This window comes from Capra hircus, assembly GCF_001704415.2.
Source record: "Capra hircus breed San Clemente chromosome X unlocalized genomic scaffold, ASM170441v1, whole genome shotgun sequence".
Lineage (NCBI taxonomy): Eukaryota > Metazoa > Chordata > Mammalia > Artiodactyla > Bovidae > Capra > Capra hircus.
In genome coordinates, this window is record NW_017189516.1 from 20,031,060 (window position 1) to 20,173,145 (window position 142,086).

The following is a 142,086-nucleotide window of genomic DNA, read 5'->3' on the forward strand; positions in this document are numbered from 1 at the left end:
GCTTCTTGGTCCACAGGATTTCCCAGGAAAGAGTATTGGAATGGGTAGCCTTTCCCTTCTCCAGGGGATCTTCCCCACCCAGGGATCGAACCCAAGTCTCCTGCATTGCAGGTGAATTCTTTAGTCTGAGACACCAGGGAAGCCATCCCCTTTTATATACACAAATGACTAAATATAATACATATGTCAAGAATGATATAGCAAAGACTACATGTTGGTCATTTATGCAGAAATAATGAAAATTTATTTGGAGCATATTTATCTGAAATCTAATTTACAAAGGTTTTACAAATTGAATAAAAATTTATTGAATAACTGTGAGGTAAACCTACAGATATTAAACTCTTTTTTTCACCCTTGATGGGCCTGTGGATCAGCGTACATGCGTTTGGAATAAATATGCTAACCTTGAGAATTTTTTTACCAAATGCATTTTTGATCAAAACCAAAAGCAGACATTTCAGGACCACTTCTTTTTGGGAAATTGCTTTTTGTTTGTTTAATTAATTGATTAAAATAAAAAAATAATTGCTGACAACATTGAATTGCAGTCCCTACGGAGGGAGCTACCAGGGAGGGTCAGAGGTGTGTGTCACTGTTTTTGGCATCTCAAAGATGGCTCCACTGATCAGTTTGTAGATTTATATTGATCCCTTTGCTCAACTATTAAGTATTTTCATATTTGAGTTTTGCTTTATTTCTGAGAAATAAACATACCCACCAAAGGATTTCCTTATCAGAGTAAACTTAAATTACAAGGCTGTTATTTGGTTTATTTTTTAACCCAGCTTTATTGAGAAATAATTTATCTTTTAAAAAACTCATTTGATCCTTGCATTTGGAAATTGGAAATATATAAAACTGCACGTTTGATTTCACAAAAACACAGAAGTATATATATATATAATATAAAGAACTTAAAAAAAATTAAGAATCCTGTCTGTTGGTTTAATAGTGTGGTTTCCATCAATTTGGTTCACAGAGATAGCAAATTAAAATTACCACCCATTGCATTTTGTAGGACATTGTAATAAGGAATATTAATGTTACAAGTAGCATTTCGGTTCACTTGTAAATTTCCCACACCTCTGACCCCAAGGTTGTACATTAAAAAAATCTCTTCAAGGAATGTTCAGAAGTGGAAATTTCCATACTCTGCTGTAGATGGAACAACTACAATTGCATTGGCACTCATTTAAAAGCAACATTAAATTGCTGGTTAGTAGCAAGTCTCAGTCCAGCACCACCTCCCATTGGCTGGGACCGCCCCAAGCCCACCTCTTATGCCTAACTACTGGTCTGTCAGTGGCTTCTAGGTCTGGATGGCCTCTCTCTTTTCACTCCTAAACGCTGGCGGTGAGGTAGGGCCTATCAATGGCCCGCGGCATCCCAAAGCCCGCCCTCCACTCCATTGCAATTAGTTGATCTCGCTGCCTGTCGGAGGCCTGGGGCTCAAAGTGACTCCCTTCAGAAGAGCCAACAGTTGAGGGCGCTGAGTCAGGGCTTTGGGACACCTAGCAAATTTTGAATTGTCGCTCAGCAAAATGTATACGCAGTCACATGTGAGGTACATGACTGAAGTCGTGTTAGTTTGGGATGGGTTTTCAGTGAGCCTACGACTCTTTGGAGAGAAAGGATTACCCTTGAATGAGCCTCCCCCCCTCCTCCTCCCTACACAGCACCTGTGCAGTGAGCTTACCCTGGAATTTTGCTCATCTTTTTGTAAACATTGAGCAATGGAGTCAGAAATCTGTGTTCAAATACTGCTTAGAAATTAAAGTTTTTAAACAAAGTAAATAATATTTAGATGAAATGAAATTTAAAGTACACTCTCCCCATCCATGAAATTATTCTTTCTCTTGGTAAGCATTTTGGAGCCCTTCACTGAGCTCCAACTGAAGTTGTTCCTGACCCTATGTGGTGCTGAGGTTGCCACCAGGGCTCCTGCACTGGGAAATGGGGTGCCTGGTCCAGGGATTTAATTTCATAATAATTTTTTTTTAATCCTCTAACCAATTAGAATTTATAAGAAATCAAACGTTTAGAATTACGTTTGAAGCCTTTTTTTTTTTTTTGCTGTGAATTTTCTAAAATCAAGGTACATTTTACATACAATAAATATGCCCATTTTCAGGGAATTCCCTGGTGGTCCAGTGGTTAAGAATCCCTCTTTCAATGCAGGAGATGTGGGTTCTATCCCTGGTCAGGGAACTAAGACGCCACATGTGAGGGTCAACGAAGCCCGCAGGGCCACAACTACTGAGCCTGCAAGCCACAACTAGGGACTCTTGTGTGTCTCAACTACTGAGCCTGCATGCCCCAACAAAGTTCCCATGTGCAGCAACTAAGACCTGATGAAGCCAAAAATAAAACTAAAATATAATACATAAACATGCCCATTTCCAGTACAGATTTCAATGAGTTTTGACAAATGCATACTGAACAGCCCAATCACCTCCAAAAGCTCCTTCATGCTCATTCCAATCATTCTTCCCCAAGACAACGAGTTCGATTTCCTTCACTACAGATTACTTTTCCTGGCTTAGAATTTCATACACACGGAATAATAACAGCATTTCTCTTTTGTCTGTGGCTTCTTTCACTCAACCTTATGTTTATGAGCTTCATAGACATATGAAGTAGTTTGTCTCTTTCATTTGGTAAATAGTATTCTATGATCCCCTTGTTGTGTTTGTCAGTTCTTAAGTTGTTGGACTTCTGAGATGTTTCCAGTTTTTTGCTATCATGAAGAAAGCTAATGTGGGATTTCCCTGATGGTCCAGTGGCAAAGACTACGCTTCCAATGCAGGGGGCCCGGGTTCCATCCCTGGTTGGGGAATTAGATCCCACATGCTGCAACTGAGAGTTCAAATGCTACAACTAAAGATCTCGCCTGCCACAACGAAGATAGAAGAAATCACGTGCTGCAACTAAGGCCTGGCACAATCAAATTAATGTACAAAAATTTTTTTTTTAAAAGAAAGCCAACATGAACATTTGAGCACAAGCTTTTTTGTGTGTGTGAACATATTGCAGTAGTATGCTGTGGCTGGCTCACCACAGTCAATTTTGCCAATCTCTTCTCAACTCTGGTTCTGTGATGTTATATTAGTACACAGCTTGAAATAAGCCAAGATAGGAGTATTTATACCATAGTTGGCAATCACTACAAATTAGAGCTTTATTCCCCTGGAGAGCTGGTTGGTAAACATTTACCAGCACACCATCAGACATATTTGTTTTCACTGTTTTTTCCTTTTTTTAGAGTAAATACCTAGGAGTGAAATTGCTGGACTGCATGATGTATCTATGTTTGACTTTATATGAAGCTGCCAAACTGCTTTCAAAGTGGTGTAACATTTTACACTCCCAAAAGCAACGTATGAAAGTTCCAGTTGCTCCACATTCTCATCAGTGCATGGTATTGTCAGTCTTAATCTTAGCCATTGAATGAAGATCTGAATAGAAGAGGGGTGATGGGAAATGGGGGTTATATGGCAGCCCAGTAAGCCATACATTTGTTTTCTCTTCTTACAGATGGAGAAAGCCCTCAAATAAATACAAGTAGAAGCATGTTGAGATCCCCTCACATAATACCCTTTTTCTGATGTTCCCATTTCACTGCAGAGGAATGTTGATGCTACCAAGGGGAGAAGGTGGTCACTTCAAACATAACAGGCCATGTTCATGATGTCGGGGAATAATTAAAAATAAAATCTCGTGCCAACTCAATGAATTCTCTCCACAAAGGTAGAAAAGAATGAACTGGTTTTATTATCGAGTAAGCATTAAAACAGACAGTGAAGTATATCACAAACAACTCACTAAACTGATTTAGGAGAAAGTAACCTCATCCTTTTATATAGCCAGGCAGATACAACCCATTTCATACATGTTCTTAAGACATGATAACTTGCCTTCAAGAGAACTGGACAGCACTATTTGCTACACAGTTCATCTCAAATTTACCTGGTTATTGGTGTAGCCATCTGCCTTTAGGCAAAGGAAAAACAAAACACATATCTCTCTGACAAACAGCGACTTGGAGCCAGCCGGCTAGGTCAAATTCCTAGGGACCAGAAGATAGGGCGCTATCTCCGCTGACATTTACATTTCAAAGAGATGGCTCCCAGGGCCTCGAGAACGACATTCCTGAGTTGTAAAACTGGCAGGAGGCCTATTTAGCTTTTATTAAAAGGAGTTACATACATCTTGAAGGGAGGGAGAAAAAATTTACAATTGAAAGTTTTCTAAAGGAACTACAGCAAGAAAAGGGAAGACGGAAAGTCTCATTTGTGACACCAGAGACAATTTGACTTTTAAAAACTTTGTGTTTACCCTGCAATACCTCCACATGCTTCCCAGCGTTATGCACCATTCCAGGTCCACAATTCCCCTACACGTCTAGGATTAGTCTTTCAAAATCCTTATCAACTCCATTCCTAAAGGAAGGAAGCCTCCTCAAACAGCAGACCACCGCTCTTAGGGTAAGACCTCCAGCCCCGGCCACACTAGAGACTCGCTGTTATCAAAAGCTTATGACTACAGTCTCTCAATTGGAAAACGTTGCAGATGTTTGGTGTGATTCCAACCCATTTCAAAGATGGTAAAACTGAGACCAGGAATGGTACTTAGGGCGCTGGGTCACTGGAGCAAAAAGAGCGCTTAAGGATCCCCCACCCATTTTCGGGAACCCCTAAAGTCAGCCCCAAGTGACCAAAAAAATAAGAGCCCTGCCTTATTCCATTACGGCAAGATTGGGGTTAAAACCCTTGGCACGCAGGTCTTTTCCCGACTGCGCCTGCGCGAATCCGGACGAGCGAATTTGCCCTAGACCCTGACGTTTCAGGCAGCCTCTCCTAATCCGGAACACGACCCACATTCCGCCAGCCCTGCCTTGACAGGCGTGTACCTAATCCAATAAGGATGGAGGGCTGAATCCTCCGGAGCCAATGGCTAAAGTCCGAGGGGCGGTGGAGGTGGACTCTGTAAGGAAACAAGAAGACAGGCCCAAGATGGAGGCGGCGGCGGCTGTAGCGGCGTGACAGGTGAGGGCGGGCCCGGTAGGGTTAGGTTTCTGGAGCTACTGTCGGGCATGGGTAGGGAGCCGGGAACGAAAGCTCAGCTCCAGGATGACTGCGCCTGGGCCCTGACGCCCCCCACCCGGAACCGGAGGAGTGGTTTGACCCGGGGCGAAACCATTGTCGACAGCGGGGGGGGGGATTGGAATGGGTGCAAGGCTGCGGGGGATGGTTTCGCCCATCGCGTGTGGCAGCGCGCCTGCGCAAAGCTGGAAGGCCCTCGGTGGGCGGAGCCGGGCCGAATGTAGCTTGGGTTGTGGTATCTGTCTTGTGGAGTTCTTTTTAATCTCTTTAAGGTATCTGATGCCCATTCCTTACCAACAACGGGGAATGCGTGAAGACGCGGCTCATTCCTCGCTTTCCTTATTCTGGATCAATGTCTAACCCAGTAGGAGAATGTTTGAGGATTCTCACATTCCTCCTCTTTAACCCTCTCCAGCCTCCATCCATTATCACTAGTAATATGTCTGCGATCCTTTCATTAGCTGTCAAGGGGAATTTTGGAGTGCCCTCGGCCTCATCTATGCTTTTACTCCTGCTTATCTCACTTCAGCCACATCTGGTGATGCTCCATAACCCTCATTTCCCCCATTACAATGTCTGGTGATACCTGTTATCCACTCTTCTTCCCATTACAGTCTCTCAGTTCAGTTCAGTCTTTCAGTCGTGTCCGACTCTTTGCGACCCTATGGACTGCAGCATGCCAGGCCTCCCTGTCCATCACCAACTCCTGGAGTTTACCCAAACTCATATCCATTGAGTCGGTGATGCCATCCAACCATCTCATCGTTTGTCGTCCCCTTCTCCACCTGCCTTAAATCTTTCCCAGCATCAGGATCTTTTCAAATGAGTTAGCTCTTCGCATCAGGTGGCCAAAGCATTGGCATTTCAGCTTCAACATCAGTCCTTCCAATGAACACTGAGGACTGATCTCCTTTGGGGTGGACTGGTTGGACCTCCTTGCAGTCCAGGGGACTCCTTACAGACTCCTTACAGTCTCTAGTGATGACTATTACATCTCCCCTCAGCATAGTGTCTTTGAGCCTTTATGAACTCCCCATCACAGTCTGGTGACTCCCGTTAGGCACCTAGTACAGTACCCATGAACCTACTGTCATTACAGTCCAGGGCTTTGGGATGCCCACAGTGTCCTTACAAACACTGTCTGGTGCAATTCCCATTTTCCCCAAGCTAAGGGCAGTGTCTGATGATCCTCGGTTAGTTCCCCATCACCCTGTCTGACTCCTCCCACACCACAGTATCTGGTAACCCCCTTCTCCATTCAAAAGCCAGGACAGCCTGTTCATGTCCATTATGTACTTGACACGCCCCAGTGTAGTGCGTGCTGACTTCCCTATTAGTCCCCAGCACAGAGACTTATGTACTCCTATGCCCTGCGGGACAGTGTGTGCTGCCTCTCACTATGTCCTACCCCCACCCCACCCTACCCCGCCCTGTGCAGTGAATCTGAGACCTTGGCACTTAAGCGTGAGACAAACAACTGGAGGGGCTGAGCAGAGGAGGAACTGGATCCCTTGAGCGGTGTGGAAATTAGGCTACAGAGGGTGACGTGAAGTCTGGAGATTGAATTTTTTGTCCTCTGCCACTTTGCTTCCATACTATCTTTATAGGACCTCTGAATTCTTCCTCTGTGTTTTAGGAGCCCCATGGCACCTGCCCAGCCCCACCTTAGCCCGTCTTGACAAAGTCCTAGGCTCCATGGAGCCACCACGGGGCCCCCCTGCTAATGGGGCCGAGCCCTCCCGGTCAGTGGGCACCGTCAAAGTGTACCTGCCCAACAAGCAGCGCACGGTGGTGAGTCTGATGGGAGCAAAACTGGCCGGGGGTGGGCATGGACCTAGTTGTAAATCTGGGATAAGAAAGGTGACAAGGACTGGGAGAGTCCACTGGGGGCCCCTCTGGGTGCTGACTCCTTACATGTGTGCACACACACACAGGTGACTGTCCGGGACGGCATGAGTGTCTATGACTCTCTAGACAAGGCCCTCAAGGTGCGGGGTCTCAATCAAGATTGCTGTGTGGTTTACCGGCTCATCAAGGGGTAAGTGTGGCTCTCCCACCCTCAACTGGGTGCCCAGCCTTCTACCCCCTTCTCAGAATCATCCAACTCCTCCACTCTGCTGTGCAGTCTCTGTTAGTCTTCCCTTCACTTAGTGAATCCATGAGTCCATCCAGCTTTTGTCTTATTGCTTCATTAGTTCATTGGCCTGTAAGGTCAGTGATTCATTTTCTTCTTAGATCCCGAGTCCTCACCATGCTCCATCGTCTCCTCTTGGAATTCATCTGTTTCATTCTTTCACTGTTTTATCAACTTGTCAACTCCCTCCTTCCTCCGTCTCCTCATTCTCTGTCTGCTGTGTGGGCCTTGCTGACCTTCCATTTGTTCCTCTGTTTTAGAGTTCCTGAACTTTTGTATTCAGTTCACACATTCCTTTTTTTTCCCCCATGCATTGCTTTTTATTTGTTGTTTCAGTGCCTCACCAGCTGCTTTGTCAGGGGCTTGCTTAGCACCTCGGAGATTTAGTTGTTTCTTCACTGTCTCATTTCCTCCTCCTCTTGTAGCTAAGAACATGGACTCTTCACACTGTCCTTCCACTCACAGTCCCTTGTGGCTCTGGGCAAATCATGTCATCCCTCTTTGCCTCAGTTTCCCCATACATAAATAGGGGTAAGGATATTACTAGTTCCTAGAGTTGCCATACTAAAAATGCAAAATGTCATCTGTTATTCCATGGAAGGACTTTTGGTGGATTTCCTTTCTCCTTGTGGCCCCTGGCCACCCTCCCACTCACTCCCTTCCATGCCTTCTGCAGGCGAAAGACAGTCACTGCCTGGGACACAGCCATTGCCCCGCTGGATGGCGAGGAGCTCATTGTGGAGGTCCTCGAAGACGTCCCCCTGACCATGCACAATTTTGTGAGTGGAGAGTGGGGGCAGACCGTGGGCATGGCGGGAGGGTCCGTGACCAGGCTTCAACCTTCTCTACTCTGTGGCAGCAGGTACGGAAGACATTCTTCAGCCTGGCCTTCTGTGACTTCTGCCTTAAGTTTCTGTTCCATGGCTTCCGCTGCCAAACCTGTGGATACAAGTTCCACCAGCATTGTTCCTCCAAGGTCCCCACAGTCTGTGTCGACATGAGTACCAACCGCCGACAGTGAGCCTGGCCTGGGGTGGGTGGGCAGATGGGGAGAACAGAGGCCCAGCCACAAGGCTTTTACAAACAGCTGACCCATGTTCCCTTGCTTTATACCCCAAATGCCCTCAAGGTTCTACCACAGTGTCCAGGATTTGTCCGGAAGCTCCAGACAGCACGAGGTTCCCTCAAACCGCCCCCTGAATGAGCCGCTCACCCCTCAGAGTCCCAGGTAGGGGATGCCTTAGCTGAAGGGCTACTGTCAGAAGAAAAAGATCTGGAGGCCTCGGTAGAGATCAAGCCATACTTAATTCTTTTGTCTACTCAATGAACATTTAGTGAGCACCTACAAGTGTAAGTAAGGGCATGGAGCTGTGGGGCCTCAGGCAAGTTCCCTAGTCTCTCTGGACCTTAGTTTTCTTATTTGTAAGGAAAAGATAATGATACTTTTACCACATAGGGTTCTGGTGTGGATTAAATAAGTTAAGGTGGGTCCAATGCTTAGAACATGATCTAGCACAGGATAAGTTTTTCTTATTAATTATATATCTATGTATATATTATCTAACTACTTTGTTAATTCTCAAAGCCTTTCCACGTTGGAATACATATTATTTTTCTCATAAATTCACTTTTACCTCTCCTTTAAGTATAATAATACTATTATCACTCTAATATATCATGTTTATATGATATGCATTTTATATGTATATGTATTTTATAATGTCAATATTTATATGATATGCTATCATATTATGTGTTATATTGATATTTTCATACAATGTAGAATATTAAACATTTTTATGTAATATATAAAATAGTAAAGTTAGGGCATTATGTTATTTTTAATTATGGGCACATGTGAATTAATTACCTATGAATTGCATTTCAGGATAGTGAAGGAAACATTAAAAATATTTTTATGACATTATAATATATTTAATATATATCATATATAACACATGTATATATGTAAAATTAACATTATTATATGTACATGTAAAGCATTGCCATTTTAATATAGATAACATTGTATATTACATAATCCATAATATATTTGAGTACTGCATATAGTTATACAATATTACATATTGCTCTTCCCCCACTATTTGTGTGGTTTGCTGTCCTTCCTTTAAGTCTTTGCTCAAATGTTGCTTGCTCAGAGATGTCTTTCCTGACATGATCAGGGACACTTCTTGTCTTCTTATGTTGCTTTATTTTTTGCTTTATTGCTTCTATGAAATATTATTTGTTTTTTATTTGTCTCTCTCCCTACTGCAGTTAGTCCCATGAGGGTGAGAACTTTTGTTTTTCATTTCTTTTTTTTTTTAATTTAAAAATTTTTAGTACAGTTCAAATCAGCATGCGTGTAGAACCTTTATTTGTTTTGTCCAGTTTTATTTCCACTGTCTAGAACGGTATCTGGCACACAGCCGGCATTTAGTCAGTGTTTCTTAAACAAATGCATAATGTAATGACAATGGACATTTACTCTATGTGAGCTAAACACATACCTAGGAAGGGGCAGTGGGTTGGGGGAGGCATTCTACTGGTTCTCTCATTCACTCAACAGTGATTTCACAGCCTTTCCCCTGCCAGCTCCTGCACCCAGCACCGCGACCCCGAGCACTTCTCCTTCCCTGCCCAGGCCAACACCCCCCTCCAGCGCATCCGCTCCACATCCACCCCCAATGTCCACATGGTCAGCACCACAGCCCCCATGGACTCCGGCCTCATCCAGGTTGGTGTTGAGGCAGGCGGTCACCAGGGAGCATGAGGCAGAGGGGAGGGCCATTCCTGTTGTCCTCCATGTCCTCTCTCTGACTCCCAGCCCTCTTCTTCCAGCTCACTGGCCAGAACTTCAACACTGATGGTGAGCCCCCCGCTGCCCGTGCCCTGAGCCCCCAACCCCACCCCACCCAGCTCCACTCACATCCTCTCTGTAACTGCAGCTGCTGGGAATAGAGGTGGTGGCGATGGAGCCCCCCGGGGGAGCCCCAGCCCAGCCAGTGTGTCCTCGGGAAGGAAGTCCCCACATTCCAAGTCCCCATCAGAGCAGCGGGAACGGAAGTCCTTGGCTGATGACAAGAAGAAAGTGGTGAGCTCCAGGGGACACCTTTGGTGGGGGCACCACAGGCTAAGTGATGAGGGGTGTGGGCAGGCCCCTGAGATGCCGCCCATGTGGCCCACAGAAGAATTTGGGGTACCGGGACTCGGGCTATTACTGGGAGGTGCCACCCAGTGAGGTGCAGTTGCTGAAGAGGATCGGGACGGGCTCGTTTGGCACGGTGTTTCGCGGGCGGTGGCATGGCGATGTGGCCGTGAAGGTGCTCAAGGTGGCCCAACCCACAGCTGAGCAGGCCCAGGCCTTCAAGAACGAGATGCAGGTGCTCAGGTGAGATTGCTCGTGTGTGTGGATGGGGCGGGGGCGGCAGGCATGGCCTCCATGCCTCTCTGGGGAAAGGCCCTGCTGGGGGTGCTTCCTCACATCCCCCATGTTTATGTTGTGTTATAACCATAATAGTAGGTTGTTTCTTTATCAGAGAAGTGCCTTTCCCCTCTGGGAAACGGGTATGTTTAAAGGACCTCTGATGAGGCTGTTGTTTGTGTAAATAGTGATATTAATTAATGGCCCTGCCTCCAAAATGTGACTCTTTTTGCTTGCCTGTTGTGAAATGAGTATCACTGCAGTGTTATTGTATGCACGGACATCAATAGCATAATGTTAGTTAACTGCATTGCCCAGCAGGCTGGCAGCCTTCCTTCTCCTCTGCTTGTTCTGCACCATTACTATGTGTTTACTGTGTTATATTCTTGTTATTGATTATAATAATACTATTCTTTAAAGAACAGTATTAAAACTATAATCAGAAGCATAATTTAATCATTGTTTGGTTAATGATTGTGATTGCTCTACTTAATATATTATTCCTACTATATTAATTCATTCACACCAAGAAGCCCTGGTGCTCCCTTTTGTCACCCTAGTTCCTACCACTCTTGGGGTTGCTGGTGTGGGCTTTCCCCTCTTGACAAGTGGACACAATTACATTGCAGAGTTGATGTTTTCAGTTTCTGTTCCTTTCTGTCAAATGGCAGTGATTTGAACAGGCTGTGAATTTGCATTGTGTTTGTACTGAAACCGTAACCTAACTACTATGAAGAGCTCATGTGCTATTATCCGCTCTGATGTGTGCAAAACTGTGGACCATCATTGATGTTCTTTGCATGTATGTTACCATTGTAACTATAGTTAATCCTTCTAAAGGAATGAAAATTTTCTTCTAAATGAGGGTGGCTGTTCGTACATGGCAGAGTTTCTATAAGGTAGATCCAGGTACCCAGTAGCAATAACAGCAGGGACAGTGGTGTTTTTAGGGTGCTTGCTTGTGTTTGGCCATTCAGAGCACCTTACAGGTTATTATGTAGTCCTCCCAAAACCCGTGCCAGGTATCTCATAGAATAATCAGTTTTTCAGTTAAGGAAAATGAGGCACAGAGAGCTTAAGTGTCCTCCCTGAGATTGCACAGAGAGTATCTGAGGAAGCCCGGATTAGAACATAAGTTTAGTCCAAACCCCAAACTCTTTACCTCTAAGCCTCTCATGGTTAACAGGACATAGTCACACGTCACTGATGTTTGTACCCAGCAGTTATCAATGTTATGTTGATATATCACTGATGAAGGTTGGCATTCCACTTTCTCATCTTATCTCAAATGGTCACAGGCTCAGGTCATGGTCATGGTCAGAGGTATGGCAAGTTTGATGATTAAGATGCTCCTGGTCAGTAGGGAGTGAAGGGTTATCCCTCCCTCCTGCTTTTGTTGGGAGATTTGGATGAGGAAGTTCAGGACATAAATGCTCAGCCCAGTAAACATCTCACAAATTCACTGAATTTGGCCATCTGAGCCTCCTGAAAGACAGGGTGGAAATGATGGCAGAAGGCAGCAGTGAATAGCACCCTTCCAAAGGCTCAGAAAGTTGCTGTTTGCTCTCCCTGCCCTGATACCGCCTGCCCCACCTGCAGGAAGACACGTCATGTCAACATCTTGCTGTTCATGGGCTTCATGACCCGGCCAGGATTTGCCATCATCACACAGTGGTGTGAGGGCTCCAGTCTCTACCACCACCTGCATGTGGCTGACACACGCTTCGACATGGTCCAGCTCATTGATGTGGCCCGCCAGACTGCTCAGGGCATGGAGTGAGTGTTCTGGCTCAGGGACTAGGGAAGGGGCTAGGGGGCTGGGGGTAGGGAGATGAGGTAGCCCCCAGACAGTCTGACACCTGCTTGTACCCCTACAGCTACCTCCATGCCAAGAACATCATCCACCGAGATCTCAAGTCTAACAGTATCTACCTGTCCCTCTGGGGCTGGGCTGGGGCAGACGGCATCAAACAGGATGAGGACTTAGAGGGATGGGTCTTGTGGGGGGCCTTTCTGGGGGCAAACAGGGAGGGGCACCTGTTGCATTTCCCTTTGCCAGGTGCCAGAGTTGTGGCTGGTTCAGGTGGTGTTCTTTGGGACTCTGGTCAGGGTCTGAGGAGTGACAGTGGTGGAAGGCATTATGGGAGTTCCTGATCGGTGTCACAGGCATGGTGAGTGTAGGTGCCATGAGAGGAGCTTCCTAGTCAGGAGTCGCAGGGGAGCCAAGTATAGGGAGTGTTAATTAGAGCTCCCCTCCAAGTCAAGATTGTAGCTAGTTTGTGTGACACTGGGGGGCTTCTGGTCAGGGTTAGAGGCAGTGACTGGTGTGGAGGCGTCAATGAGAGCCTCCCAGTCAGGGCAAGAAGCATGGCTATTGGGAGACCCTGTAGTGGCCCTTAACCCCAGTGGACATCTTCCTGCACGAGGGGCTCACGGTGAAGATCGGGGACTTCGGCCTGGCCACAGTAAAGACGCGGTGGAGTGGGGCCCAGCCCTTGGAGCAACCCTCAGGCTCTGTGCTATGGATGGTGAGTTGGACCAGGCTGGACTGGGGGTGTATAGGGACATGGACTGCTGGGCTAAGATGTGGAAGGCGGAGTGGGGCCAGGGTTTCCTGCACCAGGTGTGGGTGTCTGGATCACTCATGCTTCACCTCGTGGAGGCGGCTCTGAGTTATACTCAGTGTGGCTGGTGGGATCTGGGCCTGCAGGTCAGTCACTTGCTGACCTGTACATTCCTCCTGCCCGGTCTGGTCTGCTGAAGGCAGCTGAGGTGATCCGTATGCAGGACCCGAACCCCTACAGCTTCCAGTCAGATGTCTACGCCTATGGGGTTGTGCTCTATGAGCTCATGACCGGCTCACTGCCTTACAGCCACATTGGCAGCCGAGACCAGGTGAGCCCCATACCTCACCCACTTTATCCCAGGCCAAGGGATCCCCTTAGTCTCCAAGCCTCAGATCTCCTTTGTACAGACCACGAACACCACTCTGCCCCAGAAACCCCAAATTTTCAGAGCTGAGGACTCCCAGACTCCTCTGGGTCTTCTGTACCCAGAATTATTTCCTTCACTCATATCCACTTCTCTGGGTCCTCAAAGTCCAGAATCTCCTGAGTCCCCTATACCCAGAATTCCCCAGGTCCCCAAAAGTCCCCCTAGACACATACAGTCCTCTAACCTGGGTACTCAAACTCCTCAAAGCCCAGAATCCCATTTCTCCCAGAAACAATCCCTTTGTGCTTCTGGAATCCCCACAGATACCCACAATCACTGAGGCCTTGGGTATCTGTCAAGTTCCAGGGCCCTTGAATCCACAGTACTCTAGGCCCCAGACTCTCATATTTCTCCAGGTTCAAAGACTAGAATCTCCCAGGCCCTCAGAAACCCAAGATCCTCTAGGCTCCAGGTACCAATAGTCTTTGGTTCTTGAACACTCATTGTCCTACAGGCCACTTGGACCCATAGTCCTCTCAGCCCTGGACCGCTACAGAAATACAGGTTCCTGAGGACTACCAGCCTTTAACTCCCTCCAGACCCAGAACTTCATGTTTCCCCCAGGCTCAGTTCTTTCTAGGCCCCTAAGCCCCCTAGTAACCTGTGGACCCATAATCCCTTGGGCCCCAGACACTTAACCATCTTTGATTCCCCCAAGCTTAAGTCCTTCTGTTCTGTTAAGCAGAGAATCCTTCCAAGTCCTCAGGGACCCAGAATCTCTAGATCCACCAGATATCCATAGTCCTCTGGGCCCCAATACTCAGAATACCCCAGTTCTCCCAAAAGGAGTCCCCGAGGTCCCTCAAGACCCAGAATTCCCTGGGCTTCCCAGCCCAGATCACCCCATTCCTGTCCCCTTTCCCAGATTATCTTTATGGTGGGCCGTGGCTATCTGTCCCCGGACCTCAGCAAAATCTCCAGCAATTGCCCCAAGGCCATGAGGCGCCTGCTGTCTGACTGCCTGAAGTTCCAGCGAGAGGAGCGGCCCCTTTTTCCCCAGGTGGGCTGAGGAGGAGGGCTGGACACCCTGGGGAGGGAGCCTCTGAGGAGCAAATGTGAACTGTGTGTGTTCAAGGCTCTGAAGTGTACAATGTGTGTGTGTGTGTTTCCCCTTTAGACTGGGGTTTGGGGGTGTTTGGATGCCCACGTGGCTCTGGACACCCCCTCCTCACCTGCCCCTGCCCCCAGATCCTGGCCACGATTGAGCTGCTGCAGCGGTCACTCCCCAAGATTGAGCGGAGTGCCTCCGAACCCTCCTTGCACCGTACCCAGGCTGATGAGTTGCCTGCCTGCCTACTCAGCGCAGCCCGCCTTGTGCCTTAGGCCCCACCCCCAGCCACCAGGGAGCTCATCTCAGCTTCCCGCCAAGGAGCCCTTCCCACCAACCAATCAATGTTCTGCCTCTGCCCTGATACTGCCTCAGGATCCCCCATCCCCATCCTGGGAGATGAGGGAGTGCCCATGTACTTTTCCAGTTCCTCTGGAACTGGGGGACCCTTGAAGACCAAACCCATAATTTGGTTTCCTCTTGGCTTTGGGGATACTTTTAAATTCAGGAGCTCCTTCATCTCCAATGGCTGGGATTTGTGGCAAGAATTCCACTGAGCACCTCTCTGTAATTTGTGCCTGATGTGCCTTCCACTGGATTTTGGGGTCCCAGCACCCCATGTGGATTTGGGGGTCCCGTCTGTCTCCTTTCCACCATTCAAGGACTCCCCTCTTTCTTCACCAAGAAGCACAGAATTCTGCTGGGCCTTTGCTTGTTTATTTTGCTTCCCGACTCTTCTCATGGGGTTCAGAGCCGCTGAGGGGTGAGGGTGAGTCCAGGCAAGGGTGGAGTTTGGGGGGAGGTGCGGATCACACAAACAGTGCCACTGCACGCATCACCACAGGCGGCACGATGAACGAGGGCCACATATGCCAAGCACGGGCACGAGAGGAGGCCACGTCAGTCACAGACACAGACATCACGGCAAAGGTGGGGAAGTGGGAGACCACTGGCCTTCTGTGTGCACAGGATGCTGGGAGGATGGGTGGAGTTTGCATATTTAAAGACAGCTTTCAGAGGCAGGAAGGTGAGGCAGGGGTCCCTGGGGAACTGAGGGGTCCTAGCAGTGGGAGGAGCTCTCAGTGTGTTGAATAGGGTTGGTGGGGGGAGGACAAGGGAAAACCTTGAGGGGCTTGGTGGGGACAGTTGTACAGGTGGATCCCCAGAGATGGGAAATCCAAAGGGTATCAAAGGGAGGAGTTTCTTAAGGATTGGGGAAATTTTGCTGGGGGACAAGGTGTGCTGGAGAGATGTGGGGGCAGAAGTGGGGTTTTCCAGGAATTTCAGGGCTCCAGGAGTGGTTGCCTGGTGTTTGGAAGCTTTCAGGAAGGAAAATGCACTCAGAGGGCACCAGGGGTTGAGGTCTTCAGGGATCTGGAGGTGCTAAAACTGAGAAGTAGTTCTTGAGATGACTGAGAGTGGGTTTGTCAAAGGACGTGGGAATTCCAAATGTGAGGACTGGATTTAGGACGAGCAGTGAGGTTTCCCCAGGGACTTGAGCATTCTGAGGAGTGAGAAGAGGGATCTTGACGATCCAGGAGAGGACTTCTCAAGGGATGAGATTTCCAAAAGTGAGAAATAGATTCAAGGCCCAGACAGGGGTTGCCCAGGGATTTGGGGGTTCTCAGGGTAAGGTGTCAGTCGGAGAAGAGGCTCGCGAAAGACTTCCTCAGGCTGCGGATGGTCTCAGCTTTCACCTCGTCCTGGCTAAGGCTGGGCCTGGGCGGGGCTGGCTCTGGAAGGTTGAAGGCATTGGTCAGAGACTGGGATTTGCTAGAGAGAAACAAGGTGGAGGCGTGGGAGGAAGGGGGGAGAGGAAGGGAGGAGGGGGAGAGAAACACAACGTTACCCCAGGCCCGGCCCCAGCCCTGCCCCTCTGGTCCTGGGGCTGTGCCTGTTACCCTCCCACCCAGCAGCACAGGCCTGGACCCTGAGGGATTCTCAGGAGGAGTGGGGGAGTCCTGGGCTGGGTGGGAGGATCTGGATCCAAGGTGAGGAAGCCTGAGATGTATGGGAAGAGTTCTGGGCTGAATCTTCTCAGAATTCTAGACCAGATTGGGAGGTATTTGATATAACGTGATGAAGGGCAGGAAGGTTTCTAGTCCAAGGGTAAGGAGTCCAGAAAGAGGGGTGGTGTAGGGCTTGGACCAAGGACAGGCTGGAAGGGGAAGATCTGTTGGGGGAGCAGTTGGATGGGGCAGGGAGGGCTTTTGAGGTAATGGAGGAGGTCTGGAATGGACCAGAAGAGGCAGAGAGGATAGTGTGATTTGGGAGGAGACTCAGATGGACCAGAAGGGAGCCTAGACTCTAGAGAAAGTAGGAGGATGACTGGAAAGTGAAGTAACTTAGGAGGATTGTGGATTGGGCTGGGAGGAGTTTGGGGGTTCGGTTGCAGGGAGGTTGGGTAGGAGAAGAATGAGTTGGGCAGGGAAGTACTGAAGAAGGGTTAGCAAGGCTTCTGGGGTAGGCCAAGAGGAGCTGGGCTGGGGGGCTTTCCCAGGGCCTACAGGGAGGATTCTGAACTGAAAAGGGGATTCTCTGGGATGGAGGGTAGGAGCCTCTGAAGGGGGAAGGGTCTGGCTCAGACTGGAACCAGAGAGAGAGCTGTTAGGATCCTGTGCAGGACCAGGGTCTGAGGAGCCGGGGATCCCAGGGTTGCCCTCCACGTGCAGGAGACCATTTTGTGAGCAGCAAGGTGAGGGCTGCTGTGGGGTCCTCTTACTTGAGCTGGGGGTGTGGGGGTCCCCCGGCAGCAGCAGTGGCAGGTGGTGGCACATCCTGGCTGGGTTTCTGGGCCAGTTGTGGCTTGGTGGGACGTCCAGCGGGGCCCGGGCCACTAGGTCGCGGCTGCTGAGTAGTGGGTGGCCCAGTGCGGGGCATGGGACCAGCCTGGCTAGCCTGGCGTGTGGGGCCAGCAGGGCCTGGGGGTTTCTGGGGTGGGCCCTGGCGCTGCTGACCACCTGCTGGAACTCCTGAGGCCTTTGGTGGAGCCTGACCAGAGACCGATGTCTGACGAGTAGCCTGTGGGGGGCCCGCCTGGCGCTGGGGAGATGGGGAGGCGGGTGGGCGGGTAGCTGGAGGTGCCCCAGGTCCTCCAGCCACTGGCCGGGATTGGCGGCCTTGACCCTGGGTCAGCGGTGTGGCCTGGGATGCAGGCTGCTGGGGCACTGATGTGGGACTTGGTAGACGCTGGGGCAGGGGGCTGCCAGCTGGGGGTCCAAGGCCCGAAAGGTGCTGCTGGCCCTGTGGGGTCGGGCGCTGCTGCAACGGGGGTCCCTGGCGTTGGGGGCCTGGGCCCGGCTGTGGAGGGCCGCCTGAGGGACAGAGAGAAAGTGCACATGTGAGAGAGAGCCAGTGAGAGGTAGGAGGCTGCCAGGCAGAGTCGGGGCCCAGGAAGCTGGCCCCTCACTTACCCTGTGGCGGGGGTCGTTGCTGAGCTGGGGGCCCCGAGGGCTGCTGGGAGATCTGGCGGCCCAAGGGCAGGGCCCCTGGGGACGGAGTCTGCGGCAGAGGAGTGGAGCAGGAGAGGTTAAAAATAGTTACCAGCCAGTGGGGCATCAGCCAATCAGAATGACACGGGTTCCCTGTATGCTGGGTGTTGCCGCATTTGTGGCTGAGCTGAGGGGTGGCAGGTTGTGGGGTTGGGGGGGGATTTCTTCCCAGGGGAGGGGTCAGGAGGTACTCAGGGAAGTCAGGGTAGCAACTATTTATCAATTTTTAAATTATTGGGCAATTTTTAAAAGTTGTTCATTGCCACAACACATGTGTGTCCCTGTGTTACTCTTAGCCTGCTGGTTATCAGCTCTATGACACAGCATGACCAAGGGCTGGCCTGCCCACATCTAGCCCCCGAGGGCCAGAGCCAGGGGCCTGACCTGGCTGTGGGAGCCCCTGCCAGGGGAGGCATCCCGCTGCCGCTGCCGGGGCAGTGCCTGGGCCATCTTGTTGACCACGAGCTCTACGATGAGCTGCTTGTCTTCATCCTGGTGGTCACCGATGAGCGGCATGGAGGAGCCCACCACCTGGGGGAGGAGAGGGGATCCGGTGAGGAGAGAAGCAGGAAGTGCATGGGAGGGCAAGGATGACAAAGTTCTTGAAAAGCTGGAAAGAGGCATGACTGGCAGCTGCCCAGGAAACAAACTTCGGTTTGAGAGGCACTGATTATGCAGTGTGGGAAGGCTTGTCTTTTACAAGATACTTTACAGCTTAGGATATACAAATGGGTGAGCAAATGAGGGCTTACCTACTGGCCAAATCTGGCCCAGCACCTGTTTCTGTACAGTCCCCTCTGCCCCTCTGCCTCCTGGGCTAAGGGTGGGTTTTATATTTTTTAATGGCTGAGAAAAACCCAAAAGATTTCATGTCCTGAGAAAACTATATGAAATTTAAATTTCAGTGTCCATAAACCAAGTTTCATGGTAACACAACCCCGTTTACTTTCTTGCCATATTGTCTGTGGCTGCTCTTGTAGAATTGAGGAGCTGCAGCAGACATTATATGGCCCACAAAGCCAAAAATACACACTGTTTGGCCTCGATAGACAAAGTTTGCCAATGCCTGCTTTATAGTTTGCTAGGTGCTTTGTCCTTTACAAAGAACTTTGTGGTTTATGTGCTGCTTTACAGTATACAAAGCTCCTTGTCTTTGACAAAGGACTGTTGCATATATGGTGTGTTTAGGCTTTAGAAAGTACTTTGCAAAGGGCACCACTGTTTACAAGATGCTTACCATTTATAAAGCGCTACCATTTACCGTGCACTCTGAACTTTCAAGGTATTTTACAGTTTACGAATTGCTTTACTGTTTACTGGGGACACTGCTGCTTACAAAGAGCTTTAGAATTTCAAAAGCACTTTGCTATTCATGAAGCAGTACCTTCTTAAGGTACTTTACAGTTCACAGAATGCTTTAGTATCAGCCACCACTCTCTGTGAAGTTCTTTATAGCTTACTAAGTTCTTTGCTGTCAGCCAAGTAAAAGTTCACAGAATACTTTAAAGATTACTAAGTGCTTGGTCATTGACCATGGTGTCTCAGTTCACAGAGGACATTATAATTGAACAAATATTTTGCTATTCACTAAAGATGTCCAAGTTTCACAGAGCAGTTTAGAATTTACTAAGAATTTCGCCACTTGCCAAGGAAATCCCAGTTCACAAGGCACTTCACAGTTTTACATATTGCCATTCATTCAGGGCTTTCTGGGCCCTGGCATGCTTCACAGAGTGTTGCTGCCCTGCACCTGCTAGTGTGTCTGTACCCCCACCAAATTCTGGGGTGCTCCCACCTCAATGATGTGATCTCGTCCATCCTTGCCATGCAGCGCTTCCACTGCACAAATGTCCAGTCCCCCAAAAATCTCTGAGCACGTGTCCACCCACAGCTTGTACCTGCCAAAATGCAAGGCAAGGAAGCCTGTCAGTACCTGTCTGGGCAGCCACACTTACACTCTTCCCCCCATCAGCCCCCACCAAGGTCAGGCCGCCCACCTGTCAGACATAGCAATCTGCTCAAGCATCGCAGAGCCAGTGTTGGTCTTCCAGTTTCCTGACACTGATGTCCTCCTGGAGAACAAAAGGAGACAGGAGAGAGGCTCAGGGGGCCTGGAATGCACAAGGCAGGGCAGGGGGACCCCCTCCCCAGGCCTTGGTTTTTCCACTCACATGTAGGCCTTGTAGTTCTGCCCAATCTTCTGGATGCGTACATCGTATTTGGCATCAATGAAGGGCTCGGTGGTGGCATACGTCTTGGTCAGTGCCACGACACTCGCGATGTCCTGGAAGTCATGCTGGTTGTCCACCTTGACCTGTGGGAGTGGGGTGGGAGTCAGGGCCCGGTTAGGATGGGGTGGTAGTGGGCAGTGGGGGTGCCTTGGGGCAAATGACACAGGTGAGATGAGTGCACAGAAATTCAGTGGATACCCCCAAGGCAGTCAAGCATGTACTAATTCTGGGTCTCCTGGTTTTTACATGTGCATGCAGATACCTCATGGGGTATGAGTACATACAACCCGATTTTTAGACTCTTACTTTAAATGGGTCAGTTTATGGTATGTGCATTATATCTCAATAAAGCTGTGAGAAAATTGTGTGTATATACAGTATATGAATATGGGCACCCAGACACAAAATCCATTGTATATACAATATGTAAACAGAGAAGCATGGACACAAACATAAAAATTACAAGTCTGCTTTCTATGGACATACAGACAAAATCAGATGGGTGGCCAGCACACAGGACCCCAAGACCCTTGAATGTAAAAGATGACATAGTATGTGTTCAACAGAGGCCTGCCCACATACAAACAGTGCTGGAAACACTAACAAATAACAGGACACACAAAACTGGCTGAATGCAGGATAGAAAAATGGGCCAACAAATGTAAGCATATGTGGAAAAATACAAATAGATAAAGGGCACACATACAAAATTATTTTATTCACTGAATACACAATATGCTTCTATAGGCATACTTTCTTGGAGATACTGTGGATTTAGTTCTAGACCACCGTGATAAAGTGAAGGTCATAATAAAGCAAGTTACAAATTTTTTGGTTTTCCAGTGCATATAAAAGTTGTATTTATACTGTATTCTGTTAAGTGCAATACATATCTAAAAAAACAATGTACATACCTTAGTTTTAAAATACTTTATTGCTAAAAGATGCTAGCCATCATCTGACAATGCAGGGTTGCCATGCACCTTCAATTTGTAAAAAAAAAAAAAAAAAAAGTACCTGTGAAAAGCAATAAAGGGAAGTGCAGCAGAACGAGGTATGCCTGTACTTACACCTGCACAGCGCCAGGAACATGCATCAGTTACAAGCACACAGGTCCAAACCCCACCTGGGGACTTACCTTGCCCATCCCAGAGTGTGCGTGCCCCATCTTCACAACTACAGGGTACGTTGTGCTGCTGAGCTGGTAGGGTGGAAAGGCGGAGTGTGGTCAGTGGTCAGGGCAGGGGTGAGGGGAGCCCATCCAGTGGGAGCCACACAGAGCCATTTTCCCACAAGAGGTGGGTCAGAGATAGCCAGCTAGCAGCTGGGGTCACACAGCACTTGGGAGCTCAGACTCCAACTCAGAGCCCTGGCTGCCTGTCCCTCCCTCCACCACCCCCAAGTCCCAGACTTCCCGCCTCTGCTTTCCCGGGCAGAGGCATGGGTAAGGGGTGGGGGACTTTTCCGGAAAAGGGAAAGTTTATTTTTACAGTGAATGGATGGATGATAGAGAAGTGAGTATGTGCATGTGTGTGTGTAGGGCTGTGGTGGTGAGCATGTAGCAACTGGACCCCTCAGCCAGGAGGCCTTGTGTGTGCATCTCCTCCACACACATACACAACCCAGAGACACACAAACCCTCAGAACTCAGATCTCCACTGCCACACCCAGAGGTTCCCACACACACTGAGACCCAGGCAATGGAAAGACCCACCGCCAACACAAGCTCTGGAGCACGCCTTGCTCTCTGGCCACACAGCCAGCCAGCCAGCCAGCCCAGCAGTATACACTCAACACTTGTAGACATGCAGTCCATACTTTTGGGCACAGACGTACACACAGCCCTCCTCACCCAAAGCCATGTAACAGAGGGACACATAACACGAAGATTACCTGTGCAACACTGAGACACAACCCTCAGAGGCACACGCAAGTGTGACAGGCACATACAACAGAACTGGGTACATGTTCAACACTCACATACATACACATGCAATATTCCTAGGCATATGCACACCAAATGGAAAGACCCACCCTACATCCAGAGGTACACACACTTCTAGGTATTCACAGAAGCACTGAGACCCACAACAGAGACACACCACCCTCCTGGACACACAGTGTATCTAGGGATACACATACATACAAAACGTGCCTTGCCATACATACAAACAGGCATATACACAACCAGGGACACCCACAACCTCTTAAGTGCATGAACAACACTCTGGGGTGTGTATGTGCACGCACACACACATTTAGGTGTGGGGATACCTCAAGTCTCCCCCAACCCTGGGCAGGGTAGAGGGAACTGAGTTAGCTGACCCCAGCCTCACCACACATGGATGCACGCGCAGGGTTGTGCCCTCCCTCCGCCGTGTAGACAGGCGACAGGGTAGAGAGCTGCATTCCCGGAGGGGCTGCTGGGGTGGTGGCGGTTCTCAGTTCCCGACACAGGCACAGGAAGCCCGCAAGGTCAGGGTGACCGACTGACCTTCAGGCCTCACCCTCCCTCCACTGCCCCCCACCTTCCTCATTTCCCAAATGAGTGGCGTCACGATGGGGTGCTGAGAAGCACCGAGTCGTTATCTTGTTGCCAGGATGCTTTAGATAGCATTCCAGGCAAACCAGGCAGAAATGGCAGGTGATGTAACATAGGCGCACACCCAGCTTTCAGAGGTGACCGCAAACCCTTAATTCCATGTGCAACCCAGACCTGCTTTACAGAGGCAGATACAACTCGAGAAGCAACACAAACATAGTGGGCTATCCAAAGCATTCAGGTACACAGCGCACACAGACCGCACACCACACAGAGGAGCACACGCCACCTAAAACCACACACACAACCCTCAGAAGCAGACACAACAGGATGCTTTGTGTAGGGCACATGCACACTCCCCCCTGAAGTCTTTAGGCCCCTTTTATAAACCTTGTTTTCTCTGGACCTGAGCCTGAACACAACACTGTGTGTATGTGTGTGCCCACACATGCTGTGCCTGTAGGGATCTCTGAACACTGGGATCCCCGAGCCAGCCCTAGGTTTGAATCTTGGCCTCTCCTCTTCCTAAGGCCATGTTTAACCCCAAGCAGGTCACTAAACCCCCTCCAGGCCTCAGTTTCCTGATCTGTACGTAGGGCACAATCAGGCCCAAGCACTCGGTGTGTGGGAGGACTGTCAGGTGTCTGCACAACCAGCTGAACCCCACACCCCCCACACCCACCTCACCAGGTGGCTACACCAGCTGGACTACCCGTCCAGGAAACCCCACTGGTTTTGAGATCTGCACAATAACCCGCATCCACACAACCCTTCACATGTAGACAGTGGGCAAAACTCTGTGCTGACTCAGGTTTCAGACTAACAGCTGGCGTCAGAAGCAGGGTTAGTGAGGGGCTGCAGCAGGACTTCCCCTGCCCTCACTTCTCCCTTTGCCCCAAGATCAACTTACTCAGCCCCCGTCTCATCACTCTCACTCCCCACTTTCACAATCAGCTTCTCCAAATTCCTGGTTTATGTCTTTTCCCCCTTATCTAGTCCCCCTACCACCACCTCCCCCCTAACCCAAAGAGTCATTTCTTCACTCTCATTCCTGGGCAGATCACTCTACCCCTTTGTCTGTTTCCTCATCGGGATAATGAGAACATGAACAGTCTCTAACTCACAGATTTTGTGAGGAAACACAACAGCTATTTCAGACAAAACATTTAGCACTGGCATGCTAAAGCCTGTGCTGGCTTTATTTAGTATTTGGCACACAGGAAGCCTCCATCCTCAAAAAGTGTCGAGCACTATTATTATTATTGGTTTTAACATCCCTAGGTTAGCCATTATTAATTGACAAGGAGGTAATCGGGATTGATGACAGATAGAGTAGCTACAAAGATTTCAGAGCAGTGTTTGATGTGTAGTAATAGTAAGAACTCCCTAGTGCTGGCAGTAGTTTCTGTTGTGGTGGTATTGGTGATGGTGATGGTTGTGCTAACCTTGCTGACTTAATCAAGCTTAATTAGCAAGGAGGTAACAGAGATCTGATGACAGAATTACACGAAGGCTTCAGGGCACAGTATATAGTAAGTGCTCCGGAAGAGGCTGCTATCATCATTATCATTGGCCTGTCCTCCCTGGACTAACCAAGGATGTTAATTGGCCCTCAGAGCCCTTTCCCAGGACCCCAGGGAAGATCCAGGCAGCATCTGGAAGCTGTTGGACAGATTGTCTCACCCCACCCCCCACCAGGGGCAGGGGAAGGTTGGTGGGGAAGGGGGAGGGCAGGATGGGAGGGGATCTGTTTTCTACTGACTCACTGGCCTCTTTCACCACCTTTCAGCTCCCCCCACCCCAATGCTCATTCATTCACTGGCAGCTTCCCTGCTTGCCAGGACTGTGCTCTGCCTGGGTTAAGATCCTGGCACTAGTTAGCCTAGGTTCAAATCCCAGCCATGCCCTGTGGTCCTGGGAAAGTTCTTCAGTTCCTCTGTGCCTCCTCTGGGAAATGGGAATAATATCAATAACCATCCCAGAGGCTTATCATGAGCTTGAAGTGAGTTGTGTTAGTTGTTCAGTCGTGTCTGATTCTTTGCGACCCCATGGACTGTAGCCTGCCAGGCTCCTCTGTCCATGGGATTCTCCAGACAAGAATACTGGAGCGGGTTGCCATTTCCTTTTCCATGAAGTGAGCTGGTGCTATATAAATGCTGTTTGCCTGTTTTTGTTTTTGTTTTGTTTTGTTTTTCTGAGAGGGGTTAAGATCCAGGCTTTGGCTCTACGACCTGAGTTCAAATCCCAGTTTTGCCACTTATTAACTGTGAGCTTGGATAAATCATTTAACCGCCTGTGCCTCAGTTTCCCCACTGTATCCTTCCTCCATTCATCTGCCCTATCTCCCTCCACTGTTTCTACTTGTTTGCTCTCTGCCTCCCCCCACAGTAGTTGCATACCAAAGTGTTTATTGAAGGAAGGAACCATTTGGGCTTCACCCATGAGGGGTTTTGGAGGATGTGGGTGATCAGATTCTGGAGACTTTAGGGAACTGCATTGGGTGGAATCCTGCCTGTAACCCTCGGCTGAGACCGCCTGGAGGGATGGTGCCTGACGTGGAGACGGGGGAGGGGGTGGTCAGGGCGAGGCTCTGGGGGAGGGAGAGGAGAAGGGTGCATCTCCTTTTCGGCAGCCCAGGGCCCGCCCCTTGGCCTCCACGGATGGTGGGCGGATGAGTAATGCATCCAGGAAGCCTGGAGGCCTGTGGTTTCCTACCGCTGCTGCTACCCCGCCCTCGCGTGGATATTTATCCTCCGCAGCTCAGGCCCTGCCGCCATCGCCGCAGACCCAGCGCCCAGAGAGGCTACACCAGAGGTAGGCAGGGGCTTGGGCGGCCCGCGGGGCCTGGAACTGGGCTGGAGCTTTCCTGCCTGATACTCGGCGGCTCATCCTGGCCGGCGGGTACCAGGACCCTGGGCTGGAGCAGGAGAAAAGGGTGGGGACGGGGGAGGGGGGCTGGAATCGCTCTTTCAATCCCAACACTCCCAACTCCTTTGAACCCTTGACATCCATCCCCAGCTCCCCGAAAGCCACGAGCCCCCAAAGTCACAGATGCCTCCCAAGCTGCCGACTCCCCTAAATTCCCTCTTTGTCCCCCAGCAACCCAAACCCCCGAAGCTCCCTCAGCCCCCACAATCCCCAGCCTCCCAAATTCCCAACTCCCTAAACTCAAAGCTTTCTCTGCACCCTAATTCCTCAGGCATCCCACCCCCTTAAGCCCTCAAACTCTGTCAACCCCTTAATATCCCAAGCTCCTCCAAATTCCTCAACTTCCTTCAACTGCCCCACCTCCCCTACCACTCAATATGCACAACCCCCAAACTCCCAACCTCCCCGCAAACTCCTCCAGCTCCCCTCACCCCAAATTCTTCAGCCCCAACTCCTCAACCCTCCCACTTCTTTAACACCCCAAAATTCTCCAACTCCCCCAGCCCCCTAAACACTGCAGCCCCATAACTCACCCACTTACCTAGTGCTCAAAGCTTAAATTGCTCAAATTCCACGACTCCTAAACTCTCCTAACTCCCTATCCCCCTAAACTCTCCTGGGTTCTCAAATCCCCAAGCCCCTTAAAATCCCCACTGTGTGTGTGTGGAGGGGTGTGGTGTAGAGTGGGGTGGGAGGCCTGCCCAGGTATGTGGATCAGCTGGGCTGGGGGCCCTCTGACCCCTCCTCCCCACCCCCCACAGAACCCACCATGGCCCTCTTTGCACCCATGGCCTCTGGCATCCTGTTGCTGCTGTGGCTCACGGCCCCCAGCCGAGCCTGTACCTGCATCCCACCCCACCCACAGACGGCCTTCTGCAACTCCGAAGTCGGTGAGTGTGCCCACCTTGCCCACACACTCCCAGCTTTGGTTTCCCTCTCAGTCCAGTGGGGTGCACGAGGGTGCCCACCTCTAGAACAGTTCCACTCAGCACACTGACTCTGCTTTAGCTGCTCTGCATCCTCACGCTTTCTTGATTACTCAAGGCCCAGACCAACCTCAGAGCCCTTGTACTGGCTGCTGCTTCTGCCTGGTATACCCATCCCCCCAGGTATCCACATAAGTGGCTGCCTTAAATGTCACCTTCTCAGGATGACCTTCCCTGACCACCCTATTCAAAACTTGAACCCCTGTCCCCTAGTACTCCTGATCCCCCTCACCCAGCTCTGAAGTTCCCTATCACACTTACTACCTTCTAACTTCCCATATACTTATTTCACGTGTGTTTAGTCTCTCTTCTCCTAGCTAGACTGTGAGCTCCACAAAGGGAGAGATTTCTGTGTTTTGTTCCCTGCTGTGTCCCTGACACCCAGAACAGTGCCTGGCATGGAGCAGGTGCTCTAAAATATTTGTTGTGTGAACGAACACAGGATGAATATAGGAAAAAGGGTTGAAGCAGTGCTTGGCCAAGAATAGGCATTCAACATACACATGAAGCAATTAACAAATGTATAAATCTCTAGGGTGCTGTCTGGCATCCAGCAATCCCTATTTAAGTATGTGCTTTGCTAGTATTATTGTGATTATTTGTATCGGCCCCTTGCAGTCCCTTTGACTTTTTTTAATTTCCCCTCTTCTTTTGCAGTCATCAGGGCCAAGTTCGTGGGGACCGCAGAAGTCAATGAGACTGCCTTATACCAGCGTTATGAGATCAAGACGACTAAGGTAACCCTTCAGTTCTTGCCCCAGCAGTTCCTAACATCTTCCTCCCCATCAGAATAAAAGCCTCTGGCCACCAGTTTGGCGGGGAAGTTAGCTGTGATCTCAGGATGCTATCTGACTTCAGGGAAGAATGTGGAGTGGGAGGGCTGTGTCAGTAAAAGACTCTTCCCCTCATCCACTGACAGATGTTCAAAGGGTTCAGTGCCTTGAGGGATGCCCCAGACATCCGATTCATCTACACCCCTGCCATGGAGAGCGTCTGCGGATACTTCCACAGGTCCCAGAATCGCAGTGAGGAGTTTCTCATAGCTGGTGAGGTCCCACCCTATCGCCCTGTGCCACGCCAACCCTCCGCTGCTGCCTGGCAACTGCGCAAGTGCAAGGGAAGGGAGGCTCTAAAAGAATGGTCCCTGTTGAAATGAGGAATGCCCCAATTTCAGCCTATCAGAAGGCTGGGGCTTTGCTCAGCGGGTGTCGGTGGTCCTGGGACACCAATCTGGTGCTACTCTGTCCCTGGTTCAGCCAATCAGAAGCTGCCTGTTGACCCCCCCCCCCCCCAGGACAATTGTCAAATGGGCACCTGCACATCACCACCTGCAGTTTTGTGGCTCCCTGGAACAGCATGAGTTCTGCTCAGCGCCGGGGATTCACCAAGACCTATGCTGCTGGTTGTGAGGAATGCACAGTGAGTGCCTGGAACCTGCCCACCTCCTGGAGAGCAGTCCTTGGGCTTGCCCCCAGACCATGGCTTGTTTCTTGGTCCCTCTAGCTATTCCTTGTCCCCATGGCTGCTCCCCAAACCCTAGGGATATTCCTGATCTCTCTTGCTGTTCCCTCAAATCCGAGACTGTTCCTCTGGACATTCTGCTTGTTCCTTTGCCCTGTGTCTGATACCTGGGGATTCACAGTTCCCTAGACTATCTGCCTGCTTTCTGTCCCTCTCACTCCCCCTTGTGACTGCTCTGCCACTCTGAGGGTTCCAGGATTGCTCCCTGATGGCCCTGGAAGTCCTCTGACCCCAGTGACTATCTCTGAGCCCCATGTTTCCTTCTTAGGCTTAAGTTTCCTGCCTGCCAGCTATTCCCCGTCCAATGGGACGGGTCCCCCCAGGTGACCTGCCTGACTGCTCCCCTACCACCATTCCAGGAAACTGATCTTTGACATGGATTGCTATCATCTCACCAAGCCTTGACTGTTCCCCACAATGGGAGGGACTGTTTTTGAGTCTGTACCCACGTCAGGTGACACCAGGTCTCCCTAGCAGCTCTGTGTTAACAGCTGAGGAGTGGAAAGTTCTCTGGAGGGGCAGGAGGAGAAGCCCTCAGAGCTGTTCCTCCTCCCCCTCCTCCAGGTGTTTCCCTGCTCATCTATCCCCTGCAAACTGCAGAGCGACACTCATTGCTTGTGGACGGACCAGCTGCTCACAGGCTCTGACAAGGGGTTCCAGAGCCGCCACCTGGCCTGCCTGCCCCGGGAGCCAGGGATGTGCACCTGGCAGTCCCTGCGGCCCCGGGGGGCCTGAACCCCGCGCAGCAGAAGCCGAGCTTGCACCGTGTTCACCTGTTTCCACTCCCACCTTTCTTCAAGAGGATGAAATAAAGAACTACCACCCAGCAGGCAGTCTCCCTGTGTAGTGTCTGGGAACAAACCCACGTCACTTGACCTGGTGGGGGTACCCTGGGACCAATGCTGAGGAGTGACGGGTGTCCACTGCTTTTTATATTTTATATACAGTTTGAGGTATTGATAATTATTCTCTACATTGGGATTAGCACTGCTGTCATGTAGCCTGCCTTACCAACCATGACTTACTGGATTATCTCTCTACTCAATACTTTAAAGCATTTTACCAGACTAATTTGTAGTTCCTACTGCATTGAGCTTTCTAGTTCAGAAATTATCCTCCTGCTGCCACATGGCAGGGGCTTCCCAGGTGACCTGGTGGTAGAGAACCTGCCTGCTAATGCAGATGTAAGAGATGCAGGTTCAATCCCTGGGTCGGGAAGATCGCCTGGAAGAGGAAATGGCAACCCACTCCAGTATTCTTGCTGGAGAATCCCATGGACAGAGGAGCCCGGCGGGCTACCGTCTGTAGGGTCGTGGAGTTGGGCACGACTGAAGTGACTTAGCACACATGCGTGCATACCAAATGGCAACCTCACTGGCAAATTCCCCTATTCACAAATCCCTCCAGTGGACCAGCTCATTGACAAATGCCCTATCAATCATTTGTATACAGCTCTCCTCGCTTCAGGTGCTGTCCTGATGTCATCTAGGGAGGACGTTTTACCCCTTCCAAACCTGTGGGTGTCACTGTTGCAACCTTAGGTTTTGTACTGTGAGTCTGACTTTAGTGAACAGGGAGACTTCCAGTAGGCCCAGAGGTCCCCCCCAACCCCTGTCAACATAACTCAGCCAGGGTCTCTGGAAGAAAGGGCAGCCCTGCCTCCCACCCACAGCCTATGGGAGATTCCTTGGAAGTGTTCATTTGGGGACAAGGAGGGAGGGGCAGAAGGCGTGATCTGAAAATCCCCAAGTTCTGCCCTTCTTCCCTCCCCCCTATTTCTGCTCCCCTCACTCTTTTGATCAACTGAAGCAGTGAAGTGCAGCTAGGGTCCAAAATCAGGACCAACCAGGTGCATTAGCTCACCCGCACCTCCACCTTCCCCTACACAGCTGTCCATTCACCAAAACTCAGGCCTCTAGACTCAAGCCTCACCTTTCTGGTTCATCTTCCTCCCAAAAACCTGAGTGAGAGGCCTTCCAAACACTCCCTTCCTCATGACTTCTTGCTTACACAGCTTGACCCAGGCCCTTCTCAGTCCCTAGAACCTGCCCCTTACACTCCAAAGATCCAACTGAAGTGAGGCCCCTGGGAACTGGGCTTTCAGATTGGTGCAAACATTCAGTAGAACACTCAAGTGTCCTGTTGACCGGAATCTGCTTTACATAGATCTTTGTCAAAGGAAGGGCTTCCCAGGTGGCCCAGTGGTAAAGAATCTGCCTGCAATGCAGGAGACCCAGGTTCAGTTCCTGAGTCATGAAGATCCCCTGGAGGAGGAAATGGCAACTCACTCCAGTATTCTTGCCTGGAGAATCCCATGGACAGAGGACCCTGGCAGGCTATAGTCTATGGGGTCACAAAGTTGGACACAACTAAGTGACTAACACTTTTACTTTGTCAAAGGAAAAGACTTCCAAATTCCCTCCCATCAGACTACCTACTGGTGCTACCAGTAAGAACCCAGGTCTCCTCCAGGACATTCTGGGTCATCTAGTATGGCCCCCTGGATCCTCTTGGTCCATGTCCTTTTGTACTCCTGGAAGGTTCTGCCAGGTCTCAAGGTATGTCCCAGGGATGGATGTGCAGATATTTCCAGCAACAATTTTTGTCTTAATATTTACACGTTGGTTATGCCCTGGGAGGATTGAACCCTGTCCACCAAAAGGGGCAAATGGCAGCCTCTGCTGATGGTTACAAAGAAAGGACCTGACAGTTCACTAAACCCTAGTACCAGCTCCCTGCACTCTTACACTGTTTCCTGACCCCAGGGCCTGTTCTCTGCATGTATGCATGTGTGTTCAGTCATGTCCAACTCTTTGCAACCCCATGGACTATCACCTGCCAGGCTCCTCTGTCCATGGGATTCTCCAGGCAAGAATACTACAGTGGGTAGCCATGTCCTTCTTCCAGGATCTTCCTGACCCAGGGATCAAACCCACCTCTCCTGCATTGGCAGGCAGATTCTTTACCGAGACACCTGGGAAGTGCCCTGAGCTCTCCATTGGTTTACCCCTGGGAAGAAGGTGAAGTGGAAAGTGGCAGTAGAAGGATGAAGCCCATTGTGGAAATGGTTCTCCTGCCAACCTGCCCACCTACAGGTAGTGCCCTGGATCAGGACTCAATACTTTATGGGATAACCACCAGGCCCTACTGCAGCCCTTTTCACAGAGTCTCAGCATACAAGATCACCTCCCCCAGACCCCAGCAGGAGCTCCAGGCAAGATACATGTAGTCCTGGGGTCATTACACCCCCCATCACTCTTCTGGAAAATCAACTAAAGGACTTCTCTGGTGGTCCAGTGGTTAAGACTCCACACTCCCCATGCAGGGGCCACAGGTTCGATCTCTGGTTAGGGAACTCAGAACCCGCATGCTGCACTACAGCGCCCCCCCCCCCCAAAAAAAAGAAAATCCACTAAAGTGAGTAAACTGAGTTGCCCGTCACCCCTAGCATTCCACATGTCTGTGTGTGAACCTCTGATTGGAAGAGACTGATGGCTGAGAAGAAGCAAGTCAGGGTGGGTGGCAGTCTGGAGAGGTGTGCAGCATGGGGTCCAGCTCCACGGGTAGCCTGGGGGCTGGCCCTTCTCACCCAAGCCTCAGTTGTTGTTGTTCAATCGCCCAGTTGTGTCCGACTCTGCAACCCCATGGACTGCAGCATCTGTCCCTCACCATCTCCGGAAGTTTGCCCAAGATCATGTCCATTGCATCGATGATATCATCCAGCCATCTCATCCTCTGACACCCTCTTCTCCTGCCCTCAACCTTTCCCAGGATCTCCCTGAAAGATGGGCCTTGCAGTCCCTACCCAGAATCCTTCTGAAGTCTGTGCTAGCGTTAGAGGATGATTAATGAGTGCATTCACCCACTGGGTATTTTGGGGGTGTCAAAACACATGAAACTCTCATAACAATAACTTCCTGTATGATGTTACAGTAATTTAAATTTCTAGACCGGTAGACTTCACTTTCGCCTTTCACTTTCTTGCATTGGAGAAGGAAATGGCAACCCACTCCAGTGTTCTTGCCTGGAGAATCCCAGAGACAGTGGGCCCCCGTCTATGGGGTTGCACGGAGTCGGACACGACTGAAGTGACCTAGCAGCAGCAGCAGCAGTGTAGTGTAGTGATTAAGAACCTAAACACTCAAGCCAGGTCATTTGCATTCAAATCCTGCCCGTTACATGTACTAGCTCTGTGACCTTGGGGAAATTACATTACCTCTTTATACCTCAGTTCCACCTCTGTAAGATTGGTATAAAATGAATGCCTAACTCATAGGCATGTAACTTTACGTGTAAAGTGCCTGGAACAGTGCTAGGTACATAGCACTTGTAAGTATTAATTAGGAGTAGTATGATAAATGTACTTTACTGTTTAATAGTGATTATCTGTATCACTAATGATTATTTACAATATTGAAAATCATGTTTAATGTTGGGAATGATAATTTACAATATTAGAAATAATGTATATTATCAGTAGTAATAATTGAATACACCCTGGAAACCTTAGTTTAACTCATCATCCTGATAATCTTCCCCAGAGATGTAACAAATATTTAATATGCTCATGTGTTACTTTTTCTTATGAGACTTTTACACTGCTTCCCAGTGTCCAAATCACCCCACTTACAAATACTGACATTTTCAAAGACTTCTGAGGACAAGCCCTCCCCTCAGTGATAACGTTGCCCACTATGAAGTCCTCATTGTGGACAAATCATCACATTTATAAATCTCTATTGCTACCAAAACTATAGGTGACAAGTCTCTAAGCCCTTGGCATATTTCTCCTTGGAAATGTCCCCTCTCTTCACTGCACAAATTCCGTTTTCCACAAATATCCCAGTAACAAATACCTCTGTTGAGCTACCTTCTTTATTCATAAACATCTGATTGATGTATCTCCATTGATGACCTCCAACTGACAAATCTCCCCATTCACAAATACCCAGGAGCAATCTATCATCCACTGATGGACTCTAGAGACAAATATCTCTCTTGATGATTACCCAATCCGTTGGCATATCTCCTATGACCACTTAGTTGACAAATCTCTCTATTCATGAATACCTTTCTATGACATAATTCTCATTGACAACTTCTATCAACAAATCTTCCCAAGAATACATTCTACTGGCATATCTCCCCATTCAGGCATGCCTATCAAAATGCTCTCATTGTCAAATCTTACCATTCAGAACCATTCGGAAATACTCACCATTGATATCTACCTCATTGCTAAACTCACCTGAAAAGTCTTTCTATTCGTAAAGCCTCATCCATCCATATAGCCCCTACTGAATGACCACCCTTCCCCACTGACACATTTCCCCATCCTTAGATATCTCTAGTTGGAAAATCTCCCTGCTGGAACAACTCTCAATATATTACCCTATATGTTGAAACATCTCTCCATACTCCCAATGACAGATGAAGAGGTAGAACAATTCTTCCCTTTTCATCAATACCGACTGGCACTTAGGTCTCACTCTCCACCCTGGGACACCTCCTAAGCCAGTAGTGATGAAATCTGAGGACCAACCCTAGTTATAACATAGAGCACCCACCAAAGGAAATGATTAGGGTACACATACTCTCTGGATGTAGAGGTGAAGGTGGAGCTTGAAAAAAGAGATTAGCTGAAAGTCTGCATAGGAAGTTGTTAGAATCCCAGACACTCCCCAAATACCAGTCCCCACTGCAATAGAAGGCTGAAGATATAAGCGCTTTAAAAAGCAAAATAGAGAGTTCATGTGGGCAGGAACGCCCGGGCCACACCTCTTTGTTGTTAACTATTTATCCACCACTGAGCCTGGGCCTCCTGCTGAATCTTTGTGAAGAGTTACAGCTCTGATGGGTGGAGGTGGGGTCACTGGTACCAGAAGGCAAGTCTCAGTGTCCTTTCCCCCCATCACATCATGAGGGCCTCCTCTGACTCCAGGGCCCTGGAAAGCAGTAGTATTAATTAAATGTTCCTTGAATCCTCTCCTGATTGAGGGTGAGCTGGGCCAGGAAAAGCTCATGCTTCAACTCCACTCACCCTCACTGTGTCTCCAGGTCCCTGCCATGAGTCCCAACTTCCTGCTGGTCCCTGCTTTGTTCCTGGCTCTGTCCCTGACTCAGGCTGGCCCTCAGGTGCTACCAACCACACCCCCACACTATTTATTGTAACTCAGATGTGGGTAAGTCTGGGCAGACCTCAGGAAGGCCTCTAATGCAGGGACTCACAGTGAGGTTCCAGAAGAGTAGATAAAGCCCTGTGAGGTGGTTGAACCTAAACAACAGTTGTTCCGCAAACTTTTTTTTCCCCAAGTCTTGGGACAGGGAAAATCTTGAATGTTTAAAACTCAAGGGATCCCCTGACACATTTCTCCCACCGTTTATCCCTGTGGCTTAATTCCTGGGTCTTCTTACTGAGAACATGAAGCATTATGAGTTCAAAACATCAAGGCACCCTGCTCACCTCCTTCCCCATATCCGTCTCCTCACCAAAATACAGGCCCCTGACCTTGTTCTGGCTGAGGGAATAGGGTGGGTCTTTGAGGCCCCAAAACTAGGGACGTGATACTAAGACCCAACCCCTCATCCATTAAGTATTCTTCAGTCCCAGGGTCCCTCTCCCTTTACCCCCCTCACAGACAATCAATGTTCTAAAAAACCCAGAATCAACGTTTCTGGGTCATGAAAGTACTCAAATATAAAGAGCAATATGGTTATATCTATCTATCTACACACCACAGCAGTGGTAACATCCCTGGGGAGAAGTTTTCTTCTAGGAATTCCTTATCTCAGGCTAGCCTGCATGTCCCTACCCTGCATGGATACCTCATCTTCAGGCCTCTCTCTGTCCCAGCCCTAGAACAAAGTGTCCCCTCCCTGGAGCATTTTCCACCAAGTACTCCTAATCCCAGCATGCTGTGCTCCTGATTTCGGCCATCCACAGAAAATTCTGTCCCCAACCCATGGTGCCCTGGATCTTTGGGACTGAGCACTTGGGGATCACAATCTGTCCCAGCCAAGGGACATCTGGTCATACTTTACTGACCATCAGGGAATGGCATTCACCCCATTTAGGCTCTCTGAGGGATGAGAAAGTGCACTGAGTTGTGTAGTCTTGGAAGGGGCTCAGGGAGGAGTATATCAGGGAGGGGTCCTGATCATCTACAGATATGCCTGCAGGAATTCCAGCAGAGCTATTTAAAATCCTAAAAGGTGATGCTATTAAAGTGCTGCACTCAATATGTCAGCAAATTTGGAAAACCCAGCAGTGGCCACAGGACTGGAAAATGTCAATACTCATCACAATTCCCAAGAAGGGCAGTACTAAAGAATGTTTAAAACACCAGACAACTGTACTCATCTCCCATGCTAGTAAGGTTATGCTCAAAATCCTTCAAGCTAGGCTTCAGCATTATATGAACTGAGAACTAACTTCCAGATGTTCAAGCTGCATTTAGGAAAGGCAGAGGAACCAGAGATCAAATTGCCAACATTTGGTGGAGCACAGAGAAAGAAAGGGGATTCCAGAAAAACATCTACCTGTTTCATTGACTACACTAAAGCCTTTGGCTGTGTGGATCATAACAATCTGTGGAAAACTCTTAAAGAGATGAGAATACAGGACCATCTTACCTGTCTTCTGAGAAACCTGTATGCAGGTCAAGAAGCAACAGTTAGAACCTTGTATGGAATAACTGATTGGTGTAGGATTGGGAAAGGAGTACAACAAGACTGTTTATTGTCACCCTGTTTATTTAACTTATATGCAGAGTACATCATGAGAAATGTTGGGCTGGATGAGTTACAAGCTGGAATCAACATTCTGGGACAAATACCAACAACCTCAGATATGCAGATGATACCACTCTAATGGCAGAAAGTGAAGAGGGACTAAAGAACCTCTTGACAAAGGTGAAGTAGGAGAGTGAAAAAGCCAGCTTAAAACTCAATATTAAAAAACTAAGATCATGACATTTGGTCCCATCACTTCATGGCAAATGGAAGGGGAAAAGGTGGAAGCAGTGACAGATTTCCTCTTCTTGGGCTCTAAAATCACTGTGGATGGTGACTGCAGTCACGAAATTAGAAGAAGATTGCTTCTTGGCAGGAAAGTTATGACAAATTTAGACAATATGTTAAAAAGCAAAGACATTACTTTGCCGACAAAGGTCTGTATAGTCTAGGTTATGGTTTTTCCAGATGTGAGAGTACTGTACATAAAGAAGGCAGAGCACCAAAGAATTGATATTTTTGAACGGTAGTGCTGGAGAAGACTCTTGAGAGTCCCTGGGACAACGAGGACATCAAACCAGTCAATCTTAAAGGAAATCAACCCTGAATATTCACTGGAAGGACTGATACTGAAGCTGAAGCTCCAATACTTTGGCCACCTGATGGGAAGAGCTGACTCACTGGAAAAGACTCTGATGCTGGGGAAGATTGAAGGCAGGAGAAGAGGGTGATAGAGGATGAGATGGTTGGATGGCATCACCAACTAAATGGACATGAACTTGGGCAAACTCTGGGAAATGGTGAGGGACAGGGAAGCCTGGTGTGCTGCAGTCCATGGGGTCACGAAGAGTCAGACACGACTTGGCGACTGAGCAACAAAATGCCTGCAGACACAGATCCAGCTCTTCCCTGTTCTTTCTGTTCCTTGCTCTTGTTTGCTGGTCCCTTCTTCCTCTCCTGGTCCCCTGCTCCTGCTCCTTCTCCACGTTCTATCCTTTTCTTCACTCCTGCACCTTCTCCTCACGCTCTTCCTTCTTTCCTGATTCACACTCTTCCTTGTTTCACTGCTGTTTGCTATTTCCTTTCACAGGTCCCTGGTGTCTGGGCCTATCCTTCATCCTTGCGGCCCTTCTCTTCCAAAAGCAGAAGCTATGTAGAGAAGCACATGGAGCAGTGTTCTGCCCAGTCACCCCCAGTTGCCTCCCTGCCACCCCTGCAAAGTCACATACCTGAGTATCAACTTTGCACAATCCCTGTGGAGGGACCCTGAGTGCAATGATATGAAGGCATAACCTTTGCTGTCTTCCTTGGTGACCTGATATCTGCTATTGAATCTTCATGTACAATAGCCTCTGGCCTTGGACCCAGACTTCTACTCAGCCACAGTGGGCTGGGGATGCTTCACCTTCTTCAACATCATAAACCAGTCTAAGCCCTTCAACCTCCAATCACCACCTCCTCAAGCCTCCGAAAGACTCCCAGCTCCTAACTGTGCTGGGGCTCTATCTGGTTCATGTTCTGTTTCTTGATCTGGATGCAGAAGAGAGGACTATGTTCACTGTGTGAAAATTCAGTGAGCTATATACTTATGATATGTTCCCTTTTCTGAACTTGTTACACTTCAATGAAATTGGCCCCTCAAAAGAAAACCCTGAAAACTACAAAAATATACTGTGCAGCACAGAGAATATAGCCATATTTTATTATTACTATAAATGGAATATAATCAAGAAAAATTGTGAATCACTATGTTGTACACCTAAAACTAATATAATACTGTAAATAACTTATACTTCAATTAAAAAATAAGTTAAAAAAGAAAGGGAATAAATGAAGTCCCCCACCCTCTTAACATATCTCCCTTGCTTTTTCCTTCAATTGCTCCCTCACTCCTGCACTCTCTCTTTCACACAATCCCAAAGTCACTTACCCTGTTGATTCTGACCGTGAAGCACCCTCTCTTTCCTTATATCACAGGGACCATGAATCCTGGGCCCAGAGAAGGGACTGGATCCAGAGAGGCCTTGGGTTCAGACTCTGCCTGTCACATCATGAACCCTCTACAAACATTTGCTGAGCCATAAATCACCTGGAGTGCAGGTAGCAAGGAAAGAGAAGTCCCTATTCCCATAGCAACCCACCCTCTAGGTCTGCATAACCAAGCTGATGTAAGTAGATCACCAGGCTAGGGAAGTTTGGGTGAAGAGAAGTCAAACTGTACCCCACACTTGACTGGTAAATATTTAGACACACTGAGCTGAGCATCCTAGAGGATTCCTGGTGGTCTGCAAACTGGATGGGAGTAGATAAGGTAGCGGGGCCAGAGTTCTGATGTGTCTGCCATCTCAGCTTCCAAGTGTGGGGTTTGGCAAGCCTGTTCCCACAAATCCAGGGCCACCTTTTACCCCTCCATGTTGTGCAGTGTTGTTGAGAAAAGAGGAAATAGGGGAGGCAAGCTGGCTGACAAAATGTCTAATGCTTCTGCCATCACCTGCCACCATTACCCACCATTAATTGTCTTCCTCTGAAGGCCCGTTCTTTCTGTCCCTGACAAAAATAGCCTTTGTATAGCTACAAAACAGCCAGGAGGTACTATCAGGAATTAATGAGAAAATATAGCTATTAAGATAGCACTGAATTGGAACAGGTATAAAGAAAGTGACCAGTGGACTAGAACAGACTCCTGAACTTGCCCACACATACATAGGCATTTAGGATATGATGGAGGTGGCATACCAGATCAGTGGGGAAAAAGGGTTATCTATAAAGGAAAAGATGAAACTGGATCCCTACCTATCTCATACTGTATACAAAAATCAATTTTAAAGAACATATGTAATAAAGATGTTTGGAAGACTGCTAGGATTGCTATATTGAGAACAGCATTATGTAAGTGAATGGATGCAACAGCCATTCCGTAATGCATGTAGAGAAGTGTTAAAGAAATGTAATAAAGATGTTTGTAAGAATGCTAAAAAGAGAAAGGAAACCAATTTCAGATGGATGAAGAATTTAAATGTCAAAAACAAAGCTTTTTCCTTGTATCATCTACTAAATTTCCATTGTACATGGATCTAAATCTGGACTTTGAATTTTTCTTCCTTTAGTCTGTTAGTTTGTCTATCCATGTGTGTCATATCGTTTGAATTAGAAAAGCTTCATAAAATGTTTGCTTGCCAAAGCATTAAACTCCTTGTTGACTGGAAAGGCTAGTCCCCCCTCAAAGCTCTTCTTTTTTAGAATTTTCCTGGCTATTCTTGCATGTTTGCTTTTTCATATGAACTTTACAATCAACTTATCCAGCTCCAGATAACAGCTTATTAGGTATATTTGGGGAGATCATATTACATTTATAATTTAAAAATAGAGACCTAAGAAGGGAAACTGATATCTTTATGATCTTAATTTATCCTATCCACAAATAAGGAATGCCTTCCTATTTGTGTAAATCTGCCTTTGAGTCTTTCAGGAGTGTTTTAAATTTTTCTACGTATAAGTTTGCACATATCTGTTAAACTTATTCTGAAGCATTTTATCTTTTTTGTTGTTACCTTAAATGGGGTTTTCTCTTCTGTCTGGTTAGTTGTATATATGGAAACTACTGATTTCTGTATGTTGATTTTATATTCTGCTGTTACTATTATTGTTTGAATTTGTTATTGAATCTCCAGGGAATTTCTAGGTATACTATCATGTAATCTATAAATAGAGATATTTTCACATCTCCTTTACCCATTTTTACATCTATAATTGTTTGGCCTAGTCTAATTGCATTGGTCTAATACCTCTAAACGCGAAAAGGCAAAATGGTTGTCTGAGGAGGCCTTACAAAGAGCTGAGAAAAGAAGAGAAGCTAAAGGCAAAGGAGAAAAGGAAAGATACAAGCATCTGAATGTATAGTTCCAAAGAACAGGAAGGAGAGATAAGAAAGCCTTCCTAAGTGATCAATGCAAAGAAATAGAGGAAAACAATAAAATGGGAAAGACAAGAGATCTTTTCAAGAAAATTAGAGATACCAAGAGAACATTTCCTGGCAAGATGGGTACAATAAAGGATAGAAATGGTATGGACTTAACTGAAGCAGAAGGTATTAAGAAGAGGTGACAAGAATACACAGAAGAACTATACAAAAAGATCTTCATGACCCAGATAACCATGATGGTGTGATCACTCACTTAGAGCCAGATATCCTGGAATGTGAAATCAAGTGGGCCGTAGAAAGCATTACTACAAACAAAGCGAGGGGAGGTGATGGGATTCCAGCTGAGCTATTTCAAATCCTTAAAGATGATGCTGTTAAAGTGCTGCACTCTATATGCCAGAAAATTTGGAAAACTCAGCAGTGGCCACAGGACTGGAAAAGGCCAGTTTTCATTCCAATCCCAAAGAAAGGCAATGCCAAAGAATGTTCAAACTACTGCACAATGGCTCATTTCACATGCTAGCAAAGTAATGCTCAAAATTCTCCAAGCTAGGCTTCAACAGTACGTAAGCCAAGAAATTCCATATGTTCAAGCTGGATTTAGAAAAGGCAGAAGAACCAGAGATCAAATTGTCAACATCTGTTGGATCATAAAAAAGGCAAAAGAGTTCCAGAGAAACATCTACTTCTGCTTCATTGACTACACTAAGGCCTTTGACTGTGTGGATCACAACAAACTGTGGAAAATTCTGAAAGAGATGGGGATATCAGATCACCTTACCTGCCTCCTGAGAAACCTTTATGCAAGTCAAGAAGCAACAGTTAGAACCAGACATGGACCAATGGACTGGTTCCAAATTGGGAAAAGAGTATGTCAAGGCTGTATATTGTCACCCTGCTTATTTAACTCATATGCAGAGTACATCATGCAAAATGCCAGGCTGGATGCAGCACAAGCTGGAATCAAGATTGCCGGGGGAAATATCAATAATCATAGATATGCAGATGACACCACCTTTATGTCAGAAAGCGAAGAGGAACTAAAGAGCTTCTTGATGAAGGTGAAAGAGGAGAGTGAAAAAGTTGGCTTAAAACTCAGTATTCAAAAAACAAAGATCATGGCATCTGGTCCCATCACTTCATGGCAAATAGATGGGGAAACAATGGAAACAGTGACAGACTTTACTTTCTTGCAGTCCAAAATCATTGCAGATGGTGACTGTAGCCATGAAAACAGAAGATGCTTGCTCCTTGGAAGAAAAGCTATGACCAACTTAGACAGCATATTAAGAAGCAGAGCCATTAGTTTACTGACAAAGGTCCATATAGTCAAAGCTATGGTTTTTTCAGTAGTCATGTATGGATGTGAGAGTTGGACCATAAAGAAGGCTGAGTGCCAAAGAATTGATGCTTTTGAACTGTGGTGTTGGAGAAGACTCTTAAGAGTCCCTTGGACTACAAAGAGAACAAACCAGTCAATTCTAAAGGAAATCCATCCTGAATATTCATTGGAAGGACTGATGCTGAAACTGGAGCTCCAATACTTTGGCCACTTGATGCAAAGAGCCCACTCATTAGAAAAGACACTATGCTGGGAAAGACTGAAGGCAGGAGGAGATGGGGATGACAGAGGATGAGATGGTTGGATGGCATCACTGACTCAATGGATATGAGTTTCAGCAAGTTCCAGGAGATGGTGAAGGACAGGGAAGCCTGGCTTTCTGGAGTCCAGTCCATGAGGTCACAAAGAGTTGGAGAAGACTAAGCGACTGAACAACAACAACAATACCTCTAAATACAGTACTGAAAAGGAGTAGAAAGAGTGGGCACCTTGCTTTGCTCCTCACCTTAATGGAAACGCTTTCAATGTTGTCCTATTAAGTTGACAGTAACTTTTAGATTGAGGTATACAAATTTGATCATGTTAAGAAGGCATGAGTTGATTTCTATTTTTGAATGATTTTATTAGAATGGGTGCTAAACTCTGTTAAAGGCTTCAAAAATATCTATGGAAATGATCATATGACTTTCTCCTCAGATCAGTTAATATGTTGCATTATATTGGGTTGGCCAAAAAGTTCATTCTGGGCTTGCCATAAGATGGTACAGAAAAACCCAAATGATCATTTTGGCCAACCCAGTGTATTATCTATAACAAATCATTCTTGCATTCCAAGGGGGAAACTTACTACACAGTTATATTATTTTCTTAATATAGTTTTGGATTTGTTTGCTAACATTTTCTTTAGGATTTTGCATTGATATTCATGACTGAAAATTGCTTATGATTTCTTTTTTCTGTTGTCAAAGTTATAACTGCTTTAGAAAAGTAATGTGGAAGTTTCTCTTCATTTTATGTTCTTTGGAATAATTTATGTGCCATTGGGATTAACTGATCTCTAACAGTTTGGTAGAATTCCCCTTTGAAATCATTTGGGCCTGATGCTTTTTTAAGGAGGTAGTTTCTTAATAACTTTCTTCATTCAGTTCAGTTGCTCAGTTGTGTCCGACTCTTTGCAACCCCATGAACCGCAGCACACCAGGCCTCCCTGCCCATCACCAACTCCCAGAGTCCACCCAAATCCATGTCCATCGAGTCGGTGATGCCATCCAACCATCTCATTCTCTGTTGTCCCGTTCTCCTCCTGCCTTCAATCTTTCCCAGCATCAGGGTCTTATCCAATGAGTCAGCTCTTAGCATCAGGTGGCCAAAAACTGGAGTTTCAGCTTCCATATGAGTCCTTCCAATGAACACCCAGGACTGATCTCCTTTAGGATGGACTGGTTGGATCTCCTTGCAGGCCAAGGGACTCTCAAGAGTCTTCTCCAACACCACAGTTCAAAAGCATCAATTCTTCGGCAGTCAGCTTTCTTCACAGTCCAACTCTCACATCCACACATGACCACTGGAAAAACCATAGCCTTGACTAGACGGACCTTTGTTGGCAAAGTAACGTCTCTGCTTTTTAATATGCTGTCTAGGTTGGTCATAACTTTCCCTCCAAGGAGTAAGCATCTTTTAATTTCATGGCTGCAGTCACCAGCTGCAGTGATTTTGGAGCCCCCCAAAAATAAAGTCTGACACTGTTTCCACTGTTTCCCCATCTATTTCCCATGAAGTGATGGGACCAGATGCCATGATCATCATTTTCTGAATGTTGAGCTTTAAGCCAACTTTTTCACTCTCCTCTTCCACTTTCATCAAGAGGCTCTTTAATTCTTCCTCACTTTCTGCCATAAGGGTGGTGTCATCTGCATATCTGAGGTTATTGACATTTCTCCCGGCAATCTTGATTCCAGCTTGTGCTTCCTCCAGCCCAGCGTTTCTCATGATGTACTCTGCATAGAAGTTAAATAAGCAGGGTGACAATATACAGCCTTGATGTACTCTTTTTCCTATTTGGAACCAGTCTGTTGTTCCATGTCCAGTTCTAACTGTTGCTTCCTGACCTGCATATAGGTTTCTATAAGAGGCAGGTTAGGTGGTCTGGTATTCCCATCTCTTTCAGAATTTTTCACAATTTATTGTGATCCACACAATCAAAGGCTTTGGCATAGTCAATAAAGCAGAAATAGATGTTTTTTCTGGAACTCTCTTCCTTTTTCCATGATCCAGTGGATGTTGGCAATTTGATCTCTGGTTCCTCTGCCTTTTTTAAAACCAGCTTGAACATCTGGAAGTTCATGGTTCATGTATTGCTGAAGCCTGGCTTGGAGAATTTGGAGCATTAATTTACTAGCCTATAGCATATTGAAAAGCAGAGACATTACTTTGCCAACAAAGGTCCCTCTAGTCAAGGCTATGGTTTTTCCTGTGGTCATGTATGGATGTGAGAGTTGGACTGTGAAGAAAGCTGAGTGCCCAAGAATTGATGCTTTAGAACGGTGGTGTTGGAGAAGACTCTTGAGAGTCCCTTGGACTGCAAGGAGATTCAACCCGTCCATTCTGAAGGAGATCAGTCCCGGGTATTCTTTGGAAGGAATGATGCTAAAGCTGAAACTCCAGTACTTTGGCCACCTCATGCGAAGAGTTGACTCATTGGAAAAGACTCTGATGCTGGGAGGGATTGGGGGCAGGAGGAGAAGGGGACGACAGAGGATGACATGGCTGGATGGCATCACTGACTCGATGGACGTGAGTCTGAGTGAACTCCGGGAATTGGTGATGGACAGGGAGGCCTGGCGTGCTGCAATTAATGGGGTCGCAGAGTCGGACATGACTAAGTGACTGAACTGAACTGAACTGAACTGAGATGAGTGCAATTGTGCGGTAGTTTGAGCATTCTTTGGCATTGCCTTTCTTTGGGATTGGAATGAAAACTGACCTCTTCCAATCCTGTGGCCACTGCTGAGTTTTCCATATTTGCTGGCATATCGAGTGCAGCACTTTCACAGCATTGTCTTTCAGGATTTGAAATAGCTCAACTGGAATTCCATCACCTCCACTAGTTTTGTTCATAGTGAAACTTCCTAAGGCCCACTTGACTTCACATTCCAGGATGTCTGGCTCTAGATGAGTGATCACACCATAGTGATTATCTGGGTCATGAAGATCTTTTTTGTACAGTTCTTCTGTGTATTCTTGCCACCTCTTCTTAATATTTTCTGCTTCTGTTAGGTCTCTACCATTTCTGTCCTTTATCGAGCCCATCTTTGCATGAAATGTTCCCTTGGTATCTCTAATTTTCTTGAAGAGATCTCTAGTCTTTCCCATTCTGTTGTTTTCCTCTATTTCTTTGCATTGATCGCTGAGGAAGGCTGTCTTATCTCTCCTTGCTATTAATTCTATGGAAATTGTTGTGGTAAGCTCAAATGGGGTAAATTTTGGTAAACTGTGTTCCCCTAGATAATTATCCATTTCCTGTAGGCTTAAAATTTTATCTGGGAATGCCTTTTTAAACTTTGACTTTTGGAATCATGCTAACATATTACATTTAAATACATAAAATTAAGTCAGCATAGATAGTAAAAAACCTAAAATTTAATATAAAGGGAAACAAACTATATTTGAAATAAAATAGGTAACCCAATTGTTTTGAATGACAAAATGAACTAAACCATGTAGCATTTGAATATAGTACTTTGTATATTCTCATCTAAAGATATAAAAAGGGCAAGCAAATCTCAAGTTATACCTTACTGTGGTTGTTTTTTTACAGTGGTTAGGGTGTTGAAATTCTAAAAATATTTTTTGTGTATTGTAAGATTGAGCAAATGAGTAAATATGTTGATGATGTTGGAAGCTAGGGCTCTCAATGTTAGAGAAGAGAAATATAAATATGGAATGGGGAAAGGCTAGAAGGAAACTTATATTGTGTTGGATTAGAATTGAAAGTATCCATGGAATTCCCTGGTGGTCCAGTGGTTAGGACTTGGCACTTTCACTGCTGGGGGTCTGTGTTCGATCCCTGGTTGGGGAACTAAGATCCCAGAAGCTGCGTGGCATGGCAGCAAATAAAAGTATCAGTATGAGCACACTGCATATAATTTCATATATGTGTATATATAAAATTTCATATGTATATATGTCATAAACCACTCCAATAATCTTGCCTGGAAAATCCCATGGACAGAGGAACCTGGTGGACCATGGAGTCACAAAGAGTCGGACATGATTGAGCAACTGAACAGCAACAAAAATATATTTCCTAGCTCGGCACAATGAGACAATTTAGAAGCAAGGGCGTTCCAGTAGCAATGATCTAGCTTAGCTCCCAAATCCTGACTTTGAAATACCATTATCCTAGGGCAGCAAAAGAACAAGATATACCTGGAGGAGAAGTCAGCAGAAATGCCAGAGTAAGTGCCTATAACAGTCCTCTCCTCTGTAAAAGCAATGAGAATACTGGCAAAAGTGGTCACAATGAACTTTGTCAGAACTCTGAAAATTGAGCATAGGTTTACAGTAATTCAAGAAGTATTTATTCAAGAAAAAGGCTGAATCTCACTAAGAACAGTTAAGTTTTGTGACATTTGAACTTTTTCTGTTCTTATTCTCTTCTTTCCACCTCCCAAACAGATTTGAAAATCAACAGTCTTGCAATGCTGAAGAAAACCGGCAGGCTATCAGCCAATGGAAGAAGCAGAACAGGGTTGGAGTCCTCCAAAGCCCCATTCCCAAAGAACTATTTTGTTTGACCTTGGACTTCCCTAGAAAACTTCACACACAGGACTTGTCTATTTGACCTGACTCAGAGTTCACCTGATGTGAGGAGTTTTTTGTGGGGATGCTTTTCAAAAATAATCAGCAGCAATTATTTAACACAGCAGCTGCTTGAGGCAACAATTACAGTTAAGACAAACAACAAGGTGACCAAAAGACTTAACAGAAAAATTTGGGGACTAAGACATCCATAGGAGTCTTTGAAAAGTTCTGACATATTCCTAGGAATCTAAAAAAACATAAATATGCTTAAGGCTGTGTGCTTGAATAGGATCTCCGGCTGACCCCAAGGCTCTGCACAGGCAGGAAGTGAAGGCTAAGCAAAGTTGTAAAAACGTGAAGAAATGAGCACCTGTAACGGTATGAATGCATACCGTTATGGTTTTTTGTTGTTGTTTCTGACACTTTCCCCCACCTATCTGATTTAAAACACAACTGCATCAAGCAATAATTCATAAGTCTATATTCATGGGCATATGATGTGTAAAGATGTAATTTGTATGGCAACAATAGCACAAAGGCAGAGTGAGTGAATAAAGCTATAAAGAGGCAACTTTTTTTAATACTATTGAAATTAAACTGGCTTTAATTAAAATGAGAGTGGTATAAATTAAAATGTTAATTGTAATCCCCAGGGAAACTACAAAGAAAATATTTTTTAAAAAATATGGAAAAGAAATATCAAGAGAATTATAATGGCACACTAGAAAATATCTATTTAACATGAAGGTATGCATTAACAGAGAAATACAGGAACAAAAAAAGGCACAAGAAATATAGAAAACAAATAGCAAAATTATAAATTTTACCTTATCAGTAATTATATTAAATGTAAATTAATTAAACACTCCAATTAAAGGGCAGAGATAGGCAAAACAGATGAAAAACATGACCCAATATATGCTATCTGCAGGAGATACACTTTAGAAACAAGTTGAACTACACTTTCAAATAAGTTGAAAGTAAATGAATGGAAAAAGATTTACCAGGCAAACAGTAACCAAAAGAGGACTGGCATGGCTATACTAACATCAGATAAAATAGACTTTAAAACAAAAATTGTTACTAGAGATAAAAGGACATTTTATATTGATAAAAGAGTCAATCTATCAAGAAGATTTAACAATTATAAACATAAATGCACCTAACAACAGAGTCATATTGAAACAAAAAAAAAACAGGCATAACTGAAAGGGAGATATGGACAATTCAGCAATAATTGCTGGAGATTTTAATACCTCACATTAAATAATGCATAAAACAACTAGACAGAGGATAAACAAGGAAAGAGAAGACCAGAACAGCACCATAAACCAACCAGACTTAACAGACGTCTATAGAACACTCCATCCTACAACAGCAGCATAAATATTCTTCTCAAGTATAAATAGAACATTCTCTAGGACAAACTATATGTTAAGCCACAAAACAAATTTCAATAATGTAAAAGGACTGAACCATACAAAATATGTTCTCTGACTACAACTGAATGAAATTAGAAATAAATAACAGAAATAAATTTGGGAAATTCATAAATATGTGGAAAGTAAACAACATACTCATAAATAAACAATGGGTCAAGGAAGAAGTCATCATGAAAGTTACAAGATACTTTGAGACAAAAGAAAATGAAGACAACATACAAAAATTGCTTATAGGGTAATTCATAGTTGTAAACTTTTATTCTTAAAAAGAAAAATATCAAATTAATAGCCAATAATCTTCTGAAGAAATTAGGCAAAAAGCAAAAACAAAAACAAACACCAGAGCAAGCAGAAGAAAAGAAGAAATAAAGATTAGGGTGGAAATAAATGAAGTTGAAAATAGAAAAAAAAATAGAGAAAATTGGTAAAACCAAAATTGATTCTCTGAAAAGATCAACAAAATAGACAAACTTTTAGACTAAGATTTCAGAAAAGAGAAAACTAGCTACTAAAATTAGGAATGAAAGAGACATAATTACTAACCTTATGGAAATAAAAAGGATTATAAGAGAGTACTATGAACAATTCTATGCTAATAAACTAGAAAACCTAGCTGAAATAGACAAATTCCTAGAAAGATACAAACTTCTGATACTAACTCAAGAGGAAATGAAAAATCTGAATAGGGCTACAATAAATGAAGAGATTGAATCAGTAAATAAAAAAAACTTCTTCACTGGTAAAGTATACCAAAAATTTAAAATAAAATTAACACCAATCTTTCATTAACTCTTCCTAAAAATAGAAGATGAGGGAACACTGTCTATTTCATTGTATGAGGTTACTATTACCCCAATACCAAAACCAGACAAAGACATTATAAGAAAACTACAGATCAATGTCCCTTATGATTACTGACAGCATAATTTTCAACAAAATACTAACAAACTGAATCCCACAGCATATAAAAAGGATCAAGTGGGATCTGACCCAGGAATGCAAGTGTGGCTTAATTCAGATAAAAATCAATTAATGTAATACACTATATTCATAGAATAAAGACCAAGAGCCATATCATATTAATAAACACAGAAAAAAACATTTGACAGAGTCTGACATCCTTCCATGATAAAAACACTTCAAATTCAGAAGGGACAACAAACAAATGTTCCTCAACACTAGGTAGCAGTTAGTATATATGCCAGATGCACTGTTCTAACCACTTTATGTTTGTTAAATAATTTAATTCTCACATTAACTCTATGAGGCAGGAACTGTTATTACCCACATTTTACAGATGGGAAAACTGAGGCGCAGAGCATTTAACTAATGTTTCTTATGTTCAGAAGTTAGTAAGTTGTGGAGCTAGGATTACAACACAGAAATTCTGACTTCAGGGTCTGTGTTCTTAACCATAGTTTCTCAAAGAATATAAGATAATAATAATGATGAACAAATTCGGTTTCAAAGTAATGATTTGATTTTCATCTACAAGTAAGCTTAATTCATGACACTGCTGATTTGTATCAGTGACCATGATTTGTAACACTTGTAAGAATTTTTACTACTTAAATCGTTTATTCAAGTTGATAAAGCTGGGTCAATATTGATATTTAATTGTAATTTAATTCATAAAACTGGTGATGATAACTTATATAAATAAACATAACTTGTAAAATCATAAAAAATTTGTAAAATTAGTTATAAAATTTGATGGCACTGGGCACAGTGACTCAATTTCTATTTGGAACTAAAATTTGATTAATAACTGCTATACTCATAACATATTAGTAATCATAACTTTAATATTAGTAACTATTTATGATATCAATAGGATTATTAACCACATTAATAGTGATATTCATAATTTATATTAGTAATATTAATTTATAACATTGGCAATAATTTATAACAGTATGTTACAATGTTTGTACTAATAGGTTAATTTCTTTTAGTGAATTATACCTTAATTCACAAAATAGGTTCTAATCACATATTGATAACCTTCATTTATAATACTGGTAATATATTGTAATCTTAGTTATAATATTTGATGATATTAGTAATGATAATTTAATTTTTATTATTAAGTATGATATAATTCAAAACAGGGACTTATAATTTGTATTAGAGCATAATTTATATATTGATAATAATTTAAATAATAGTTATAATCTTCAGTGATACTAGAAATGATTACTTACTTCTATTTGGAACTATAATTTATAACACTGGTACTCATAATTTACATCAGTAAGAATAGTTTGAAATAATGGGTATAATTTATGATGTTAGTGATTATATTTGTGATAATAGTAGGCAACAGTCAAATTTGCTATTTGAATACAATTTAATTTATAACATTGCTACTGATAATCTTTATTGGCAACCCTAATTTGAAACACTGTTAACATTCCTATCAGGAGGAATATTTGATAATGTTAGTAACAATGCCTTGATTTGTATATGTAACATAATCTGAATCATTACATTAATTCTGTTTACATTGGAAATCAGTTTCTTAATACTGGTGAGAATAGACACTATAGCAGGATCAATGATTTAAATCATACTTGTAACTACATACATAAATGCATGGTATTAATAAGCCCTATCACAAAGCAACATCGCCCTCCATGTGCATGTGTCAGCTGTACTCTCTGATGGCATTCCACCAGCAACACATCCATTGGCAATATTATTGCAATAGGCATGACGCTTTTCCCTCCTGCCCACTCCCTTCCCCTAGACTCACCATCTCTTTGTGATTGGGGTAGAAGGTCTGATCGATTAGAGGGAATTCCTCTGTTCCCAGTTTCTTGTGCAGTCGAACCATCTGGGCAAACTATGAGAGCCAGGAGAGATGAGTCAGCAAGTCCCTTCACCTGGAGGGAGTCTGTAAGCTGGGGACTTCAAGGCTCCAAGCTTCCTCCGATCCCCGAAATCACAGTGGGTTCAAGCTCCCACGTGCATGTATGAGCTATTCCCTCTGCCAGTAGCACCCTTCCTGTCACTTACCACCCAGGGTTTGTCACAGAAGTTGTAGACAGAATGCAAAGAGTTAATGCTGGGGATCCCAGCATACTGCAGCCCAATAACCAAACTGCGGTAGTCTCCATTCCGTGCCATGCTGAAGGCATGCTGGCGGATCAGCACGAAGTCTGGCTTCAGAGACCTGGGGTGGCAAGGGTTAGAGTGTTGAGGGTCCCCCCAGAAGCTCCCCACCACCTTTAGAATAAAGGCCAAGTTTTGAAATCTCCACGGCTCCTAGAAATGGCATAGTTTCTTACCTCAGCCATATATACAAGCTATTCCCTCCACCACATGCACCCTTCCTAACCTCTCCTCATCTGGTGACCCCCTTTTAAGCCTTTCCTGCCTGCTCTTTTACCTAACCAAGATAAGCTTGCAGCTTGCCTACTCAGCTCTCACACTTTCCCCATCACAATCTCTCAGACTACCACTGTACACAAAGGATGCTGCCCAGAATAAATTGCAGCCTCAGGGCTCTACATGGGCGATTCCCTCAGCCTGAAATGTAGCCTCCCTAGATTTCTGCATGCACCACTCCTCTACCTCCTTCAGGTCTTTCCTCAAATCTCTCTCACTCTTTTGGTCTACACCAACCAAACTGCAGACTCTTCACCATCCAACAATCACTACAGCCCTTTGCTGACACACATATATATATATTTTTTTTTAGCACTTTGACATTTTCTTCTTTGTTTATTATGTGTATCCCACAGTAGAATGTAAGCTTCATGAGAGCAGAGGATTTTTTTTGGTCTTTTTGGGGTCTGTTTTGTTCACTTCCAGGACCTCAGCATGAAGAATAGCTCCTGGCACACAACAGATACTCAGTAAATATTTGTTGAATGTGAAATCCTGAGAGTAGCACCCAGTATGCAGTAGATGCTCAAGAAATGCTTGTTGAATTAGTTGCTGAAAAATTTGGCTTGTTGTCTTCTGAGATCCTTGGCTCTTCTTCAGAAGAGAGGCTATCTCCTTTCTTCAGAAGAGAAGCTATCTCCTTTCATTCTGTTCCTAAGTTCTTAAAAAAAATTGGAATATAATTGACATGTTATATGTCAATCATAATATAAGTATAAGATGTATTATTTAGTTGCTAGGTTGTGTCCAACTCTTTTGCATCCCCATGGACCGTAGCCAGCCAGGCTCCTCTGTCCATGGGATTTCCCAGGCAAGAATACTGGAGTGGGTAGAAAATCCCTTCTCCAGAGGATCTTCTCGACCTAGAGATGGAACTCGGGTCTCCTGCATTGCAGGCAGGTTCTTTACCACTGAGCCACCAGGGAAGGTGTATAACATGTTATTTGATACATTTATATTAATATAACATGACTGCCATTGTACCATTAGTTAGTAACCTTACCATGACACATAATTATCATTTCTTTTTTTCATGGTAGGAATAATTAAGATCTAGTCTTTTATAATAGGAGATTTGCTGATTATGATACAGTATTATTGTCTTTATCATGCATACTGTGAATTAGATCTCTCGGACTTATTTATCTACCAGTTGCAAACTTGGACTCTTAAACATCTCTCCTATTCTTACACACCCTCCCCCAGCCTCTAGCAATCACCTTTCTAGAAAGGTGATTTCTATTAGTTTGGGTCTTTTAGACTCCACATATAAGTGATATCATACAGTATTTCTCTTTCTCTGTCTGATTTATCTCACTTAGCATAATGGCCTCAAGATCCATCCATGTTGTCACAAATGGCAGGATTTCCTTCTTTCTCATGGCTGAATAATATCCCTTTGTGTGTGTATGTGTGTGTACCACTTCTTCTTTATCCATTCATCCATTGATGGATACTTAGGTTGTCTCCATATCTTGGCTACTGTAATGTGCCTAAGTCTTGTTCACAGAAAGATAGGAGAGGAGGTGGGGAATCTCCCTCAGCTCTAAGGGAGCCCTTATGTCTCTCCGATAATACCAAGGTAACATTTTTACACTCACCGCACAACTTTTACCCCATTCCGAAGAACTTCCATGTCCACAGAGAATCCACCATTGGCATGAGCCACAAGGTTGAGATCAGAGAATTCAGCCTAGGAAGGAAAAAAAATCAGGGATTCACTCACAGTACACACAAAAGACCACTCAGTTTACAGTATGGACAGTTGACCCCCCAGGTCCACCTGCCCCAACTAACCTGTTCTACTTTAATGTCAATTTCTCCATGGATCTTTTTCCCTTTGAAGTATTTCGCCCTGGAGAGGAAAAGCAGAGCACATCTGTCAATGCTCAAATCTCAGAAAGACAAAACCCAGACTGGTCCTTTGACCCCTTTGCTCCTTCAGTGCCACTACAGAAACTATAAAGTGATTTATGATGGTTGAAATATTTTGAAAAAACCTAACAGTTGTTTGTGAACAATGAAGTCTGTTATAATCCTTGTGGAGGTATGTAAATATCAAGGTACTAAATTGCTCAGTCGTGTCTGACTCTTTGTGGCTCCATGGACTGCATAGTCCATGGAATACTGGAATCGGTAGCCTTTTCCTTCTCCAGATCTTCCCAACCCAGGGATCATATCCAGGTCTCCCACATTGCAGGCGAATTCTTTACCAGCTAAGCCACAAGGGAAGCCCTGTAAATGTCAAAGTGAAAGTGAAGTTGCTCAGTCGTGTCCAACTCTTTGCGACCCCATGGACTGTAGCCTACCAGGCTCCTCCATCCATGGGATTTTCCAGGCAAGAGTACTAGAGTGGGTTGTCATTGCCTTCTCCAGAGGATCTTACCGACTCAGGGATTGAACCTGGGTCCCTGCATTGTAGGCAGACACTTTACCGTCTGAGCCACGAGGGTGACTTAAATGTCAAAGGACACTGCAAATTATAAGTTCTTAAAACAGAGTGCAGGCATTTGCCAAAGTATGGTTTGCTTGTCACAGTGCTATTTGAAAAACTTCTCAAAACAAGGAGTCCTTTGTACACTGTAACATACTTTGAAATAGCACGGAGGTTTGTAAAATGGCATAGATTCTTAGAGGACATATCTATATCTGTGTGTGTGTGTGTGTGCATACTCAGTTGTGTCCAACTCTTTTGCGACCCAATGGACTACAGCCTGCCAGGCTCCTCTGTCCATGGGATTCTCCAGGCAAGAATACTAGAGTGGGTTGTCATTTCCTTCTCCAGAAGATCTTCCCAACCCAGGGATTGAACCTGCGTCTCTTGCATTTCTGCATTGGCAGGCAGGTTCTTGACCAGCTGATCCACCATATATATATATATATATGGTGCCTGTCTGTGAGAGCTGCAGCATCTCTTTGCTTGGGTCCTTTCCCAAGGAGGAACACATTTACTATGTGTTGTTGTGCACCGAGAGGGACACAGCAGCCATGAGTGGGCAGCTGCATCAGAAAAGGAAGAGCAGACTAAGGGCCGCAAGCTGGTGAGGGATCAATAGAAGCCAGAGTCAACCATGATAAGGGTGGAGGGAAATGCCGCTGAGGATAAGGGGAAACTACAGGAGGGAAGAGGGGTAGGAATGGCGGTAGGCATATCACGAATTGCTAAGTCACTGTCCCTGGGCCCATCCCCAGCTAGACTCCTCCACCAGGCCCAGGATTCCTATCTGACAGGCTTGTCCACAAATAGAAGCTCATCACCAATCAGGTTTTTCATAGACAGGGATTGAGGGGAGGAGCCACTCCTGGGATTGCCTACATGCATACCATCAGGGTCTCTGATATACATGCTGTACAACTGGACTCTGGTGATTTCACTGACATACCCCAAAGACCACAAGCTATTTTCTTCTTTCACTCTTCCCTCCTACCTCCCACCTCATCTCTGACACTGTCCCCTCACAGATGTTGGAAGAGAGTCTCTTAGACCTGTGCATTTTTCATTTAGAAAATGATGATGAGTGTAGACTATATCACCACTTTCTTTTTCAAACTTTTTTGACCATATATGTAGTGGATGCTATGGTACTCTTCTTGGGTCTCCTCTCAGGGCCAATGCACCCTGACTATCAGCTGTTGACAGATTGCAGCTGTGTCCTTTGGGGAATTATCTTCTACTACAGGGAACTTTCCTGCCCAAGGTTATACCTATTTTGGACAGCCCATGGATTATGTCTGGTCTGTGAGTGAGTATGAAAGCCAGCCTCTTAGCCTCAATTATAGGCTGACTCTGAAGGACTACCCTAGGATCTCCCTAGAAGCTCTCCCTAGGATCAGCAGACGCCTCAGAGGCAACTGCACTGTGGACCCACTTTTCCAACTGCTCAACTTTGCCTTCCTTACAGCTGTTGATCCCAATGCATGTGTGCTAAGTTGCTTTAGTTGTATCTGACTCTTTGCGAGCCCATGCACTATAGCCTACCAGGCTCCTCTGTCCATGGGATTTCCCGGGTAAGAATACTGGAGGGGGTTGCCATGCCCTCCTCCAGGGGATCTTCCTGATCCAGGGATCAAACCAGCGTCTTACATTTCCCGCATTGGCAGGTGGGTTCTTGACCACTAGCACCACTTGTTGATCCCAAAGGCACTCCCAAATAAGCCTGTGCATGCAATTCTCTGCCTGGAAAATCTGTTTCAGAGATCCCAACCTAAAACAGTGGGTCAGAGAAGTCAAACTACAAAGAAAACTCTACTGCCTTTCTGGAGCTGGGCCACCCAGCAGCCCGCAGGCAAAAAGGAGCCATCATTTGTGCTGGTGGAGCATAGATGAGGGCTTTCATGGTGGCTCAGTGGTAAAGAATCCACCTGCAATGCAGGAGCCTCAGGAGACATGGGTTCTATCCCTGGGTTGGAAAGATCCCCTGGAGGAGGGCATGGCAACCCACTCCAGTGTTCTTGCCTGGAGAATCCCATGGACAGAGGAGTCTGGTGGGCTACAGTCCATGGGGTTGCAAAGAGTTGGACATGACTGAAGTGACTTAGCATGCATGCATGCAGCATAGATGGCCTCTGACATGCTGTAGTAACACAAAGTGCCCTGTGGCATGTCTGGGCTGTGGTACAAGCAGGATGCCACTTGCACCATAAGATGTAGCAAACCCTATGATGCTGGAGATGTCTTCAAGGAGAAGATGTGGCATGGAGTGGATTCTCCTGAGTGGGAGAATTACAGTGCAGGCCCATGGGGTTTTGAAGCAGCAGTAACTTAACTGATGGTAGACTGTAATGAGATACTAGTGGAAGGGAATGCACCAGCTGGTGAAATATTGCTGGTACTTGACAGGTGTGAGGGAAATGACAACCAGACTCAGGGGACTAAACACCATTTGATTAGCTGAAGAAATATATGACATGCTTAGGGTGAATAATCACCAATTCAAAGCAAAATGTAGGGATGTGCCTGTGGTCCAGTGGCTAAGAGTCTGTGCTTCCAAGACAGGGGGCCCAGGTTCAAACCATGCTCAGGGAACTAGATCCTACATGCTGCAACTAAAGATCCCATGTGCTGCAACTAAAACCTGACACAGTCAAATAAATAATTTTTTAAAAACAGCAAAATGTAAAAGACAAAAGACCTCCTTGGGTGTATTTAGTTCAGTCCAGTTGCTCAGTTGTGTCCGACTCTTTGCGACCCCATGCACTGCAGCACACCAGGCTTCCCTGTCCATTACCAACTCCCAGAGTTTACTCAAACTCATGCTCATTGAGTCGATGATGCCATCCAAACATCTCATCCTCTGTTGTCCCCTTCTCCTCCTGCCTTCAATCTTTCCCAGCATCAGGGTCTTTTCAGATGAGTCAGCTCTTCACATCAGGTGGCCAAAGGATCAGAGTATCAGCTTCAACATCAGTCCTTCCAATGAATACTCAGGACTGATTTCCCTTAGGATGGACTGGTTGGATCTCCTTGCAGGCCAAGGGACTCTCAAGAGTCTTCTCCAACACCACAGTTCAAAAGCATCAGTTCTTCAGTGCTCAGCTTTCTCTATAGTCCAACGCTCACATCCATACATGACTATTGGAAAAACCATAGCCTTGACTAGATGGGCCTTTGTTGGCAAAGTAGTGTTCCTGTTTTTTAATATGATGTCTAGGTTGGTCATAACTTTTCTTCCAAGGAGTTAGTGTCTTTTAATTTCATGGCTGCAGTCACCATCTGCAGTGATTTTGGAGCCCCAAAAATAAAGCCTGCCACTGTTTCCCCATTTATTTCCCATGAAGTGATGGGACTGGATGCCATGATCTTAGTTTTCTGAATGTTGAGCTTTAAGCCAACTTTTTCACTCTCCTCTTTCACTTTCATCAAGAGGCTCTTTAGTTCTTCTTCACTTTCTGCCATAAGGATGGTATCATCTGCATATCTGAGGTTATTGGCATTTCTCCTGGCAATCTTGATTCCAGCTTGCACTTCTTCCAGCCCAGCATTTCTCATGATGTACTCTGCATAGAAGTTAAATAAGCAGGGTGACAATATACAGCCTTGACGTACTCCTTTTCCTATTTGGAACCAGTCTGTTGTTCCATGTCCAGTTCTAACTGTTGCTTCCTAACCTGCATACAGATTTCTCAAGAGGCAGGTCAGGTGGTCTGGTATTCCCATCTCTTTGAGAATTTTCTGTAGTTTATTGTGATCCACACAGTCAAAGGCTTTGGCATAGTCAATAAAGCAGAAATAGATGTTTTTCTGGAACTCTCTTGCTTTTTCAATGATCCAGTGGATTTTGGCAATTTGATCTCTGGTTCCTCTGCCTTTTCTAAATCCAGCTTGAACATCTGGAAGTTCATGGTTCACGTATTGCTGAAGCCTGGCTTGGAGAATTTTGAGCATTACTTTTTACTAGTGTGGGTGATGAGTGCAATTGTGTGGTAGTTTGAGCATTCTTTGGCATTGCCTTTCTTCGGGATTGGAATGAAAACTGACCTCTTCCAGGTCATGGTGGAGAGTTCTGATAAAATGTGGTCCATTGGAGAAGGGAATGGCAAACCACTTCAGTATTCTTGCCTTGAGACCCCCATGAACAGTATGAAAAGGCAAAGAGATAGGACACTGCAAGATGAATTCCCCAGGTTGGTAGGTGCCCAATACGCTACTAGAGATCACTGGAGAAATAACTCCAGAAAGAATGAAGAGACGGAGCCAAAGTAAAAACAACACCCAGTTGTGGATGGGACTGGTGGTGGAAGCAAGGTCCAATGCTCTAAAGAGTAATATTGCATAGGAACCATGAATCGAGGCAAATTGGAAGTGGTCAAACAAGAGATGGCAAGAGTGAACGTCGACATTCTATGAATCAGCGAACTAAAATGGACTGAAATGGGTGAATTTAACTCAGATGATCATTATATCTACACTGTGGGCAAGAATCCCTTAGAAGAAATGGAGTAGCCCTCATAGTAAACAAAAGAGTCTGAAATGCAGTACCTGGATGCAATCTCAAAAATGACAGTATGATCTCTGTTCATTTCCAAGGAAAACTATTCAATATCACAGTAATCCAAGTCTATGCCCTGACCAGTAATGCTGAAGAAGCTGAAGTTGAATGGTTCTATGAAGACCTACAAGACCTTCTAGAACTAAAACCAAAACAAGATGTCCTTTTCATTATATGGGACTGGAATGCAAAGATGTTCTTTTCATTATAGGGGACTGGATGGGACTAGGAAGTCAAAAAATACCTGGAGTGACAGGCAAATTTGACCTTGGAGTACAGAATGAAACAAGGCAAAGGCTAACAGAGTTTTACCAAGAGAACACACTGGTCATAACAAATATCCTCTTACAACAACACAACAGAAGACTCTACACATGGACATCACCAGATGGTCGACACCGAAATCAGATTGATTATATTCTTTGCAGCCAAAGATGGAGAAGCTCTATACAGTCAGCAAAAACAAGACCGGGAGCTGACTGTGGCTCAGATCATGAACTCCTTATTGCCAAATTCAGACTTAAATTGAAGAAAGTAGGGAAAACCACTAGACCATTCAGGTATGAACTAAATCAAATCCTTAACGATTATACAGAGAAAGTGAGAAATAGATTTAAGGGACTAGATCTCATAGACAGAATGCCTGATGAATTATGGATGGAAGTTCATGACATTGTACAGGAGACAGGGATCAGACCATCCCTAAGAAAAAGAAATGCATAAAAGCAAATGGCTGTCTAAGGAGGTCTTACAAATAGCTGTGAAAAGAAGAGAAGCAAAAAGCAAAGGAGAAAAGGAAAGATATAAGCATCTGAATGCACAGTTCCAAAGAAGAGCAAGGAGAGATAAGAAAACCTTGCTTAGTGATCAGTGCAAAGAAATAGAGGAAAACAATAGAATGGGAAAGACTAGAGATGTCTTCAAGAAAATTAGAGATAACAAAGGAATATTTCATGCAAAGATGGGCTCAATAAAGGGCAGAAATGGTATGGACCTAACAGAAGCAGAAGATATTAAGAAGAGGTGGCAAGAATACACAGAACTGTATAAAAAAGAGCTTCACGACCCAGATAATCACGATGGTGTGATCACTCACCTAGAGCCAAACATCCTGGAATGTGAAGTCAAGCGGACCTTCGGAAGCCTCACTACAAACAAAGCTAGTGGAGGTGATGAAATTCCAGTGGAGCTATTTAAAATCCTAAAAGATGATGCTGTGAAAGTGCTGCAGTCAATATGGCAGCAAATTTGGGTGTATTTAAGGAAACCTCAATCTTCTGTGACCAGAGGGCAGATGGAGGAGAAGATCAGACTTAAGACTTAACTGTAAGGGTAGCAGAACTTCAGAGAAGGTTGAATTCTCAGGCCCAGTACATCCCCTGTTCCATGCTCAGGGCCCTAATAGGATATGAGTGGAGCCCTGAGATTGGGATGGGGCTATCTGGGAAGATGCATTTAACACCCTGACCTTACAGATTCACCTGAACCCACTGGGTCTGCAGAATTAGCCCACTTCTCTTTGTTAGAATATAGACCTTCCCTTTGCTCGAAGATGATGCACAGGCCTTGAGTGAAGCATGTGCCTTATAAAACAATTCTTCCCTTCAACTTCCCTTCCCCTCGTGGCAACCAGATCAATAACTAGGGTCAAATCCTAGCACAACCTACTGGAGAGGTTCTCAGCTTGCAAAGAAAGCAAAGGAATGATATGTGGAAGCTGAAGAATCTGGCTAACATGTATCGGCAGGAACTGGGAAAGCAAGCCTGAGACTGGATGCTGAGGACAATGGATCAAGGGAATGAAGCATGAACTTGGAGCACTGTCCCAAGACACAGAACTTAAAACCATGGTAAGGACTCTAGGAAATGTTGCTGATACAATTTTTGGATGACTTGTGGAAGCCTGGCAAGAACAGTGGCCCACACCAAGTGAAGTAGAAATACCAGACTTCAATGGCAGATTGTGGAGGAAAGGATCAAAGGGCTCAGAGAAGCTGATGTGTTAGAGAAGATACACTACTCCAGTCTGGAAAACCAACTAGCTGACTATATTTTATGGGAGGGCCCAGAGCGTATATCCAAATTACAAATGAGGAATACGTTGGTGAGAGTAGCAGCAGACATGTTGAGAAGCACAGTGGAGGTAAGGTCATAAGTGAAGTCCCAGCCCAGGTCCTGGTCACAGTGGGTTCACTGGGTCCACAGGTCCACCTAGTGATCACTTCACCAGCCCACAAACACCTAATTGGAATGGACATATCTGTAGTTTTCAGAACCCCTACATGAGTTCCTTGGCCTGCGGGGGAAGAGCTATGGTAGCTGGGAAGTTCAAATGGATGCCTTGGAAACTATTCCTGCCTTCCCTGAGCAAAGCTATAAATCAAAGACAATACTGTATCTATCCTAAGGGTGATGGTAGAAATTAGTGTCCCTCTGAAAGATCCTAAGGATGCAGGGGTGTTAGTCCCACCATGTATATGCGCTTAGTTGCTCAGTCGAGTCTGATTCTTTGTGACCCCATGGACTGTAGCCCGCCATGCTCCTCTGTCCATGGGGATTCTCCAGGCAAGAATACTGGAGTGGGTTGCCGTGCTCTCCTCTAGGGGATCTTCCCAACCCAGGGATCAAACCCAGGTCTCCTGCATTGCAGGTGGATTCTTTACTATCAGAGCCACCAGGGAAGCCCAAGAATACTGGAGTGGGTAGCCTATCCCTTCTCCAAGGGAACTTCCGGACCCAGAAATCGAACAGGGGTATCCTGCATTGCAGGCAGATTCTCTACCAGCTGAGTCACCCGGGAAGCTCAGTCCCATCATCTCTCTGCTGAGTTAACCAATTTGGGCCCTGAGGAGGCTGGATAGATCCTTGAGAATGTAGACTACTGCAAGCTCAACCAAATGGTAGCACTGATTGAAGCTGCAGTACTAGTCATGCTGACATTGCTGGAGCAAATGAAAAGATCTCAGGTATGGCAGGTGGCCACTGATATAGTGAATACCTTTTCTATTTTGATCAGAAGATCAGAGACGTTTCACATTCATCTGGGACTGACCACAATATACATTGATGGTCTTGCCATAGGGCTAAGTTATCTTTCTCATCCTATGTTATCATATAGTCGAAGGAGGAATGGACTATCTGGACATCCCAGGGACTATCACACTGGACTACTATAACAATTACACCGTATTGATAGGCAAGATGAGCAAGAGTTGGTTAGCACACTGCATTGATAAGACACATGCACTCCAGAGGGTGGGAGGTAAACCCTAAAAACTCTCAAGGTCCTGCCATATTAGTACAGTTTTTAGGGATTTGGGGGTACAAGGTATGCCAGAACAGCCCCTCCAAATCATAGGGCAAAGCTTCGCATCACACACCTCCCACTATGATGAATAAAAACATAACAAATGGGAAGATTCCTCAGGTTCTGGAGGCAGCATATTCCACACCTGGAAATACTGCTCTGATCCATATTTCAGGTGACATCTAAGGCTGCTAGCCCTGAATAGGTCCAGGCTGTGGTGCAAGCAGTCCTGCCACTCAGGGTATATGATCCAGCAGATCCTACGATACTGCATTGTGGGGGAAAATGCAGTGTGGAGCTTATGGGATGCCTGACTGGGAGGCCCCTGGGGTTCTGGACCAAGGCCATGCCATCTGCAGCAGAGAATTACACAGCTTTTGAGAAACAAATCCTGGTACAGTACTGGACCCTGGGTGAGACAGAATGCTTGACCACAGGGTACCAAGGAACCATGTATCCTGGTGCCTGTTATGAGCTGGGTCGCACCAGGCCCACCAAGTAATGAAGTCAGGTCCAGCAGCCAGGATCGATCCCAGAGAGGACCAAGCAAGCTGTCTGAGCAAGTAACCCGGATGCCTGTGTCATCCACACTGTTGTGTTAGTGCCTCCCTCAGCTCACTAAGAGAACTCCTTAGAACCAGCAGATGAAGGGAGAAAAATCTTAAGCTTGGTTCACAAATGGGTTGGCTTGCTATGTGCGTGGAATAGACAAAAATGAACAGGGGTGATCCTATAGCCCCTTTCAGAGTGGCCTTGAAAAACAGTGGCAAAACTCTCAAGGGGCAGAGCTTTGGTCTGTGCACCTGGTCATCTATTCTGTTGGGAAAGAGAAGCAACCCAAGATTCAAATACATATTCACTGATGGGCAGTGGTAAATGGCTTGGCTGATTAGGCAGAGGCCCTGAAGGAACAATATTGGAAGATCAGGAAAAGGAGGTCTGGGACACCGAAATATGGGTGGACAAATGGGACTGGAGATGAAATGGAGTGAAGATCTTTGTATTGTGTGTTAACACCCACCAGATAGCATCCACCCTGAAAGTGGCACTAAGCAACCAGGTAGGTAGAATGACTCAGCCAAATGATGTCAGCCAGTTTCTAGAATCAGCTGCCCCAGCACTGGCAGATGGGCACACATATGAAATGGCAAGGGTAACAGAGATGGAGGCTGAGTGTGGGGCCTATGGCATCATTGCTGAATGTCCAACCTGCCAGCATCAGAGACCAATATTGGGTCCCCAACACAGCACCGTCCCTTAGGAAGGCAACCAGCCACTCTGTGGTGAGCTGACTACACTGGGCCTTCTATTCTGGAAAGAGTAATGATTCATTTTGACTGGAATATTCTATATATGAGTTTGCTTTTCCTGACTACCAGACCTTAGCCAGCATCACTGTCCAAGGGCTTACATAATATTTGATCCACCAGTATGGCATTCCACACAACAGTGAAACAAACTGAAGGACACACTTTACAGCAAAGGAGGTGTAATCAACTGACATTTTATACTGATGACATTCTATACCACACCATGCAGAAGCTGCTAGTCAGACAGAGTGATGGAACAAATTGGTATATCCACAGCTAAGATTTCAGCTTGGAGGTGACACTGTGCAAGATGTGGGGTACCATCCTCCAAAACACAGTATACACCCTAAATCAATGAACATTGTTTGGGCTGTGTTCCTTACAGGTAGAATACACTGGTTTGGGAACTCAGAGGTGAAAGTAGGAGCGGCCTAGCTTACCATCAATCCCTGGATCCACTTTTGGAATGTGTGTTTCCTTTTTCCTTAGGGCTCTGCAAGGTTAAAGGTCCTGATTCTCCAAGGGGGAACACTGCTACCAGGGGACACAGCATTACATTCTAAGCTTTGACTGTTACCTGGACACTTCAGGTTTCACAAGCCAATGGATAAGAAGATGAGTCTGTCTCAGCAGGTCCATAGACCCCGATCATCAGAAGGAGATAGTTGCTGTTGTTTAGTTGCTAAGCCGTGCCTGACTCTTTGCAACCCCATAGACTGTAGCCCACCAGGTTCCTCTGTCCATGGGATTTCCCAGGCAAGAGTATTGGTGTGGGTTGCCATTTCCTTCTCGAGGGGATCTTCCTGACCCAGGGATCAAACCCAAGTCTCCTACATTAGCAGGTGGATTCTTTACCACTGAGCCACCAGGGAAGTCCAGGAGTTGATAGGGCTGCCATTAAACAATGGGGGCAGGGAGGAATATATCTGACCCTCAGGCTGTCTGCTTTGACATCTTGTTGGTATTCTTGTTCAACACTGAAGGCAAATGGACAAGTACAGCAGTCATAGCCTGAGCAGATGGGGACCAGGAACTCAGGGATCCCTCAATGATGAGGGAATGGATCACTCACCAGGTAAGCCACTGTGACCAAGAGAGGTGCTAGCTGAGGGTAAGGGGAATCTAGATTGTGTAGTATAGGAAGGAAACAATGTATCATTTATTTATGCCACATTTATCAAACTACAGTGGAGGCTGTAGTTTGTCCCACTAACTGTGCTCTTTCAAGTGCACCCCTGAAGGGTTAATAGGGTAGCAGAGATGTGCCTGCAAACGGGTCTCTCTGCTCAGGCTGAGCATCCTTGCATACGAGGCGTTCTGCCAAACAGTCTGGACACAGCATTGAGTTTAATGGTCCCTTGCAAACGAGGGAGCATTCCCTTCTTGAGATAAGAAGGAGATGAGGGCTTTGGGCAGACTCTTCAGTAGACGGAGATTTCACTCCCCTTTGCTATACGATAACATGTATGCACCTACACTGTACTAAAAAGGCTTATTCTTACAATCTGGAATTCTGCCTAAGGATGGCTTTATAATAATAAACGGCAATTAGTTTGCCCAGTTGTTCCTCTGGCCAGAGTGGTGTCCTGTCTGTCTTTTGTATGTCTTGTATGTTCTGTGTCATTTCACTCGTAGTAACCAACACACCCCAGAAAACAAGACCAATTAGAATCCTAGAAATGCTGTTCCCAGATGGAATGAACTTACTGCTGAAAAGCAAGTGAATCTGAGAAGTCCTGGGGGTTGCCTATGTGCTCTACTCAGATCTTCAAGCCCCTCCTTCTTGTCATAACTGTCCTCCAGCTTCCGGGAATATCTGCTGCTGAAGGCTCACAGTGCTGTCCATCACTGGGAACTGCCCCCTACAGCAGGGACTCACCTTCTGCAAGATTATGCCTCCTCCCAGAGGGCAACCTGTAGTCACTGACTGACTAATGCAGGACTACAAAAGCCTGGCCATCCCATCTCAATTGGGACAACTCTGAAGGGTCATCCCATCTCCAGAGCTCCCCAGATGATTGGCTGGAGCAATTGTTGCACAGCATCACAGCTGCTCAACCTTTCCATCTGCCAAGTCCTGCTTCCCCCACTCCTCCTCTGCAACACGTGTTGTTCCCAAGAGCTCTCCCCGATCAATCTGCACACAAATCTCAGAGTCTCAGGGTCTGCATCCAGGGAAGTCTAAGAAAAGAAGCCACAGTAAGAATGTTCTATATATATAATATATATTATATAAGACACATATACAGAAAATTTAATATAGGATGTCTTATATAACATATTGCATGTTATATATTATGTGTTGCAGTATCTAGAATGTATATAAATATGCATATAGTAGAATGAAAGTTTCAGTAAATAATTACCTTTAATATGTACAATGGGGTCATATTTCCTATTCTATTTCATTTCATGAAAAGAAACATTCATTTCATGAAAAGAAACATACACATATATATGTATGTGGTATTATAAACCCATTGTATAACAAATATATTACAGATACATATAATATGTATTAATACATATTACATTAATACATATGTAATACATATTACATATAATATGTAATAATACATATAATATGTATGGTACACATTAATGATTATATTTCTTATTGGAGTAAGTTTCACTAAATAATAATTCCACTTACTATGTACAATGTACTCTCATTTTTTATTTTCATGTATCAATATTATAATTTATCATAGTTTTATTTTCATTTCATGAAAAAAATGAAACACTGGTCACAAGCCAAGAGGTGACCTACAGCTGGAAAAACACTGGATTAAATGATCTGTAAAAAGAGGTGATGAGTCTCAATTCTGAGTTTTCAGCTTTAAAGCACACAGGACTCAAGACCCAGGAAGGAAGGAGAGGGGTGAGGTTTGGTGGGGAAGGCACCAAACTGTACTTAGGTGTACAACCCCATTACAGAATTTGTATGATTCCTTTTATTCCAGGCTGAAATCCCTAAGCTTGTGTGGTTCTGAATGTCTGCAAGCTGGTGATGAGAGTCTCTGTTCTTCGCACTAAACCTGGTATACACAGGCTCTCTCCCTTTACCCATCCCACCCCATCTATACCAGGCACTAAATAAATAGTTGCTAGGTCGACTGGAAGAAAAGACTGAAGCAACTGCTGGGATAAAGGAAGGTTTTCGGGATACAGAAGTGGAAGGGAAGAATAGTTCACAGAATTCAGCAGGTGCTCAGTAAGTGCTTGCTAGACAAATTAGAAGAAAAAGTAGAAAATATAGGAGTTGTGATTATGGAAAGGGGAAGGGTCTTGTCAGTGGTCTGTAGATAATATATGTTAAATGGAATGAAGGAAAAGACAGCAGCAACCTGCCTGGAGGGTTGGAGTGAAGAAGGTAAGTCGAAAGGAGGGTGGTTACTAAAATATTCCAGTGGATCTTTCCAAACCAGGGATCAGAACCGCATCTATTGCATCTCCTGCATTGGCACGCAGATTCTTTACCACTAGCGCCACCTGGGAAGCCCCCAATGTACAGCAAGGGCTTCAATAAGGTTTGTTGACTTCAATAGAGCAAATTTAGCCAGGAAGATGGCATCTGTGCGAGTGGGTGTTGGTGAAGGAATTAAAACACGTGTTCAATAAATGCTTTATGGATTGAAGGAGAAAAGAGTGGAGGAGTCTGCTGCAGGGATAGGAATGTTGTTGTTTGAGCAGAACACAGTAAGAGAGTGATAAATCCTTTTTGGATTAATTGGGGGGAAAGGGCAGTGGGGAAGATGGCTACTACATGGGAGAGGGTTCCTAGCCAGAATGCAGTAGGTACACATTGTGAGTTTTTGAGATTGTGTCATGTGAAAGGCAGGATGTAGATTGTTGAAGGAGGAATTAGGGCTACAGGAGGGGGAGAAGAGGCACTGACTATGGGTTCTCAGAGTATAGAATAAGTGCTCATTAAAAGATTGTTGGGGCTGAGTAGAGGAGAAGGTATGAAGAATCCAACTAGTGGTTGGGATTAGAAGGAAAAGAAACTGAGGGAGGCTTCTTCCTAATGTACTGTAGTGCATAATAAATGCCTCCCATAGTTTAACACATGGAAAGTATGCAACAACTATCTGTAGAATGAACAAATGGCTCTGAAGAGAGAGAAAGCCTGCTGGGTAAGGGCTCCTGGCAGAGGAGAGGTAATTAACCAGTAAAGAGCTGGTACTCAATATATTTAGGCTGAAGGGGACCCCTGGAGAGAGAGCTCTTGAGACAAGGACAGGAACTTCCAAGCTTGGAAAGGGGAAGTTGAGAATGTCTCTTATGTAGTAAGTCCTCAGTTAAGTGTTTATTGGCTTAAATAGAAAAAAAGCCCTTCGGGGTCTTAAGATTGGGAGAGGAAATCCTAGGGAGACTGAAGAGAGTGAGAAAAGGGTAACTCTTCTAAATTTGGTTCTAGATTTATCGAAGGAAAGGACTCTGTGGAAATGTTGTATGACTGGCACAGGTTATCCTAAGAGTAAAGAAGGGGAATCTACTTCCTACACACAACAGGTACTGCAAATGTGCTCATGCACCCACTGGAAGAAAAGCACTTTGGGGAGGAGGTGTGAATATAGAGCACCCAGGAAGCACTACACAAATGCTCACAGGAGCTGCTGGAGGAAAATGCCTTTGGGGGAAGGTGATCTAGAATCAAGCACCTGGCAGACAGTGACCAAATGCTCACTGCATCCATTAAAAGAAAAGGTCTTTGGGGAAGATTGGTGGCGGTGGGCGGGGGTGGGGGGGAGGCTATGGAAGAGCATATCATCACCGGATCCATTGGAGGAAAAGTCTTTGGGGGAAGAGAAATGGGGATACAGTAACTTGATTTATGTGAGCTTGATTCTCCATCCTTGGGAAGAAAGGCTTTTATGGAGAAGGCACAGAATCGGCACACAGTGGGTACTCCACAAATGCTCCAGGAGTGATATTTTAAAGAGGTATTTGGAAAGACAGATTGAAATGTTCTACACAGTAAGTGCAGTTATATGATCACTGTATTAATTGGAGGCAAAGGTCTTTATGGAGAAGGTCTGAGGTTGAGTCATGCAGATGGTGCTCAATATATACAGACTGAAGCCACTGGAGGAAAAAGCATTGGGGAAAGGGTCTGGGGTGACGTAAACAGTGGGCACTCAATAAATGCTTGCTGAATACACTGAAGGAAAGAGTCTTTAGAGAAGGCTCACACCTTTAGATCAGGCAGTTAGTAAAGGCTTGGTGGGTACACCAAAGGAAAGATGGTTGAAGAAGTAGTTGAGAATAGGCGGTAGGGGAGGCACTCAAATGAATGCCTTCTAGATCCTTCTGCTGTAGGAAAAGGATTTAGAGCAGAGAGTGTGAAGATAAGCCTCACATAGTAGGTTTAAAAATGCTCATAGAACTCATTTAAGGAAAATATGTTTGAGGAAAGGTCTTGGGGATGGGGCATACACCAGGCCCTTAATAAATGCTTCTTAGATCCTTTGGAGAATTAAGCCCTTAGGGGGACTGAATTGGGGCACACAGAAGGAATTCAATAAAAACTCATAGGATCCATTAAAGGCAACGCTTTTGGCAAGAAGCTGGGGTGGGATACACAGCAGGCACTCAATGTTCAGTGAATAGTTTAAAAGGTTTTTGAGGTGAGGGCTGGGGTGGGGCATATAGTGCACTCTGGATACATGCTCACGAGATCAGAGAAGGCCTTAGGGCAAGGACTGAGGAGGACAAAACACCTATCAAGCTCCCAACAAATGTTCACAGAATTCATGTAAGCCAAACGCCTTGAGGAAGGGCTCCCCACTGAGGCACACTGCCGGTACTTGATAAATGCTCACAAGATCCATTAGAGGACAAGACCTTTGGGGCACGGGTTGCGGGGTGCAGGGCACATCAGACTCTTGAATGCTCACAGGATATACTGAAGTCAGGTTTGTGGAATGGAGGCACACAGCAGGCGCCCGATAACTGCTCCCTGTATGGATCAAGAAGGCCTGGGTGAGGGCAGCGGGAAAGCAAGGGTGGGGCACACAGGAAGCGCTTCGTATAATAATTTAAAGGAAGAGGGTTTGGGCAAGGGGGGCAGACAGAGGGCAAACAAGCGGCGCTCAATAATTGCTCATCATGGGATGATCTGGGGACCCAGAACCGCGGGGGCACGTCCCCAGCAGTGGCTTACCAGTCGGTGTGGGGCTCGTCGATTACCAGCAGCACCCTGGCGGCGGCGCCCCCACGGCCTGCGCCCCCAGAGCCGCCGCCCACCTGCTCGCTGAAGGTGGCGGCCGCGGCCGCTGTGGTCTGCTTGACCGCATTGGACAGCGACGAGAAGAAGCCACCGCCCCCCGAGGACCCGGGGCTAGGGGCAGCTGGAGAGGCCACGGGGGCGGCCGAAGAGGCCCTCTCGCCAGTGGCGGTTGCAGGACCGGTAGTGGCCCCGGGACTCGGGGCAGCGGGCGGCGGTGGGGGCGGCTGCGGGCGCTGCAGGTCTGTCATGTACCCATTTGGCAGATTGGCCATGAAGTTGCTGTCCGACAGGCGGCGCCGTAGGTAGTTCATGGCTGCAGAGCGGGGCAGGGGGTCTTAGGAGCAGTCTGGTCAGGAGCCGCGGGGGCGGACCGCGATGGGCCCAGGAGCACCGCTGCGCTCTCAGGCACGACACGTCTCTTCCGCTGCCCGCTGCAGACTGAGGCAGCGCTGAGTCGCCGCCGCCGCCGCAGCGCGGTTGGTCGCGCCCGTGACCCCCTATTTCGCGCCCCGTGTGGTGCAGTCCGGCTGGGCCGGCGGCGGCGCGGACGCGACCAAGGCTACTGCGAAGGGGAGTTTGCGGAGGAGCGGCGAGTGACGTCAGCGCGCCTTCAGTGCCGGGGCGGCGGCGGCGCGCGCCGGCAGGCGGGGGCGAAGGAGCTGTCCGCGGTGCTGAAGGCATAAGTGCGCAAGCGCCACGCCGCATCCTGTCTCCCCTCCCCCGCCTCAGACTGGGGGTGCGCAATTTGGGGATGGGGGCGGGGTGGGAGCCTGTCCGGAGGGTCGCGTGGGTGCGTCAGGCAAGCCTCCCACCCTGTCTCATCCTGGTCTTCACATGCACTCTCACCCACACCTAGGACCCTCTGCGGATACTAGGTTTCCAGTGTTGATATTCACCACAGGAGGCATTTGGGGGGTGGGAATGGAGTTATACTCGGAAACTCAAAAGTAGAGAAATAACCCCTTCACAGCGAGAGCCGAGGGTCACACGCAGTACTCTGCAAGATCAGTTTCCCACGTCCATATAGGCAGAGATGGATGCGTGGGTGGTGTAGACAGCATCAGACAGGCGGAGGTGGACACTTGGGCGGAGTGTACTCTTGCCCAGGGTTGGGGGGCGTCCTGGAGGCACACTGGGAATGACACGTACGTGGAGATACATATAGAAATACACAAAAGTAGGGAAACATACGGAGGCATGTACAGAGATAGAACACACCGATCTAAGTATCTATACTGACACAAACAAGCCCAGGGTAATACTCATGGGCATACATGCACATGAATACGCCTACACACACACACACACACACAGAGGCACCACACAGACACACAGAGACCTAGAGAAACTCACATGAGCATGCATCCCCGCACAAAACGCACCCACAATCATGGACAAACTCAGATCTCCATACAGACACATTCTCTGAAGTCTAGTCCTGATGTGTGTTCATCTCTCCTCACACACACTCGGCCAACAAGCCTCCATCCTTTTGCCCTGGACACAGTCAGAAACCATGATATCCACCTGGCATTGTCAGTGCCCAAGGCTATCATCCTCTGTATCAGAAAGCATCCCACAGGCAGAGGCAGACCCATTCTAGGGTATGCAAGCTGTAGGTGACAAATAATGTTCACCACATGCACAAATGATCTTTGTAGTCCAGGCAGGGGTGGGCTGTGAAAGCTCCTATAGGATCCTGATTACAGTGAAGACACAAATTCATTTAAAAATAATAATTCACTAACTGATTGTACCCAATTCTCATAAAACTATGGAGTGAGTAATATGATTTCCATTTTACAGATGGAATCCAAGAACTCCAATTCATTTCCAAAGGGTCATGTTCACTTTGTGATCCATACTTTTTAAAAAAGAATGTGCCAGAAAGGGATGTCAGTGTGGCTGGAGCAGAATGAATGGGGAGATTGTGGCAGGAGAAGGGGTCAGAGAGGTTAGCAGGGTCCAGATGGAGCAGGGCCTTGTGGGCCATAGTGAGTGATGATGGTGGACCAAGTGAGATGGAAGAAGATATGGCAAGAAGTAGGCAGATTTGGAGTCTTTTCTGCCTGAAGAAAATACAGAGATAGAACACACCAATCTAAGTATCTATACTGACAAGCCCAGGGTAATACTCATGGGCATACATGCATATGAATACGCCTACACACACACAGAGGCACCACACGGACACACAGAGACCCAGGCAGATTTGGAGTCTTTTCTGCCTGAAGGACTTTCAAATGAATCATCCACTTATTCATTTGTACATTCTCCATTTATTAAATCTTTGGCATGTTCAAACAAGGTCATGGTGTGAGGTCTGGAGTCAGAGTGCCTGGGTTCAAACTGGCCCTCTACTATACTCTTGGGAAAATGACTTAACATCTCCGAAACTCAGCTTCCTCACCTGTAAAAACAATCACCTGACCAACTCTAAAAGATAGGGGTGGGGGAGTGCTGTGCCTTTCTCTCTCAAGGATCACTTTTGGCCAAGGTCTCCAGGAAGTCCCCTCTCCCCTTAGGCTCCTGCTGTCCATCGCCTCTGCTCCCTCCTCCATCTCAGCCAGCTTCAGTCCATCTGCAGGCCTTTGCTTTGGCCATTCTTTCTCTCTCTCTCATGGATGCCCTTTGGCATCCCCACTCCAGTGTTCCCCAGATGGGGAACTGCCCAGAAATTGGGTATTTCCCAACATTGTGAAGTATATGCTCCCCAGTTTTTGCTCAGTAATGGAAGCAAACAAGTTCTTCTGGGTCTGTGGTGACCTCTCTGAGGCACAGGAGCAGCTGCAGGTCTACAGACCTTTTTGGATCCTCTAGGAGTAAGAAGTCGGGCTCCTTAGCAGTCTGTCTCTAGACTGCCTCTTCCCAGTGGCCCTGTTGCCAGGTTTATAGTACCATGCCCCTCAATGTCATCCCCTTTCTCCAGGTAGCTCATTTTCCAGAAATTAATTTTTTGTAGAAGAATGAAGAGTTTCCCACCCTCACCCCCAAGGAGTGTCTCAACTCCCTGTGGCAGAGGTCTCAACTCCTCTGCACTAGCTTCATCTTCTCCAGCAGGAAGGAACATACAGAAGGGGCTCCAAGAATGTTTTTCTTTGTTGTGCATTGGTGAGCAATGACTCTGAAATGCACACCCTTGACATATGTTTGTAATCAGTATTGTACCCATGTTTATGGGCTTCCCAGGTGGCTCGGTGGTAAAGAATCCGCCTGCCAATGCAGGAGCTGCAGGAGACATGGGTTTGATCCCTGGGTCAGGAAGATCCCCTGGAGGAGGAAATGGCAACCCACTCCAGTATTCTTGCTAGGATAATCCCATGGACAGAAGAGCCTGGTGGACAATAGTCCAAGGGGTCCCAAAGAGTCAGACACAACTAAGCACACATGCACCCATGTTTATAACTCACAATACATATCCATGCCACCTGTGTATGTGCATGTGCACACATATACCCCCACACCCTTATAACTCACACATTGTTATGGTGCACATAGTTGTGACTTCACATGCACTCCACACATACTCGATATATCCTTAATTCTTGCAGAGACCCTACAGGTCTTCCTATCACACATACACAAAGATATGTGCCTCATAATATACACATACAGCCAAATTTCCACTTTCTTATAGATGTATAACTTTCTCATACCCTGCAGTAGCAATCAGACTCCCTCACTTAGGCTCATTCCTCTTACGATAACTAATATTCATTGATTTCATCTTTACCCCTACCCATCAATTGATCCATTTTACACAAGGGAAAATTGACCCAGAGAAGTGAGCAGCCTGACAGACTCTGGGTGTCACAGACCTCCCATCTGAAGCCTCCCACACAGAGGCGCCCCTCCACTCACAGGACAAACTCCTAAACTCTGCTCCTGGCATGGTATTTCCCAAATGTCTAGCCCATTACATTTCTATGCCTGTTCCCTCCTGGGTAAAATGCAGATAATAATATTGACCTCATATGTTCGTTGTGGGTTAAATGAATTCATGCTATGAAAAGTCTTAAAACACTACCAGGCACACATCCTTGCTTCCTTCACTGGGGAAATACATATCGCTCTGACTCTTCTTCCCCATTTCCCATGATGTCCAACGCTATTGTTAGTACACAGTAAGCATTGATAAATGTTAAATAAATGTTCGAATCCCATTTTGGTCTGTCCTCTCTACCAGCCTTCCTTCACCGGAAGCCCAGACTTAGCTCTAGTATACAGTAGATGCTAATAAGTGTTGAATGAATGAACAAATCCTAAAGAAATGTGTCTGAGTGTCTTGGGGGCTCCTCCTGGCAGATGCTGACTATACCTTCTCTTTGCTACTGTCCCAGTTCAGAGCCCCTCATAGGCACTTCCTCGGTCCCCCACCCCCCCACCTCCGCCTCGCGGAGCTATTTGTCACCGCTAATTGTGGTGTTGGAGCTGGGCTGTTGGGAGTGGGTGGGTGCAGATGTTCGCTTTGTGGGGCTCCAACCCCAGCCACGCCTCTTTGCCGGATTGACGCGGAATTTGCCAGCTGAGGGAGCCTTTAGTAGGGAGAAGGAAAACAAGCACGCCAGCCAATCAGAAAGTGCCTGGCAAGGCATATAGCCAATCAGAAAGCTTGTAAATCAGAGCTCTGCAGAGGGACGTGCTGGGTGCCCCGGGGCACTGACAGACAAGGGGACAGACATCAAGGCTACAGCAGGGATGGGTATTCGGATACGCACCTTCACTTCTGTCACACCATGGCCACAGTGGAAAATACTGTTTTCCACCACAGGCCACTGAGACTTTGCCTGTGCTGCGCTCTTTGGCCTAGAAGATGCTATGGCCCCACTCCTGGGAAAGAGGCTGGTTTATTGAAGTCTGAGAGGTCAGGGGGTCAGAGTGGAACAGAGAGATGTAAGAATTCTCATCCTCAGGGTTCTTTGCAGGGAGGCACGTGTAGACATGGCCGTTTCTCCTCCACCATCACCTTCTGCCCCTGCAGCACATCGCACAGTACCGACGGTTTCCCCCAGAAGGTCACATTCTTCTCACCCTGACCTTCGACTGTGGTAACGGTGGGCCTGGTGCGTTAGTGGGGGTGGGGATGAAGAGGAAAAGCTCAGGGAAGGCAAGAATGCGTTCAACAAACTCTTACTGAGTGGATACATTTATACGTATATTTTTAACTGGGAGATACTGGGCAATTTATCTCCTCTGTGCCTCAGTTTTCCTCATCTGAAAAATGGGAATAATAATACTCTCCTCACTTGGCTGAGGATAAATGAGTTGATTCAAGTAAAGTGCTCAGAGTCATGTCTGGTACACAGTAAGTGCTCAATAAATGTTGGTAATTATTGATATGAACTACCATCTCTTACCTTTAAAACCTTTTATTTCTTTCCCCATTGCCTACTGGAAAGAATCCAAATGCCTTGCTTTGGCATTCAAAGCCTTGTTGTTGGGCCCAAATCTCTGCCCCCAGGTCAATCTCTAGTTCTTTCTTCCACTTTATTTAGACTAAGCCCCATGTCCAAAATGGTCTTTGCCTGGGTTATTTCTTCCATTAGGCAAACCCTCCTCCATTCACTCCCATCCCGATTCTCTCAATCAGTCCTTTCTCCATTCATTCCCTCCCTCTGTCAAGTCCTTTGTGCCTCCATTCAACACCCGTAACTCTTCTTCCAGACCCACTCTAAACCCACACCTGGTGACCAGGTGGCAGGCCTTCCACGAGTTGGGAAGAGGCCACTTAACCTAGTAGTTTGATGTTCGTGGAAATAAGGAAAGGATAAGTGTTTTAACCCTCTCCAACACCTGGGCCACCCTGGCCATCTGGAAACATTTCAGGCAGCTAATTACCTGTGTCCAGGACTCTGCTCACACAGTTTTGATGGTGGGAAAGTGTTTCCCAACCCCTTCCTGCCAGGGGAGGCCCAATCAGCTTCCTGGACCCAGACCCAACATGCCAACCATTCCTCAGATGTCTTCTGTCAGGGTGGAGTGGGCCTGGATCCCTTAGGGGAACCCATGGGATCTGGGTTCTGTGTGTTTGCAACTGTTGCCAAAAAGGCCTTAGAGCATCTTGGGGCACAGGTGACAGAGGGAATGAGAGGGTGAATGGAGGCATGAGTGACTGAATGGGCAAATCAAAGCTTGGGTAACTGAGGAAGCAAAGCATACGGACACAAGAAGGACAGAGTGAATGGGAGAATGGCTGAGTGACTGAAGTAGTGACTGAAGGGCACAGATGTTACTGATTCTCCCCTCAACATCCTCTTTCTCAGCTTCTTCTTTAGTTTCTCCCCTCTTCCTACAACTGGAAGATGGCACTCAGCCAGGCAGGCACCTTGGACCCAGTGACAGAAGCCCTGTTTGGTGGTGACCAACCCTCCTGCCCTATCTCCTGACATATCACTATCATAACCCCCTCCAAGGCACATTGCCCCCTCACTCACGAGAACTTGGGGAGCGTGGCCTGGCAGAGGCGCTGGCGGGTGCGGATGGGGTTGGGTCCACATGGGGGTATGCACAATCCCCAGGTACTCCACTCTGACCAGGAGCCTTTCCCTGCAAAGAGGGGAGAGGTTCCTGAGTCAGATTTAGAGGTCTTGGTGGGGGGGGGTTGTGAGAGAGAGGCTTCAGGGACATGGGGTCTGCGGCAGAGAGTCAGAAAGCCCCTGTCCCTGCACGGGCTGCCCCACCCTCACAGCATGGTCCCTGGGGGCACTCACAGGGGCAGCGCTGGATGTTGTAGCAGTGCCGGATATCCTGCTGTTTCCCAACACATCGTTGTCCGTCAAATTTGCGGCCCTTGCAGATCCTGGAGCGTGTCTGCTGGCCTGGGATCTCCTGGCAGCTGATGTGTTTAATGTTTGGGCGGATGCAGTTGCTCCACTCTCCCCAGAGCCCCCACTGTCCATTCACTGCAGAGACAGGGGCAGCTGGGCTTGCACCAAAGAAGGGAGTCAGTGAGGAGGTTCAGAGGAAGGAATGGGGGCTGAGGAAGACAGTGGGAAGGATTGGATGTGGGAAAGGGGGATCAGACATGGAATCAAGGCACTGGGACCAGGAATGGAGGGATTAGAGGCAGGAACAAGTCATTAACAGCAGGAATTGGGCAGCAGAGATGGCCGGGCGCCTTAGGCATGGAAATCGGGCATCTTGGGGTGCTGACCAGGGCAGTGCACAGCCGTGTTGCAAACGTGCGTCCGGGTGGCATCACCGACACAGAAGGGGCCCCCATGCTGGGGTACAGGGTGATCACATGTCCGTTGTTCCTGGATCTGACCCAGGCCGCAGGTCACAGGGCAGGGGCTCACAGCACCCCATGGCCCCCAGCCACCAGGCACTGTTGGGAGGACAGAAGTGAGGAGAAAGGCCACCTCAATCTCCCTGACTCAGCCCCTAGACCCATGAGGCAGACTGCTCCCAAACGAAAAGCTCCATGGTCACATGGTCTCAGATCTCTGTCTCTTGAAATGTCAAAGCAATCTCCATGTAAGTTAAGAGCAGAGGTCTCATACCCCAGTACCTGGGCAAGGTGGCAGGCTGGTGCAGACCCGCTGCTCATAGGCTGACCCTGGGCAGGGATTCCCAGGAGGCTGTGTGGAGGGCTCAGGTGCAGAGCATGTGCGGCTTCGTCTCTCCACAGCTGCATTGGGTCCACCTTGGCAGGTGCCTGAGCAGGGGCCCCAGGGGCCCCAAGCAGCCCAGGCCCCGTGTGCTGTGATGGGGTGGGGGTGGGGAGATACCAAGTGTGGTCATACATATTGAAGTTTTCACAACATGGAAGTTCCCTGCTGTAACCCCCAGACCCACCCTGGGTGCCCGCATCATTGCCCAGTGGTTGCCCTCACTCACTGGGGCAGACTTGTTTGGTTTCACAGGCCTTTGACTCTTGTGCCTCTCCTGTGCAATGGCCCCCACACTTGGGGGTGGGGCGATTACATGCTCGACGACGAATCTGGGTCCCTCTAGAGCAGGTGACAGAGCAAGCTGTCCAGGGTCCCCAATCGGACCAGCCACCCAACTCTGTGGAAGAGAAAAGAAGGAACAAGATGGAGGTGGTAGTATTATTCAGGGGTCCAGGCTTCCTCATGTACCCATCAGCTTATCCTATCCCCACAGTTTCTGCCATACTTGGCCTACCATCATTGCTCATCTGGACTATTGCAGTAGCCTTCACACTGGTCTCTTTGCTTTGCTACTCAGTGCATACAGTTTGTCTTCCTAACAGCAAAAGGGATCTGTCACAAGCCAAATCAGATCACATTTTTCTGCCATCACTACATCACTCAGAATAGAAGCTGACATCCTCACCATGACCTACAGGGGTCAGTCCCCCTCTGACCTCACCTCTCATCACTCTACTCCAACCACACTGGCCTCCTCCTTGACACCTCACAAACATCAAGCACAGTCCCACCTCAGGGCTTTTGCCTTGATTGTTCCCAGTGCCAGATAACTGACAGTGCTCGCCCGCCTTGCTGATCCTCCTCACCAGGACAGCATGGCTGGTCCTCACAGGCCTGTAGCTGCCACTGGAGGGTGCCAGGCTCCACCTTCTCGGGGAAGCATTGGTCATCCCAGCCTATGCAGTGCCGGTGCCGCAGCTGGGAGCCCTCAGTGCAGGTCACTGAGCAGGGGGTCCATGCGGACCACGGTGACCACTGTGGGAGCCTGTAGGGAGAAGCACACGTCCCATTCTGGCAAGGATGGTATATGGGACCAGACTGTGTATAGGCACAGGCGGGAATGCAGGATAAATGTATGCAGAATGGAATGATGGGAGTACCTACCTCTTAGTGATGTTGGGGGATTGAACAGGAAGAGGAGAACACACAGTGAACACTTATCATTTACCTTCATGATCAGGAATCTGGAGTTACCCTTTGAAGTCTCCCAAGGACAGTGCCAGGCATACAGTAAACAGGATAAGGACTAGGGGCCCAGAACTGCTGTCAAAAGCCCACCAGGCCACAACTATGCATGGTAGCAGGCAAACAGGAAGTGCTTAATAAATAGCAGCCATCATCCCAATGAGCTCAGGAACCCCACCCCAACCATGGCATAATGCTAAACAGATGAGACCTGTTGACAACTAGGGGCCTAGAGCCGCCTTCAAAAATCCCCAAGCTACACATCCCTGTAGCTGTGTGTATCTGGTATATACACAGTGTATCTGGTGGTGTATCTGGGATATATAGTAAGCAGTTAGAAAATATGTCTGACATATAGAAAGGGCTCAATATATGTCAGCAGGCATTATGATTAAGAAACTAGAGCTACTCTCAAAAATCCTCTACTACTCCCAACATCTGCAGTGAATTGGGATGCTGGAAGTAGTCAATGAATGTGAAGTATCATTTTAATTTTGAGCCTGGAGTTGCCCTCAGAATTGCCCAAACACTTCCCTTCCTGCAATGTGTCTATACAGTATGAACATGCCTTATGAGCTGTCATCACCATTTATGAGGGCTTGAGCTACCCTCAGAAATAGCCGAGCCGCAACCCACCCACAATGCTTCTGGTATACAAGAAGTGCTCAATATGTGTAAGCCATCTTGGTTCTCAACCAGGGAGGGGTCTTTCACCTGTCTGGAGACACTTGAGTTGCTGCAGATTGCTACTGATAACTAGTGGGAGGCCAGTGATGCGATAACACATTCTGCCCTGCACAGGTCAGCCCCCCACAACAAATAATTTTCTGGCCCCTAAGTGTCAACAGAGCCGAGGCTGAGAGACCTGGAGCTACAGTTGTGATCAGGGCCTTGGAGCCATGCTGGAGAATCTGAGAGAAGGCAAGAGCCCAAGTTCTGTGTTACCCCGCATACAGTCCTTTTTGCCTCCCACAAACCCCAGGCTCCCCCTGACCTGCACGCCATACAGAGCTTGCTGCCAGGCTTCTGGAAAGCATAGTTAGCATTGAGACAGCAGTTTTTCATGCTGACCCCTCCCCCAAGGAGGTCCTTGCACTTGCCCGTAGATTCCTCATACTGGGCGAAGCAGAGTACAGAGTCTGAGCCTGTAACAGGGTGGGGGAGCATGGTCAGGGTTGTGAAGGGCCCAGGCACCCCTGGGGGCCAGCTGGACCCCCACCCACTTACCTGTGGCTGGGGTGAGCAGCAGCAGTGGCAGCAGCAGCAGCAGCAGTAGGGCCTGCACTTGGGCGGGCATGTTGAGCACTGTACCCCTGCAGCCCCGCCAGGGAGGAGGCTTGGCTTTATGTGGGCTGACCTGCTCCCAGAGTCAGTGGAAAAGAGGAACCAGGGGCAGGAGGAACTAGGAGGGAGAAGGGCAGTGTGGGAGGGGAGGAGTGGGGGGAGGGCAGGGTATTGTGCTGGTCTCTTCAGCTCCAAACTCTCCTGGCCACCTCTGTCCCTGAGCTTCCTCCTCTCTCTTCTCCCCTCCCTACTTCCTGCCTCACTCTTGTGAGGTCCTGTTGTGTTTGTTACCATATCCCCAGCACCCCAGGCCCCGCCCAGCAGCCCATGGGCACTCAATCAATGCACCTTGGACAAGTTCTGAGGGGGAAATGCAGCCTGGCAGTTGGAAGCAAGATAGAACTTCCTTACTGTGTGACCTTGAGCAAGTCACTTGAACCTCTCTGAGCCTGTTTCCCCACCTATAAAAAGCATGCCCTCTACCACAATGACAGGGCCAACCCCATGGGGGTGCTGAACATTAGTGAAGAGAGCACGGTGTGCTCAGCGTGTCCTGCCTCATTGGGCGGAGCGGGCATCGAGGTAATTGCTTCATCCTCCATCCTGCCTTCACCACCACCCTCCTCTTTCCTGAAAGTGAAGTTCTTCGTGGTCAGCAATGTGGAAGGGAGGTCAGCACAAAGGAAGTGAGAAGGGGAAGTGGCAAGAGTGCGGGGAGAATTCAGGACTGAACTGGCGCTATCCACTGCCTCATGGGCAGCTGGGGGTACCTTCAGGTCCCAAGGAGGGGGTGGTTGGCTTGGCCATGTTCCATTAACTATCTTGGATAGGTAATAACTGCCCCCCTCCCCAACCCATACACAGCCTACATCATAGGGCATTTTGAGCAGATCTGGAGTTAAGGTATTTGAAAGCCCTTAGCCTAGTGCCTGGCATACAGCAGGTGCTGTTTGTTAAATACATTGATTAAACATTTATTGAGCAACTACTGGGTGCCAAGTGCTGTTCTGGGCATTGGATGGAGCAGACAATAAGAAGCCCCAAATGCTAGCCCTCAAAGGACTTTTGTTCTAAGAGAGGGAGACAAGGTCACCTCCCTCACAGAAGAGTATCTGTCACTCTCTAGCCCAGAGGCTCTCAAATCTAAGTACGCATGAGAATCATCTGGAAGGTTCATTAAATCCAGATTGCCAGGGCCCACCCCAGTTTCTGATCCTATAGGTTTGAGGTGGGGCTCAAGAAGGTGAATTTCTAATAAGCCCCAGCTGACACTGATGCTGCTGTTCGGGGACCACACTTTAAGAACCATCATTCTAGTTCCTGACCCTTTTCTCTGTGGGTCTCATGTAGGAAAACTGTTTGTTGTAGTCCTTATTTTACTGTTAATAATTAATTCCAATTCAGCCTAAGCTCCACAGAGCCTTTTTTTTAAATAAGCCTAATGAGTGAAACTCCAGAGCCTGCTTTAAAAACAGAAATCTTTTTAATTAACAAAAAGGAGTCTAAGAAAGCTAGGAAGGCAATGTCTCATTTCCTCTGCATCCATGCAGGAGCACTATTCTGCAAATTAAAACAAGGTTAAATGATTTGATTCGGTCAGGTGTGTTAAAACAGAGCTTTCTCAAGAATATTCGTCTTACTTTACGGGTGATAAGGCGTGTTGACAATTCATATCCGTTACAGATGTGCTGTTTTCTGATAACATAAGCCTGTCTTTGAACAAAGCGGTCTTGTTAAGTTTCCAGGACTTCAGTGCTGTTATCCTATGAAAACAAACTCAAGAAACCTGTAATTCTGGTTGCTTGCTTTATCTAATCATCTGTTGCCCTGGTAATGACGTTATAATCGATACTTCATTTATTCCTAAACTCTGTACCTACTTACTGGTTCCCCTGGGAAGAGCACTGTCGCTACTTTCATCTTCTCCCACACGTTTAGGCAATAAAATGACTGCAGATTTCTTATTTAAACAAAGACTGAGAGTCTTATCTCATGTAATCATTGCAACACCACCACGATGCATTTGTTTCTTGTCTGTTGTCCCCACTACAATGCCAGCTCCACAAAGGCGAGATTTGTGTCTGCTTTATTAACTGCTGTACCTGCAGGGCCTGGATGGGCACCAGCAAACAGTAGGTGCTCAATCAACATCTGCCGAATGAGTAAGTAAATGCAATAAACAGTGCTTTCAAGATTCTGAAAAGTGCTTAGAGGAATAATCTGGATTGGAGGTAAAAATGTGATCATCATGGCGGGGAGAAGCAGTGTTTCAAGTGCTGGAACTGGATCAGACAATCTGGAGAGGGCTTGGCTTGTGAAAAGAGGGAAGGGAAGCCCAGGCTAAGCCCTGGGAAAGTCCAGCATTTCACCTTTTGGAGAACTGGGAGAAGCCAACCCAGGGGCCCGAGGAGGAAGAAGACAGCCAGAAGAGAGCTTTCCCCTAAGACTGGCACAATCCATCCACCAGCTCTCACCCACTAATTCAGTTTCAGTCATTCTCTCTTGAGATCTCTTTTCTTTTTTACATATTTATACACACACTTCAGAATTTACAGCTTCTACCATAGCCACATACAAACAAGATCACATACATACTCGAACACACAGCCTCTCTCAGCCACTCTTTCAGGGAGTTGGTTGCTGTCATTGACATCAGCCTGACTGTGGTCTTCTTTCAAGAACAGTTTCCCACACAGTCACGTCATCTAGCCTGTCTCCTTCAGCCAAGGCCACAATGACTCTCACCGGTCAGCTTTGTACATACCCACAGTCATGTGTTTTAATGTTTCAACTGCTCATTCGGGCCATCATTTTCTCATATACACAAGTGTTTGGTGATTTATAGCCACCGCTAGTCCCTCTGGAAGTTCCTTGAACACACATGATCACTCTCTCTCCCACCTCTCCATACTCATGCCCATTTCACACACCTAGAGTCCCTGACTAGGCTGAATTTCACTCATGCACAATCAGTGTCTCAGACACTGTCTTAGTCACCTAGTCTCACATTTCTTTGCAACCAGCTTTCAACATGCCCAGTCTTTGTTCTACAGTCTTTAAAGTCTCTTTTAGAGTTTTTCACAGACCCTCAGCCTGTCAGACATTCTGTCACAGGTTCAGTGTCACAGTCACTTGCCCTCATTCACCCTTTGACATCCTGTAGTCACTAATTCACAACTGTTACTAGGCTCTCTGCAAGTCTCACACACACAGTTTCTCACAGCTCATCTTAGTTGTTTACACCATCCAGCCAGAGTATCCTGTACATTCAAACACAAGTAGAGCCTCCCCGATTTCTTGCACAAACTGAGCGCATAGTCTCTCAGTGTCTCATTTGCTCAGCTTCATTTTCTGTTTTTCACCAGCATGTAATCTCTGGTTTACTATATGAAATGTTCCACTCTCACACACTGCTCAGTCATCAGTTTTCTCTCATGTGGCGCTGACTTCCTTCTTTTTACTCCTCGCTTCTCACTCACAGTGAAGTGGTCTCTAGCACACTTCCACTCACTCTGTCTCACCATCATCTTCTCTTATACTTCCATGGTCCCTGAACCTGTTGGCTAGATTGGAGTAGTAACTGCATCCATATGCCACTAGGCTCAGGAACACACACACACACACGAACACACACACGCACACGTACACACACATTACAGCCTCTCAGGCTCTCTCAGCTGCAGCCACTTTTTCTGTTTCTCATGCAGTCTTTGCTAGTGTTTAATCTCACAGAAAGTTTTCATACATACAATCACGCATTCTGGTATCTTAAATCTCAGGCACCCATCTGGCCTCACAGCTATTTTCTCTCATACAATCAACCTCTCACACACACGCTCTCATTACTTTAGTTGATCCAACAGCCTTGCATGAATGGTTTCACACACAACCCATCTCCTAAACACTGAGTCACCTGCCTACTTACAATGAAGTTTCTCACCTATGCACTGTCCCTGACAATCTCCACTGCACTTTCAGGCCTATACAGGCTCTCACATGTTGTTTTGGTTACTCTCTCTTGCTCACCGTCAGCTTGTCCAACAGTGACTGATGAGCAGTCCCCACTTCCTTCTCGTAAACATTGTTTCACACAAAGCACCAGTTTCTGGCATAGTATCTTAATCACTCATTCAGTCTTTGTGTTTTTTTACCACCCAGCCACAATTTCTCACACAGACACAATGTCAAGTTTGTGGTTACAACTTCTACTCTCTCAATACATGACTTCACAAATGTACATGTGCAATCACAGCTTGCCAGAGTTTTCTTTTTCACACACCTGGTTACCAATCTGTAGTCTTTACTCTTTCTGACACACACCATCATGCTCTCTCTCCCATGATCAATCTCACACCCTTATGGCCTTTCACACAAAGTTGTGCCTTTGCACACAGTTATTCCCAACGGCTTCAGGGAAAAAAATGCTACCAGCCTCCAGCATCACCTTTAAAAATATATATTTACAGGAACAATTCCCCATTCTCTGGGACTCTTAGAAAAAAAATCCATTTGGGAGGAAGTAAAACGAACAGTGGAGACAGGTGTAGCACCGTCCCCCAAATCACCAAGACCCAGGTCCCTAGGCCCGGGCTGGGACGGTGCTGATGGGAGGTGAACCCAGGAGTCCTCTGAACCCACCCTCCTCCAGCCTGGAATTCAGATTGAGCAGGCTTTATGTCCCTTGTTCCTCCCTCCCAACTCCAGGGACACATAAAGGGTCCTTTGTACCCGCCCGCAGGAAAATTGGGGGGCTGGGAGGGAGTTGAAAATACACATTTGGTATCAAAAATAAACACTTGGGGGTGGCAGGGAGATCCCCCAAATCCCTTCCTTCCCACCCACCCCATCTCAGATATAGGAAGAGATACCTCCCTCTCCCTTATTGAAAAGCCCTGTTTAAAAATAGATTATACTATCAAAATGGCAGGGGGTGGGGGACAGGGAGACCTGGAGTACTGGCTGGAGGGGCCCCCCAGACGGGGACCACTCCCCAAAAATCCCTCCATTGGGAGGTAACAGGCAGGACCCCAGGAGTTTGGCAGACACAGGAATGGCTTCTCAGGGGGGAGAAGAACAAAAGGGGCATTCCTCCCTGGCCGAAAAGGTGGTTGAGAAAGGACAACCTGTCTGAGAGAAAGGCTGGGGAGGTGGAAATTCCCATCTCCAAGGGTGTGAGTCTTCCTTGGCCAAGACTCCCAAACCATTAAATGGCACAAATTCTTCCTGGACCCTTGGGGAAGGCCAGGAATAATAAACTACAACAAGCTAGCTCTTCTACCCATACCCCAAAGTGAAGACAGGGCTCCCTCAGCTCCCCAAGGGCAGGCTGAGAAATAAATAAAGAAAGGCCTGTCTCAAGCCAGACCCCGATTGTCTCATCTTGGGGAAAAAATGTGGAACACGGGGGAGATGCCCTTGCCACCCCCTCCAAAAGAGTTGGGCCAGGCTCCTCCCAGTGGCCTTCAAAAAATAAATAAATAAACCGTCCCCACCACTGCAGTAGGAGACGTATAAGAGCGGCCACTGGGGGACTGATCAAGAAGAGAGAAGTTGTATGTTTTTTTTTGTGGAAGGGTTATTGAGAGATCCTTCTTCCTAAGAATCCCTACCCAACCACAACTGGAGCACGAGTCTGTCAGCTGAACTATGTTTCTCCTTGAGACAGCTGGCTGGAGAGAAGTTCAGGGCATGGAAGGAGTAACCCCAGAAAGGGGTGGTGGTGGTTGTGGTGGTGGTGGTGATAGTCATGGCTTCTGGGGCCCTGGGGAGAGCACCACGGGGGTTGAGAGGCCATCCACGCTGATGGAAGGGATGTGCACCTGCGCGCTGCCACTGGACGGAAACTGAGGACAGAAATAGGGAGAGGTCATGGATGGGGACCGTGCTAGGGTCACTCACACTTTCTGAGATTGGGGAGCTGATCCTACCTGGAAGGAGAGCTTGGCCGGGCTACGGGGCGCAATGGGACTCAGGGTGCTCCAGAAGTGAATGCTGGGGGGCAGCGAGCTGGGCGTCAGCAGCACCGGGGTCTGTGGGGAAGGGGTGGTCAGAGCACAAGTGAGCAAGAGGGCAGCTGTGGGAAAACCAAAGGAACTTGGTTCTGGCCCCACCTGATTTCCCACTCATACTTCCAAGATCACTCCTCAAAAGTGCACAGGCCTAGACCATAACTACTGAGGCCATATCTCTGACAGCTCTGACTTCACACAGACAACTCTAACTCCAGAGGGCCCACCCCAGGCAAGACCACCTCCAAGAGCCCACCCGCTGTTTTCAAACCTCACAATCCCAGTAGCTCAGGATCAACTTCCAACTCTTATCCCTGACCTGCATGCTGCTACTGCTAAGTCACTTCAGTCGTGTCCGACTCTGTGCGATCCCATAGACGGCAGCCTACCAGGCTCCCCCGTCCCTGGGATTCTCCAGGCAAGAACACTGGAGTGGGTTGCCATTTCCTTCTCCAATGCATGAAAGTGAAAAGTGAAAGTGAAGTCATTCAGTCGTGTCCGACCCTCAGCAACCCCATGGACTGCAGCCTTCCAGGCTCCTCCGTCCATGGGATTTTCCAGGCAAGAGTATTGGAGTGGGGTGCCAGTGCCTTCTCCGCAGACCTGCATAACCTCACAGGAAACCCGCTGAGAAAATCTCAGACCCCAAAGCCCCACTCAGGTTCCTCAAGCCATGCCTCAACCCAGAAACAGTTCCTGCAGAAAGCCTCTTGGTCCCTGCCCACAAATCTCCCCAGAACCGCCCTTCTTTGGACACCTGATCCTTGGCATTGCAGACTCCTCCATCCAGTAGCAATCAAGCCTGTCCCTCCACGCAGCCAATCCCACTCGAAGGCTCCACCCTCTCACTCATTCCGAGGTAATCGCATTGGCCTTCGCGGTAAGTCTCCCTCCCCCACCCCGCGCCACCCCGCCCCAATCCCATTTGTTCCAGGTGCCAGCCCCGCCCCTTCAAAAGTTCTCACCAATGTGTGCGTAGGTAGCAGGGAAGGCGTCAGCGCTGGACCTGGCGCCTGTAGACCTGAACCAGTTCCCGATCCCGGAGTCCGTTCGGGTCCTGGTCCACCCAGCAGGCTCGGGCTGAGTGGAAGCTCCAGGTCCCGGGGCTTCCGGCCCTTCTGAGGCTGGGCAATCTCCGCGCTGGGTGTTGTGGAAGCCGTGAGGCCGCCCACCTGCGCCGCAGTTTCCATTACGACAGCGGACAGCCGGGCTGGCACGCCCTCTGCTGGAGGGACTTCTGGGTCGACTTTGGGCTCAAAGGGCTCGGCCTTGACGGCTTCCAGCACAAACCCCGCCTCCCCACTGGCTGCAGCTTCTAACTCTTCCTTGGGCTCTTCCACTTTGACTTCTGGGGGCAGTGGCCGGCCCAACCCAGGCTCCATATTTGGCTCTTCGGATTTAAGGTTTGGGGCCTCGGGTGGGGTCAGGATGACCTGGGAGAGGAACGAGTGCAGAAGGGATGCCTAAGGATTCCTGGGGTAGTGAAGCCAGTTATTTCCCATGGAAAGTGGGACCTGAGAATAGGGGCAGGTCCTTTAACAAGATGTGGTACTTTGCCAAGAAAATGGGGCTTCTGGTCCTCCTATCTGGGTTGCCTTCAGGGGTGGGACTCCAGGAGATACTGCCCCCATGTATAAAAGCAGTGGTTCTCAAAAATTTGCTTTATGGACCAGCAGCATACACCTCATCTGGAAATTTGTTAAAAATGTAGACTCTTGGGCCCATCCCCAGACTCACATAAAGAAAAACTCTGGGGGTGTCCCTCAGCATCTCTGGCTTAAAAAGCCCTCTAAGTGCTTTCTGATGAGTGCTAAAAGCGTGAGAGCCAGTGCATTAAGCAAATACATTCAAGGGCACCTACTACATATTGGGTGTACTGCTAATTGTAGTGCACTCAATTTCCTTCTTCCTTCCCAGGGTTTGAATAGTTTTCCTCCCCATCTCTTTCTCCAAGGGGACTTCTGTGTCTCTCCTTCCATTATATCATCTTTAACAGGACATTATGTCCCTCCTCTTCCCAGTCCCTCTCTTCATTTGGGAACTGTACATCCCTCCTCTTGCTGAAATTCCATATTCCAGTCCTTACCTGCAGAGGCAGGCCAGCCTCCTCAGCTTCCAGGCAGGCCTCCAAGGGGTTTGGACTGGTGCTCCTGCTCCCCGAGGGAGGCACTGCTACTCCTGCAGGGCCGGTGTTGGGGAGCACTGTGGAAGGTCGAGGGTGAGAGGGCGGTTGTGGCTGCAGGGACTGGATGGTGAAGGTGGAATAGAGGCCTGAGCGCATGTAATCATTTCGGCTGCTGCGCGCCAAGCCGCCTGGGCCTGCCATTCCTGCACCCTTGAGTGTGCCTGGCTTCCCAGAGGCAGTGTCCCCGGGGATGGCGTGTACAGCTGTGGCGCCTGCATTTGCCAGAGTGGAGGTGACAGACACCTCAGGCTGAGGCGGGCAGTCCTCAGTGGAGCACCCTGCGACCTCAGGGTAGGACACAAACTTGTAGACAAACTTCTGGCCGCTCACTTTGCGGATGATATTCTGGTAAGGGGGAAGAGACAGGATAGAGTGTCTTAGAAGAAAGGGCTAGAGAGAGAGCGTGGACGGTGAGGAGTGTCTCCTGGTGTATTTTTCCCTTTATGCCTCTCCTGTCCTTTTACATATACACTGTCCTTGCTCAGTGTCTGTGTCCCCATAGGGTCCTCTTCCCAGCTTCTTTCACATCTCACTCACCTCTTCATCTGAGGCCTCCTCCCGTCTCCCCTACTTTCTACTACTCTTCCCCAGCCCGATTTCCCTGTCTTCTCCTCCAGCTTCTTCCCCTTCTGTCTCCCCACTGCATAATCCTTCCTTTAGTCTACTGCCCTTCTCCCTGCCACACCTCAGTCCCATCCATGCCCGTCCAAGTCCCCCTCTGTCATACTCCCATCTCCTTCTGTTAGGTTCCCCCACCCTACCTTAGATACACATGGCCACACCCCCTGGCTCCTCTCCACACTGGGACCCAACTAGGGAAGCAGATCTAGGAACAGGCTTTCCTCTTGGCTCCTGGAACCAGGGGTGTCTGTGGGCTAACAGGGCCAGGCCCTGGGGGTGGCTGCCAGGACACGGTTTTGGAGTCTAGCTAATGCAGTAAGACAGGGAAATGAAGTCACTGATATAAATGTTGGAAGAGACTAAATGAATATGGAAGAATATGGTGATGAATTGTTAATAAATATGAATTATTAGAGGATGATTTAAAGCTCTTGACACAGCCGTGAAACAGGGCAAAGTCATCAGGGTGGAGAGGATGAGGAGCCTTATTCTTAATACCACCGAAGAGGTTTAAGCTGAAACAATTGGAAAATGAAGTAACTGATAGCAACTAACAAGAATTTAAAATACTGGTATAAATACTGTGGGAATCTTAAGGCTGGCTTGGGTGGGTCACAGAGCACGTTTGGGGTATTTCAGGATAGCCCTGGAGGATCTCAGGGATGTTCTGGTGGTTTCAGTGCATAGAGTGAGGCAGACTCATTATGAATAGTGTTCTGGAGGTTTGAGCTAAAGGATTAAAATATAAAAATATAAAAAATATAAATATATTTAAAAAAATGAAATAAATGCTGTAAGTGAGTTAAGGTTGGGCAGCAGCACCGGTCTAGGGCTGTTCTGAGGGACAAGAGGCATCTGGGGGGCACTAAGGCACCCTAAGGACATCTTCATGTTGGCCACAAATGTCACAGGGTGGGTTTGTGTTTCTCAGAAAAGGAATGAAAAGGGAGACTCATTAATATTGTCTGAGAAGTTTCAGTGTGGGGTGAGAGGAAAGGGAATTGGATGAAGGCAGTCAAAAGGCACAAACTTCCAGTTATAAGAAAAGTAAGTACTAGGGATATAATGTATAACATGATAAATGATTCACACTGCTGTATGTTATATATGAAAGTTAAGAGTGTAAAGAATTTTTTTCCTTTTTATTTTGTATCTGTATGAGCTGGTGGATGTTTATTTAACTTATTGTGATAATTATTTCTTGATGTATACAAGTCAAATCTTTATGCTGTACACCTTAAACTTATACAGTAATGTGTGTCAATCATACTGCAGTAAAACTGGAAGAGGAAAAACATTGTTTTGGAAGTTTCAGGTAAAGAAATAAGAAAATGAAATAACTGGTATAAATGTGAGGGGGGATATCTAGCACTGGTTTGGCAGTCTGAGAGGAAAAGATAAGCAAAATTTATAATTTTAGCTACAGGAATAAGATGATAAAATAAAATAACTGATATAAATATTGGAGAGGACTAGTGTTGCTCTGGGAATACAAGAGGATGGGGTGTGGAGCGGACATTATACACATTGTTTTGGAGGTCTTAGCTAACGAAATCAAATATGAAAAGAATTGATAAAAATGTTGAGGGTCTTGGAGGATGAGATAAACAAAGGTTAGGATAATGCTATCATGGAGACTTTGATTCTAAGAATAAGGCTATTCTAGAATTCTTATTCTGGGATAAGAGCAGACCATGAAATACCTGGGGGAACCCAGGACTGTTCCAGGATGAGGAAGACTCATTATTAATAGTGTTTTCAAAAGTTTTGGTCAGAGGAATAAGGAATAAGGCAAGAAAATGAAATGTTGTGTGGGGTGTGGTTGGGACAGAAGGACTCTGGGGATCTCAGAAAGAATGGAGTGAGTAGGGGTCAGTATTAATGTTGCTTTGAAGGTTTTAGCCAAAGTTAAAATACAAGAAAATAAAATAACTGGAATAAATGCTTGGGGGCCCCAACATTGGTCTGAAAGTACCAGAGGATGGGGTAAAAAATGGTAAATTTTAATACTGTTTTCAAAACTAGAGCTAGATCAAATTAAGACAAGAAAATGAAATAACTGGTATAAATGTTTGCTGGTGTGGGGGGCGGGGGAGTGGGGTCCCAGCCCTGGTCTCAGACACCTTACCTTGTCATAATAGTACCGCAAAGCCCGGCTGAGCTTGTCATAGTTCATGTTGGTCTTATTCTTGCGCAGCCCCCACAGCCGGGCCACCTCCTCAGCGTCCACCAGCTTGAACTCACCGCCATCCCGTGAGGTCCAGGAGATGATGTGGCCATTGCCTTGCTCTCTTAGCAGCTGCAGCAGAAACTGCCACAGCGTCACAGAAGGGTCCATCGCTGGGGAAGTACTCACGCCATCCCAGGGGTACCTGGAGGGCAGACAGCTCAGAACTAAGAGGCTGTGAGTACATAAAGGGGAAGAGGTCAGTAGGAGAAAGATTCCTTTCTTTCCACCTTGCCTCCACCTCTGTCCTCAGCTACCACCATCATTCCCTGAGTACCCTCAGCCTGGCTTTGGATGATGGAAGGGTGGGATGAGAATTTTGGAAATGATACGATAGTGTGAATACGTTCTGCCTGTGGGACAAATGTGAACCTCTGGGGGCCAAAGGGCAGACTGTGCTAGGCAGAATAATGTCCCCCACCCAAAGATGTCCACGTTCTAATTTCTGGAAACTGAATATGTTACATGGCAAAAGGAACTTTGCAGATGGGTTTAAGGTTATGGACCTTAAGCTAGAGAGATGTTTGGGTGAGCTCAATCTAATCACATGAAGCTTCCAGAAAGGAAAGTAGCCCTGCTAACACCTGGATTTTAGCCTGGTGAGACCTGTGCTGACCTTCTGACCTCCAGAACTCTTAAGAGAATAATTTGTGTTGTTTTAAGCAGTTAAACACAAGCTGGAATCAAGATTGCTGAGAGAAATATCAATAACCTCAGATATGCAGATGACACCACCCTTATGGCAGAAAGTGAAGAAGAACTAAAGAGCCTTTTGATGAAAGTGAAAGAGGAGAGTGAAAAAGCTGTCTTAAAACTCAACACTCAGAAAATGAAGATCATGGCATCTGGTCCCATCACTTCATGGCAAACAGATGGGGAAACAGTGGAAACAGTGATAGACTTTATTTTGAAGTCACTGAAGATGGTAACTGCAGCCATGAAATTAAAAAATGCTTCCTCCTTGGAAGAAAAGTTATGACCAACCTAGACAGCATATTAAAAAGCAGAGACATTACTTTGCCAACAAAGGTCCATCTAGTCAAAGCTATGGTTTTTCCAGTAGTCATGTGTGGATAAGAGTTCGACTATAAAGAAAGCTGAGCGCCAAAGAATTGATGCTTTTGAACTGTGGTGTTGGAGAAGACTCTTGAGAGTCCCCTGGGCAGCAAGGAGATCAGTCCATCCTAAAGGAATAAGTCCTGAATATTCATTGGAAGGACTGATGCTGAAGCTGAAACTCCAATTCTTTGGCCACCTAATGGGAAGACTGACTTATTTGAAAAGACCCTGATGCTGGGAAAGATTGAAGGTTGGAGGAGAAGGGGATGACAGAGGATGAGATGGTTGGATGGCATCACCGACTCAATCAATGGACATGAGTTTGAGTAAACTCCGGGAGTTGGTGATGGATAGGGAGGCCTGGTGTGCTGCAGTCCATGCGGTTGCAAAGAGTCAGACACAACTGAGTGACTGAACTGAACTGAAAGCAGTTAAAAGTTTGTGATAATTTGTTACAGCATGAATAGAAAACCAGAGCAATGCCCCTCACCTGAATATTTTCATTTGCACCTTCTACCACATCAAATACCAAGTTTCCCAGGAGGTTCCCTCTGTCAGCACCTCATAAAGGCTGTTTACTCCATGCTGGGTTCCCTTCCTCTGCTTTTAAGTCTTCTCCTTTGTTCAAGTCTCAGCCCCAAGGAGCCTTGACTTTATGAAAATTCCTGACACTGAAATGTCTGCTCTCTTCTGTCTACCCCATGCTCCTCTGACCTGTTCCTTTCCTTCTGATTCTCCTTCTTGACAACAGCAATAATGAACATCTACTGAGTGCTAAATGTGTGCCAGGCATTGTACCAATTAGAGGCAATATGGCCTATTGGACGATCACCCAGGCTCCAGAGCCAGACTGCCAGGGCTGGAATCCTCATTCTGCTACTTATTAGCAGTGTGACCCTGGGTGTGTTCTTTAACCTCTTTGGGCCTCATTTTTTCCATCTCTAAAATAGATGATAATACCACCTAGCTCACAGGGTTACTGTACAGTAAATATACTATGCCTGGGGTATGATAAGCTCTTACAAAACATCCATTTCTAATTTGTTCCTAATTCTTTATCTGCTATACAGAATATCCATTTCTAATTTGTTCCTTACTCCTTTTCTGCTACTCTAAAACCTGATTTGAAACAAAGTAAGGCCTTTTGTGGTCTTTATGGATCTTCACTTGGTGTGATTGTTCATACATCTTGCTGCAGAAATCTGAATGTAGCTGATTACAGAGCCCACTAAGAGTATTACGTAACATCTCGTATGTGTACCTTGTTACTTTTCTAAAATCTGAAAAATTCAAAATTGTGAAACACATCTGGCCCCAAGGGTTTTAGATAAGGGCATGTAGACCTCGATTGCTATTTTTACAGCTATTGACTCATTTCTCTCCCATCACAACGTTGGAAAATAGGTACTCTTATTATCTCTAATTTATAAAGGAGGAAGCTGAGGCACAAAATGTCTAAATGACATTTACATACCACACAGCTCTAAGTGGCAGAGTCAAGATTTGGACCCAGGCAGCCAAGTTCCAGTTGTCTGAGCTTTTTAACCATTAGACTAAACTGCCTCTCATACTGACTATTCCCTCAGCATGTCATGCACAGAATAGGACCTTCCCTGGCCTTCTTCCCCCCAACCTATTAACTGCTCCTTTTGCTGAGTGTGAGTTGGAAATAAACATGAACTTCCTATTCCTTAAGGAAAGAGTTTTTATCATCACCCAGCTGGGACTGCTGGATTAAGAAAGAATGTCTTTCTATAATTTATAGCTTGAGTCTTTAATCTGTAATGAAATACAGTCTGATCCTCTTATGTCTGAGCTGTTTCGAAGTTCATTTGGCAGACACAGTTTCAGGCAATTATGTAAGTCATAAGGCCACAAAGTATCCAGATTACAGTCCCGTCATCAGAAACCTTGCTTGGTTTATTTGGAAGGCCTGTTTGTTTCAGAGGCAGAGAGTCCACTGTGACTCCTGGTGGTGACAACAGGCAATTTTACCAGTTCCCCTTTCAGCAGCCACAGAATCTATCACTTAAGGTGAAACCTGACAGTTGGCTTCAAGCCTCAGCAGCACACGAGGTTTTGTATTTTGTTTATTATCACATCTCCCACATAATCCCTAACAAGAGTTCTAGTCATATGCCTCTCTCAGATGCATTTACTTCTCTTTATTTCATTCATTTAGCAAGCATTTATAGAGGGCTTGCTGTGGGCCAGGTGCTGGGGAGACAGCAGTGGATACAACAAAAATCCCTGCTCTGGCATAACTCCCGTTTTAGTGGGGAAGACAGACAAGAAGCAAGATAAACAAGAATTCTTCAGATGGTGATAAGAGCTCTGGAAAAAAAAACAAAGAAGCAGGGAGAAGTTATTTTCTGAAAAGGTATTCACTGTGGAGGTGATATTTGAGCAAAGACCTAAGAGAGGTGAAGGTATCAGTTTTGTGACAACCTGGAAAGCAGTCATCCAGGCAGAGGAAATAGCTCTGGTGAAGGAACCTGAGGCTGGAGAGCCTGGCAGGTCAGAGGAAGGCAAAGAAATCTGGCACGGTCAGAGAGAAAACAGTGAAGGGAAAGTATCAGCAGTAGGAGCTGAGAGCAGAGGGGCAATGGAGGCCAGACTGTGTGAGGCTCTTTTAGGCCAGGAAGGGCTTTGACTTGACTGAATAAGATAGGAGCCATGAGATGGCTGTGAGCAGAGAAGTGACAGGCTGTGACTTGGATTTTAACAGACCCTCAGGCTGTTGTGAGGAGAACCAGCTGTAGGGGCTGAAGAGGCTACTGCAATAGTCCACGTAAGAGATGGTGGTGTTAGCAGTGGAACTGGTGAGAAGCGGCTGAGTTCTGGATAAAACCTGAAGACAGAACGAATGGAATTTGTTGACAGATAGCACTAGGGGTGGGGTGGGGTGAGAGGTGACTCTAGGTTTGTGGCCTGATCACCTGCGATAGGGGCCCTGCGGGAGAGCATGTTTTGAAGGGAGAACATGGGGTCAGATTTAGAAATGGTCAGTCTCAGAGGCCTGTGAAACACCTACATGTATGCCAGGAATAATATTACCAATTTAAAAAACAGGAACCAGCCACATAGCCCTTACCATTTTAGTCATTTGACTCATTCAATCCTCAAACCAACATCATGGGTGGTCACTCTCATTACCCTCCCATGTTCCAGGTGAGGAAATGGAGGCACAGAGAAGTAATATAACTTGCCTAAGATCACAAAGAGACAGGGATCAAACTCTGGCAGTTTGGCTCTAGGCAGTGATCCTAGCCACTTTGTTCCACCTGCTCTCCATAGAGCAAAACTGAGGGGGACAGGAATGCTATTTTACACAGGGTGTTCAGGGAGGGCTTCCCTGAGGAAGTGACATATCAGCAGAAATCTGAAGGAGGGGAGGTAGCAAGCCATGCTGACATCTGTGGGAAGGGTCTTTCAAGCACAGGGAACAGAATGTACAAAGGCTCTGAGGTGGACTGAAGCTTGGCATGTTACATCGTGGGCACCCTGAGTTCATCCAGTTCCCATCTCTAAGGATATGCATGTGCTGTTCTCCCTGCCAGGAGTGTCCTTCCCTCTTTTCAACATACGATGAACCCTTTATTACACACATCATTAAGTTCTGAGATCTCCCAGGCAGAATTAATTCTTCCTCTGTGTGATGAATAACCTGTCTACCCCAGCAGATCTTTCTTCTCTCTGGCTTGCCAGCCTCATACTCCTCTATCCTGTTCTAGCTCTGTGACCATGAGCAAGTTACTCAACCTCTCTGGGTCTGTTCCTGTACCTATAAAATGGGGGATATGCCACTCTCAAAGTTAAGTATCTTCGAGATACACCGACTCTGAAAGGTTTCTGGGAGGATTAAATGTCAGTATATGCCAACATCCGCTGGATCATCGAAAAAGCAAGAGAGTTCCAGAAAAACATCTATTTCTGCTTTATTGACTATGCCAAAGCCTTCGACTGTGTGGATCACAATAAACTAGGGAAAATTCTGAAAGAGATGGTAATAACAGACCCCTGACCTGCCTCTTGAGAAACCTGTATGCAGGTCAGGAAGCAACAGTTAGAACTGGACATGGAACAGGCTGGTTCCAAATAAGGAAAGGAGTACGTCAAGGCTGTATACTGTCACCCTGCTTATTTAACTTATATGCAGAGTACATCAATAACCTTAGATATGCAGATGACACCACCCTTATGACAGAAAGTGAAGAAGAACTAAAGAGTTCTTGATGAAAGTGAAAGAGGAGAGTGAAAAAGCTGGCTTAAAGCTCAACATTCAGAAAACTAAGATCATGGCATCCGGTCCCATCAATTCATGGCAAATAGATGGGGAAACAGTGGAAACAGTGGCCGACTTTATTTGGGGGGGCTCTAAAATCACTGCAGATGGTGATTGCAGCCATGAAATTAAAGGTAAGGTCAGAGAAGTTATTTATTTTATTAATTCACAAGGCAACCCACTCCAGTATTCTTGCCTGGAAAGAAAGTTATGACCAACCTAGACAGCATATTAAAAAGCAGAGACATTATTTTATCACCAAAGGTCCATCTAGTCAAGGCTATGGTTTTTCCAGTAGTCATGTATGGATGTGAGAGTTGGACTATAAAGAAAGCTGAGTGCCGAAGAATTGATGCTTTTGAACTGTGGTATTGGAGAAGACTCTTGAGAGTCCCTTGACTGCAAGGAGATCCAACCAGTCCATCCTAAAGGAGATCAGTCCTGGGTGTTCACTGGAAGGACTGATGTTGAAGCTGAAACTCCAATACTCTGGCCACCTGATGGGAAGAGCTGACTCATTTGAAAAGACCCTGATGCTGGGAAAGATTGAGGGCAGGGGGAGAAGGGGATGACAGAGGATGAGATGGTTGGATGGCATCAATGACTCAATGGACATGAGTTTGGGTAAACTCTTTGAAGTTGGTGATGGACAGGGAGGCCTGGCATGCTGCAGTTCATGGGGTCACTAAGAGTCGGACACGACTGAGCAACTGAACTGAAATGTAAAGGACTTTTGCTCCAGCCACGCTGGCCTCCTTCATGGCCCTTGAACACGCCAGGCACAATCCCTCCTCAGGGCCTTTGCATTGGCTGTTCCTTCTGCCTGGTACACTCTTCCCTTACACATCATGGGTCCCTTCCTGAACTCCTTTAAGCCTTAATTCAAGTGTCACCTTCTAAATGAGGCCTGCCCTGTGCCTAAGATTCTAACCACCCTGATACTCTATTCCAACCTTCCCTTCTTCACTTTCCTTCCTTAGCACTTGTCTAACATACTAATTAGACTGACTTATTTATATAGTCTGCACTCTTAGCAAATGTCTGTTCCACAAAGGCAGGGATTTCCGCCTGTTTTGTTCCCTTTCATATCCCCAGCACCTAGAAGAATGCCTGGTGCTCAGTAAGTGTTGAATAAACAGTCCTGACTGACTAGCCTCTTAACTAACTCTCTTATGCCCTCTTCATCTCCATCTGTCCCCAACTCTGATTTGTCTGAAATTGTTATTTTCTCCATTCATTTGTGCAATAAATTCTTATCAAGTACTAGGTAAGAATTTTAGGTGTTGGAGACCTAGCAGTGAATAAGCAGACAGAAAGAGTTCCTCATGGGACTCCCATTTTAATGGGGAAAGACAATAAATATGATAAACTGGTAAACAGAGTGCCTGACAGTGATAAAGGGCAAAAACACAAATAAAGCAGAAAAAGGGCCTGAGTCCTGCTAGGTGTGCAGGTTCAGATGGTCAGGGACAGGTGACATTTGAACAGAGTCCTGAAAGGAACCATGCAGAGATGGGGGTAGACTGTTCCAGGCAGAAAAAATAGCCAAGGCAAAGACCCCAAGGCTGGATTTCTCCTGGTGTTTCTGAGGATGAGTGAGGTCATTGTGGCTGGAAGAGAGTTAGGGGTGGGTAGGAGGTAAGGTCTGGAGAAGGCAGTGGCACCCCACTCCAGTACTCTTGCCTGGAAAATCCCATGGATGGAGGAGCCTGGTAGGCTGTAGTTCATGGAGTCGCTAGGAGTCGGACACGACTGAGCAACTTCACTTTTACTTTTCACTTTCATGCACTGGAAAAGGAAATGGCAACCCACTCCAGTGTTCTTGCCTGGAGAATCCCAGGGACGGGGGAGCCTGGTGGGCTGCTATCTCTGGGGCCGCACAGTCAGACACAACTGAGGCGACTTAGCAGCAGCAGCAGCAGCAGGAGGTAAGGTCAGAGAAGTTATTTGCTTTATTAATTCACAAGGCAACCCACTCCAGTATTCTTGCCTGGAAAATTCCATGGACAGCGGAGCCTGGCAGGCTACAGTCCATGGGGTCGCAAGAGAATAGGACATGACAGAGAAACTCCACACGCACATTCCTTATTTACCCTGGAGGGGATTCTAGTTCTGATGCCCCCACTTTACCAATGAGGAAACAGGAGAAGAGAGAGAGTGGTTAAATCATAAAGGTCACATAGCTGCTGGAATCGGGTGTGGATATGTCCTGAGACAAGGTGTGGAATGGAGACAGCTGAGGGAACAGCAAAAACCAAAGCGTGGAGATAGGAACTAATTTGTTTTTTTAAAGAATGAGGCCTCAAGTGGGGTGAGATGAAGTGAGAGAGGAAAGCATCAAAAATTATCCTATGTTCTGAGGAGCAATCTAATCTGATACCTACTGGATCACCTTTGAGTAAGGTATCCCTATGCTGAACTTCCCTCAATACCTATCTTAAAGGTTGCATTAAATGAGCTCATTAACATAAAGCATTTTGCCTGGTACAAGTAGGTGCTCAATAAATGTTAGCTTCTATTGGCAATATCACTATCACTAATGTATTCATTTACTGGAGTGAGGTAGGATGTCTCAGTGGTTAAAAGTGTGTATGAGAAAGTGTGTTCTAGGGTAAAAAAGACCTAAGTTCAACAAGCACACAGGCTGATCCACGATTAAGGAAGGAGGGTGGCAGGGAAGGCCATGGACTGATCCACCACCATGAAAGAAGGGGGAAAATAAAAGCACACATGTTGACCCTCCTGGAGGGATTACAAGGCACTGGACTCATAGGATATTATACCAGAAGGGAAGGGTGTGAACGCAAGCACATGGGTGGCAGGAAGGCCAATGGACAGATCCACAGTAAAGGTGTGTATGTGCGTAAAGGCTCACCTTATTTACTAGGAGCAAGGAGATCAGAAAGCACATTGACTCCTGCACAATAGTGGAGAGCCATCCCACAGACTGATTAAAAGGAGAGGAGGACAAGGCCATGGACTGGGCTACTGAAAATGGGGAGATAAAACGCATTAAACTGATCCACTCTTAAGGAAGGGAGAAGCCCAAGGACTGGAGTGACAGTCTACAAAAAAGGGAGAATAGGGCAACGGGCTAATAAGCAGGGGCACGTGAAAAACAAGCATGTAGACGGATCCACTGTAAAGTGGTGTGTGTGTGATAAATCCATGAACTGATGCACTGGAGGCACGAATACAAGTTCACAGATTAACTCATTGTTTGGTGGTGGGGGGGGGGTGGTGGTGGTGTACAACGCTACGGATTGACTAACTACACGAACAGTAAGGGTGGAAAAACAAGGCCACAGAAAGGGCCCCTGAAAGTTGAGGACAGGAGAAATACAAACACTCAGATGCACCTACGGTCAAGGAGTCGGACACTGCCGGAAACTGGTTCCCTATAAGCGTGGGGTGGGGGGCAAGACCACAGACCAGTCTACTGTAAGGTGGGGTGGGGAGAAACACAAGCACGAAGACTGATCCATTATAAAACAGAAAGGGGGGTTAGGCCACGGTCAGATCCACTACAAGGGGCGATGGGAGGGGACAATGCCACAGGCAAGTCCACCAGCCGTAGTGGCGGCGGTGGGGAGCCGAACACCAGCAGGGCTTGGGCCAAGCCACATCTCCCCCCCCCCACCCCGCGGGGGCGGGAAGGATACTTGGGGTCATGGACCCGGCCCTCCAACCTCCAGGCCCCGGACTCACCTGTGCGTAGAGGAGCGGTGGTGTTGGCAGCTCCGGGGGGCGGGGGCTCCATGCGCTGCCCCACCGCCCCCCAGGCCCGGGCTTCCGAGGCGGAGGCGGCGGCGGCGGCGGCGGAGGCGGCGGCGGCGGCGGCGGCGGCGGCGGCAGCACCTAGAAGCCGCCCCTGCGTTTCTTCACCGCTCACGTGGGCCCGTGAAGGAGGAGCCGAGCGTTCTGCCGCTCGCTAATTGGCCAAAGTACCATGGATCGACCGCGCGGCTTCCAGGGCTGGGGAGGCGGACACTGCTCCACAGACCTATGCTGTGATTGGCCCGAGGGGAACTGATGGAACGCTGATGGCCGCCTGGGTTCCGAAGAGGAGAGCTCGGCCCTGCGGTGCTTCACGCTGATTGGCTCAAGACAGACTGATAGGCCGGGGGCGATTGACAAGGTTTTGGGGGCGCCTGCCTCGCATGGATTGGCCTATATGGGATTGATGGAAGACAGCCAGCCTCTGAGGATACGGGTGATTAGGTCCTGCTTTCTGCTGATTGGCTACCGAGCGACTCCTAGACGGCTGCCAAAACCCCAACTGGGCGGTGCCGAACTCCACGCAGCTCAGCGGAAGCAAGACTTGTATAGAAGTACACAGGCATACCAGCCCGCAGGGGTGGGGGAGAGGGGGGTCTGGGTACTGCGTAGGCGGGCAGGGTAACTGTGTAGTGATTGGCTGGAAAAGACGAATTTAGAACGGAGCAGCTGCCAGACATACAAAAGTGTGTGCTGAGTGGCGGAAACTAAATACCTACGGGGGAGGGGTCGAGCTGCAACCAGTTACAAACAGGCGGAACCTGGCTTTGCATGGATTGGCAGAAGCTGGACTCAACCTAGAATAGAGACCAGACCAGGGAGGGCGGGATCAGCCCTAGACCCATTGCTGGAAGCTGGAACTACTTAGCGGCTGGGGCAAGGCCAAGGTTGAGCCTAGATGGGCGTGAGTGTAATTTAAGGTACCTGAGGAACGACTGGGGTGTGGGAGAAAGGTAAACCTTCCGGCCAGGAGTGAAAGGCTGAATTGCTTTGGGGAGCAAACCTCCACCATGAATCGGCCCATTCTCTGGTAATTCATAGTAGTGTACGTGAAAAGAAATGTGTCAGGTGGGGGCCCAGGTTGCCAAGGCAATGGTAGAGCGGGCACAGAAGTCAAATAGCAGGACTTCAGTGGTGCATTAATGGTCCCACACAGACCGGATTTCTGGGCCTCCTAGTACTTTGTGCTTTAGAAACAGGGCACTTTAGCAAACAGTAGGGGTTAAGGGGGGAAAGAAGGGCCGTGTGACTCAAAGACATTCAGGCTCTTTAATGTCAGGGGAGGTAGGAAGAAGTCAGTGCTGAGTCTCTGGGAAATTCTGCAGACCTTGTAGCTCTCTAAGCCCCTGAAAAAGAGAATATAAGAGACTGCACAGAGACTGGGTCCAGGCCCCATCCCAGGCTTGCTCAGAACTCTCTTCCCTCCGAGCCAGCCTGGCTCCAGTTTGACTCCAGTTTAGAGGAAAATATGGTCCTTCCCATCTCTGGCTCTCTCTCCTTCTCAGGTCACCACCCTAAACATTGAGAGATAGAGTCTGGGAATGGAGTGAGCTACTCTCACCTCTAGCAACATGTGGATATGGGCCTTGATATTCATGGAGTCCTTGGTGAGGTTGTCGCTGAGCCTGGAGAAAAGAAACAAGAAAGGTGAAGTGGGCAGGAGGATTATGCTTCTTCATCACTTCAAGAACTACCTACATTATGTATGACTTCCACACGGTAGGTGGTAGGACATCCTACTACCTGAGCTGCTCCTATGCAGAGATGCCTGGCTGCCATCTGGACTGCACTGATTCAGAGACATTTATTGAGTGCCTACTCTACACCAGGTCGTTTTAGGTACTGGGAGATAGCAGCAAACAGAGCAAACAAAAATCTTGGCCTTGTGGAACTCAAATTCTCATTATGGGGAACAAATGATGGGAATAAAATATGCAGTATGTCAGATGGTTATAAGTACAAGGAAAAAATTAAATGTTAAGAGAGAATAACGAGTGCAGGAGTGGGGGTTATAATTCTAATTAGAGTGCTTAGGGATGGCTTCACCTTGAAGGGCGTTTGAGTAAAGACTTAAAATGAAGAAGCGAATTGGAGGATGGAGGATGAGTGTTCCAGACACAAGGGGCAGCAAATGCAGAGGCTCTGAGGTGGGAGTGCATCTGGCATGTCTGAGGTACAGCAGAGAGGCCAGCAGGACTGGAGAAGGATCAGTGAAGGGGGTTTGTAGAAGGTGAGGTCACAGAGGTAAGCAGGGGAGAAAGATCATGTAAGACCTACCAGGCCATGGTAAGGACTCTGGCTTTTATTCTAAGTGAGATGGGAGCCAGAGGAGGATTGTGATCAGAGAAGGGATGTGAAATGACTAGGGTTTAAGAGGATCCATCTGGCTGCTGTGTGGAGAACTGACTGGGGATAAGGACAGCTAGTGTTGAAGAGGAAGTCCAGTGAGGAGGCAGTCCAGGTGAGAGAAGCAGACTCAGACCACAGTGGCAGCAGTTGAGGTGATGAGAAATGACTAGATTTGGGATACATTTTGAAGGTAAAGTCAACAGGATTTACCAAAGGAGGGTGTTGGGTGTGAGAAAGAGAACTCAAGGTAAAGACACCAAGGCCTAAGTGACTGGGAAGCAAGAGTTGCCTGAAACCATGCTGGCTCTGGGCTGTTGAGTTACATGAAAGAAAAAAAGTGGAAGTGTTAGTTGCTCAGTGATGTCGGACTCTTTGCAACCCCGTGGACTGGGGCTCACCAGGCTCTTCCATCCATGGAATTCTCCAGGCAAGAATCCTGGGGCGGGTTGCCATTTACATGAACCAGTCACTTTTTTCTCTCTATGCCAACTGGCACCAGTCTCACCCAAAGAATCCTAATTCACCCAAAGGATCAAGGAAGGCCTTTGAAGAATGAGTAAAACAGTAGGATATAGTCTTTTCCACAAAAAGTCTAGAAGGCAGGAAAGAGCTTTTTAAGGAGTAGTCAGGAGGCCAGAGTGTTAGAAACTAAGTGAATGGTGGAAGAAAAGTGGCACAAGTTAGGATCCAAGAAGTAGGTAGGATCATGTAATCTTGATATTATGAGAGGAATATGGATTTTACTCTGTTGAGCTATCTGTCAATGTAAGAGTTAGTTTCAGGGAAATGAAATACTGTTAAGAAAAGTAGAAGGCAACAACAAAGGATATTAAATTGGGAAAAAATACTATGAACCCATTTATATATCACTATCTCTCAAAGTTGTATTTTCTTTTTTTTTCAAAGTTGTATTTTTAGTCTAGCCCTCTCTCCCGAATTCCAGCCTTGGGAGTTTTTTTACTACATCTTCAGAAAACTTACTTCAGCGTTTAATGATCACCTCACACTTAACAGGTCCCAGACTGAACTGATTTTCCCCTCCAAATCTGCTCTCCCCTTATCTTCTCCATCTCATAAAAGGGCAATTCCATCCTTTGCTCAGCCAAAGACCTGGACTCCTTTTTCTCACACCCCACTTCCAATCAAGCATTCTATTTATAATTGCAACTGCTCCATCCCGGGCAGTGTTTCTAGTCTCCAGTCCTTACTGTTCTCTGCACCACTGTCCACCTGTGACATACTATATCCTTTACTTGTTTATTGTTTGTCTGAATAGAATGTAAGCTGTGTGGGCAGAGATTTGGTCAGCTTTGCTCCCCCCCTGTATTCTCGGGAACCAAAAAGTATGTGGCACATAGTATACACTCAGTGTATAAGCTTAGTCTATGAAAGGTTTCAGCACTTTAAAAAAAGGAGAAAAGTATAAAGTTCACCAAATGCTAGTTGTAACAAAAGGGATATGTTTAATTTATTGCTACTGATTTAATATGTAAGGCTGTGTTAGTCAAATGGTTATTCTGTTTTTTCTGTAACCATGTCTACTTATGGGTGTGGATGTGTACTCCTTTCTTTGTTATCAGAAAGAATATATACAGAGACCTGATCCCCAAACAGAGACATAGACTAAAAACAGGAAGTATTGATAGGCCATTTTGGTTACATAAAATAAGCTGAAGGAAAGTTATTTAAAGTGTTTCTCAAATAACCACACATTTTAAAGAAGAGAATGAGCTACACAGACTCAAATCTTCATCTCCTAGAAAGATTCAATTACTAGGGAGTCCTACTAATTATAATAAAGTAATAACAGATTCATGGGCTTCCCAGGTAGTGCTAGTGGTAAAGAACCTGCCTGCCAATGTAGGAGATGTAAGAGATGTGGGTTCGATCCCTGGGTCGGGAAGATCACCTGGAGGAGGGCACAGCAACCCACTCTGGTATTCTTGCCTGGAGAATCCCATGGACACAGGAGCCTGGCCAGCTACAGTCTATGGGGTTGCAGAGTTGGACACAACTGAAGCGACTTAGCACAGTAAGGAATTCACATTTCTCATCACTCTAATAGACCAGATCAATAAATCAGAAAGACCAAATGGGGCAGACAATGACAAATACCTCATTCTGGGGAAAGACATCAAGTCTCAAAAAATTAAAATCTATTTGAAAGGCTTAGGAATCCGGTGACATAATAAGGAAGGCTTTGTCATTAAAAACAAAAAACAAAAAACAGACTTGGTGTAAATGGCTGCTGGTTTAGAATTATACTGGCCTATTAAAGCAGGCCCCTCAATCAAACTATTCACCAACTGATCTGATCACTAAGATTTAGAAATCTCCACAGGTCTGAGGCTCATTTGAGTTTATGAACACTGAAACCTCGAAAAGGTCTGAAAAGAGAAGAATTACTGAAACCTAAGGTAGGCAACTGTGGAAGAAATGAATGAGACATAAAGTGAAATATAACCTAGAAGGTAGAATTCTACATCAGTAGTATTCACACTTGTGAGATGTTGTTAATCTAAGTGTATTTGCTCAGCATCCCCTCACTCACTCCATCTGAGTGACTGAATGCTCACCATTCTCAGCAGTTCCTCTATCATGGCAGGCACACTGGTCCCCTTGCCAGGAATGCTCTTCCCTAGAGAGCCCTATGGCTTGTTCACTCAACCAAGTAACTCAAATGCTGCTTCCTCTGGAAGGCCTCATTTCAGAAGTCTCTCCACAATCACAATTCCCCTTCCCTGCATAGAACCTTACACTCAGTCAGAGTTCATCCTTTATCCCCACATTACCTCCATCACCACCAACAGAGATCTACTAATCCTTCAATCCCCACTTAAATCTATTTCCAGCATATGCTTTGAAATTCATTCAACAAACACAGGATGACTCCTATATGCTTTGTGCTATTCTAGTGACTTGAGACGTAGAGAAAATCTCTCCCTTTGCAAAGCTTATAACCTAATGGGAGCAGGCAATGAACATTATAAAAAAGTAAATCACACAGTAAACATTAGGAGGTCATAAGTGCTACAGAAAAAAAGAAAAAGTAGAACAAGGGAGGGGAATCAGGAGTGCAAGGGTTGCAATTTTCAAGTTAGGTTATAGGAAGTGACATTTAAGCAAGACTTCAAGTGAATAAGGAGAAAGGAAGCCATGCATATATTGGGGGGAAAGTGCTGTAGGCAGACAGAGAACAGTTACTGCAGTTGTGCTGAGGTGGGATCACTTTGTGGGCATTTAAAGAAGCCTGTGAAGGTTAATGTGATGAGAGCACAGTGAATGAGCAGGAAAATTAGCAGAAGGTGACGTCAGAGGTAACTTGTTTTACTGTTACTGATTTACAGGCTGAGACCTCCAGGATCTGGTCAAAACTGTGCTGATGTGTAACAGTTATAGCCCTTGTAGAATGTAAGCTTTCAAGGAATTCTTCTGTCTTGTTCATACTGCCTCCCCAACACCAAGCACAGAGCCTGGCATACAGCAAATGCCCAATAAATTTTTGTGTGAGTGAACAATACAGAGACCATTTATTGAGTACTTATTATGTGCTACACCTGGGGCTAAGCTTTGCATCCCCACTGTTCTCTCCCCTACAGAGAGGGGAAAGTGATTCCTAGGTACCATCCCAGGTAGCCAGGGTGAAAGGGGGAAGAAGGATGTTACAAATGGTGTTGTTTTAGACAGTATCCTCATGCAATGGACTTACTCTGTGAGGAGATTGCTCTTACGATCAATGAACTTGAGAGCTTCTGCCAGTGTCAACTCCAGGAAAAAACCATATCCAAGGGCCACATAGATCCGTGAAGTGTCTGGGCTAAGGAAACAGTGGTGATCAGAAGTGGAGAAGTCCTTGTCACTGTTTAGCATACTACACAGTTTAATATTTATTTTACTCCCCATCCCCCACCTTCCCCAAACTGAAGGTCAGGGTGGGCAGAGAATTTATCCTATTTTATTTACTGTCACATCTTCAGCACCGAGCAGTGTCTGGTTCATAGCAAATACTAACAAAAGTATTTGCTGAATGAAGGAAAAGGGAAGCTGAACCCTGTGGGCTCAGAGGGGCAGGTAGACACTCACACCACTGTGTCAACGAAGAAGTTACAGCCCAAATCCACTTGCATATATAACTCCGAGTGATTAGCTTCCTGTGGGGCCAGGGAAAAAGAGGTAGGGATCAGTGGTCAACTTTTAGGTCAGGTGACAGGTTTTGGTCTTGGGTATCTCCTCTCTTCCCCCTCCTTTGCCCACAAAAAGACTACCTAACCCTGGCATCTTTACCTGGAGTCGCTCAATGACATTTCTCAGTTGAAGGTATTTGGCCAGCTGCTCATATACCTTGTCGCGATGGTCCAGGACCTTTCTGATGGGACATGACAGGACAAGAGTAAAATGGTGACCAAGAGGAAACCCTGTCCCTCTTGGAATATCTCACACCATGAACCCCTGAGACTCTCCTGTCACCAGAGTCTAAACAGAAATTTTAGTGCAGAAGTCAAGGTTTGGCCTCTGGGTCAGATTGCTTCCGTTTGAATCCAGGCTTTCCATTTTACTAGCTGTGTGACTTTGGCAAGTGAGTGACCTCTTTGGAACTCAATTTCCCCATTTTAAAAATAGGAATGAGGAGTATTACTTCATAGAGTCATTAGGAGGATTAAATGAGTATTTACTATAAGGCATTTAGAATAGTGCCCTCCAAACAAAGTTCTCTATATGAGTTAGCTCTTATTTACGAGTGTTATTATTACACTCTACTCCCAATGCCTCCCTCCAATCAGAATATGACATTCTCACCCTAGAAAAAAATCCTCCATCTCTTTTAGGAGCTCATAATCCTAGACCTGAACACTCTCCTTCCTGCTCTGATTAATAATGATAGTAATAATAATTTTTTATACTCATTGAGCCTCTAGTATCCAAGTTAAACCCTTTACAAGGACTGAATACACTGAAAACACAAACCCACTGCCGTGGGGAAGGTTGCATTAACTTCCCCATTTCACAGATGAGGAAACTGAGGCACAGCAAGTGGAGGCGAAGTATGTATTCACACGGAAAGCAAAATGGTCAAGCCAGGATTCGAACCTGAAAACTCCAGCTTCAGAACTCTAATTCTTAACCCTTTAAGGTCATCGGAAGCCGCGCATGCGCGTACACAGGCACCATTAAATCACCAAGTCTCCCTCCTCACCCGACGCTGCACCCCGGATATCGCCCCTCCTTCCTCCTCGAATGGCGCACGGGGCCGGGCTCTGAAAGCCTCACCCACCAATCAGAAGGCCAGGCCCTGACTTTGAACGCCCCGCTCACCACGTGGACCGCTCCAATAGCTCCGCCCCCCGTTCTGTCACTTACTGCAAGTCCCGCTGCAGCACGTCAGAGATGAAAGCCTCGTAGCGCAGCACTTTCTCCGCCGTGGCCTCCACCGCCCGCCGTTTAGGGGGCGTCGCCATGATGGGCTCCTGAGGAATGGGGAGGGAGAAAGACCACGTTGAAGACCACTGGTCTCAGCTTGGTCTCAAGCACAGTACAACTGCACCTTTTCAGTGTTGGGAGTTGAGTCGTCCGGCTTATGCCGAGGGTTCAGCCTTCCGCCCCTCCCAGCTCTGGGACCCCATCACACAGGGACACCCAAGCGCGGCCGTTACCTGAAAGCCGCCGGCAAAAAGAAGTGTTAGTAAGAACCGTGGCTTCCGGGTGGCGCGGGTAAATGACGTACGGCGGGGGCGCTGGCCAACCAAATAACCAGGGTGGGTGAGGCAGTCCTGAACGGAAAAAAAACGCCGGAGAGAAGGAAAGGGCGGGGCTTTAAGAAATCCGCTGATTAAGGAAGGCTGAAGAGCGTGGGAACCTGGACTGCGCAACAAGCCTATGGGGATAGTGTACTGTTGCTGGGGGTGGGGTTTAACGGGATTTGGCGGGTTCCGGAGGTGGCGGTACACACAGAGCGAGTACAGCTTTTGGTGTTTAAAAAGTCAGAGCTTCAGAAGCAGCCGGGCAAGAAAAGATTATGAATGTGGTCTGTAAAAAGGAAAGTATATCCTTGCATCGCCCTGGATTTTGAGTTTTCACAAGGGAAGCTTGGGTTTGACTTCCAATAATGGAAATAAATGTCAGCATTAACATAAGTTTTGAAAAGGAGACAAATTTTCTGATATGCACCTTTGACGACTCCAGCTCTGTAGCCCGCAGTCCATGACTGGAGTTCAAGCAGAGGTTGATAACGCACTATGTCTAATCAGTTCAGTTCAGTTCAGTCACTCAGTTGTGTCCGACTCTGCGACCCCATGAATTGCAGCACGCCAGGCCTCCCTGTCCATCACCAACTCCCGGAGTTCACTCAAACTCATGTCGATCGAGTTGGTGATGCCATCCAGACATCTCATCCTCTGTCGTCTCCTTCTCCTCCTGCCTTCAATCCCTCCCAGCATCAGTCTTTTCCAGTGAGTCAACTCTTCGCATGAGGTGGCCAAAGTATTGGAGTTTCAGCTTTAGCATCAGTCCTTTCAAAGAACACCCAGGGCTGAATACCCAGGGCTGATCTCCTTTAGGATGGACTAGTTGAATCTCCTTGCAGTCCAAGGGACTCTCAAGAGTCTTCTCCAACACCACAGTTCAAAAGCATCAATTCTTCTGTGCTCAGCTTTCTTCACAGTCCAACTCTCACATCCATACATGACCACTGGAAAAACCATAGCCTTGACTAGACGGACCTTTGTTGGCAAAGTAATGTCTCTGCTTTTGAATATGCTATCTAGGTTGGTCATAACTTTCCCTCCAAGGAGTAAGCGTCTTTTAATTTCATAGCTGATCACGTCATTTAATTGGGGCGTCAAATGGAGGGTTGCTGAAGTCCTCTGCCCAAGATAGGTTATCTTGTCATTAGAAAGAGTTCCTATGTTTTTATTTAAATGTGTAAACTTTGTATTTATTTTTATGTGCTCAAATTACCGAATGGATTTATTTCCTATGTTAGATTTTCAAATAATAGCATCTAACTCAGTAAGTCCAGGCCTGAAGAAGAACTCCAATGCTGGATCCCCCAAATGATACTTCTGGCTGCAGGCCCTAGAGCACCCACCATATCAGGGAAGTTTCCCCAGATAATTTGTGGGTTTGCAGTCTAAAACCGAGCTTTGTTTCAAATGCTCAAAACCTGAGCAAGTCAAACTTTACTTTACCCTTAGAACAAGACGATTGCAAGGAAAACTTTGTGAGTTTAAAAAATTATTTTTGGTAAATCATCTCATGTTACATATAGTTGCAATTATATTTAGTTTGATCAAAAGAGACAGTAGGTAGGTAGACAAATATTATCAAGTTAATCTATACAATTTTCCTGTGAAGAAAAGGGAGTTACATTTATTATCTTTATTTAACATGCAGAGCACAGAGTTCTGATGAGCTGGAGATGGTTTATTAGCTTACATTTCACACAAAAAAATTTTTATTATGGAGTCCATGTAAGATTTCTTTTTTTTAAACTTTTTTTCTGTTTCAAAACGTTTTCAACTTCATTTTAAAATGTCAAACCTACACGAAAGTTGGCACTGAATGCCCATATATATAGCCTTTACTTAGATTCACCAAATGTTAATATTTGACAGCATTTGCTTTCTCTCATTTCAGACCATCCAATAATTGTTGATATGGCTGCATAGCATTCCATCTTTTGGATGACCTCAGATTTTTGAGCCAGTCTTCTGTTCCTCGATGTTTGGATGTGTCCAGTTTTTTTCGTTGTTATAATCCAGAATGAGATAACAGTTTTTGTTTTCAAAATTTTGTGTGCAACCATGTTTGTTTTCTTGTGACAAATTTCTAGAACTTAATTTGTTGATCTAAGGGAGATCATTGCATTGTAAAGCAAGTGTTAAGTGACAATTGTATATCTACTTCCAATAACAAACTTCCTCATCCAAGTTTTACATCAAGGTCAGCACACTGTGGCCCACTGTTTGCTGACCCTTGTTTTACTACTGTCTGCAAGCTAAGAGTACTATTTCCATCTTTTAGAGGCTTGAAAAAAGGTAGAAAGAGTATTTTGTGACATATGTGAAGGAGTTACACGGCTCAAAATAGCCTGGAGTTAAAACTCCCCTCTGGGTCCTCCCCACCATTCTATGCAAAACAAAGAACTCTCACCTGAAAAAAAAAAAAAAAAAGGACATTAAGGTTGATTACGCCCAGCTCCCAGCAGGTCCCAGCCTCTGGCAGATCTCCAGAATTCCTTGCCTAAGCTGTTTAAGAGATAACCAAAGCTGGTGGAGTTACTTCCAGCCGGGGTTTCCTGCCCCTGTCCCCATTCTAGCTAATTAAACCTGCCCACTTCCCTAGCTTTGGGAACCTGGGCCCTAAAGGGGCCCAATAAGGCAAGAGCCTTGAGAAATGCACTGTGCAAATATATTGACTTTATTGTCTCCTTTCGGGAGCCTCACAGACATATCTAGGTAAAAAGATAGTTAAATAAACGCTGTCAGTCATTGCAAAAAAAAAAAAAAAAAAAAGACAGAGAGAGAGAGAGAACTAATCCGAACAACTTTGGAGAAGAACAGGCCCCCTTAAGACAGTTCAGTTCAGTTCAGTCACTTAGTCATGTCCGACTCTTTGCGACCCCATGAATCGTAGCACGCCAGGCCTCCCTGTTCATCACCATCTCCTGGAGTTCACTCAGACTCACATCCATCGAGTCAGTGATGCCATACAGCCATCTCATCCTCGGTCGTCCCCTTCTCCTCCTGCCCCCAATCCCTCCCAGCATCAGAGTCTTCTCCAGTGAGTCAGTTCTTCGCATGAGGTGGCCAAAGTACTGAAGTTTCAGCTTTAGCATCATTCCTTCCAAAGAAATCCCAGGGTTGATCTCCTTCAGAATGGACTGGTTGGATCTCCTTGCAGTCCAAGGGACTCTCAAGAGTCTTCTCCAACACCACAGTTCAAAAGCATCAATTCTGCACTCAGCCTTCTTCACAGTCCAACTCTCACATCCATACATGACCACTGGAAAAACCATAGCCTTGACTAGACGGACCTTAGTTGGCAAAGTAATGTCTCTGCTTTTGAATATACTATCTAGGTTGGTCATAACTTTTCTTCCAAGGAGTAAGTGTCTTTTAATTTCATGGCTGCAATCACCATCTGCAGTGATTTTGGAGCCCAGAAAAATAAAGTCTGACACTGTTTCCACTGTTTCCCCATCTATTTCCCATGAAGTGATGGGACCGGGTGCCATGATATCTTCGTTTTCTGAATGTTGAGCTTTAAGCCAACTTTTTCACTCTCCTCTTTCACTTTCATCAAGAGGCTTTTTAGTTCCTCTTCACTTTCTGCCATAAGGGTGGTGTCATCTGCATATCTAAGGTTATTGATATTTCTCCCGGCAATCTTGATTCCAGCTTGTGTTTCTTCCAGTCCAGCGTTTCTCATGATGTACTCTGCATAGAAGTTAAATAAGCAGGGTGACAATATACAGCCTTGACGTACTCCTTTTCCTATTTGGAACCAGTCTGTTGTTCCATGTCCAGTTCTAACTGTTGCTTCCTGACCTGCATACAGATTTCTCAAGAGGCAGGTCAGGTGGTCTGGTATTCCCATCTCTTTCAGAATTTTCCACAGTTTATAGTGATCCACACAGTCAAAGACTTTGGCATAGTCAATAAAGCAGAAATAGATGTTTTTCTGGAACTCTCTTGCTTTTTCCATGATCCAGCAGATGTTGGCAATTTGATCTCTGGTTCCTCTGCCTTTTCTAAAACCAGCTTGAATGACAGTAGATTTCCGCATACATGCCTATATATACTTACTCTTTTCTTGGGTTAGTTAGTGCAACAGCTCACTAATCTGACTGCTGCCCCTTCTTGCCTCATTGAAGGTGATCTGTTCCTGTAAAGTGCCGGTCTCGTTCTTTCTCCAAACTTCACTTTCTCTAATTCCCTTACCCTACATTTTTTGGTGCCGAAACCCGGGAGGTTGAGGTTACTTCTCGTTCTCCATGGCCAGCTCTTCGGAGCATGGAAGCCTGCCAAGCTCACTGTTCTGCTTGGGCTTTGAAGACCTCCTCGAGAGGATGTCCTGTGCCTTCGTGAGCGGTACAAGTCATGTGTAAGGGCTTTATTGGTTTTCCATGTACCCGAGGAATACTGGTCTTTCTCTCTCTCTCTCTCTCTTCCTCTTTTCCCTACACTTTCTTTTTCTTGAGACCAACCAACTCCAGGATAGAGGCCTTCTGCCATTCGACTTCCCTCCATCCACCAAGAATTCTCGCCTGACCCAGTAGCCCAGGTAGCCTCTAGGGTGCCATAGACTATTGTCCTTTCCCGGTTACAGGGGAACCCTCTGGCCAAAAGGCCCTCTGAGGAGGTACTTGGGCGATGCCCCTCCCTCCTTCAGAGTCTCTCTCTCTCTTTGCCTAGTCAAAAGATTAGGTGACATCTTTTCTCTCGACCGTACAGTCACTAGCCATTTGCTATGGGGTCAAGCCAATCCATCCCATGGGACTCGCCCTTGGCCTGCATAAAACGAAACCTCAAACCTCTACTCTTGACCGATCTCAAGGTTCATAAACTCGAGTCACTTTGTACTCAAGTTTGGCCCCAATACAAACTAGATAACCAAAACCGTTGGCCTGAGTTCAGGACTTTTGATTTGAGTATTTTATCAGATCTCACTAACTTCCTCAAACAGAATGGCAAATGGTCGGAGGTCCCCTATATTCAAGCCTTCTGGGATCTTAGAAGCCATCCTTCTCTCTGCAAGGACTGTTCTACCTATCAAATCCTCCTCTGCTCTCTTTCCCTCTCCATTACAAAAGAATCCAAATCTAAAGCCCCTAAAAGGCCCCCTAAACCCTCAGGCCCCGATTTTGACCCGGCAGATAAGCCTCCTCCCTACCGCCCCAGAGAAGAAACTTCCAGAGATGAGATCCCATCCTTTAGCCCTTCCTCTTCCAAAACAGTAAGCAATGACTCCAAAACCCCAAAAGAGAATTCCACCTTGCCCCCCCCCCCACATTGGCCACGACCCAAAGCAAACACATGTTTCCTTTCAGAGAGGTAGCGGAACTGGAGAGCCCTACACGGGTTCATGTGCCTTTTTCAATTTCTGATATGAGCCAAATTGAAGAAAAATGGGGATCCTTTTCAGAAAATTCTACTACATATAGAAAAGAATTCCTCCGCCTTACACAAGCATATCATTTAACCTAGAATGATCTTTACTACATCCTAAATGCCGCTTTAACCCCTGATGAAAAGGAACGGATATGGCAGGCAGCTCAGACTCATGATGATCAGCTCCACAACCAAGATGGGACTAATCTGGTGGCTGATGATGCAGTCCCTTTAACTGAGCCATGGTGGACATATCAAGCAGGTAATGCCAGCATCCGGTACCTGCATCATATGATTACTCACATTCATGTTAAAGCTCTCACATTCATGTTAACTACAATAAGATTAGGGAAGTGACTCAAGAAAAAGATGAAAATCCTGCTCTTTTTCTTTCACGGCTTACTGAGGCAGTCCAGAAATATACTAATTTAGATATTTCCACCCCTGCCAGACTTCTGTACCTACATGTCTAGTTCATAAGCCTGTCAGCCCCCGATATTCACCAAAAACTACGCCAGTTAGAGAAGGGCCTCAAAACCCCTCAGCGAGATCTCCTAGAAATAGCCTTTAAAGTTTTCAACAATAGGGAGGAAGAAGCAAAGAAAGAAAAATAAAGAAAAAGAAATGGAAAGAATGGCCAAATATGCTTTATTCGCTGCAGCTATTCAAGAAAAAAATTCAACCCCTTTAGCCCATCAACCTAGGCCCACCCATATGGGACCTTACCCTTCAGGCCCCTGCTTCAGATGTAACCAAATGGGACACTGGGCTAAGTCCTGCCCAAACTCCTGGCCACCCACCAAACCCTGCCCCACCTGCAAACAATGGGGCCACTGGAAAGTGGATTGCCCTCAGACACTACCCACCAAGTCTCGGGGTCCACCCCAGGCCCAACAACAATGGGCCAGAAACCAGACTCAGGGGGGCCTTGACACCCCAGACCATGGTTCCTCGGATGAGGTGGGAGATGATCCAGTTGTGCTTGAATTATTCCAGTGATGGAGCCCAAGCTCCAGACTCCAAGTCTGCTCCGTACAGATGGACTTGGAGCTTCGGGTAATTGGCATGGTGGCTATACCCAAAGTCTCGTTCCTAATAGACACTAGAGCGGCCTTTTCACTTGTAACCTCCTTTAAGGTCCCTCTCCAACATTCAGAAGTGGCCATAGAAGGGGTCTCAGGCACCCCCTTTTATCCCAAAATAACCCCTCCTCTCCTTTGTTTCTTTGGTAAGGCAACACTAACACATTCTTTTATAGTAGTTCCTCAATGCCCAATGGCATTGATGGGACGTGATCTTCTGGCTAAGTCACAGACTTCTATAAACCTCCCATTCTTAGATCCCCTATCAATTCTTTGCATCCAAATGGCACCCAAACCCTTGGCCAACCCTCACTCCCAAAACCTGCCCACTAATCTTCCCCTGATAGATCCTCAGGTCTGGGACACTGAAGCCCCGTCAGTAGCCTGACACCATTCCCCCATACAGGTTTTTCTTAAGAATCCCTTTCAGGTAATAACCCTAACTCACTATACCCTGACCACAGAATCCTGACAAGGACTTAAACCAATAATCTCCCACCTGCTCAAAGCCGGTTTTTGTGGCCTATCTGTTCTCCTCATAATACTCCTATACTGGCAGTCAAAAAGGGACCCCACTCCTGGCATCTAGTCCAAGATCTTTGCAAGGTCAATGAGGCCGTAATACCTGTACACCCCGTGGTCACTAATCCCTATACCCTTTTCTCGCATGCTCCCCCTGACACACTCTACTTCACGGTATTGGACCTCAAAGATGCTTTCTTTACTATACCTCTACACCACTCTTCACAGCCCCTATTTGCCTTCACCTGGACGAACCCAGACACATATCAATCTCAACAATCAACTTGGACCGTTTTACTGCAAGGGTTTAGCTGCTGCTGCTGCTAAGTCACTTCAGTTGTGTCCAACTCTGTGCGACCCCATAGACGGCAGCCCATTAGGCTCCTCTGTCCCTGGGATTTTCCAGGCAAGAATACTGGAGTAGGTTGCCATTTCCTTCTCCAATGCATGAAAGTGAAAAGTGAAAAGTGAAAGTGAAGTTGCTCAGTTGTGCCCGACTCTAGCGACCCCATGGACTGCAGCCTACCAGGCTCCTCCATCCATGGGATTTTCCAGGCAAGAGTATTGGAGTGGGGTGCCATTGCCTTTTCTGAAGGGTTTAGAGATAGCCCTCGTTTTTCGGTCAAGCCCTTCAAAGGGACCTACAAACTTTAGACCTAGGCTCTACTACCTTACTCCAATATGTAGACGTTTTATTGTTATGTAGTTCCTTTTGCCATAACTGCCTAGTCCACACTGCAACTATTAAACGCCTTAGGCAACTGGGGCTACAGAGTTGGGCTCTACAAAGCACAAATTGCTTTCACCACTGTCAGTTACATGGAATTGCTTCTCACTCCCACATCCAAAATAATTCCAGCACAGAGACTTCAAGCCTTGACACAGACCCCCAGGCCCCAAACCAAGAGGGAACTTCTTTCTCTATTAGGTCTATTAAACTTCTTCCAAATATGTGTCCCAAAATTTGCCCTCCATGCAAAACCTCTCTACCAAGTTACTTGAGGAAACTTAGATGAACCTTATTGGCCCCCACCTCTCTCCACACCCCAATACAGACTCTTATCAAACACTTACTACAGGCCCCTTCTCTTTACTTACCTGATTATGCCAAACCTTTTTTTTTTCCTTTTCCTACATTCTTGACAAGGACATGACTTAGGGGGGATGTATGGGGGCCTCTAGCTTACTTATCTAAACAACTAGATCTTGTCATACTCGGATGGCCACCTTGTCTCCAGGCCTCAGCTGCAACTACCCTCTTAATACCTGAAACCCAAAAATTAACCTGAAATGCTCCTCTAAATGTATGCTCACCTCATTCCTTCAAAAATTTACTCTCTCATCGGGCTTTCCTTTCTCTGCCCTCTGCTCAATTACAGATCCTCCATGCACACCTCCTAGACCCATCCCTTTCTTTTATGCCTTGTAAACCTCTTAATCCTACTAGCTTACTCCCTACACCAGATCCAGAAGCAGAACACCTATCTCATGACAGTGTTCAGACCTTAGATATGACACTTAATCCCTTTGAATGTATAACTGATCAGCACCTTACTGACCCCAAAGTCCCATCCTGGTTCATAGATGGCAGTGCCCAGAAACAAGCCCCATTTGAGGCTGGATATACTATAGTCCAGGGACAGCCTGACAAAGTTATCCCCCCTTGCCTCATCATATCAGTCACACTCCCAGCTCATACATCCTCAAAACAGGCTGAAATGATAGCTCTTACACAAGCTCTGACCCTAGCCAAAGACCAAAAGACAAACATTTACACTGACTCCAAGTATGTCTATAGCATATTACATTCTAACATTATAATCTGGAGGGATGGGGGGTTCCTGACTCAGAAGGGCACACCTATTCTCAATGCTTCTTTTATTTCTGAACTCCTCCATGAGGCTCAGCTCCCAAAACAAACTGCTGTAATACATTGCTGGGGACATCAGCGACATGGTCCTATTTCCTTTTATAACAATATAGCAGATCACGAAGCAAAGTGACAGGCTGCCTCTGTTAGCCCTGTCTTTACTATAGCCCAAATTGATGAGCCTAACATCTACACATTACTTTCATATTTACATTCCCTTTTCCACCCCTCTGCAAAGGTACTTAAGGCTTTCCTTCAGAACTTTATTGAACTGACTAAGGATGATGTAATTTATTTAAATAATCTGACCCAAACTTGTGCCATTTGTCAGCAGACAAATCCTAACTCTAATCTTCGCCCCCTCCTTTCCCCACCCACCAAATTCACGGACATCTTCCTGCACAAGACTGGCAGGCAGATTTCACCCACATGCCACTGTAAAAAGGGTTAAATTTCTCCTAGTCTTCATAGATATATTTTCTGAATGGATTGAAGCTTTTCCGACTACTAACAAACAAAAAGAGCCCCTACTGTGGCTTGCCTTATTCTTACTGAAATCCTCCCCAGGTTTGGAGTACCTTCCCCGCATCCCCACCCCCCGCCCCAGCCCCCACCGCCCCACGTCTGACAACGGGCCTGAGTTCACATCCCAAATCACCCAAAATACTGCATGAGTGCTTCAAGTTCCTTGGAGGTTTCACATTCCTTATCATCTCCAGTCTTCCAGTAAGGTTGAGAGAGCCAACCGAGTCCTAAAAGAAACTCTCACCAAATTAACGAGCGAACTTCATCAGGACTGGACAAAACTCCTCCCTTTAACCCTCTTAAAGGTCCGGGCCTTACCAAAAAAATAAAAAAAACCTTAAAAGCAGTCCATTTGAGGCCACGTACGGGAGGCCCATAATACCTTTAGGTCTTCCCCCCACCCAGGACGGTCCTAAACTGCCATACCACCTTCCTTTTCCTTGTCCAGATATGAGATGCCCTTTGGCAACATATGGATGACTTACTCCCTCAACTGCATTCCAAACTTCCATACCCATCCTTTCAAATAGACAAAGTCTATATGACAACTCAGTTCCACTCAGATCTAACCCCAAAATGGCAAGGTCCCTACACGGTAATTCTGCTGACCCATACCGCTGCAAAATTAAAAGAAATCACCCCTTGGGTACACATCACTTGGCTAAAAAAGGTTATGCAGTCCAATGATGAAAATGCTTGCCAGACTAATACTTATCAAGTTTCTCACACAGGCCCTTCAACTCTAAAGTTCTCATGGCTTCCACTGGCCCCAACTGGCTATGGATGAGCCTGTTGGTTTCACAGCTGCAATTATTCCTGGAACAACTTCTGGCAGATATCTGGGTCTCAAGTGCTCAAGGATCCACATTTGAACACATTGAAGATTTACATCTTCACCCTGTGGCTACAGGGAACCTTTAATAACTTTTACCGCTTCTCAGACCATTCATTTTTATCACCCTCTTACTCACCCTTGGGCCTTGTTTGTTTAATCTTTTTCAGGGATTCCTCCAAGATAAAATCTGAGCCATTTCCTGAGACCAAGTCAAGACTGTTCTTTTGCTCGAGATCCTGATAGCTAGAATAGAAAATCAACACTATGGGCCTTAGACTTCCTTCGTCCCAGACAACAAACCCCTGACCCTCATTTATCAGCACCAAGAAGCCCTGAACTTTAATGACTCCCACCTATCTTTCTCTTTTTATATGTATTCCTTAGAGTCTGGAATGAAGGAAAGTTACATGGCTCAAGATAGCCTGGAGTTAAAACTCCCCTCCGGGTCTTCCCCACCATTCTATGCAAAACAAAGAACTCTCTCACCCAAAGAAAAAAATGGACATTAAGGTTGATTACGCCCATCTCCCAGCTAGTCCCAGTCTCTGGTCAATCTCCAGAATTCCTTGCCCTAGCCGTTTAAGAGATAACTAATCCGAACAACCTTGGAGAAAAACAGGCCCCTTAAGACAGTAGATTTCCACATATATGCCTATATATACTTACTCTTTTCTTGGGTTAGTTAGTGCAGCAGCTCACTTATCTGACTGCTGCCCCTTCTCGCCTCATTAAAGGTGATCTGTTCCTGTAAAGTGCCTTCTCGCCTCATTAAAGGTGATCTGTTCCTGTAAAGTGCCTGTCTTGTTCTTTCTCCGAACCTCACTTTCTCTAATTCCCTTACTCTACAATATGAAAATAATATGAAATTCAAATTTCAGCGTTCAGTAATAAAATTTTAAACATAGCCACATTCATTCATTTACTCTGATGAAAGAAATTTTCACATATTGAGGTATGGGGAAGTCATTCTGGCTAACATATGAGTTAACTTCAATTTTATGCTAACTAAAAGAGCCTGTTTGTGGCCTATCAAATTTACATTGTACATCTGCTTTAATTATTAAAGAAAAGGGCACATTGACCAGAAATAAAGAAAATGCAAGTAAGATAAATGTTAAATACCTCCTTTTCTGGATGCCAAGCAGGTCAGGAAGCAACAGTTAGAACTGGACATGGAACAACAGACTGGTTCCAAATAGGAAAAGGAGTACGTCAAGGCTGTATATTGTCACCCTGCTTATTTAACTTCTATGCAGAAACATCATGAGAAACGCTGGGCTGGAAGAAGCACAAGCTGGAATCAAGATTGCTGGGAGAAATATCGATAACCTCAGATATGCAGATGACACCACCCTTGTGGCAGAAAGTGAAGAGGAACTAAAAAGCCTCTTGATGAAAGTGAAAGAGGAGAGTGAAAAAGGTGGCTTAAAGCTCAACATTCAGAAAACGAAGATCATGGCATCTGGTCCCATCACTTCATGGCAGATAGATGGGGAAACAGAGGAAACAGTGTCAGACTTTATTTTTTGGGCTCCAAAATCACTGCAGATTGTGATTGCAGCCATGAAATTAAAAGACACTTACTCCTTGGAAGAAAAGTTATGACTAACCTAGACAGCATATTGAAAAGCAGAGACATTACTTTGCCAACAAAGGTCCATCTAGTCAAGGCTATAGTTTTTCCAGTGGTCATGTGTGGATGTGAGAGTTGGACTGTGAAGAAAGCTGAGTGCAGAAGAATTGATGCTTTTGAACTGTGGTGTTGGAGAAGACTCTTGAGAGTCCCTTGGACTGCAAGGAGATCCAACCAGTCCATTCTGAAGGAGATCAGCCCTGGGATTTCCTTGGAGGGAATGATGCTGAAGCTGAAACTCCAGTACTTTGGCCACCTCATGCGAAGAGTTGACTCATTGGAAAAGACTCTGATTGGGAGGGATTGAAGGCAGGAGGAGAAGGGGACAACCGAGGATGAGATGGCTGGATGGCATCACTGTCTCAATGGACGTAAGTCTGAGTGAACTCCGGGAGATGGTGATGGACAGGGAGGCCTGGCGTGCTGCGATTCATGGGGTCGCAAAGAGTTGGACACGACTGAGCGACTGAACTTAACTGAATGCTGGTACTCCTTCAATGATAAGATTCCCTTCCCAGGTGCCAAGGCCATTACTGACTTTCTCTGTACATGCTGATCTGTGTTTTTTTAAACTTTAAATGAATGTATCCCTGACATGTTTGATGTTCTTTATTCTGACAAGATATAAAACTGCCCTGAAAATCAAGCTTCTCCAGAGCAGTTCCTCGCAGTTATCTAAGAGGCTGTCTTCTGGGCTGCAGTGCTCAGTTTGGCTCAGTTTTACCCTTTTCTATTCCTATTCATGGGCTTCCCAGGTGGCTCTACTGGTAAGAACCTGCCTACTAATGCAGGAGACATAAGAGACTCAGGTTCTATGTCTAGGTTGGGAAGGTCCCCTGGAGGAAGAAATGGCAACCCTATCCAGTATACTTGCCTGGAGAATCCCATGGACAGAGGAGCCTGGCAGGCTACAGCCCATAGGGTAGCAAAGAGTCAGACACAACTGAAGTGACTTAGCATGCAAACTGTGATTATTTCATTATAATTTCAATTTGTCGTCACTACAATGGCAGAGTTGAGTAGTTGCCAAAGAAACCATATGGCCTGAAAATTCTAAAGTATTTACTATCTGGCTCATTCCAGAAAAAAAATTCCATCCCTAGCTTTACACAATCATATCAATTATATCAATCATATCAATACATAGGTTGGAGCTGTAAGCAACGTGGGTCTCCTTGGCTTTAACTTGCATTGCAACCTGTTACCTAGCCTACGGGTGGATGTTTTCAGGCTTCTGGGAGATATGAGGCTCTCATATCTCTATTTTCTCTTCCTCCCATCCAACCTTCTATGCTGTAACCTCCCACAGGTCTGACTTAGAGATCTCTGCCTTTGCCTTTACCCAAGAAGAGCAAGAAGTGACTGAAACCCAGATGAGTTATAGTGCAGTTGTTCATTCACCATCTACTTTATTTTCCACTGGATATTTGGAACCTGACAAAAATGCATCCCATTAAATTGAAAAGTAAAGGTAGGGTCACAGAAAACACAAAGCAAGCAAAATATTAACATCAGAGAAGACTGGGACGTAGGCATGAAATTCACATCTATGTGTAGCTCTGAATTTGTCTCTGATTTTCTTACAGCTGTAGCAAAAAAGGTCAGTTATGTTGATGAAAATAATCAATAAACAATCTATAACAGGAATAGAAAAGAGTTTTATTTGAGCCAAATTGAGGATGATAGCCTGGAATACAATCTCTCTCAGATAGCTCTGAGGAACTGCTCTGGAGCAGCATGGTTTTCAGCCCAGTATTATATCTTGTCAGAACAAAGAACATCAAACAAGTCAGGGATACTTTCTTCAAAGTTTGTAAAAAATAAACAGATCAGCATGTACCCAGCAAGTCTGTATGTTCTTGGCACCTGGGAAAGGAGTCTTATCATTGAAGGAGTACCAGCACTGGCATCCCAGGAAGGGAGGCATTTAGTCTTTATCTTATCTGGATATTCTTTATTTCTGGTCAATGTGCCCTTTTCTTTAATAATTGAAGCAGATGTACAATGTAAGTTTGATAGGCCACAAACAAGCTGTATTAGTTAGCATAAAATTCAAGTTAACTTATGTATAAACCAGAATGACTTCTCTATACCTCACTATGTGAAAGTTTCTTTCACTGGTTGTGTGATTTGTATTGTTTATAAAGGGAAATCATACCAATTTATCAGAAGCAAATATTTCATGGCACTCAGCAGGAAACTATAAAAAGAAAACTCTCCTTCACTTCCTACACTAAAATGAATTCCAGATGGGTTAAAGATTTAAATGTAAAAATAAAACTATGAGCATGCTAAAAGAAAAAAAATGAAAGAATCTTTCTTTTATTGTTTTCTTAGAGTGAAGTCCTTTCTAATCATAACAAAACTATCCAGTCGTGAGAGAATATATTGGTACATTGTGTACAAAAAATTAACATATTCAGTTCAGTTCAATCGCTCAGTCATGTCCGACTCTTTGTGACCCTGTGAACCACAGCACGCCAGATCTCCCTGTCCTTCACCAACTCCCGGAGTCCACCCAAACTCATGCCCATTGGGTCAGTGATGCCATCCAGCCATCTCATCCTCTGTCGTCCCCTTCTTCTCCTGCCCTCTATCTTTCCCAGCATCAGGGTCTTTTCCAATGAGTCAGTTCTTCGCATCAGGTGGCCAGAGTATTGGAGTTTCAGCCTCAACATCAGTCCTTCCAATGAAAACCCAGGACTCATCTCCTTTATGATGGACTGGTTGGATCTCCTTGCAGTCCAAGGGACTCTCAAGAGTCTTCTCCAACACCACAGTTCAAAAACATCAATTCTTCAGCACTCAGCTTTCTTTCTTTTTTTTTTTTCCACTCAGCTTTCTTTATAGTCCAACTCTTACATCCATACATGACCACTGGAAAAACCATAGCCTTTACTAGACAGACCTTTGTTGGCAAAGTAATGTCTCTGCTTTTTAATACGATGTCTAGGCTGGTCATAACTTTTCTTCCAAGGAGTAAGCGTCTTTTAATTTCATGGCTGCAATCACCATCTGCAGTGATTGTGGAGCCCAAAAGAATAAAGCCTAACACTGTTTCCCCATCTGTTTGCCATGAAGTGATGAGACCGGATGCCATCCATGATCTTAGTTTTCTGAATGTTGAGCTTTAAACCAACTTTTTCACTCTCCTCTTTCACTTTCATCAAGAACTCTTTAGTTCTTCTTCAGTAGTTGTTGTGAACAGGTTAGTTCACATGCTCTGCGGCATGTGGGATCCTCCCCAACCAGGGATAGAACCCTTGTCTTCTGCATTGGCAGGCGGATTCTTTTACCACTGAGCCACCAGGGAAGGCCAGGATATACATATATATATATATTTAATGTTAACATTTTATTTTGTTTATTGAGGTAAAATATACATAAAATTTACCATTTTAACTATTTTAAAATGTACTTCAGTGGCATTAAGTACATTCACATTGTTCTACAACCATCACCACTATCCATCTCCAGAACTTTTTCATTTAGAACATCTTTAACAACTTTAAAGCACATGTAACTCTTTGACCCAGCAATTCCAATTCTAGGAATTTATCTCACAGATATATTAGCACTATTATGTATTTAAACATAGTCAAAACATGCATAGCAGCATTGTGTGTATTAGAGAAATATTAGAAACAACCTAAATGCCCATCAATGGAGGATGGGTCTAATTAAGGTACATCTACATAACAGAACATGAACAATTAACCAGAAAATTATAATCCAGGGCCTATATGTACTCAACAACATGGCCTCAAAATAATAAAGTATAAAAATAAAAATTTAAAACTTCTTTTATGATTTCTTGTAAGCCAGATCACCCAGCAAAGAATTCTCTTAGTCTCTCTTTCTCTAGAAATGTATTTTGTCTTTGTTAAATTTTTTAAATTTTAAAACAATTGTAGATTTACTAGAATTTGCAAAAATAGCACAGAGAGGTCTTGTGCACATTCACCCAGTTTCCTGCAGTAGTTAAACCTTATGTAACTATAGTATGATATCAAACAGAGGAAATTGACATCAGTATGATGTGTGTATATAGTTCTATGCTATTTTATTACATGTGCAGATTCAATAACCTCTACTACAATCAGGATACAGAAATATCCTCTTGTTGAAATTATCTGCCTCATGTCACACTTTCCCAGTTGCACCCACCTCTCTCCCTAGTATCTGTTAACTCCTGGCAACCACTAAACTGTTTTCTATCTCTATAATTTTTTTTCATTTTGAGAATGTCTTATAAATGGAATTATATACTCAATGTAATGTCCTTGAGATCCATCCAAGTTGTTGCTGGTATCAATACTTCCTTTCTTTTGTTGTTGAGTAATATTCTCTGGTCTGGATATATTACAGTGTGTTAACCCTTCACTTTTTCAGAAAAAAAAGTTTTCAGAAAACTAAGATCATGGCATCTGGTCCCATCATTTCATGGAAAATAGAAGGGGGAAAAGTGGAAGCAGTGACAGATTTTATTTTCCTGGGCTCCAAAATCACTGCAGATGGTGACTGCAGCCATGAAATTAAGACACTCACTCCTTGGAAGAAAAGCTATGACAAACCTAGACAGCATATTAGAAACCAGAGACACCACTTTGTTGACAAAGGTCCATCTAGTCAAGGCTATGGTTTTCCCAGTAGTCATGTATGGATGTGTGAGTTGGACCCTAAAGAAGGCTGAGCACTGAAGAATTGATGCTTTTGAACTGTGGTGCTGGAGAAGACTCATAGAGTCCCTTGGACAACAAGGAGATCAAACCAGTCAATCCTAAAAGGAAATTAACCTTGAATATTCATTGGGAGGACTGTTGCTGAAATTGAAGATCTAGTACTTTGGCCACCTGATGGGAAGGGTCAACTCATTGGAAAAGACTCTGATGCTAGGAAAGATTGAAGGCAAAAGCAGAAGTGGGTGGCAGAGGATGAGATGGTTAGATAGCATCACTGACTCAATGGACATGAATCTGAGCAAACTCAGGGAGATCGTGAGGACAGAGGAGCCTGGTGTGCTGCAGTCCATGGGGTAGCAAAGAGTCAGACATGACCTAGTAACTGGACAACAAAAACAACATTCATTCACCTATTGAGGGACATTTAGGCTGTTTCCTATTTTTGTCTATAACCAATAAGGCTGCTGTGAGCAATTGCATACAGGTTTTTGTGTAGATTTAAGTTTTCATGACTCTAGGATAAATGTCCAGGGATACAATTGTTGGATTGCATGGTAGTATATATTCAGCTTATTTAAGAAACTGCCAAACTGTGTTTCCAGAGTGACTGTATCATTTCATAGTCCCACCAGCAATATATGAATGACCCAGTTTATCTGCACCCTCTCTAGCATTTGGTGCTGGAAGTGAAAGTGTTAGTTGCTCAGTTGTGTCCGACTCTTTGCAACCCCATGGACTGTAGCCCGCCAAGCCCGTCAGGCTCCTCTGTCCATGGAATTTTCCAAGCAAGAATACTGTAGTGGGTTGCCATTTCCTTCTCCAGGGGATCTTCCAGACCCAGGCATCGAACCTGGGCCTCCTGCATTGCAAGCAGACTCTTTACCATCTGAGCTAGCAAGGAAGCCAGCATTTGGTGTTGTCACTATTTAAAAAAAAATTTAGCCATTCTAATAGTTGTGTGTTAATATCTCATTGTGGCTTTGGTTTGCATTTCCCTGATAGCTGAAGATGTGGAACATTTTGTCCAGTGCTTGTTTCTCATTCGTATATCCTCTCTGGTGAAATGTCTTTTCACATCCTTTGCTCATTTTCTAATTAGATTTTTTTTAACTTTTCAGTTTTCAGAGTTCTTTAGACATTCTTGATACAAATCCTTTGTAATTTGTATGGTTCGCAAATATTTTCTCCATCTCTCTTTTTGTGCTCTTAATGGAGTCTTCCACAGAGCAAAAGTTTTTAATTTTTGAAGTTCAAGTTATTGATTATTTTTCTTTTTGGATTATGCTTTTGATGTTACGTCTTCACAAGCCTAGCTCCCAAAGAATTTTTCTTGTGTTTTATTCTAAAAGTTGTGTAGTGTTATGTTTTATACTGAAGTTCGCAATGCTTTTAGAAACAGCCTTTCTGAGATATAATTCACATGCCATAAAATCCATACATTTGAAGTGTACAATTCAATGGTTTTTAGTATATTCATAGAGTTGCGCAACATCACTACAATCTATTTTTAAAACATTTTCAACACCCCAAATTGAACTGTTGCGCCCAGCCTTCAGTCCACTCCAGCCCTAAGCAAGCACAAATTTATTTCCTGCTTCTATAGAGATGCATATTCTAGACAGAAATGGAAACATGTGATATGTGACCTTTTGTATCTAGTTTCTTTCACTTACCATGTTTCCAAGGTTCATTCATCCATGTTTTAATATTTATTTGTATTTTATTCCTTTTTATGGCTAAAAATATTCCATTGTGTGTATGTACCATGCTTTTTCCCTACTTTGCCAGTAGAGTAAAATGTAAAGTCCTTATCTCCGTTTGTTTCTTTATACTACTCCTTTTACAATATTAAGTGTTTCCTCTACACATATAGAAAACCACATCAAACGATGTTATAATTTTTGCTTCAAACATGATTTAGAAAACTCAAGAGATGTCAAATCTATTTTATTTATCCTGATTTTACTCCTTCAGTTGTTCTGACTTCCATTCCTGTGCTCCAAGATTTCTTTTTTTAATCATTACTTTTGTGTTACAAGGATTACCTTTAGCCATATTTTCAAAACAGGTCTGCTGGTGACAAATTTTCTTAGATTTTTTTCATTTGAGAATGTCTCAATTTCCCTTTTATTCCTAAAGGATATTTTTGCTGGTTAAAGACTTGGTTGACATTTCTTTTACTTCATCACTTTAAATATGCTATGCCAATTCATTCTGGTCTCCATGTTTTCTGATGAAATTCACTGTCATTCAAATTGTTTCCCCATGTATATAAAGTATTGTTTTTCTCTCTGTGCTTTCAATAATTTTTGTGTTTAGTTTTTCAGACCTTCCCTCTTTCACCTCTCCTTCCAGGACTTTGATGACACAAATATTGGAGTTCTATTAGTTCCTGAGGCTCTACTCATTGTTTTTAATCTATTTTTACCCTATTTTCAGACTGGGTATTTTCTATTGTTCTATTTTTGGGTTCACTGATTCTTCTGTCTTCTCTATTCTGTTTTTTTCTTTTTTACCCCATCCATTGTTTTTTCTTTTTTAAGCTGGAGAATTTACTTTTATTCTTGCAGTTTTATACTAGGAAGTCAACATTTAATTTAATAATCCATTTCCACAGTTGATTTATGAAAAATTTTAATCCTTAAAATTGTACATCAATATCCTATGACTCCAAATTTTATTTGTCACTCTCCTTCAAGTCTGAAGAAAACAATCATATAATTTAATAACTTCTACAGACAGCAAGGTCCCACTGATGTAACATTTAGTCTGAAGTCCTATACTCAGATGAGAATTAAAAACAGCCAGTATCTAACTGGCCTGAAACCTGATTGTGTTCCTGGCTCAGGATTCTTGTAGTAAATCTGTTCCCAACCCAGGAATCAAACTGGTGTCTCCTGCATTGCAGGCAGATTCTTTACCAACTGAGCTATCAGGTAAGCCCTGTATGTCCACACGAAGACACAAAAATAAACTAGGGTTTGTATATCACATAAAAAACTCCACAGTAAAAATAACATTAAAATGTTATCAAATTTCAACAATATTACAGTTTTTCTCCAGTTAGCTTTCAAAATGCCTGATTAACTGAATTAAGTGCAATTTTTAAAAATGTTTGCCCAGCATTTCAAAATTTAAACAAATTATGCTTCATATTTTCTGGCTTAACAAAAAGCTATGATCTCTATTATCCAAATTAAGAAAAATTTTACTAATCAGAAGCTATTAATTTTCAAAAGTCTATGTATGTCTCTCTGTAGGTCCCCTTAGAACCTTTCCAAACTTTCATAAACAATAGATTTTAATCAATTATGTACTAGAATCAAATTAGGTAAGAAAAACATTTTGCCAAAATAAAATAACTTCCCAACATGCTTGACAGAAACAAGCTATTCATTTGTGTTCCATTGAAACCACTGAAATCTGTCCAGTGGTTTATTTCCAACTGGTCCGCTATGAAATTCTTCAGAATGTTTTAAGATTGGCTGTAGCTAGAGTTCTGACTTCCATTTGGACCCTGTTCTCCTTCACTGTTTGGGGGAGTTTTTGGTTTCAGTATCTTACTAAGAATAGTTGCCATCTCTTTTCTCTCATCAAAATTTTTCCACTGCTCAGTTTTAAAATAACCCTGATTATTTCCAAAATCTTCTCCATATCCACAGAAAGCTTAGCAAACCACTGTCTGGCATCTTTCTGGTCTTCTTGGCCCATGTCCTGCATATACGGGAGCAAAGGTCTATAAAGATGATACACTATCAAACAACAATCCATTAATTCTAAAAGACAGAATTCACATTCTAATATATGGTTCATCTTATAAGGAAATTCCTTTGGAAAAGCATATGAAAATCTAGTTTTCAAAACAGAAGTAGCAGCAGAAATCAATTTTGTATTTGAGACTACTCCAAATTCCTCTACTTTGGATGCCAAAAGCACATAGGTAAGAGCCATTAATACAGGATCCATACTTCTCAGAGAATACCTTACATAGAATCTCTTGAAATAGACCGTAGCAGTGGCAATAACTTGTCTTAATTTAAGATGTTCACCTAATGCTTGGATAACATTTGTAAAAAAATATCTGTAATTTTTTAACTCTTCTACTGAGAGAAACTTTAAATCCTTTTGATGTTCCTTCAGCAGATCTTGTTTATCCAAAATCCACTGCAAATAGTGTGAGCTCTGCCTAAATTTCCCTGCCATGGTACACAGCTTGCCCTGATAAGAAAGCACCAGCCGGCTGAGCAGCCCACAGAGCGACCATAGACCCAGCCCGCCCGGTTACCGTGCTCCTTGATCTGATGGGCTCAGCTCTGCTCCGCAGCAGCGACGGTGAGAGCCCCTTGAGTTGTTTTTTTTTTTCTTTTTTAAGTCAGTTATTGTATTTTTCTTTGTTGGTCATAGTTTTATTGAGATACAATTTACACATTTAATGTGGATAAATACCCAGAAGAGGTTCAATTTCTCCACAATCTGTATTTTTCAGTTATAAAATTTGTTTGGTTTTTATCTATATCTTTTGTTTCTTTGCCTATGCTTAGATTCTCTATTTTTTTCACTTGTTTCAAGTGTGTTCATAATTGAAGCATTTTTATGGTGGATGCTTTGAAATTTTTGTCAGATAGCTTTAACATCTATATCATCTTGATGTTGGCATCTGTTGATTATTTTTCTTCATTCAACTTAAGATTTTCCTCTTTGCTACTATTCCTAGTGATTTTCCATTGCACCCTTCACTTTCTGGTATTATGGTATGAGACACTATGCAGATAGCAAAAAAGGGAGTATTACTTCATTACGACCAGGTTGTGGTCAAAGTCCCAGTTACCCCAGAGCCTCTGTTGATACTCTGGATGGGGGTACCTCATTACTGCTGGGTAGAGATGGGAGTTAAGACTAACCACTAAGCCTCTGCAGACACTGTCCTGGCTAGGAAGGACATTGCTGCTTCCCATGTGGCCTCCACTGACACCCGTGAGTAGGATCTTTGTTACTGCTGGGTGTGGAAGTCCAGGTTCCTTGGCAGAGTGTCTAGGTGTCTGCTGGCATTATAAGGAGATGCAGTCTCATTACTTCAGGGCAGGCATGAAAATCCTGGCTTCCCATACAACTTTCCCTGAAACTACAGTTTTGCCTTTGTTTTGAAGCACAAAACTTGATATAGTTATTGCTTGACAGTGTTTTTCTTTCAGCACTTTTAATATTACTCCATTGCCTTCTGCCCTGCATTGTTTCTGATGACGTTAGCTTTAATTTCATTGTGGTTCATTTTTTCTGTGCTGTTTTTTTTTTTTTTTTTCTTTACAGTTTCCTGGTTTTTCTCTTTCAGCAATTTAACTATGGTGTATTTAAAAGGTGTGGGTCTGCTTGGGTGTTCCCTTCTTAGAGTTTGTTGAGCTTGTTGGATGAGTAGGTTAATGTTTTTCATCCAATTTAGAAAGTTAGTGGACATAATTTTCCAAATATTTTTTCTTCCTTATTCATTCTCTTCTCTTTCTAAGACTCCTGTTGTATGTATATTGGTACATTTGATGTTGCCCTATAGGTCTCTGGTGCTGTCTTCATTTTTCTTCATTCTTCTTTGGTCTATCTTCAAATTCACTGACTCGTTTTTGTACCAGGTCAAGTCCGCTGTTGAGATTCTACAGTGAAATTTTCATTTCAGTTGTTGTACATTTTTCAGCTCCAAAATTTTCATTTGGTACTTTAAAAAATAACTATCTTTCCTCATGGATATTCTTTATTTAATAAATTGTTGCCATCAAACTTACCTTTAATTCTCTAAACATAGTTTCTTTCATTTATAATAGCTGTTTTGAAGTCTTTGTCTACTAAGTGCAAATATCAGTTCAGTTCAGTTTAGTTGCTCAGTCATGTCTGACTCTTTGTGACCCCATGAATCGCAGCATGACAGGCCTCCCTGTCCATCACCAACTCCCGGAGTTCACTCAAACTCACCTCCATCAAGTCGGTGATGCCATCCAGCCATCTCATCTGTCGTCCACTTCTCCTCTTGCCCCCAATCCCTCCCAGCATCAGAGTCTTTTCCAATGAGTCAACTCTTTGCATGAGATGGCCAAAGTATTGAAGTTTCAGCTTCAGCATCAGTCCTTCCAAAGAACACCCAGGACTGGTCTCCTTTAGGATGGATTGGTTGGATCTCTTTGCAATCCAAGGGACTCTCAAGAGTCTTCTCCAACACCACAGTTCAAAAGCATCCGTTCTTCGGCACTCAGCTTTCTTCACAGTCCAACTCTCTCATCCATACATGACCACTGGAGAAACCATAGCCTTGACTAGATGGACATTTGCTGGCAAAGTAATGCCTCTGCTTTTGAATATGCTATCTAGGTTGGTCATAACTTTTCTTTCAAGGAGTAAGCGTCTTTTAATTTCATGGCTGCAGTCACCATCTGCAGTGATTTTGGAGCCCAGAAAAATAAAGTCTGACACTGTTTCCACTGTTTCCCCATCTATTTCCCATGAAGTGATGGGACCAGATGCCATGATCTTCGTTTTCTGAATGTTGAGCTTTAAGTCAACTTTTTCGCTCTCCTCTCTCGCTTTCATCAAGAGGCTTTTTAGTTCCTCTTCACTTTCTGCCATAAGGGTAGTGTCATCTGCAAATCTGAGGTTATTGGTATTTCTCCCGGCAATCTTGATTCCAGCTTGTGCTTCCTCCAGCCCAGTGTTTCTCATGATGTACTCTGCATGTAAGTTAAATATGCAGGGTGACAATATGCAGCCTTGACGTACTCCTTTTCTTATTTGGAACCAGTCTGTTGTTCCATGTCCAATTCTAACTGTTGCTTCCTGACCTGCATACAGATTTCTCAAGAGGCAGGTCAGGTGGTCTGGTATTCCCATCTCTTTCAGAATTTTCCACAGTTTGTTGCGATCCACACAGTCAAAGGCTTTGGCATAGTCAGTAAAGCAGAAGTAGATGTTTTTCTGGAACTCTCTTGCTTTTTCAATGATCCAGCAGATGTTGGCAATTTGATCTCTGGTTCCTATGCCTTTTCTAAAACCAGCTTGAACATCTGAAAGTTCATGGCTAAAGCCTGGCTTGGAGAATTTTGAGCATTACTTTATTAGTGTGTGAGATGAGTGCAATTGTTCGGTAGTTTCCGCATTCTTTGGCATTGCCTTTCTTTGGGATTGGAATGAAAACTGATCTTTTCCAGTCCTGTGGCCACTGCTGAGTTTTCCAAATGTGCTGGCGTATTGAGTGCAGCACTTTCACAGCATCATCTTTTAAAGTTTGAAATAGCTCATCTGGAATTCCATCACCTCCACTAGCTTTGTTCATAATGATGCTTTGGACCTCTTTATAAATAGCATCTATTGAATAATTTTTTTCCTGTATATAAGTCATACTTCTCTGTTTTCTTGCATGTCTCATAATTTTTCTTGTTTTTTGGAGGAGATGTGAAAACAGGATATTTTAGATAATATATTGTAACAACTCTGTATTCTGATCCTCCTATCCTCTACAGAATGATTTTGTTTGTTTTGTGACTTGCTCAGAGTAATTCTGAAAAGTGTTTTCCTCAGTGTCTAGATGCTTTTATTTCTGCTCAGTGTTTATAAATATTGTTTCCATGTACTTAAGTCTAACCTTGTTAGGGTAGTCCCTGGGTCAGCACAGATTATTTGTCAGTCAATGATTGGTCAAAGATTATACTTAGACACCTTGAGGCACTAAGGCAGCAGCTACCTTTAGCTGATGGATCTGTTATGCAACTTGGGAGAACACATTAAAAGTGCATCTATTTTCTAAGTATCTCCTGGCTTTTACTCTCTACAGTTACAGTGTTTTATGTTCAACTTGCTAGAGCTAGCTCCAGTTTCTCTTGAAGATGCATGCCTATTTGCTCGTGTGTACAGTACTTCTAGATCTCTTGATAATTAAAGTTTTTATCAGGGGGTGATGTGTCTGCATCATTCCCTGGATCTTTCTGTTAAATTTATGACAGACATGCTGGTTTATTGCTTGCCCCAATCAGTATTGAGCTAGCTATGATGTTGACCCTTCCTAATTGTAAATCACTAACATCACTGATGTGTTAATTTTCCTCATTCTCCTCCTGCAGCTTAGCTGCTTGTCCTTGGGGACTCTTTGTTCCTAGTGATACTTCTGTGTCTCGGACCTAGAAGGGGCAGGAACAGTTCCAGGTTAAAACACTACAGACTCTCATCATTCTTATTGAGATTCAAGTAGATTTTCTTGAATAAGCACTTTTCAATTCGTTGTATAATTTTGGTCAATGTCCAGAGTCTTTAACTTGTCGTCTTTTGACAATTTTTTTCCACTTTTGTAATTGCTTTTTGGGGAGAGGATTTGCCAAGCTTGTCATTTAGCCATTCTAGAAGTTTCTCCCTTCTTGAAACTTGATTTTTTAAAATTGCATCATTTAAAAAGTATTAGTATGCTTAATGAAAATTTGTGCCAGTATAAATTAACAGTTTTGATAGAAATAACTTATGCATGCTGTGACATAGATTCTTGATCAGTTCCAAAAAACGCTTAATACCATGCAGTGTCTGTATTTTTATATGTGATGATTATGACACATAAGAATGAAGAGATACTGCATTATTCCTGACAATGGGTGATAATAGTTTGAGGTATCAATAAATGAGTAACATTATTTTTCTCCTTATATCATGCCTTTATTTTAGGAACTAGTCTTTTTCATGTGTTACTTCTGTTTGACACTCTTTTCTCACTTCTAGGGGTAAAATGTGTTTCTCCTTTAATATCCCTCATAGCAGGTAAAATATTGCCTCCTTTCCATGGATATCTGCAGTTCAAACACTGAAATGCTAAATCAGATGGTGTTAAAATATATTCATACTTACATAAGGAAAGTAGATACTACTTTAAACTTCCTATACTGATTTCTCTTTTTAAATTTTATTGGAGTATAGTTGATTTACAAAGTTGTGTTAGTTTCAGGTGTACAACAAAGTGAATCAGTTATACATATACATATATCCACTCTTTTTAAGATTCTTTTCTCATATAGGTAATTACAGAGTACTGAGTAGAGTTCCCTGTGCTATAAGTAGGTCCTTCAGTTCAGTCGCTCAGTCGTGTCCGACTCTTTGTGACCCCATGAATCGCAGCACGACAGGCCTCCCTGTCCATCACCAACTCCTGGAGTTCACTCAGATTCACATCCATCGAGTCAGTGATGCCATCCAGCCATCTCATCCTCTGCCGTCCCCTTCTCCTCCTGCCCCCAATCCTTCCCAGCATCAGTCTTTTCCAGTGAGTCAACTCTTCGCATGAGGTGGCCAAAGTACTGGAGTTTCAGCTTTAGCATCATTCCTTCCAAAGAATCTATTTTATATTATATATTGTACTACTTATTTCTTAAGCGGTTACCTTAGATTAGGTAATAGGAAGAGTTTTGTGGTTTTATTTTTCTATAACCAACTGGAAGAAGAATTAGTGTCATATTCTAATATGTTCTGAAAATTTAAAGGCTTTAATTTAAAATTGTGGTTTCCAAGATGATTTCATCTAAAATGATTCTCCTAGTATCATAAAGTAAAAGCAAGTTCTAAAGAAGGTGAATGTTATTATTTTTTTAATTTCCCTGCACCATGAAGCTTGTGAGAGCTTAGTTCTCTGACCAGGGATTGAACCTGCTCTTGGTAGTGAGAGCATGGAGTCCTAACCACTGGACCACCAGGGAATTCCCAGTGAATGAATGTTATTCTTGTTATTATAGGTATCTGGTTGAGATTTTTTCTTATCCATCTTAAGAATATTTTTAATTCAGGAAGACTAATTTTAGAATCTTGTCTTTTTCCCTTTAAATATTCTGTAATATTTATTCAACAAGTTTTAAGTTCTGCAAATGCCTTGGTAGACATAAATTGTAGATGATAATATCAACATCTCAGTTTATGGCCTTACAAATGAATTGTAATTTGTTTCTCTTTTTGTTACTTTGTCATCTGCAATGCTTATACACAAATACTTCTTTGTGTTATTTTTATTTCTGTTTTTGTTAGTTGTGTTTGAAACTAAGCACTATGAGAAAATTAGCAATCCATCAAAAATTGCTTTAAAAAACCCACCAGTAAACTCATTTGAAAATCTGACTTTGTCAAATGATTTTTTAAAAAATAGTTTTTGTACAAACATAAAGCAGCAGTCATTTGACTTCATAAAGTGAAATATTTCAGATTATTGCTGAACAATGTTTGTTTGTGGATAATATAAAAAGGGTTATTTAGAATCCTGGACATGTAGTTTGTCAACAAAACTTCAATTAACTATCCAGTTAAGAAGGAAAAAAAGGAAATTTTATTTGAGCTAAACTGAGGGTTATAACCAGGGGAACAGATTCTCTGAAAGCTGTTAGAAGTCAAAGGCACAGTCATACACATTTTTGAGACAAAAGATTGTACATCAAAATGACATACTGATATTTTACATAAAGTTCACCAAGGATATATAGTCCAAGTGAGCACACATAAAGTGAGCAGCAAGTCAACATGACCCCCTACAGAGCTGGGAAAGAATGGTATTCTTCTAAGAAGTTACACTGTTGGTGTCAGAAGAAAGAAACAAACATTGATCTTTATGGCTGAGCAGGCACTCCCGTCTTTGAGGATCTCTGGTTAATGTGCAGACTGCACATTAGGGAGGGAGAGGAGAGGTCCAAACAAAGAATTCGTGTTTAATTTTTTTTTCTTGTTCTGCCTTAAAATATAAATTTTACCTCATTTCAATGACCATAGGTTTAATACATAGTGGAAATACATGTTCCTGATCTTTTATTATTATCTAGTCTGCTGAATTCCTGCTAATCAAAATTATAAATGTGTTCTAATGGAAAATAGGCATAATTTAGTCGTATACTAGACCATTCAGATGTGACTTAAATCAAATCCCGCATGATTATACAATGGAGGTGACAAATAGATTCAATGGATTAGATCTGGTAGACAGAGTGCCTGAAGAACTATGGATGGAGGTTCATAACATTTTACAGGAGGTGGTGACCAAAACCATCCCCCCAAAAAAGAAATGCAAGGCAAACTGGTTGTCTGAGAGACTTTACAAATAGCTGAGGAAAGAAGAGAAGTGAAAGGCAAGGGAGAAAGGGAAAGACATACCCAACTGAATGCAGAGTTCCAGAGAAGAGAAAAGAGAGAGAAGAAGGTCTTCTTCCATGAACAATTCAAAGAAGTAGAGGAAAAGAACAGAACAGGAAAGACTAGAGATCTCTTCAAGAAAACTGGAGATATCAAGGGAACATTTCATGTAAAGGACAGAAACGGTAAGGACCTAACAGAAGCAGAAGAGATTGAGATGAGGTGGCAAGAACACATAGAAGAACTATACAAAAAGGTCTTAATGACCTGGATAACCACAATGGTGTGATTACTAACCTAGAGCCAGACATCTGGAGTGTGAAGTCAAGCAGGTCTTAGAAAGCATTACTACAAACAAAGCTAGTGGAGATGATGGAATTCTAGCTGAGCTATTTAAAATCCTAAGAGATGATGCTGTTTAAAGTGCTACTCTCAATATTTCAGCAAATTTAGAAAACTCAGCAGTGGCCACAGGACTGGAAAAGGTCAATTTTCATTCCAATCCCAAAGAAAGGCAGTGCCAAGGAATGTGCAGACTACAGGACAGTTGCGCTCATTTTGCATGCTAGTAAGGCTGTGCTCAAAATTCTTCCAGATAGGCTTCAACAGTACATGAACCAAGAACTTCCAGATGTGCAAGCTGGATTTAGAAAAGGCAGAGGAACCAGAGATCAAATTGCCTACATTCATTGGATCACAGAGAAAGTAAGGGAATTCCAATAAAACATCTACTTCTGCTTCATTGACTATGCTAAAGCCTTTGACTGTATGGATCACAACAAACTGTGGAAAATTCTTAAAGAGATGGGAACACCAGACCACCTTACGTGTCTCATAAGAAACCTGTATGTGGGTCCAGAAGCAACAGTCAGGACCTTACATGGAACAACTCACTGGTTCAAAATTGGGCAAGGAGTACAAGGCTGTATATTGTCACCCTGCTTTTTTAACTTGTGTGCAGAGTACATCATGTGAAATGCAGGCTGGATGACTCACAAGCTGGAATCAAGATTTCCAGGAGAAATATCAACAACTTGTGGCTTAGATGGTAAAGAATCTGCCAGCAATGCAGGGGACCCAGGTTCAATCCCTGAGTCAGGAAGATCCCCTGGAGAAGAGAAAGGCAACCCACTCTAGTATTCTTGCCTGGAGAAGTCAATGGACAGAGGAGCCTGGTGAACTACAGTCCATGGGGTCGCAAAGACCTCGGACATGGCTGGGTGACTAGCACTTTCACTTTCACTTTTAGATACGCAGACAATATCAGTTTAGTTGCAAAAAGTGAAGAGGAACTAAAGAGCCTCCTGATGAGGGTGAAAGAGGAGAGTGAAAAAGCTGGCTTAAAACTCAACATTCTAAAAACTAAGATCATGGCATCTAGTCTCATCACTTCAAGGCAAATAGAAGGGGAAAAAGTGGAAACAGTGACAGACTTTATTTTCTTGGTCTCTGAAATCACTGTGGATGGTAACTGCAGCCATGAAATTAAAAGATGCCTGCTCCTTGGAAGAAAAGCTATGACAAACCTAAACAGCATATTAAAAAGCAAAGACATCACTTTGCCGGCAAAGGTCCATATAGTCAAAGCTATGGTTTTTCCAGTAGTCATGTACAGATGTGAGTTGGACCATAAAGAAGGCTGAGCACTGAAGAATTGATGCTTTCGAACTGTGGTGCTGGAGAAGACTCTTGAGAGTCCCTTGGACAGCAAGGAGATCAAACCAGTCAATCCTAAAGGAAATCAACCCTGAATATTCGTTGGAAGGACTGTTGCTGAAGCTGAAGCTCCAAAACTTTGGCCATCTGATGGGAAGAGCCGACTCACTGGAAAAGTCCCTGATGCTAGGAAAGATTGAAGGCAAAAGCAGAAGGGGGTGGCAGAAGATGAGATGGTTAAATAGCATCACTGACTCAATGGACATGAATCTTGGCACATATCACTGGTTGTGCTTCAAAGAAACTCTTAAAAAAGGGAGCCTGTCATCAGGCTTATTCTCTTCACATTTTTCTCTTTGTCTTTTCCCATTTTTCTTGTCAGAAGAGTAGGTACAATGCCTAGGGCTGGAGGAGCCATTTATAGCCATAAGGATTATCTCCATTTGCTCAGGCAGTGTAACAAAATACCATTAACTGAGTGGCTTACAAAAACCAGATATTTATTTCTCACAGTTTTGGAAGCTACAAGTCTGAGATCAGGATGCCAGTACATTGGGTTTTAGTGAGGGCCCTCTTCTGGGTTGCATACTGTTAACCTCTAGCTGTATCCCCACATGGCTGAGAGTAAAGCAGAAGAAGCAAACTCTCTTGTGATATTTATAAGGCCACTAATCCTATTCATGAGTGCTCCACCCTGTGACTTCATCTAATCCCAATTACTTCCCAAAGGCCCCACTTCCAAATACCATCACATTGGGAGGTAGAGTTTCAATATATGACTTTGGGAGGACATAAACATTAGGTCCATAACAAGGGTTAAAACTATAGGCCAAAGATGGAGTTACAAAAAACACATTATCTTGGCTCCACAATGCTATCTTTGAGTGGCTACATCAATCCCAGACTGCCTATTTCTGGACTTTTTCTGACATGATATAAATAAACTTGCTTTTGGTTTAGATCATCATTTCCTGTGTAGGACTGTGTTTATCACAGCTGAATGAAAGCCCAGAGCAGGATTTTTTAAATAAAAATTATGCATACTTGATAGAAAATGTATATTATATAATTTTAGTACAAATTTTCATAAATATGTCTGTTTGTGCTTGTTAAATGTGTTTTCAAGTATAATGTGTACCACTGAATTTTTATTTCAACCTGTCACTTACTGCTAGACATATGTTGAAATCTCTTTTGATTATGGATTGTTAAATTCCCCTTGTAATCTTGGCATGTTTTTCTTGTTCCCTGAGGCAGTTTTACTGAGTACAAAAAAATTTAGACATTTAATTTCTTTCTGGTTAATTGTTCCTTTCATGCTTATGTAGCAAATCTTTTTGAACTAACAATGAATTTTCATTCATTCATCTCCCCCTCATGGTGCTTACATTATAGTTGGCAGGGTTAGGGTGGGGTGGGAGAAGGTGGATGATAAATCAGTAAGTGCAGGGAAAGAGCATGAAGAAGGAGATAAAGAGTGGGGAGGCTGAGGTTTATATTCTGTAGAGGATGGGCAAGAAAAACCTCCCAGGTAAGGGGTTTGAAGAGATCAAAGTGAATTGAGAGAGAAACGTTTCTGAAGCTGCATGTGGGGTGTTACAGCAATTGCAAAGAGGACAGTGAGCCTGAAGTTGAGCAAATAAAGGCAAGGGTGGAAAGAGGTAAAATCAGAGATGTAGCACGTCCTGATTATATAAGTCCTCATAAGCCACTATAAGAACTCTGCCTTTTACTTTCAATGAGGTGGGGATCCATTAGAGGGTTCTGAGCAGAGATATCGATAATATCACTTATGTTTTAAAAGGACCATTATGGCTATTATGGTTAGAATTGACTGTAGAGAGATGAGGGCAGAAGCAGCAAGACCCGTTGGGAGGCTGTTATGAAATTCAGGTGAGAAATAATAGTGATTTGCACTAGGGTGACAGCAGTTGTTAGATTCTGGATATATTTTCAAGATAGAACTCTTGACAATATTTTCTAACGGGTTGGATGTAGTATGTGAGAGAAAAAGTAAGTAAAAAATGACACAATTAGAGGCTAAGTACTTCTGACATGAGCAAATCAGAATATCAAAGTTTCTAGTTCCTTAGTGGGAAAGGCTGTGGAAATATCAGGCATGGATGGCAGCAGTAACGAGAAAGGAGTTTGGTTGTTAACATGTTAAATCAAACATGCCTATATGGCATCTAAAGTGGAGAATGTCTGTGTACAGTTTTCCATGAGTCTGGATGTAGAGATAAAGCTATAGGTATAAATTTGAGGGTCTTGAGCCTATAAATGGTACTTAAAGGCATGAGACTAGCTGTTAATCACCTAGAGAATGAGTATAGATAGGAAAGAAAAGAGGTCTGGGGACTAAGCCCTGGGGTACTGCAACTTTTACAGCTTGAGGAGTAGCATGCAAAGGAGATTGAGAGTGGAGAAATAAGAAAATCATATCTAGGAAAGCAGTGATAATATGTTTCAATAAGAGAAGAATCAACTTTAACAAACGATGCTAGGTCAGGTAAGATGAGGAATTAGCATTGGATTGAACATTGTGAAGGTCATTGGTGACTTTGTCAAAGGCAGATTCAGTAGTGATAGGGACAAAATCTTGATTGGAGTGGGTTAGAAAGTGGAAGTACAGAAATTGGAGACAGTCAGGAAAGAGAGCATTTCTTTTTGCCCTTAATGTCTATTTTGTCTAGTATCCATATAGCCATATCAACTTTTTTGTTATTATTTATGTGGCATATCTCCCTTCTTTTCTATTGTGGTAAAATATACATAATATAAAACCTGCCATTTTAGCCATACTTACTTTTCCCATTCTTCTAACTTTCTTTTTTTTAATATACATTTATTTATTTTAATTGGAGGTTAATTACTTTACAATATTGTATTGGTTTTGCCATACATCAACATGAATCCGCCACAGGTATACACGTGTTCCCCATCCTGAACCCCCCTTCCTCCTCCGGGAATTTATGTTTTTATTGTGCCCTTTGTAAACAGGTGAAAAATCATGCTTGGATTTAAAATGTTCTAGTCTTTTGTACTATTTTGATATAGATAAAATATTCACAGATATTTACGTGGTTACGGATGTTTAAAAGCTCAAACAACAACAATAACAACAAAAAGCTCAAACAGCCCTTAGAAGAAGAGACATAAATAACTTACAAGTCAGAATACGGAAAATAGAATGATAGAAAATTGGGAACAAAAAACTTTGTTCTTAAAAAAAGGGCTAGAAAGCAAGAAAAAGAAATAAAAATAGAAAAAGTAGGACAAATAGAAAGCATGCAATAAGATAGTAGAAATAAATCCCATAATGTTAATAATCATAATAAATGTAATAAATAAATTCACCAGCTAAAATATTAAACATTGTCACTGGAATAAAAAAATGCAAGTTACCATCTGTTTGTAAAGACATCTAAAACATAAGGACAGAAAAGGTGGAAAGTCGAAGGGGTGAGGTTATATTAATATCAGACAATATAGAGTTTAAGGCCAAAAATACTAAAAATAAAGAGAATAACTGCGTAGTGATAAAGAGTTCAGTTCACTAAGAAGTTTTAATTCTAAAATCATACGAATTAATATGTAATATCTCGTGTTTGCCAAGGGGAAGGGGGGTGGGATAGGATAGTATTGAGAGTTTGGGATTAGCAGATACAAACAATTATATATGGGATGGATAAACAACAAGGTCCTACTGTATAGCACAGGGAACTATATTCAATATCCTGTGATAAACCATAATGGAAGAGAATATGAAAAAGAATATTTAAGATTATGAATATATACATAGAACTGAGTCACTTTGTTGGACAGCAGAAATTAATACAGTGTAAATCAACTATACTTCAATAAAAATTTTTAAAAATGAAAAAAATAGTCTTAAAACATACAAGGCAAAAGTTGACAGTACTACTAGGGAAAAAGAAAAGAAATCTACTGTACATCACACATTGCTGCTCTCAGCTATCACTTGTACTTGGCTAGGATGTTGGGGGACAGCTTAGACTAGCTGTCTCTACTGAGCACCTTCACGTAGCATCCCAGCATGTAGAGACATTTGGTTCTACCGTAGAATTTATGTGAATTCAGGCATGTTAACCTAAGCTCTCTAAGCTATAGTTTTCTCATCAGTAAAACAATAATAAAAATATCTATCCCTTGGGGATATAGTGGGGAATAAACTATACGGTGCATATGTTGGAAAGTGTTTTCTGCCCATCACTTTCCTAGCTGGTTTTGCCTGGATGAAATGCCGAGATTCAGCAGAATCTCCCTTCCAAAGTCCCTTCTTGGTGCTCAGCAGGTATCCAGTGGATTTCCTTCTATAAGAGACTTATGAGTGTCCTGGGCCATGGAAAACAGGGTTGTCACAAGAAGTTTTCATAATATGTGCAACAGGGATGACATATTTATCATAGCAGAATGTGGACACTATGTTCACTTGCGGCCAGTTAGAGTGAATTGCTCTAAATGTCTTCTTTCTTCCTAGTTGCAATTCCAACAGCTATGCCCCATAAGCCCTGGGAAAGATTGAACATGATTATGCCCTAACTGAGACCTGGAATGCTCATGGCTAGGTCGTCTGCCCCTTTGCCATTTCCTAAGTTTTTCTAGTCTCATCAGCTGAACAAGAAACTGGACCTAGGATCTCTCTCTGTCCAACCTACCCAAAATATATCAGAGAAAAGCCCTGCTTTGTGGGATCCAGAAATACCTTCACTTTGGCACCTTGCTGTGGGGACTTGCTCTGGAAAGCTCTCACTGTGTTATCCTGACGTTGGTAAAAAAAAATTTTTTTTAACCTGTCAAAACTTGCTTATTTTTTGTTTATCTTTCTAGCTCCCCTCTATTAGCTACAAGGACAACGACCAGCTTCACAATCACACTCTTTTCCAAGTTGCACTTTTCTTTCCCTTTCAGTGACTTTGGGCTTCCTGTTTTCCCTCCTTGACCGTCTATAACACAAGAAAGAAGTTAATGGTGGAGTTATAATACATCCAGTAAATCTTAGATTCATTTGCAATAGGGACAAATAGGAAACAGTCCAAATATCCATCAACTGGTGTATGGATAAACAAACTGTGATACATCCATACAATGGCATATTACTCAGCAGTAAAAAGAAACAAAAGTGTTATGTTGAGTGAAAGAAGCCAGGCACAAAAGATGGTGCTGTGTGACCCCATATATCTGGACTCCATATGACTCTATGATTCCATATGCTTGTAGATCTTGTCCCATGATCTCCCTCTCCATTGGATTCCCAGCAGATCTATCCCAAGAGTCAGTATTCAGTGGATTTTACATAGACATGCATACAAATAACTGTCTTGCTGGTACAAACAGATCTAAAATAAATATTCCCATAGTATTTCTGATTGTTTTCTTTACTGGGATATAATTTACGTGCAATAAAATGCTGCTATCTTAGGGTATATAGGGTGTTGAGTTTTCACAATATATAGACTCATGTAACCTCAACCCCTACCAAGGTACTTCTATCACTCCAGAAAGTTTCATC

The 142,086-nt window shown here is 45.0% G+C and overlaps 7 protein-coding genes across 10 annotated transcripts; 2 read left to right on the forward strand and 5 right to left on the reverse strand.

The window, feature by feature from the left end:
- Nucleotides 1-4,867: 4,867 nt before the first annotated feature.
- ARAF (A-Raf proto-oncogene, serine/threonine kinase) lies at nt 4,868-15,409 on the forward strand. Of its 2 annotated transcripts, none has more exons than XM_013976510.2 (16): nt 4,868-5,048; nt 6,742-6,896; nt 7,040-7,143; nt 7,916-8,018; nt 8,102-8,256; nt 8,369-8,467; nt 9,835-9,976; nt 10,081-10,108; nt 10,188-10,333; nt 10,428-10,630; nt 12,263-12,439; nt 12,541-12,587; nt 13,073-13,191; nt 13,427-13,558; nt 14,523-14,657; nt 14,846-15,409. In XM_013976510.2, exons 2-16 carry the CDS (start codon nt 6,801-6,803, stop codon nt 14,978-14,980), a joined length of 1,821 nt encoding a protein of 606 aa, XP_013831964.1. In that variant the 5' UTR covers nt 4,868-5,048; nt 6,742-6,800; the 3' UTR covers nt 14,981-15,409. The 2 variants fall into 2 exon arrangements, with proteins under 2 accessions (XP_013831964.1, XP_005700894.1); XM_005700837.3 differs by having other exon boundaries at nt 4,869-5,048; nt 9,820-9,976.
- SYN1 (synapsin I) lies at nt 15,404-69,325 on the reverse strand. Of its 2 annotated transcripts, none has more exons than XM_018043747.1 (13): nt 68,807-69,325; nt 52,832-52,889; nt 52,636-52,727; nt 50,663-50,819; nt 50,400-50,489; nt 21,566-21,628; nt 20,368-20,510; nt 20,194-20,268; nt 19,992-20,094; nt 18,581-18,727; nt 18,119-18,206; nt 17,428-18,019; nt 15,404-16,440 (listed from the first exon to the last, which is right to left on the reverse strand). In XM_018043747.1, the coding sequence occupies exons 1-13, from the start codon at nt 69,181-69,183 to the stop codon at nt 16,413-16,415; spliced, it is 2,013 nt and encodes a 670-aa protein (XP_017899236.1). In that variant the 5' UTR covers nt 69,184-69,325; the 3' UTR covers nt 15,404-16,412. The 2 variants fall into 2 exon arrangements, with proteins under 2 accessions (XP_017899236.1, XP_017899235.1); XM_018043746.1 differs by having other exon boundaries at nt 15,405-16,478.
- Nucleotides 25,579-29,233, forward strand: TIMP1 (TIMP metallopeptidase inhibitor 1). 2 transcript variants are annotated; one of them, XM_005700836.3, is made up of 6 exons: nt 25,579-25,783; nt 26,659-26,787; nt 27,541-27,620; nt 27,803-27,929; nt 28,178-28,302; nt 28,969-29,233. In XM_005700836.3, exons 1-6 carry the CDS (start codon nt 25,648-25,650, stop codon nt 29,137-29,139), a joined length of 768 nt encoding a protein of 255 aa, XP_005700893.2. In that variant the 5' UTR covers nt 25,579-25,647; the 3' UTR covers nt 29,140-29,233.
- Nucleotides 69,326-73,700: 4,375 nt separating the features above from the next.
- CFP (complement factor properdin) lies at nt 73,701-80,032 on the reverse strand. The gene is made up of 9 exons (XM_005700839.3): nt 78,958-80,032; nt 78,725-78,875; nt 77,352-77,530; nt 76,712-76,882; nt 76,383-76,574; nt 76,026-76,199; nt 75,583-75,774; nt 75,307-75,418; nt 73,701-73,932 (listed from the first exon to the last, which is right to left on the reverse strand). Exons 1-9 carry the CDS (start codon nt 79,025-79,027, stop codon nt 73,782-73,784), a joined length of 1,392 nt encoding a protein of 463 aa, XP_005700896.1. The 5' UTR covers nt 79,028-80,032; the 3' UTR covers nt 73,701-73,781.
- Nucleotides 80,033-83,200: 3,168 nt separating this feature from the next.
- ELK1 (ELK1, ETS transcription factor) lies at nt 83,201-100,332 on the reverse strand. The gene is made up of 6 exons (XM_018043748.1): nt 99,108-100,332; nt 89,957-90,200; nt 87,109-87,552; nt 85,988-86,455; nt 84,942-85,043; nt 83,201-84,857 (listed from the first exon to the last, which is right to left on the reverse strand). Exons 2-6 carry the CDS (start codon nt 90,164-90,166, stop codon nt 84,759-84,761), a joined length of 1,323 nt encoding a protein of 440 aa, XP_017899237.1. The 5' UTR covers nt 90,167-90,200; nt 99,108-100,332; the 3' UTR covers nt 83,201-84,758.
- A 94-nt stretch (nt 100,333-100,426) lies between these two features.
- UXT (ubiquitously expressed prefoldin like chaperone) lies at nt 100,427-107,425 on the reverse strand. Its single transcript, XM_005700842.2, has 7 exons — nt 107,177-107,425; nt 106,884-106,990; nt 105,810-105,891; nt 105,609-105,676; nt 105,235-105,342; nt 100,738-100,801; nt 100,427-100,522 (listed from the first exon to the last, which is right to left on the reverse strand). Exons 2-7 carry the CDS (start codon nt 106,979-106,981, stop codon nt 100,472-100,474), a joined length of 471 nt encoding a protein of 156 aa, XP_005700899.1. The 5' UTR covers nt 106,982-106,990; nt 107,177-107,425; the 3' UTR covers nt 100,427-100,471.
- On the reverse strand, nt 107,099-128,000 carry LOC102174466 (cyclin-C-like). The gene is made up of 2 exons (XM_005700850.3): nt 127,410-128,000; nt 107,099-107,485 (listed from the first exon to the last, which is right to left on the reverse strand). Exons 1-2 carry the CDS (start codon nt 127,983-127,985, stop codon nt 107,099-107,101), a joined length of 963 nt encoding a protein of 320 aa, XP_005700907.2. The 5' UTR covers nt 127,986-128,000.
- Nucleotides 128,001-142,086: the final 14,086 nt, after the last annotated feature.

Excerpts from the sequence above, each read along its gene's own strand:
- ARAF (XM_005700837.3), top strand. The coding sequence starts at position 6,801 with ATGGAGCCACCACGGGGCCCCCCTGCTAATGGGGCCGAGCCCTCCCGG. Across the intron at positions 7,144-7,915 it reads GTTTACCGGCTCATCAAGGG|GCGAAAGACAGTCACTGCCT; the intron begins GTAAGTGTGGCT and ends TGCCTTCTGCAG. Across the intron at positions 10,334-10,427 it reads CTGATGACAAGAAGAAAGTG|AAGAATTTGGGGTACCGGGA; the intron begins GTGAGCTCCAGG and ends TGTGGCCCACAG.
- TIMP1 (XM_005700836.3), top strand. The coding sequence starts at position 25,648 with ATGCATCCAGGAAGCCTGGAGGCCTGTGGTTTCCTACCGCTGCTGCTA. Across the intron at positions 25,784-26,658 it reads CCAGAGAGGCTACACCAGAG|AACCCACCATGGCCCTCTTT; the intron begins GTAGGCAGGGGC and ends CACCCCCCACAG. Across the intron at positions 28,303-28,968 it reads CTGGTTGTGAGGAATGCACA|GTGTTTCCCTGCTCATCTAT; the intron begins GTGAGTGCCTGG and ends CCCCTCCTCCAG.
- SYN1 (XM_018043746.1), bottom strand. The coding sequence starts at position 69,183 with ATGAACTACCTACGGCGCCGCCTGTCGGACAGCAACTTCATGGCCAAT. Across the intron at positions 52,728-52,831 it reads TTGACATTAAAGTAGAACAG|GCTGAATTCTCTGATCTCAA; the intron begins GTTAGTTGGGGC and ends TTTCCTTCCTAG. Across the intron at positions 20,269-20,367 it reads CAGAACTACAAGGCCTACAT|GAGGACATCAGTGTCAGGAA; the intron begins GTGAGTGGAAAA and ends TTTGTTCTCCAG.
- CFP (XM_005700839.3), bottom strand. The coding sequence starts at position 79,027 with ATGCCCGCCCAAGTGCAGGCCCTACTGCTGCTGCTGCTGCTGCCACTG. Across the intron at positions 78,876-78,957 it reads GCTGCTCACCCCAGCCACAG|GCTCAGACTCTGTACTCTGC; the intron begins GTAAGTGGGTGG and ends ACCCTGTTACAG. Across the intron at positions 73,933-75,306 it reads GCCACGCTCCCCAAGTTCTC|GCCCACCGTTACCACAGTCG; the intron begins GTGAGTGAGGGG and ends CTAACGCACCAG.
- ELK1 (XM_018043748.1), bottom strand. The coding sequence starts at position 90,166 with ATGGACCCTTCTGTGACGCTGTGGCAGTTTCTGCTGCAGCTGCTAAGA. Across the intron at positions 87,553-89,956 it reads TGCGGTACTATTATGACAAG|AATATCATCCGCAAAGTGAG; the intron begins GTAAGGTGTCTG and ends CCCCCTTACCAG. Across the intron at positions 85,044-85,987 it reads TGCTACCTACGCACACATTG|ACCCCGGTGCTGCTGACGCC; the intron begins GTGAGAACTTTT and ends CCTTCCCCACAG.
- UXT (XM_005700842.2), bottom strand. The coding sequence starts at position 106,981 with ATGGCGACGCCCCCTAAACGGCGGGCGGTGGAGGCCACGGCGGAGAAA. Across the intron at positions 100,802-105,234 it reads AAGAGCAATCTCCTCACAGA|GCTCAGCGACAACCTCACCA; the intron begins GTAAGTCCATTG and ends TCTTTTCTCCAG. Across the intron at positions 100,523-100,737 it reads ATATCCACATGTTGCTAGAG|GGGCTTAGAGAGCTACAAGG; the intron begins GTGAGAGTAGCT and ends TCTCTTTTTCAG.
- LOC102174466 (XM_005700850.3), bottom strand. The coding sequence starts at position 127,985 with ATGGCAGGGAAATTTAGGCAGAGCTCACACTATTTGCAGTGGATTTTG. Across the intron at positions 107,486-127,409 it reads AGATTTTGGAAATAATCAGG|CTGTACTCGCTCTGTGTGTA; the intron begins GTTATTTTAAAA and ends AAACACCAAAAG.